We start from the raw sequence: 141,442 nt of genomic DNA, 5'->3' as shown, positions 1-141,442 counted from the left end.
GGAGCGAGAAACTCCCGGGCAGAGAACTCGCAGTGATGTGTGTACTGGGTATTTCCGCCAGCCTAAAGGCCCCATCTGGAACAAATATAAGCTAGGAGGGTCTCTATCACTGGACAATTTATTACCTGGACAGAAAGAAGTCACTGCCACCAACAGCACTGTGCAGTTTTATTAACCATTCAAGTACAGTAGCATCTGTTAAGATCGGGACAGAATTGGGATTTAAAAGTGAACAGATATTCAGCATCTAACAGTTTGAAAGAAGCCACTACATACTCTTTTCACAAAACATGTTTTCACAGAGCCAATACAGTACTAGCCATTAACCCAGCACACCAAGTGTACTGAAGTAGAAAAGATGCAACAAGAAAAATAGCTACATTAGAAAGACTTCAACACTTTAGAAAAAGAGTAAAACACTTTTAGTTTCTCCCCTTTAGCCCCTAAAACAACATCATACAGTCTGGATCTACCTTTACAGTCCTACATCAGCTTCTAGAATATTTGTCAGGAGGGCAAAAATAAAATGACACTGGCCAGTACAGTCTTTGGATATTTAGGAAGGGGAGGGGGAGAAAGTCAGTTCTCAGAACAAATTAGTCAGCTTCAGTCTCATCAGCAGGATCTTTGGATTCTTTGTTCTTCCGCACTTCTTCAATGTGCTTGTCCTGTAAAGAAATAGTATATATCATCAGTCAAGTAAAAAAAGCCTGCCAGGTCACACCCCCAAGAGGCCCAAATCAGCATCAGTACGTATGTTATATAACATATATAATAATATACTATTATTATATAATTATATATTATGGGAATCACATAATTAGAGTTCTAAGACATCATCTTTGAACTTCCTGGGTCACTCATGGAACCTAATGATTCAGCCTTCTACTGCTCTTCCAAAGAATGTGCAATTATGCTGGAAATTGGTGAATATTCCTTCTTATTTAAAATAAGATGCTTCTGATTTAACATGTTGACCCCAAAATTGATGACAAAGACACCAAGCACATGTGATCAAGGCAGAGAGTTCAAGCCACTTCATTGTTGTATCAAACCTCAAGCTCTTAAGCCCCTCAAAGCCAGGAAGAGACACCAACCTTCTCTCGCAAACGCTCCAGTTTGGCAGCCATTTGCGCCTCTCGGTTCTCTTTGTTGGCTTCCATTTTGTGGGTCAGCTTCTCTTCTGCCATTTTACTGAAGTTGTTGTTCTCCTCTATCGCTTTTTGAAGCACTTCCTTCTCATGCTCTCGTTTCTCAGCAAGCTGCTTCAAGACCTCAGCTTCATGGGACTGGAAAAAAATTTAACAGGCTAGGCTCTCTGAAATGTTATTTAGCATAGTTAAAAATCACAAAAGAAATTATTGAGGATTGAAGATAGAAAATTAGATCTCTTTAAATAATACTGAAGTCAGGACCTGAATTATCCATATCAAAATACCGTGAAAATGATATTCTTTTTCTAGTGTTTGTATTTACTTTGGAAGACTGCCCATATTTGTTCAGATATTCTTGCCCAATTATTCCTTAAGGAAATATTCGTAAGATTTACTGCTTAACGGTATCAACATGACTTGAGTGACATGCACTTAGGAATGGCACTTTATTGTAAAGAATTTTGGTTTTTTAACTTCAGAACCCCTAAAGTTACTAAAGAAACTAAAGGTAGTTTCTTTCTACCTAAAGAAAATTAGGTCATTATAAAAAATGTAACCATATTGATAAAAAGAAAATACATGGCAATGACAGAAGACTTAAGACTAAGCCTCCAGATTAGTATTTAAGTCAGAGGATTTGTTTCAAGGAAAAGCTTATTAGCTTTTTTCTGTGGAAGCTGCATTAAATTCCAGACCACTGGAGCTCTGTTACCACAGTGTGCCTCCTTCAACAGACTCAGAATAGCTTATTGCCGAACAGATTCCAATGTGTTTGGAAGCATCAACTTGCAGGAAAACTTCAGAGCATCTGCCACTGGTTCTGTTAATTCTCTTCTTCAAAACCCCAGTCGTGATAAGAGTTTCACTATATTTAGCCAGTTACTATGTAAAGCACAGACTAATGACTACAGGGCCAGCACTGATTCCTAAAAAAAGTCTCTGTCCAGCCTTCGGCTACATCTCTTCCATGAACTCAAACTACGTGAACTCCATCAAACTCCATCAACTCAGACTAAACAGAAGAGCAAGTGGGAGATGAAACACCATTGCAAACACAGCCACTCTTCCTGGGGAAATAATTCCATGTCGACAGTGGGTCAGCACACATACATAAAACATGCAGCACCAAAAGGTGCACAGCACATGCTACAGCAGCTTAAAAAGGGGCCCAAAGTGTATGTGTGTGGTTACAAGTACCAGACTTCAAAACACTAACTGTGTTGGTCATAGGCAGGTTACTACTTCACCTTTTTGTGCCTTCATTTCCCTAATTTTAAAATTAAACCCACTTACCCCAAACAAGGTTGTTGGAAAGGGGGACTAAATGAGAATTTATGTAAAATTCTTAATGAAACGTTGAATAGAGGGGAATACACCAAAATGTTAACAACAGTTATTTCTGCGAAGTAGGATAATGGATACTTTTAATTTCCTACTTACAAACTTCTGTGGTTCTCAATTTTTCTCTAACAAGCATATTAATATTTGTTGACTTTTCTGACTAGTTCTTTTTAAAGATAGCTACTTTATAATAGAAGTACTTAGATAAAAGCTGCCACAATACCAGTATGCCAGCTGAGCAACACAATCACATAACTAGCAATTTAAAATGTTTTTATTGTACAGCTCTCAAAACAAACAAAAAAACCACACAGACATACACAGAAACCCAAAAAACAAAGCAAAACAAAAAAACCCAAAACCTTAAGAGATAAAAAAAGAATCATCCACCAACAAATCTATTTTTCAAAAAGAAAGCATGAAAATCATGAACTTTGGTTTCAGGCAGACCTGGGCTTGAATTCTGCCTCCAATACTCACTAGCTACATGACTCAGAAAAATGAGTTAACATTCCTGAGACCATTTTCTAATCTAGTATCTCAGACAACACCTACCCTCTAGGGTCACTGTAGAAAAGAAGAATATAAGTAAAGGAGATGGTACACAACAGGAGCTCAATAAATGATGGCTGGTATTTTCTTCCCACCACTGGCATATGTAATTTTCACACAGTTATTAATCACCATCTGGCTACAATTCTGTTTTCCTCCTCTTATAAAAATAAAACAGATTTGCCATATTACATTAATAAATATCCTGTTTTCTGTGAATTGATGTTTACCTTGCGTCTTTCTTCTGCAGCTTCTAGTTTCTTCTGAATTTCCTCCAGGGAAAGATCCTTCTTCTTTGGAGGGGAAAGGGGGAATTCTGGGACAGATTCTTTTGATCGAGGGCTGAGAATCAGCTCAAAAGCCTGGCCTGAGGCACGCTTCTCCAGTTCCTTCACCTGGATATCTGGATTTGATCATATTTATAATATATTCAGAAAAATGGAGTTTTCCTATTCTAATAAACTGTTCTACCGTTTTCTAAAAACCAAATCAATTTAATGGATAGAATTAGGGCTGATGAAGCAGCTGTGTTTACAGGCAATAAATTATTATCTAAATACCACCTCCCAGAAAAACAAAGCTCAACATTTTTGGATTAATAAATACCATTCTAAGATATCAGTATTTGACAATCATTTCCCTGAACAAAACAAAGACTTATGCAAAACTTCACATTCTGCTTTACACCAAGCCAAATCATCTAATAATGAACCAATTAATTATGAGCTCTCAGTACATTCAAGTAATAATAATTTTTTCTTCTTTAATTATTCTGATTTATAAAATAGATTTTTTTTTGGTAAGACCAAAACACAAGTGCCAAATTATAAGCTTAAGACTTGAACCATCTCTTATTCTAGAATTAGAAGCCCATCACAATTTCGGATTTTCCAAATAGATTACCTACCAGAAGAAGCCATGGTGAACAGAAGACAAGAGACTGGCAGTGTATTCTACACAATCCACTAGCAAGGAAAACCCTGGAAACGATTTTCAAAAGCATGCGATCAATTTCTTTGCATTTCCATGCCATCGATTCAAAGGGACCTCAAATCACATCCATATAAATCAATGTCAGAAAAATCACTACTGTGGAATTAAATAAGACATCATTAACTAGAAAATTATAAAAATCCATAAAATACTCAAACACTGGGAAATCTGAATTGAATAGAACGCTGGTTGCAGAAGATGAAGTTAACTGAGCTTGCCTGTTCAAAAAATACTTATATTTTTAAAATTAGACGGAGTTTAAGTCACAAGATTTTTTCCTCCCCTATATTTTCCCTCTGGTGAGAAGATATTCCAGGTTCAACGCCTAGTGAGACCGGAGCCATCTTAACACTGCCTACAACTCATTGTGCAAATGAAATACCCACCCCTGCTTTGTCTGTGTCTGCCATGTGGAAAACAAAACGCCCAAGCTAATATTAACCAATAATGTCGAACTCCCATTGTTCCTGCGGTTTAAGCTCCTTGTCCAACAGCTGGTAACATGAATTAGTTTTATGAACCTCTAGGTTTTAGGTTACAATAGTTGCTGCCTTGTATAGAATTTTTTCATGAAAAATTCTACATCCCTTCATTTTTTTTAAAGGTCATCATTCTTGTAGACCCCAGACTAGTACCAAAACCGTAGGAATACAGGGTCTCAACAGCTGGAACTTAAAATCCGAGTCAGCAACACGGTCTAACCCCGGCGGAGCATTAGACTCAGCACCAGACCCAGGGTGGGCGTGGCCCTGGCCCAGGCGAGGAAGAGCGGCAGGCCGCCCCCGGCCAATCAGAGAACGCCCTACACACCGGCTCCTGGCCCCGCCCCCTTCCTCCCCGCGCCTTTTCGAATCTCCCCGAACTCACAACACCCCGGAGCCCGCGCGCGTGGGAAGGGGCGGGATAGGCGGGGCTAACGGTCCTATCCGGGTAACTCCGCCCTTCCCGGGCTCGCCCCGTGCGGACACCCCCCCCAACTCCCGCCAAAAACACCTTGCGGCGGCCCCCACCCTCGCCGCAGCTGGGCGGGTGGGGTAGTCCCCGGAAAGAAACCGTGGGGTACCCCGCCATCGGCTCGCCACCTCTTTCCTTCACTTCCAATCTGCCGCCACCCAAGCGGTCCGCGCCCCCCGCCGCGAGGACTGGAGCGCTCTCATGGGGTGTCAGCCTCTCGGGCGCTGCTCCCTGGGGGCGCCGCCCCGCCCCTTCAGACAATGGGGACCCCAGCGGGGCCGCGCCTGGAGGAAGGTGGGGGCCAAACGAGGGCCTACGCCCCCTATTGTCTCCTCGACGACATCCCGGGGCTAACGCAACGAGCTCGCCCAGCAGGCCGCGCCCCCTCCCCACCACAGCCGCGCCCCCGCGGAGCGGGGACAAAGCCGAGGCTCCGCCCGAGCCACACACAAAGCGGAGAGATCCCCGCCCGCCAGCCCCTCTGGGGCCCGCTGCCCCGCCCGCCGCCCTCCAGGAAGGGGTCGCTGCCAAGACCCTGCCCCTCCCTCCGGCCGCGTCCCTCTCGCTGCCCCCAGCCTGCAGCCGCCGCCGCCACCACCTCCTCCTGGAACCCCGCACCCACCTGCTCGGTCCGAGCCGCCTGGCCACACTCTGAGCACCCACAGACCCGGGCGCGCACAAAAGCGCCAAACAGCGGCACGTGACCTCCCCGCAGGGCTCCGCATTGGCTGAGAGAGGCGGCACGTGCCGGCCCCTCCCCACCCCCCACAGCCCAAGTGGGCCCCGCCCCTGCGGACCCCGGAGCACCTCGGGAAGTGTAGTTCAGGCTGGCGGGACAGAAGGACAATGCGAGGGGTGAGGGCTTCTTGGCGGTGTCTCCAGGTGTGAGCCGGGGGCTGGGACGGTCGTCTGGCCGCGGAAGAGGGTGATGCGGTGACCCTGCCTGGGTCTGAACCAGTTCTCCCATCCTTAGGAAAAGGGCGGGGCAGGGTCCCTTTCTACCTCTCAGACGGTGGCCGCCTGGACTCCGCGTCTGTTGAGCCACTTGCCCCACGTCGCCCCACGGGCAGCACTCGGACAGCGCATTGCCCCTTCGGTGCCCCACCCTGTACCGCCACCTAAGACGCCCAAGCCCTTGTGACAGGACAATGCCACTCGACGCCCCCATCTGTCACCTGTATTGTGACATCATCATAATCTCTAACCCACTCAGCCCTAACAGGGCACGGGCGTGGCCCTTAACTCACTGTGTGAGTTCTCGCTACCATATTAGGGTCCCTGAGCTGGTGACCAGACACCTGTGGGGGAAAAGCAAGAGGCTCTGGAATTTGATCTCCTTTGGTCTAACAAAGTCACTCGGCTTAAATGCAGACTCCCATCTGTTCTGCCAAGCCTTTTGCCGGTTGATAGGGAAGGAAGCGCAATAGCAGTTCTAGACTACTACACAGACTGCAGTTAAGTGTCGCTTTTGTTCTTGAAGCACGTGTTCCTCGGATCGGTGGGGGCCCTTTTAAAGAATCAAAACAAAAGAAGCCACAAGGTCACAGTTCCCCGTGCCCTGGATAGATCAGAAGCACAGCAGATACACAAAGGAAATTGGTCTGACCCTGGCTATCTTAGAACGACTAGCCTCATTCTTACCACAGAAAAGCCAGAGGAAAAATAAAGAAAATGAACATGGTTCCCAAGCCCCTTCTCCCATTCCCCCAACCAAGGCTCTGTCCTCGGTGGTGGTCATTCCACCAAAGCACCTGCTTTGAGGTCCCAACTAGGCAAAAGGACACCTTCATTTTATTGCTCCGCCTCCCCAAACCAAAAAACAAACATGACCCAGTTTGCTGAAACAGGAGTCCTAATTTAAAGACTCCCCATGTCCAGCTAGTCACTAGGGATATGCTGGAGTTAAATACAATTCAGAGGTGCCTGAGACAAGGAAAACTGGATCATACAGGCAGCAGACACACCACACAAAGCAAACAATTAGCAATGCACTGATGCCTGAAATATGCTTGTTGCAGCATTTTCTCCAACAATCGTCCTTGTGTGGGGTCGGCCTCTCCCCCGCCCCCAGTCTAAGTGGTTTTCCCTTAGCATGTGAGCAGGACCAGGAATAATTCAGATTCTGAGCCCTGAGAGCCTTCTCCCTCTCAAACCAAACTTAGCCACCAAACAGCCAGGTGTTTCCATCTTTCAGATTTTCTGAGCAAAATCTCAGAAATCGTTAGGAAGAGGAGTGGGGATAAGAGCTCGCTGAAAAGTGATAGATTGGCAGGCAACACACACGAGCAAGAAACCCAAGGCCAAGATGTCTGTTATCCCCTGAACCAGCCTTTATCTTGAAGTCTTTGTACTTGATCTGGAGGTTTGCAGAGGAAGGTCCCACCCATTTGATACATTTTTTTTTTAATACAAGAAATTGCCACAAAAATCTCACATTTCTGACTATTAATGTTTTGACAGAAAAAAAAATAAATCTTTCAAAACACTGATTATTTTAACGCACTTATACCGCTTCCCCCCACCTTTTCTTTCTCCCTGGAGCAGATGTCTATTTCCATGGAAACCATAGCTAGGAATGAAGATGTTAGAACTCATGTAGATTTTTAATCTTTTTTTAACGATGCCACTTGGCTCCTGGGTTTGTTGATAGAAGCCTGGCCCTGCCAGTCTCTATGACAAGGATTTCCTGAGATCCCTACTGCTGCTTGAGGACTTGAGGGGGCTGGAGTAAGGTTTCCCCCAGAATGATCCTGTGAATAAAAATGTGTCCGGTGGGATGATCCTATTCTTTAGGGTGGGGCTGCTTTTCTAAGAGCTATTTATTGTCAACTCTTTTTTTTTTTTTTTTTTTTGGCCACATCGCATTGCATGCGGGATCTTAGTTCCCCCACCAGGGATCAAACCCGTGCCCCCTGCAGTGGAAGCTCGGAGTCTTAACCACTGGACCACCAGGGAAGTCCCAATTGTCAACTCTTATGAGTGTTCATGTATGAGCCTTGGAATAGGGAGGGCTTCAGACTGTAAGGAGAGGAAACAGCTTTGCCATTTCACTTTGGAGAGGGGCAGAAGCTCCCTTCTTGGAAGCTTCCTAAAACTAACTTCAAAATCTACTCCCTCCTGAAATGGCAGCAAGGAGTTAATGTTCACATCTTGGAATTGTCTGTCTTTGCCCATGAGAATTATTTTTGCCTCTGCTCAGATGGTTTTGTCGAATTGCTGTGGAGCTGGCTGCGACTATGGATTAACACAAAGTGAAGTCGAGATATGGCAGCCATCCAGCTTATTTGATCTGTGTAGACAGCTAAAGGAGAGCACTTCAGGCTTCAAAGTGCAGAAGGGATGTCTACACTGATCAAACAAGCTGGGCTGTTGTCAGATCTGCTCTGTTCTTACAGAGCACCGGCAGCCTTTGTTCATTGTTGGTTCTGAGGCTGCAGGGTTGTCTGCCACCGAGGCACCTCCAGGTTCCACTGCTGCTTACAGGGCCTGTCCTTGGCAAAAGGGTGTCGTGGGAGAGGTTTTCTCCTTGTCCCCAGCCTCGCTGTTCCCTTTGTCCCCTAATCCTTAGGCATCGTGCTCTAACACTCCTTTTCCTGTTCAAAACCTGTCTGTGAATCTGCTATTTTACTTGTCTGTCTCCCTCACTAGACAACTGAGTGCAAGAGGGCAGGGGTTGTGTCCTTGTCTCGGTATCCTTAGTGCCTGCCCAGAACTGAGCCTGGCCCCGGATGGTGGGGCCTGGATGTTTGCAGCTGACTTTAGGCGAGAACCACCTCTCTCCTCCTCAGCTTCCTCTTCTGGTGCTGGACACCTCCACCAGATAGGGGTGGTGAGGATTAAATGAGATAATGTATGTGAAAGTGTTTAGCACAATGTCTGGCACATCTCAGTGCTGAGACTTGTTAACCATTATTGCTAGAGAAGTTTCTTGATTACTATAGGTTACTGAATAAATGAATGAATGATGACTAGTAGACTTTCTCCTTTTGGTGGGAATCATTGTCACTGGCTTAACTCTTCCCATGGGGTATTTTGTTTTTTTAATAAATTTATTTATCTTTATTTATTTATTTTTGGCTGTGTTGGGTCTTCGTTTCTGTGCGAGGGCTTTCTCTAGTTGCGGCAAGCGGGGACCACTCTTCATCGCGGTGCGCGGGCCTCTCACTGTCGCGGCCTCTCTTGTTGCGGAGCACAGGCTCCAGACGCGCAGGCTCAGTAGTTGTGGCTCACGGGCCCAGTTGCCCCGTGGCATGTGGGATCTTCCCAGACCAGGGATCGAACCTGTGTCCCCTGCATTGGCAGGCAGATTCTCAACCACTGCACCACCAGGGAAGCCCCCATGGGGTATTTTTAAAAATTCAATTAATTTAACATTTTGAATAGATCAACACATTCACGTAGTTTAGAAATAAAGTACAGAAAGTCCTCCTCCCTTCTCTATCCCCATCTGCCAAATTCTCTACTTACCGCTCCCCCACCTTAACCATTGTTATCAGTTTCCTATGTATCCTAGGGTTTCTCCATGCGTACATAAGCAAATTTTTAGCTATGTATTCTTATTCCCCACTTCGTAATAAAATGGTAGTCTGCTGTAACTGTTCTGCACTTAGCATTTTTTCAGTTAACAGTACATATCAGTGATCTTTTCCCTGTTCATACATCAAGCATTTCCTGGATCTGGGACCCAATGTATGAATGTTCCATAATCTGGTTAACCAGTGCCCCATCCATGGCTCTTAGGTTATTCCCAATTATTTGCTATTTCAAACAATGCTGTAATGAACAAGCTAGTATATATGGCATTTTCCATGTGGGTAAGTATATCTGAAAGTGTGGTATTGCTAGGTCAAAGGGCAAACACATTTGTAATTTGGATAGTTCCAAATTGCCTTTCATAGGAGTTGTACCAATTCAACACCCACCACAAAACAATGGTGTTTTAATTCATTATCTCAGTTCATTAAAAAATGGATGGAAAGGCTTTGTTCCTAGAAATTTCAGGCATTAGGGAAAAGGAGGGGGAGGACTAGAAATCCCTAGAAAGACATGGCTGTCAGTTCTGTCTATATTAATAACTCCTCTCAATACTTGAAAAGCAGCAGCTGATCTCAGAACAGCTCTGGTGCCTGCATTGTATCACTGTCTCAATCAGTCTTGTGGTAGAAGTATCTGCAGGTGTCACCATGAGATTGGAAGATTATTGAAGGCAGGGTCTTCTTCATAGCTGTATCCCACTCCCCTCCCCATGATGCCTGACACAGTGGCTGGCATATATTTTATTTAATCCATTCTAAGATGTATTTTCCCCCACATTTGTGTATCTTTGAAATCAGTGTGCTCATAGTCCATAAGTACCATGTCATAATTGCTGACAGCATATTTTCTTAGTGGCGTATAAAATAATGCTATCTTAAAAATAAATGGCACGTGAGTCAACAAAATATGGTAAAATGCACACATATTAAATGTGTGAGTGGAACGGGGCCTAGATGTCACTGCCCCTGCCATCTTCTCACTCTGTGTTCTAACCTTCATCCCTCTTATCTACCTCCATGCCTTCCTCCAACAATTCCTTTTATGGGGATGACTTCCTATTTGCCTTCTTGAGCTTCCATCTCTCCCCTGAACTTTAAAAAACATTTCCAGCTGCCTAAAGGACATCTCCTCCTGGAAGCCCCGTAAGGTCCTCAAATTCTGTATGACCCACATTGAACTAACATCTTCCCACCAACCATATCTCACTTCCCCATTCTGCTAGAGGCTTTGCTAGACTCTTGCCCTTCAGGTCTAAAACTTCAGTCAAACTCAACTCTTCCCTCTTTCTCACCCAAGCTTCCACTTATAGAAACTTAGCATTTTCTAATAGAATGGAACCTTTAAAATGATAGTAGCTACAAGAACAAAGCTGGAGGACCCACACTTCTTGATTTAGAAATTTGCTACAAAGTTACAGGAGTCAAAACAGTGTGGTACTGGCATAAAGACAGATATATAGACTAATGGAATAGAATAGAGAGCCTAGAAATTAACTCTTGCATATACAGTTGAATGATTTTTGACAAGGGTGCTAAGACCCATTCAATGGGGGAAAGGATAGTCTTTTCAATAAGTAGTGCTGGGGCAACTGGATAGCCACATGCAAAGAAATGAAGTTGGACTCTTACCTCACACCATATACAAAAATTAACTCAAAATGGATCAAAGATCTAATTATAAGACCTAAAACTATAAAACTCTTAGAAGAAAACATAGGGCAAAAGCTTCATGATGTTGGATTTGGCAATGATTTCTTAGTGTGACACCAGGCAACAAAAGAAAAATTGGACTTCAGGAAAATTAAAAATTTTGTCCATCAAAAGACAATATCAACAGAGTAAAAAGGCAACCCACAGAAAGTGAGAAAATATTTGCAAATTATATATCTTATAAGGGATTAATATCCTATAACTCAAAAAAAAACAACCTGATTTGAAATGGGCCAAGGGATGGACCTTGAGGGCATTATGCTAAGTGAAATAACTCAGACAAAGAACGACAAATTCTGTATGATCTCACTTATATGTAGAATCTAAAACAAAACAAAACAAAACCAAAAAACAAGCTCACAGATACAGAGAAAAGCTTGGTGATTGCCAGAGTGGAGGGTGAAATGGGTGAAGGAGGTCAAAATGTATAAACTTTCAGTTATAAAATAAATAAGTCATGGGGATGTAATGTACAGCATGGTGCCTATAGTTAATAATACTGCATTGCATATTTGAAAGTTGCTAAGAAAGTATATCTTAAAAAGTCCTCATCACAAGAAGAAAAATTTTTGTAACATGTATGGTGACAGATGTTAATTAGATGTTACTATGGTAACAATTTTGCTACTACAAATATTGAATCATGATGTTGTATACCTGAAATTAACATAATGTTATATGTCAATTATACCTCAATGAAAAGTTTTTTTAAAAAAGAAATAAAAAGAAAATGGGCAAAGTACTTGAATAGACATTCCTCCAAAAAAGCTGTACAAATGGCAAATAAGCAACATCACTAATCATGAGGTAAATGCAAATCAAAACCACAATGAGACATCACTTCATACCCATTAGGATGGCTACTATCAAAAAAACAGAAAATAACAAGTGTTGATGAGGATGTGGAGAAATTGGAAAACTGTGTACTGTTGGTGAGAATGTAAGATGGTACAGTCACTGTGGAAAATAGTATGGAGGTTCATCATAATACTGCAAATAGAACTATCATATGATCCAGCAAGTTCAGTTCTGGGTATACACACCAAATAATTGAAAGCAGGGTCTTGAAGAGATATTCGTACATCCATGTTCATAGCAGCATTATTCACAGTAGCTAAAACATGGAAGCAATTCAAATATCCATTGACAGATGAATAGATAAACAAAATGTGGTGCAGACATACAATGGAACATAATTCAGCCTTAAAAGGAAGGAAATTTTAACATATGCTACAACATGGATGAACCTTGAGGATATTATGCTAAGTGAAATAAGCCAGTCAAAAAAAGACAGATACTGTTTGATTCCACTTTCTTTTTCTTCTTTTTTTTTTTTGGCCACATTTTGCGGCGGCGGGATCTTAGTTCCCCGACCAGGGATCGAACCCGTGCCCCCTGCAGTGGAAGTGCGGAGTCTTAACCACTGGACTGCCAGGGAAGTCCCTAATTCCACTTTTATGAAATACTTAGAGTAGGCAAAATCTTAGAGCTAGAAAGTAGAAGTGTGGCTGCCAGGGGCTGGTGGGGGGAGGCGGAATAGGGAGCTATTGTTTAGTGGGGATAGAGTTTCAGTTTTATAAGATGAAAGGAGTTATGGAGATGGATGGTGGTGATGGTTGCACAACATTAATGAATGTACCTAATATCACTGAACTGTATACTTTAAAATGGTTATGATGGTACATTTTATGTTATATATATTTTACTACAATAAAGAAATTTGAAAAAAAAAATAATAGCCAACATACTTATAGACTGCTTACCACATGGCAGGCACTGGTCTAAACACTCCATGTTTGTTAACTCATGTTAATCCCAAGAACAATCTTATGAGATTTATTAACCTAATTGTAAAGATGAGGAAGTGAGGGTGGCCAACTGTCCCAGTTTGCCTGGGACTAAGGGTTTCTCCTGGGACTCAGGACTTTCAGTGCTACAACCGTGAAAGCCCGAGGCAAACCCTGATGAGTTGGTCACTCTAAAGGAAACTGAGGCACAAAGAGACAGTATCTTCCTAGACTTGTCAACAGGGTCCTTGTCCTAGGCCCTGCACTTTAAAGGGCTTCACTCTGACCCTCCTCCAGCTGTGCCCATTTTCATAGGCAAGGAGTCCCCTGGGGCCAAGGAGCCATGCCCACCCTGAGCCTGGGCACCCTTCTAGACCACACTCTGGGAACCGGGACTCCAGAATTCCCTGTCCAAATGGCCAGAGTCCACTTTCAGCAACTGCACCAGCCCCTTTCCTGGGTCTATCCTCCCAAGGGCAAACTTCCCTACCAATGAGTACACCCCTGTAGCCAGGGCTGGCTGCTCGTAAGGGGTGTGGATAAATCCTGCACATGGGGGCTGGGGGGTAGGGGGTGCACACAGGAGCCAGAAATAGGAAGAGAAGGGATCTAGCTCGGCCACAGTCTGACCTGGAACTCCAAGGAACCCAAGAATTCTCAACTCAAAACCTGGCTTTCTAAGTTACTTTGGAGGTATATTTGTCAAAGTAGAAGGATAAAGCATATATTTTTAGAAAATGGTTTGTTAGCTTGATTTATAACTCTTAAATGCTTAGACGTAAGGTATGTGGGCTTCCCTTTTATACTCCTGACTTGGGTCTGGCAAATGTTAGCAGCAGGCCTGCAAAGAGATTGTCACTTAACCAACTAGTCTACACACAGAGAAGCACAGACATTTTGCAGTCAGGTTCCAAGTCTGTGTTTTTAGCTCTCACTGTAAACTGTTTTATCAGTCTAACCCTTTTTACAAATGAGGGAGGAAAGCCCAGAGAACTTTAGACATTTGTCCAAGGTCACACAAGCAGGAATTTGAATCTGTGCTTTAAATGATGCTGTAGGTACTGTTCAGTTACTACTTGTGTGAGTTTGGGCATGTGACTTCCTCTTTTGGGGCCTGCGTTTCATCATCTGTGAAATGGGGAGAATTCCCCTACTTCATAGGGTTGTTGTCAGGACTAAATGAAATAATATGTGTAAAGTACCTAGCATTATGTCTGATGCCTAATACACCTTCAATAAGTGACAGCTATCATCAAGCAAAGCTCTGATCACATGACTTTTCTGCTTGAAAACATTTGATGAATTAAACTTTGGGGCACATTATATGAGAAAAACAAAAATTCCTGAAACCTAAAAAAAATATTGATGACTCCCTTGGATTATAGTCCAAGGGTCCTTGGCATGGCATTTGAGACCCTCCGTGAGGTAACTGCAACCTACCTCAAGATCAGTTAAACCCTGAAATTCTTTGATTCTTGATGTATCTGAAGATCTGTCATCTCAAAAAGGGATAGTTGTAGGGAAGCACAATTAAGATGCATGGAAGAACTCTGTGGTCACTGGACTTAGCTAACAATAGAATGGATGTCTTAAAGAATGAATGAGATTCTGGCTAGGAGAGGTGTCCAGACAAAGATTTGTCAGCCAGCCACCAAGATGGTGAAGAAGGATTCTTGCATTAAGAGGAAAGTGACCTCCCTTCGTGCTTTAAGATTCTTTTTAAATGAGATGGGGAAAGGCTCGTGATATTAAGCTAAATGAAACAAATGAACAAAGGCTACCCAACTGTGTGTACAATATGAGCTCAACTACAAGGAACAAAATATAATGAAGGAAATGCACCAAAATATTTGTTCTGGGAGGGCAAAACAACAGTTGAGTTTAGTTTTCTTCTTTGTACTAGTCTGGATTTTCCAACATTCTTGAAGTGAACATATATTCCTTTTATTAATGATAAAACAATTATATATTAAAAATAGAAAGGAGTTTTGTCCTCCTCACTGAGCTTAGGTCCTTCTATGTCTCTATGTCTCTGTCCCCACTTCCCCCCACCCCTCCGAGTTTCAGCTTTATTGGACTCTTCCCATCTCCCTGGAAAGTCACACACCTATATGTTTTGCTGACACCAACCCCTAGCCTTGAGTCCTTGACTTTTGTCTCTATTGAAATTCTCTCCACCTTCAAGGTCTTGATCAATCTCTCCGATCCCCACACACTCTCCTGGTATTGTAGCTATTTATACATATGTTTGTCCCCCTCACTAGAGAGTAAACTCCTTCAGGGCAGGGTTCTATATGGTTTTGTCTTGGTATCTTTACAGTGCCATGAATAGACAGTCGGCAAATGTCAAATCATCTGGCTGATGTCTTTTTGGCCATTAAACAACACTTAGGGCTGAGGGTCAGACAGCATAACTAAGGGTATATTCTGGACCAGTATTATCGCAGAGACATTTAAATATATATATATATTTAACTTGTTTTTAAACTTTTAATTTTGAAATCATTTTAGATTTCCAGAGAGTTGCAAAGGTAGTACACAGAGTTCCCATAGACCCTTCAGCCAGCTCCCCGCTATGTTAACATCTTACATAATCATGGTCCATTTATCCAAACTAAAGCATTAACACTGGTACAACACTATTAACCAAATGGCCAGCTTTAACTGGATTCCCCATTTTTCCATTGGGGTCCTTTCTGTGTTCCAGGATCCTATTCAGGATACCGCCTCACAGGTAGCATCTTGTTTCCTTAGCCAGTGACATTTCTTTTAGTGGGGAGGCTTGGTGGGGGGTGGGGGGGGTGGAGGGGTGGGCAGGTTGCTTTCTATTGTTCCTTCCAATCAACCTTTTCCAAATAATCAAAATATGAGCACAAAAGATGGCGATGGCATGGGGATGGTGAGGTAGAAGCACTCACCCTCTGCTGGGCTGTTGGGTCTTTGAACAGGGAAATGAACCGTTCTTCCCACATGGGGCTGGGAGGATGATTTTCATCTTAGATCTAGTCTTTTCTTGAATGGACACATATGGGCCTAAAAAACAGCAGGGAGTTACTTTTTTTTTCTGGCCGCTCTGCACAGCTTGCGGGATCTTAGTTCTCTGACCAGGGGTGGAATCTGGGCCTCCCGCAGTGGAAGCCCCGAGTCCTAACCACTGGACTGTCAAGGAATTCCTGACTCCTAACTTTTAATTCGTTAAATTTCTGGGCCATTCCATAGCCCATTTTCCCATGGCCTGGCACAAAACGCGTTCCTAGTTACTTATAAAATCTTCCAAGCAGTTGGCATTTATCAGCAGTCTTAGTAATTCAGTGAGAACTGAGGTTACAGCTGTCACAGGAAGTTGAAAACAAGGCTGCTGAAATCACACCCATTCCGAGGCAGGGTGAAAGTTATACACTGAGTAGAATTCAAGCCCGGAAGGTGGAGGTGGCTGAGGCGTCAGGTGGAGAAGGGTGGGATGCTGTGGAAGAGAAAATACACGAGGGAAAGAAAAGCAGATGATGCGGCTCTGGAACTCAGAGCTGGTTTACAGACCTTCTGGGCTTATTGCTAAGCCCTACATCCATCAGTAAGCACTAGCACTGCGGTGCTCTCACAGACCGCTCCCCGTTCCCCACCGCTTTACTGGATCACCACAGACCACCTACTAATTGGTCTTCAGTCCGTCCCCTTCCTCGAATCCATTCCCAGCATAGGCATTTACCAACTCAAATCACTGGAGAGTGCGGGCCCCATCTAAGTGAGAGCATTACTTTCCTGGGGCTGCCTTAACACAGTGCCACAAACTGGGTGGCTTAAACAACAGAAATTTGTCATCTCACGGTTCTGGGGGCCAGAAGTCCAAAATCAAGATGACAGCAGGTTCTTCCTGAGGGCTGGGAGGGAGAATGTGCTGTGCTCTCCTCTAGCTTCTGGTAGTCCCAGCTGTTCCTTGACTTATAGATGGCATTCTCCCCATGTCCTCACATTGTCTTCCTCTACATGCATCTGTCTGTGTCCAAATTTCCCCTTTATATAAGGACACCAGTTATACTGGATTAAGGCCTATCCTGGTGACCTCATCTTCACTTGATCATCTATCTGCACAGACCCAATTTACAAATAAGGTCACTTTCAAGGTTACAGGTAGGACTTCAACATCTTCGGGGGGGCACAGTTCAATCCATAACAGAAGGCTCCCACCTAGCTTTGGCTGATGGCTATCATAGAACAATGTGTGGCTAGAGAAGCTGGAATTTAGGATTTCTTGTGAAACCGCCTGATTTTTAAATATCGGCATCTAATTAAATATAAGTAAACTGTTTCTAATACCATGACTGCCAAAAGCAAGTCAACCTCTACTCCACGGTCACCACGGGGTTCTCTCTAAAAGTCTGATCCCGTCCTTCCCTTTTATGGGATTAAGGCCAAGTTCCTTAGCCTGGCACACAAGGCCCTCCACAATCCAATTCTTTTCTGTCTCTCCAGGATCCTTTCCCACCACTGTTCCTGCCGTGCCCCTCCCCACCGTACCATCATATCAAAAGACCTGTCCTTTTCCAAACATGCCGTGCTGTTTTACACCTCTTTGACTTTGCACTCTCCCTCTGCCTGATGCCCTCTCTCCTCCAGTCGATCAGGAAACTCCTGGCCATCCTTCAAGTGCTTTCTCATTGCCACCCCCAGGGAAGACCCCCTGAAGTCTTCCCTGTCCATCCCCCATGTAGTTAACCTCTTCCTTCTCTAAGCCTCCACTGCACCCTACATTTCCCTAGTATAGCACTCAACATTTTATTTGCTATTATTTGATTACACGTCTGCCTCCTGTCTGGACCACGAGCTCTTTGAGGATGGGGACTGTTGATCTGGATCACCTAGCACAGATCCCAGCACACGGCAGGTACTCAATACATGTTGAGTAAATGAATACTCTGCACAACACCCAATTAGGTATCATGAGGGACCCAAAGAAGCATCATGTGGAGTCCCTGTCCTTAAGGTCCTTACATTTCAGCTAGGTTCACAAGATACACACCAAAGAAAAGGCAAACCATACTGGTGGTATATGACAACAGGCAGAAGGAGAGGCTCCTGGGGCCTCTGGTGGTCATCCTCATGTGGGACAGAAAAGATCCTGTTTTAGTGGCCTGATGGAGCACTGCTTTGTATGCTGAAAGGTCAAGATAAAACCTGGCTAACTTTCCAGAAAGAGCGAATTGCTGCACTGCATGCTCGCAGAGATAAGGTTGACTATGGTGGCTCATGACAAGAAGAGAGAGTGGGGCAAGGAGAAGAATGCAGGAGAAAACCCAGGGAAACAAAGCTGGAGAAAGAGGAGGGGCAAAAGTATGAAAAGGAGGACCTGGGACCCATACTTGTCTCACGTCCCTCTCCTGCATCAGTCTTCCCTGCATCAGCATATTTCCAGGCTGCAATTCATTCCGCCTTAAACCTACCGATAATTCCTTCCAGAGTCCCCCATTTCCCTACTCAGCCTTTATAACGACATGCTCCAAAAGGGCCGTCTTTGTTGCTGTCTCCGACTCCTCTCCGCCTTTTCTCTTTAAACCCTCCTCATGCAGATGCGTGCTCCACCTCTGTCTACAGACACTGCTTGCCAAGATCACCAATGACATCTACATTACCACACCCAATGGCCAACTTGGACATCTTCTCTATACGCAATCACATCCCTAGCAATCTCAGCCAGTCCTATGGTTTTATTTTCATTTATTGATTTTTAAAATTATTTATTTATTTACTTATTTGGCTGTGGCAGGTCTTAGTTGCAGCACATGGGATAATAAGTTGCGGCAGGTGGGATCTAGTTCCCTGACCAGGGATTGAACCTGGGCCCCCTGCATTGGCAGTGCAGAGTCTTAGCCACTGGACCACCAGGGAAGTCACAGTCCTATGGTTTTAAATACCATCTATGCTGCTGATTTCCAAATTTGTATTATCTAGCCTAGGCTTATACCCTGGGCTCTAGACATTTATCCAACTCCTACTCTCTATCTTCACTTGGATGTCTCTTAGGTATTTCAAACTAAGTGTGTCCAGAACTGAACTCCTGATCTTCCCCCACCCTCCAACCTGTTCCTCCCATTGTCCTGTATATTCCCTCCCTCTTATCACAAATAGGCAAATTATATGCTTATTTATTTCTGTCTCTCCCCCACCACCAACTTGAATGTAAGATACGTGAGAATCGGGGCTGTGTCCGTTTTCGTTATTACTATAGAACAGTGCCTGACACATAGTAGGCTCTCAGTATGTATTTGGTTCATGAACAAATTGAGGCATTTGGGGCTTAAAGCATAGTGGTTAAGAGTGTGGGCTCTGGGGCCATAGTCTCTGGGTTCAAATCCAGGTTCTGCCCTTTACCTTAAGCAAGTGGAACCCCCAGAGTTTCAGAGTCTCTAGAATGAATACCAGGAAACAGCCCGAGAAGAGTTTGCTGCTTTTGATCCTAATTGGACATTCATTTACCAGATAGTCACTAAGGAACTCTGAGGTGGCAGCCCTGTGCTAGGCCCTGGGAGTACAGTAAGGAGGAAGGCAAGTCCCTGGCCCCAAGAGCTCACAGTAAATGGCAATCAGCTCAGAGTACTGAGAGGGTACAGGGAGCAGCGGCTAACCTAGGCAGGGGAGGGACAGCAGGGAAGGCCTGCTAGGGAAAGGGGCAGCTGAGCTAGGGAGACCTGAAGGAAGTCTGCAGGCTGAGAGGAAGGGAACAGGGTGCCAGGAAGAGGAAAGAGCACAGATAAGTGCCCAGAAGAGAGAGTGAGTCTAGCACAGTTGTGAACTGCAAGCGGCCTGCCCTGGCTGGAGCCCTCCGGCTTCAACTGGTGAGACTGCACCCAGGACTGTGGAGTGGGTGGCGGCTGGAGCACCAGGGCCCTTGAAAGCCCTTCAGGGTAGCGCTAGGACTTTAAGGATGATGACTAGAATCACAGGATCGCAGGCTCTTGAGCTGAGGGATTTGATGGGTCACATAGTCACTCCTGAACCCCTTCCCTGCTTTTTTTTTTAGGTAGACAAGTCACCATTTATTTTTCTGAGATGGTTTGCAAACACAATCTGTTCAAAAAACAAAGGACAGGTGTGGTACAGTTAAAAACCAATCTGAACTTTGCCGGTAGATTTTAAAAGGTGATCATTTAGTGTATAAACTGCTTACCATATTCTACTGAATCTAAGATGCACTTTAAAAATTACCATCTTTGGAATGGGATGTCTTGTAATCGGTTGATATCAGAGTTTAACTGGTACCAATTTTTCTTTCTTGGTATTACATGAAATAATGGTGCAGTTGACAACATCTTAGATTTGATGATGTATTCTACTAGATTGATGGAATGGCTGATAGCAGGATTTTGTTAAATAGCTATGTCTTCTACTGAATTTTTTTTTAACAAATTTTTTTTTTTTAATTCTGTTAAAGTACACATAGGGACTTCCCTGGTGGTCCAGTGGTTAAGACTCCACGCTCCCAATGCAGGGGGCATGGGTTCGATCCCTGGCCTGGAACTAAGATCCCTCAAGCCACGCTGCATAGCCAAAAATAAATAAATAAATAAATACACGTACATTGTTGTGCAGCCATCACCACCATCCATTCCCATAACTCTTGTAGATCTGAAACTCTATCCCTATTAAACAATAACTCCCCCTCTCCTCTCCCCCCAACCCCTGGCAACCATCATTCTACTTTATGTCTCTATGATTTTGACTACTCAGTACCTCATATAAGCAAAATCATACAGTCTTTGTTTTTTTGTGGCTGGATGATTTCACTTAGCATAATGCCCTCAAGGTTCATCCATGTTGTAGCATATGTCAGAGTTTACTTCCTTTTTAAGGCTGAGTAATATTCTTTCACAACATTTTGTTTATCCATTAGTCCTTCAATGGACATTTGGGTTGTTTCCACCTTTTGGCTATTGTGAATAATGATGTTATGAACACTGGTATACAAATATCCCTGCATTCTTTTTCCTTATAAAATAGCATTAGATCTCTCTTTTTTTTTAATCTTATTTACTTATTTTTGGCTGCATTGGGTCATTGTTGCTACGCGCTGGCTTTCTCTAGTTGTCGGGAGTGGGGGCTACTCTTCCTTGACGCGCTCTGCCTTCTCACTGCGGTGGCTTCTCTTGTTGCGGAGCACCGGCTCTAGGCGCGCAGGCTTCAGTAGTTGTGGCTCACGGGCTCTAGAGCACAGGCTCAGTAGTTGTGGCGCACGGGCTTCGTTGCTCCGTGGCATGTGGGATCTTCCCGGACCAGGACTCGAAGCCATGTCCCCTGCATTGGCAGGTGGATTCTTAACCACTGTGCCACCAGGGAAGCCCTATCCCCGCATTTTTAAAAACTAAAACAAACCCCAAAAAGTACAAAGAAAATAACACATATTTCCCATCACCTGGAATAAACCATTGTTTACATTTTTACATTTGTTTCCACTGTCTTCTTTATGAATACGCAGTTTAAAATTCCTTAATATAGGAACGCACTGTCATTTTTTTAAAGAAAAATATTAGAATTTACAAAGAAAGCTGAGGTTCCTGTTCACCTCCACTCACTATCCCAACTCCCTGCCCCTCTCCCCAGAGAAAGCCACTTTTCAGTCCTTTCATTTAAAAAAAAAATTCTTTTATTACATATGTTTGAAGATATAGAAAATCCACAGTTCTGTTTGATATGTTGCCAAAACCGTATTATGTTGTATGCATTATTCTACAACTGTTTTTACTTAATAGATTTTGAACTCTATGCACGTCTCTGCATATATAGATCTAATTTATTCCTTCTAACAGCAATATAGTGACTCATTATGAATACGGGCCTTATTTTATTTATACTTTCCCTATTCATGGCCAGTGAGCTGTTTTCAAGGGTTTGTTATTAGATATGGACAGCCTTCTTGAATTTCTCCAGGGTAGAAACCAAGAAAGAGAATTGTCAGGGCACAGGGTATGAATATTTTCGGTTTTACCAGATAAGGACAAATCGAGAGAATCCATTTCCCCACAACTTCACCAATCCTTGACATGGTCTGATATTATTCCTTCCCTACATTTTTTTAAATGAGACGAATGAGGCCTGGGGCTGTACTGCTTTCTCACAGTCACGGAACAGGTTAAGTTCAGGGCCAAGGCTAGACCCCTCCTCAACTGGTAACCGAGGCACAATTTTGCACCACGCCGTATTGCCCCTGTTAGCTCTCCCTGGAAAATCCAGGAAAGACCCCAGTGTAAGGGGGGTGGGCGGGGACGCCATGGCTAAAATTCTCCAGCATGGTGATTATACTGTGAGTAGAAATGATTGCAAATCCTCCCAGAAAATGGCTTCGCCCCGCAGATTTTTCTCCCACCCGAGGCAGTTTCTACCTGCAGTTTTCAGAGCTGCACACAAGGATGGTGATTGGCTCTTCCTCGGCCGACACAGGGTGGGACCAGAAATGGCGTCTCCAGCAGCCTGTTTTTTCAGGGCAGCAGCTCCTCTGGGAGGAGGGGACGGCCAAGCCTCGCTGGGCTTGTGGAGCCCACAGTGGCCGCCTTGAATCCGGGCAGAGCCTCGCCAAGCCGGACCGCAGCATCCAGCACCAAGCCCTGGCGACACCTCCCTGCCACTTGCAGCACCTCGGAGAGGGTGGGCTGCCTCTGGCGGGGCCTGCAGCCGGCGGCCGAGGGGCTGGAAGGGGGCGAGAGCCGCAGAGAACGGCACAGAGGAGATTTCACCAGGACCTCCCAGCCGCGCCCACCGAAGCACAGGCAGCGGCCGTCTGCCGTTCGCTTTGAGGGAGCGACGGAAGGCTGGGCCGGCACTTCTCTCTCCCCAGCCTCCGATCAGGGTGTCAGCTCCGCGAAAGGGACCTCCAGGGAGGGCGACGACTAAACTCTGCTTGGGCTCCTCCGAGAGGCATCCGGTGAAGCTGGGTGAGGTCCCGGACCCCAGCCCCTCTTAAGAGCCAGTCCTGGCGTGGGGTGTTTCTCCCCAGGAGCTGGTGGCCAGATTTCCTTTTTCCTCCCCAAGGCAGGAAAGATCAGTGGGATAATTTGAGGGAAAGAACAAAGCTGGCACCGCCCAGGCCACTTAAAGAGCCTGGAAGGCTCCCTTCCCCTCACAGTTGGGATTACTTGGAGGGCTGGAATTTTTTGTTAATTTTCCTTAACAAAATTTTCTTCTTAGCTACCACCTTTTTAGCCCTTGCTATGTGCCAAGCACTGTACTAGGTGTATTATCTCATTTCTTCCTCATGACACCTCTAAGACATTACAGGTTCAGAGAGGATGAGTAATTTCCCAGGGTCACGCACACAGAGTGGCAAAACTGGGATTAGGAATTTCTCCCAGATCCTGTTTTTTTATTTATTTTATTTAAAAAAGTATTAAAAAGTAACTATTTGTTTACTTTTGGTAATCCTTTTGAAAAAATAACACTGCAAACATCACCATACTATTTTTACTCAGTGGGGAGAGTGAACAGGACACTGTATTGCTGGTGAGAGTGTAAATAGGTAACACTTTTCTGGAAAGCAGTTTGGCCATATGAATCAAGAGCTTAAAAAACTGTCCACACCCTTTAATGAGGAAATGGTCACCCTCTGCAGAGATAGCAATAGCTATCAATATGTAAAATGCATATTCCCTAGGACCCAGCAATTCCACTTAAAGGAATCTATTCTACAGATGGATGCACTAACACATGGAGAACATGGTATATATGGAAGGACATTCATTACTGCACTGCTTCAATAGCAACAGATGGGAAACAACCTAAAAATGTACCAATGTACCAACTGATTAACCATTTCCATTTAAGGAAATTCTATGTAGTATTTCTAGAAAATAAGGCAGTTCTCTATTTTACATATGGAACAATCATCAAGAAATATTAAGTGAAAAGAGAAAAAAGTATGTATATGATGTGCTACAAGTTTTATATGGAAAGAGGAATATATATATATATATATATATATATATATATATATATATATATATATATATATATATATATATATACACACACATATATTGTTGCCTTTAAGTGTTGCCTTTAAGAAGGAAAACCACAGCCGAGGGACCAGTTAGGAGAAAGACATTTTTTTCATTGTGTAATCTTTAGTACCTTTGGAACTTTTACCATGTGTACATATTAGCAATTCAAAATTCAACTTAAAAAAATAGATTCACTAAAATTCCTACCTCTAGACCCAGTAATTCTCCTTTCGGGAATCTAGCTTAAGAAAATTATTAGATTTCAGACAAAGATTTATGCAAAAAGATATTCACTGAGGTGTGATCATAGTGAGAAAAATGTAGGCAACTTAAAAGTCCAACAACGGGGGACTTCCCTGGTGGTGCAGTGGTTAAGAATCCTCCTGCCAATGCAGGGGACACGGGTTCAATCCCTGTCAGGGAAGATCCCACATGCTGCAGAGCAACTAAGCCCGAGCACCACAACTACTGAGCCTGCGCTCTAGAGCCCGCGAGCCACAACTACTGAGCCTGTGTGCCACAACTACTGAGCCTGCGTGCCTAGAGCCTGTGCTCCGCAACAAGAGAAGCCACCACAATGAGAAGCCCATGCACTGCAACGAGGAGTAGTCCCCGCTCGCCGCAACTAGAGAAAGCCCGTGAGTAACAACCAAGACCCAACGCAGCCAAAAATAAATAGATAAATAGATTTATTTTTTTAAAAAAGTCCAACAACAGAGAAAAGAAAATTATGGTATGTACATATAATACTGTCATAAAATCACAGAAAGAGTGTTTACAAAAATATTTTAGTGACATAGGAGAATGCTTATAGCATTACGTTTTAAGAAAAGCCAGGTAGAAAATTATCTATGCAATATGCTCTGATCACTGTAACAATAGCAGGCATAGACAATAATTGCTGAAAAGTAGACAGTCATGACTGCTGGGTGGAGGGACTGTGAGTGACTTTGTTCCCCCCTATATAGCTTTGTATACTTACCCACTTTTTTGCAATGGGCATCTATGTCTTAGATAATCCTTAAAAAACAAAATTTAGGAATAAATCCCCACAGTATTTAGAAAAATGAAAGATATACAGACATAGTAACCCAACAATTCTACTTCTAGAAATAAACCCTGCATAAATAGATGCACAAGTTTGCAAAGTTGTTATTATTAATAACAAAAGATCATAAACAACTCAAGCATCTATGGAAGGAGACCACTTCAGTAAGTACAGAACGTCCATAATGCAGAATATTCAGCAGTTATGGAGAATGCGGTAGGTGAACCAACATTAAAAAAAATCTGCAGAGTAACATATTATTGTGGCAGGGAAAGCAACTTGGAGAACAATATGGATGTTATGGCTGCATTTATGCTAAAGAAAGGAAAGCTGAAACTCTGTGTTTGGACGTAAATATATGGAGGACGTTAAATTGTTAACAATAACTGCCTCTGGCGAAGGGAATACACTAAAAGAACACTTTTCCTTTTGACTCTACATTTATCTGTGGTGTTTGCATCTTTTATAAAATGTGTTCTCATATCATTCGTGTGTTTTAAAAAATAATAATAACAGGGGGAAAAGTATAAGCATAGAGAAAGATCTGAAAAGACACACAACAAAATTATCAGTAGTTTCCAGCAGGGATGAGGGATTGGGACTTAAGGTGATGGGTCATTTTCTCAATTTACTTTATAAACCTTGGCATTGACTTTTTTCTTTAATTATGCCCACCCATGAACTACCTCCATAATTAAAACAGCAATATCAAAAGCCCTCCTGGTAGGCAGTAGCCTCTGCATTTCCCCAGCTCTCTGCTGTCCCTCCACACTAGGGCTCTATTCTCAGGTGACCACCCTGCTCACGTGCAATGCCCAGGAGTGCAAAGCCCCAGATGACACCAGGACACCAGCCTCGTTTCTCCTCTGAGGAAACTGAGACGCTGAGACATGACCTCCTGGCAGCTCTGCAGGGAAAGTGGACTCGGGCGATCTGGATCCCAGGCCCCCTCTCTCCTACCTTCAATTTCCAGAAATAACCCGTAGGAGGGGAGAGCCAGGACTCTTTCCTCCTGGTTAGGGAGGACAGGGCTTGAAGCCACAAATTAATGATATCAGTGTAGCGTCAAATGAGGGAACAATAAACCCCATCATTTACCGAGTTCCCTCTGGGCTCAGGTTCAAGCTCCTTTCCCAGACAATGGCTGGTCACAGCCCCTGCCAGGTTTTCCAGAGAGACAGCAACAGAGCATGGGGCCAAATTGGCCTCTGGTGGCGAACACTCTGGGATTCACCTCCAATGACTTATCCCCTCCAAAGAGGGAGCTTGGGGACGCTCCCGGGGCCCAGGAGCTCAGCGCTGGAAGATCTGTTTGCTCCAAAAGCTGAGCAGGAGGCAACTGTGGGGCAGCGGGAGGGCACTGGCCTGGAAGCAGAAAACCAGGGCTTCAGGAGCCAGCGCTGCCATGTCTCCTTTTGTGACCCTGGCAACTCACCAGATCCTGCGAGTCTGGATGTTGGGGGGCAGACAGGAACCTCTGTATCTGGGGGAGATAGGGCGGTGCCGAGCCCCTCCCCCACCATGGCTGTCTCAATCCTAGATGTTGGTGAAGCTGCTGGTCCCTCTTCCCGCGCAGCTGCTGCCTGTCTGTCTCCATGGCAACCAGGCCAAAAGACTAATTTGCCATGGTCCAGGCTCCGGAGCTTACCTTGGAGCTGGGTTTTAGTTTGTCTTTCTGGAAACCAGTCAATTGCCACTCCCAGGAGCCTCTGACAGCATCCTCTAGCCATTGCATAGGAGGCACCCTGGGCCAGCTAGAAAAAAACACACTACTTATCCTTTATAAACCTTATCCCCTTGGAGAGAGGAAAGACAGCCTTACGCCCAATGGCCTTGTAATCACTGGTGATTTGTGTTCCAAAGACCCCTTCCCTCTCCCTAGTTGCTCTGGGCTGCTAGTAGGGATTTGCAAAAAGAGATGGCTTAAGGGACAGGTCACTTGCACCCAGGTCCCCAAGCTTACCCCTTTCCATTCCCTCAGGCTCCTCACTGCTCTTTGCTGGCCTGTGGCTGGGTCCAGGAGGCCTACTGTCGCCTGTCTGGTTCTAACAAGCCTGAAACATAAAAAATCTTGATGATCACCTTTCTCAGAATGTCACGGAGGGTCAGGCAGGTATTCGGAGGTTTACAGACCTCTCCCTTGGACATAGTAAAATTTGCCTAACTTCCTAATTTGCCTGGCTTCCTCCAGGGCCATTTTTAATTGGACAGCTATCTTTTTCTATTTGTGCTCTGACACCCTGGCTATAAGCTTCCTAGAGGACAGGGATTATATGGCTGCCTCTTCCCAGGATCCAGCACACGGCCTCGTACACAGCAGGTGGGTTCCTGAACACCTCAACAGCATAGAAGTACCTTTATGTACTAACCAAAAAATCTGACTTGAGTCAAGGGACTTGTTCTAGGCCTGGCCCTGCAGTTAACTTGCTGCACAGCTTTGAGCAAGTCTGTTGCTTTTCTGGGCCTCACTCTCCCCATCGGTGAAGTAAGTTGGACTTGTGATCACTAAAGTCTCCTCTTTAGCTCCCACTCTCTCTGTCTCAGGGAGAAATCCACAAAGCTCTCGTAGGGGAAATTGGATCAAAATCAAGATAAATTAAGGAAGAGAAAAAGTCATGAAATGGTAGCTACAGACTGTAATGTCACAACTGAAAAGGGCTCGGAGAATAGACAATGCAGTCTATGCAGATTAAATGCCATCCAGGAGGTGAGTTCTGGAAAGCTGAGTACCTGCCCCACTCACAGTACCCCTGAGGAAGGTGTCCTGAGGAGTGCTCTCTGCATAAGGTTGTAGTGGATTATGATTAAAACCAATTCTGCTTGGACCAAGGATGGGATGACCTGATGTATGCTGGGCCTGAGTATGGAAACCAACTTGTACCATGGTGGCTGGGCTCAAAACTCTGCCTGATGGGGCGTTACATCGGTCAGCAGCAAACCAGTACAACTGGACCCTCTGTCTCTCAGGAACTACCAACAACCAACATGAGGTGCTCATGGAGAGGGTGGGACCCTGGAGCTCAGGTTGTAATCTGAATAGCACTGCACTGACTTGGAAGGTTAGGGATCCAGAGCATGTCCAGCTAGTAGCTGCGATTGTTTCCTAAAAATCTCTCCTCTCCCCGTGGAGTCTCATAACGAAGTTCCATCACTGAATTTTATTTACGTGGGCTTCTTCCTGCAGCCGATACACACAGACATACACACCTAAGAGATCTCCAGGGTGATCGCTAGGCTCCATCCCAACAATGAGAAACAGCCACCACACTTCCCTCCAATACCCTGTGCTCCAGCTACACTAAACTATACTCCCCCATGCCATGGGCACATGGTTTCCTCTGCCCTTCCCCCTCCATCCCCACCCCTAGAACCCTCCTTCTCATTCTCCTTTTGTGGAACCTTCTCTGGCTCTAATTGTTGCTCACAGTACCACTCTCTAAACTTCATAACACCTCTGGACACCTCAGTAAAATGTCTCCCCAATTGTAGACATCTTTTTAAAAGCCCTCACGTCTATGTGCCAATTATTTGTTTAGATCTGTCTCTCCTCCCTTTGAATTCCTCATAGCCTGGGGATTTTCTTGGGTCCCCAGTACTTAACACAGTATCTGGCACAGGGGAAGTATTCAATAAACACTTTTCCAGCATTGAGTGAATGAATGAAAGAAACAATCTGAGGGCCGCCAGCCCTCATTTTTGTGTGAAGATGTTCAGAATCATGCCTTGCATTTGTTAGCATGTTTTTAATGCTCTCAAAGCATTTCTGACATTGTTTGTTACTTTGATTCTCATCATACCCAAGAGGTAGACAGGGAGAGGAATATGACTCCCTTTGGTAGACAAGGACTCCAAGATGCTGAGAGGTACCGTGACCTGCTCAAGGTCACAGGAGAGATAGCACAGAGTCATAGGAGAGTTCTGACCTCCTGACTCTGGAGCTGGGGCTCATTCCACTGCCACCACTGGCTTCCTCATGCCCACATGAAAAGGGATGTCAGGAAAAGGAAGAGAGCTTGAGGCTAAGGATCCTTTGGTCCTTTGGGGGGAACATTTCCTTCTTAGCAAAAGCCCAAATCCACAGCCCAAGGAAGAAGGCATCTGAAACTGTGGAAGCACTGGGCCCAGAGCCAGCAGAGCTGGGCTCCAGTCTTGGGGTTTCCACTTTCTAGCTATTTGATCTTGGGTATGTCATTTACTTTCTCTGAGCCTCAGTTCCTAAGAAGTGGCATGTGTCTGCTTCACAGGGCGATTATAGAATCTGTGGCCATCCAGGGCGTAAAAGAATTTATTCTCTGTTAAAGTATCATACGCGTATGAGGGGAAAGACAAAAATGACATGGCAAATACAAGGCAAGGTGGACAAGGCCTCAAGTTCAGACCTGTGCCAGGACATGGCCTCGGAGCTCTATGTTTACGCAGAAGTCACTGGCACAAGCTGCCCTCTGTTTTATCATTCCTGCCTTTCCTGTCACTGCCCTATAGCCAGCTGGGGAAAGGGCAGGGTAAAGGGTTTCACTTCAATGTAAACCTGCAAAAAGGCATTTTCCTAAATTCCTTGACCTCATAAAAATGATCTACTTACTGGTAGGTAATAGATTCACCAGATTCTGGCCAGCAGCCTCTTCCCAGATTACCCTTTGGCCATTTTGCTACTTATTTTCCCCTCTAAGAGGTGGGTGGGAGGTCTGTAACATACCAGTTCCGACCCTGCTGGTCTTTATTGGGGTAGGGGTTGGTATGCACAGGGCCTTAGGGACAATTACTTTTATTAAGGCTCCAGAAAAGCCACACTCACCTCTTCGGTTATTCAAATATTATAAGGCCTTGCAGAGCATAAAATGAAAGGGCTGACTCCTGTGACATTTTAAACCCTCTCCCTGGAAATAGCCAGTTGCTATCTGCTATTATTATTATTTTTTGTGTTCCCATTATTAAGGTCATGAGTTCAGTCTTTGTTCCCACACAATTAACTTCACCTAGAGACAGGGAGATCTATTCCAAAGCTATAGACAGTGCCGCTCCTATTGCACTGTTTGGTAAATATTTACTTGCCTGTCCTATCCACAAAATAAACTCCTCAGAGGTGAGGAATCTGCTTTATTCAAGTATTTCCAGTAACTGGCACAGTGCCTAGCACACGGTAGACATTTAATAATTATAGCTACCGTTTATTGTATACTGTGCTAGGCACTTTCTTATGTATCATCTCATGTATTCCTTACAACAACTCTATAAGGTAGAAATATTATCATTCCCATTTTACAGATGTGGAAACTGAGGCTCAGAAAGGCAAACTAACTTGTCTAGGACAACACAGCTAGGAAAGAGCAGAATCAGGATTGCATAGAGGCTGACTAGCTTCAGAGTCTGTTTTCTTGCCATTTTTGTAGTTGGCTCAATGCCATCCACCTCCACTGCTGGAAACCCTTTCCTTCATAGTGCCACTTCTCCAGCTGAGAGGCAGAGGCTGCCTCTGATCCTCTCTCCTGTATTCCTGACTCTCTCTGGGGCCCTTACCCTTGGCTTTCCCAGTTACCTTCAGTTCTCTCAAAGCAGAATGGGCCACTTATCCTTTTTCCTTTCCTTATACCTGATGTCTGCAATGGTGGGGCAAGGATTTCTTGATACAAGTGCATGGAGGCTGACTGAAAAGGAAAAATTCATAGTGATTAAAATGATGAGGCAGTCAAGGGACACTTCAGGATCCTGTCTGTCCTCAGGAAAGCCTCACATCCTAATCTGGACCAAGTCACTGACTCCCTCCCCAGTGGGGCTGATGTGATTGTCTGTTAAAATGATGACAATAATGCTGACCCTTCTCATGGGAAGGAGGAGGAGAGGAAGTATGTGGGAGGAGTTAAAGCTCAGATGAGAGAAGATTAGAGATGAAAAAGTATGAGTTTCAGGCTGAATTTAGAGTATGACATCATTCTTTTTAGAAGTCGTGTCTCTTTTAATTCATGTTTATGAAACTGCTTTTTGGAGTTCCTTGAATTCCTCATTTTGCTAATTTTCTATCTCCTATAACAAGAGTCAAAAAAAGGGGAGACTTGAGTCCAGCGGGTGCTTAGATTCAAGCCTTTGCAGGAGAAACTAGAGACTCAAAGGCTCACAAAGCCCTCTTACCCTCACCAAGGAATGAAAGATGGTGACAGCAGGAGGAACTGGTGACAGCTTGGAAGGTGGCTTTGGCTAGCTGCAGGTATAGGAGGATTTTCAGTGGGAGACAAACAAGTCTTGGGAGGGGGTCTCACTCTGAGCTAAGGAGGGGTCCTTCAACACCCGTGTATTCCCTCAGGCCCACGTGTGGGCTGCTAAAGCAGACACTGTCGTCTGAGGGCTTGTGGGCTCAGCACGGATGAAAATGGTATTTAACAGAAGAGAGAAAAATGTATTCAACACCTAACCTAGTTATGATTTAGATGCAGCCGTGGGCAGAATAGCAATGAGCTCTTATTTTAAGCAAGTGGGAGAGAGATGAAAAGAGATCAAGTGTGTTGAATCAACCCAGGTTTTTGCAATCAGTGAACTATATTGGAGACCACACCCTTCTCAGAGAGAGAGAGAAGAGAGAAATATGAGGAGTCTTTCTTACAAATGAAGAGCTTCTCTTTTCAGAGAGGAGTGTTCATATTGCTGCAGAGTGACTTTCATCTAAATCATCCCTGGAGAAAATTTAGACCCCATCTTGGTGCAGGACTCAGGAAAGGAAGGAGACTCCAGCCCCACTCCTTGGTCCTTCAGACCCAAGTGAGACCCTCCAAAAATAAGAGAATCCTGGACTGAATGGACTCTCATTGTCATCTAGCAAATGCTATGACAGTGCTTCCCATGTATAGTTTTGGTGCCAGATCCTTTATATATATTATTTCATTCCAACATCGTCATAAAGTAGGTACTTTTACTTGCATTGCTGTAAATGGAGAAACTAAAGCTCAGGGTAAGTGTATAGCCCAAGGTCACACAATAAAAAGGACAGAGCCAAGATCTGAACTTAGGCTTGTCTGACCCCCCCAAACCCACATTTTCTCTGCTGCACCACAGAGATCTTTGCTCAACTGCCACTTCTCAGTGAGGCCTTCTCTGACCACCCAGAGTAAACATGCACTGCCTCCTTCCTGGGGCTCTCTATGCCCTGTCCCTATTTTCTTTCTTTCTTTCAAGGTGGTTTTTTTTTTTTTTTTTGATGTGGACCTTTTTTTTTTTTTTTTAAGTCTTTATTGAATCTGTTACAATATTGCTTCTGTTTTATGTTTTCTTGGTTTTTTTGGCCACAAGGCATGTGGGATCTTAGCTCCCGGACCAGGATGGAACCCACACCCCCGGCATTGGGAGGCGAAGTCTTAACCACTGGACCACCAGGGAAGTTCCCCTATTTTCTTTCTCTTCTCAGCACTTAAAAGCATCTGGCCTACTGTATCTTTCTTGTTTATTTGCTTATTGTCTGTTTCCTTCCCATACAACCTACACTCTATGAAGGCAAAGATTTTTATCCATATCCCTAGCGCCTAGGAACAGTGTCTGGAAAAATGAGTAAATTTTTCAGTGAATAAGTGAATGTTGAATAACCTCTTGCCTGACTTTCTATTGGAAAGTGGGCAGAAATGCATTCCACTTTTGTTAAAAAGCAACCCAGTGGTCCTTTAGAAAACCTGAAGGTTCTAGACTCCGACAGAATAAACAGACAACAGCCAGCCTGCTTTTTGGAAGAAAAGGCATTTATAGGAGAAATTGGCATCCAAGCTGTCAAAGTGGGTGAGATGCAGATATGAGGTGCTAGTTCACAAGTTAATTTGAGTGCACACAGGGATCTGTGTATAAGAAAATAAAACAGGTAACTAGAGATGCTGGGCGGACAATGGAGCTCAGTCTCTAGGAAGAATCAACAAAGCCATTCCACAGCTTTGTTTGGCATGGATCGTGTGTATGCTTGTTGCCAATAACTTTCTTTTTCATTTAGGAAGATAAAAGGGGGCGGTGTGCAGAAAGACTTCCCTGCAGCACAGACACTGACTGTACCAGAGAAGAGATTTATGAAGTCACTTTTCTCTTTTTTTTTTTGGCCATGCCACGAGGCTTGCAGGATCTTAGTTCCCCAACCAGGAATCCAACCCAGGCCCCAGCGGTGAAAGCGCCGAGTCCTAACCACCGGACTGTCAGGGAATTCCCACGAAGTCGCTTTAAAGCAGTAGTTCTTTAACTTGCCCAAACTGATAACTTGGGGAAGTTTCTTAACCTCAGGGGGGATTAAATGAGATAATGTATGTAAAACCCTCAGTACCAGGCCTGGAACCTGGGGACCACATGACATTCACTGTTAAATTAATATCCTTTTCTGAAAATCCGATAAACACAACAAACTCTCTCTCCAGAAAAATGCACGTTTGACCATACACTCAAAATTTTGCATACAATTTCAGAGGGGATGGGAGCCTTCCAGAGGGCCACTGAGCCAGGGGTTAAGGACAAGTGCCTTAAAGAAACAGATGGTTTCCCAGGCCAACAAGATTTGACTATAACTCACTAGAATATATTCACACAACTAAAGAGACAATGTAGTGTATAGAACAGGGCTTAGTAAACCTTGGGAGCACAGAAGTGGAGAGTTACAGAGGCAAACATAGGATGTCCCCACTCGAGCACTACATACTAAGTGAAGGGTGCCCAGGCCCAGCAACCCATTTGTGTGTCTCTGGTGGCAGTGGTTTAGCCCTACTATGGAGACGTGTGTAGCAGGCCTTGGCCTGATATCTTGAACATTTGGATCATGTCACCTAATTCCCCTGGCTCTGACTGCACCCATATCACCAATCAATCTTCTGGTTATAACATGGCTCTGCCAGTGGAGGGTCTACGGGGAGAGAAAGGAGAGTCTAGTCCCCTCCACTTACATTTCTCATTGTAAATTAGTGCACTGGCATTCAGGGTTTGTAGAACAGTCTGTGAGTACGGCTAATCCCTCCTCCTCTGCTGACATACAGATCAGTTTTCCATGCCCATGAAGCTTCTTGGGTGATAGTCAATAAACCTCAATGTGCTGAGATTGAGAGCTCTTATTTCTACTCAATTTTCTTTTGAGTAATTTCTCTCTTAGGAATCTACCCTAAGGAAATAATTAGGAGTTGAGATGTACACATGTACATACAAAAGATGTCGACCATAGTGGATTTTCAAAAACTTTTTATTTTGAGTTAATTTTTAGATTAACATGCAGTTTTACGAAATAATATTGAGAGATTCCATCTACCCTTCCCCAGTTTAACCCAGTGGTAACTGTCTTAGTCTGTTTGGGCTGCTAGAACAAAAATACCATAGACTTGGTGGTTTAAAAAACAAACCCTTATTTCTCAGAGTTCTGGAGACTGGGAAGTCCAAGATCAAGGCACCAGCAGATTACATGTCTAATGAGAGCCCCTTTCCTGGTTCATAGATGGCTGTCTTCTCACTGTGTCCTCACATAGTAGAAGGGGAGGAGGAACTCTCTGGTGTCCTTTTTATAAGGGCACTAATCCCATTCATGAGGGCTCTACCCTCCTGAATATCCTCCTAATCATCTCCAAAAGGGCCCACCTCCAAATCACAATGGGGATTAGGTTCAACATATGAATTCTGAGGAGACAAAAACATTCAGTCTATGGCAATAATATCTTGTATAATCATAATCAAGGAATTACCATTCAAACAATCGACAGATTTCACTATTTTGTGTGCATTCATTTGTGTTTATTTAGTTCTATGCAATTTTATCACATGTAGATTTGTGGGATCACCACCATAGTCAAGACATAGAATAGTTCCATCACGAGAAATAACGTTAATTTTTACAGTAAAAAAGTAAAAACAACTTCAGCACCCAGTATTAGGAGATTGCTTACATAAATTATAGTACAGTTATAGAGTAAAATATTATTCAGTCATTTAAAATGGTGAATACATAAATATTATAAAAGGTAAAGATTGTTTAATATGGGAAAATGCTTATAAGACACAAAGTTTTATGTATAATATATATATTTTAAAGTAAGTATTGGGACTTCCCTGGTGGTCTAGTGCAGGGGTCCACAACCCCCAGGCCTTGGACTGGTACAGGTCCGAGGCCTGTTAGGAACCACGCCGCACAGCAGGAGGTGAGCGGCAGTCGAGCTAGCAAAGCTTCATCTGCCGCTCCCCATCGCTCCCCATAGCTCGCATTACCGCCTGAACCACCCCACCCCACCACCCATCCATGGAAAAATTGTCTTCCACAGAACTGGTCCCTGGTGCCAAAAAGGTTGGGGACTGCTGGTCTAGTGAGTAAGAGTCTGCGCTCCCAATGCATGGGGCCCAGTTTCGATCCCTGGTCAGGGAACTAGATCCCACATGCATGCCGCAACTAAGAAGTCCACATGCCACAGCTAAGAAGTCCACATGCCACAACTAAAAGATCTTGCGTGCCTCAGCTAAAGATCTAGCATGCCACAACTAAGACCCAGCGCAGCCAAAATAAATACATAAAATAAATTAAATAAATATTTTTAAATAGAAATTTATTTTTTATTTTATATATTTATTTTTGGTTGCGTTGGGTATTCATTGCTGCACGGGGGCGTTCTCTAGTTGCAGCGAGCAGGGGCTACTCTTCATTGCGGTGCGTGTGCTTCTCATTGCAGTGGCTTCTCTTGTTGTGGAGCACGGGCTCTAGGCACACGGGCTTCAGTAATTGTGGCACACGGGCTCAGTAGTTGTGGCACACGGGCTTAGTTGCTCCACAGCATGTAGGGTCTTCCAGGACCAGAGCTCAAACCCATGTCCCCTGCATTGGCAGGCGGATTCTTAACCACTGCACCACCAAGGAAGCCAATAAATAGTTTTAAAAAATAAAAAATAATGTAAGTGTTGAGGAATACTTGAAGGAAATATGCTAGAAGTTTCTAACACTATCTTTTGATGGTAGAGTATGTTGTGCTTTTCCTGTTTTATTTTTCTGTATTTTTCAAAATTTTCTATAATAAGCATCTATTATGGACTGAGTGTTTGTATCTTCCCCCCAAATGTTGAAGCCCTAACTCCCAATGTGATAGTATTTGGAAGTGGTGCCTTTGGGAGGGTAATCAGGTATAGATGGGATCATGAGTGTGGAGTCTTCATGATAGAATTAATGATTTTATAGGAAGAGGAAGAGAGAGAGAGATCACTCTCTCTCTCCGCCATGTGAGGACACAGAGAGAAGGCAGCTGTCTGCAAGCCAGGAAGGGGCCCTCACTCAGAACCAAATCAGCTGGCACCTTCATCTTGGACTTCCAGCCTCCACAACTGTGAGAAATAAATGTCTGTTGTTTAAGCCTCTCACCCTATAGTACTTTGTTATGGCAGCCTGAACTGACTAAGACAGCATCTTTTAATCAAGAATGGGGGTGCTGGGCAGGGGGAGGTGTGGGAAAATACATGGGGGGGGAAACAAAGGGAAATCAAAACAAAAAACATAACTAAATAAAAATAGCAATTCAAGGCTGAAACCCTAAAGTGAAGAGGGACTGCTCTCTGGGCAGGCAATTGTTCTGTTTACACCTGGGCTCCAGCCCCGGGATCCAGGGGCTGTGGCCTCTTTTCCCAGCCACCCAAAGCAGTTTAGAGGAAGTCTTACAGGCTCTGCAGCTCCCAAGCTTCAACTGGGTGCAGCAGGAAAGTGAGGGCATCCTCTGGGCCTCAGCTTTATTTATCAAAGACAAGGAGGCTAGAGAGACTGAGTGGCAGGGGCTGGGGACGGGGGCTGGGAGTGGAAGCAGCCAGCTAGCTCACCCTTGCCTGTTCCACACTCACCTTCCAGATCTGCAACCCAGGAGGGAGAGGAAGGGGGTGTGGGGAGTGAGACAAAGGACGGGTGGAGCATCTGCTCAGGCCAACTGCTCAGGCAGTGACCTATGGGAGACAAATGAGGGCAGAGTCCGGGCCTGGAATCTGTCCTGCCCCGGCCTAAGCCCAATCTGCCAGGAGACCGTGCCCTGTCTGATAAGAGTATTGGCTTGAGAGTCAGCCATCTGAGTTTCAGTCCAACTGTGCTTCAAAGCAGGGCAGTGTGGCTAAGCCAATTTGATATGGGGGACATTTTGACATGGGAGACATTTTGATAGAATTGAGTCAAAATATAAAATTACCATTTAAATACCATCAAGTCGCTTATAAAAGACATATCCAACCCTTAATTTCCATCTGATGCTCACCCTACCCCTGACTTTCATTCCATCATTAACCTTGACTCCATTCCTGACTTCTACCATGTTTCTGAGCCCCTCTCCATGCTTGATTTCCAGAGGTGAGAGCTGGCATTGCCTGGGGCTCAGAGTGGAATTGAGGATGTCTGCTTAGCATGTGCCACTTGATAGTAAAAAATATATACAAATTTAATGATTTGGTTTTTAGGGTAAATTTCCTCAGATGAATAGTGCTACTTCAATGCATCCATGGTTGAATGGCTGCTTTAAAATCTTCTAAAGGTATTGGAAGAACTTTCTAAACAAAGTGAGAGATCTTAGGGAGGATTCCCAAGTGAAAAAGCCAGAGGTCCCAGAAGAGAAAGAAACAACTCCATCTGGGAATGAAATACCCTAGAATCCCTATGAGGATATGGGTGGTCCGTCTGCCTGGAATTCTGCCCTTTGGGAGGCTGCCTGCCCTTTTGCCATCCCATGGTTCTGTGAACAGTCAATCACAGTGCCACACCTGCCCCAGGCATCAGAGGTGGGCCACGGCTCAGGCCTGGCCAATTTCAGTCCCTAACTCCTGTCCACAGTGACTGGTCCAAGAGGAGGGTACAGAATCCAAGCAGAGTCAGCCTCCTTCCATGGGGTCTAACAATATGATCCCTGGAGAGAACATCTTCAGGATCTTCCTCCAGGATCATGGACTGTAAGGATGAAGGGAATCTGGGGCTGCTGGCAGCCATGTTGCCACCATGCAGTCAGCAACCCCACTTCAAACTTCCTAAGCCGATAAATTCTTTTTGCTTAAACTGGATCAAGTCTGTTTTCTGTCAGTTGCAACGAACAGACCCCTAACACATTATTCCACTCTTTATTTTGGCACTTATGGAGATCCCAAGACTGCCTAAAGAGAAGCCTGTTTATTGACAGGCCCTGCCCACTTGTCAGAGCCCACGGTCAGACCTCCCACTCAGGAAAGAGATCCTCTGTGAAAGGAAAACTTACATGCTTCAGAGGAAACCTAAACCAGCTATCTGTTTATACCAATCAACCAAGTCCTTTATTCATAAATGTCTTTCGATCAAAAAGAGATGCATAACTAAGCACATACTGGTGAAGTTTCTGACCTTTGAGGATAAAGGTCAGCCTCCAAAGTTTCTGGAAATAAAGGACCAAGACTTAGATTGGCATCAGATCTCTTACCCACAATACTGTATGCTGGAAGACAAAAAAGTGAGGTCTTCCAAGTTCTGAGGGAAACAATGAATTTGAACCTAGAATTCTTTCCACAGCCAAATTAGCATACACAAGATTGAGGTCCTACAAGTTTCCCTCTCATGCTTCATTTCAAAAAAGTATGCATACTCTAGCAAAATGGAAAAGGAATCCCAGCACGAAATGGACCTGAATGGGAGACAGGAAAGAGAGAAACTAACCTTAGAGACTTATGAAGGTGGCATTTCATAAACTGAAGAAGAATAAGAAGAGCCTCCATATTATTAAATCCAGGTGGTGCATTTAAAGGTGTTCCTTGTATTTTTATTTTAGCTTTTCTCTGTTTGAATTTTTTCATAATTTAAAGTTGGAAAAAATAGAAGCACAAGGATTAGAAAGAAAAAAAATAACACATATCTATTATGTCAACAGTAAAAAAGAGGCAGTTAAATGCTAAGATGAATGAAAATATTGGCTATTTAATGTTTTGTTAATAACGTAGGTATTTCCTAATTTACTAGGTTCTACCATCTAGATATTTAAACATATGCGCATTAAAAAACGTGATTTTGGGGGTTGCACAACAACCTGAATGTACTTAATATCACAAAACTGTACACTTAAAAATGGTTAAAATGGTAAATTTTATATTATATATATTTTACCACAATAAAACATTTAATGAAGTGTGATTTTTAAAAATTCAGTATTTTCATTATTTTTAAAAACTCTAGCTGGAGCTTTCTGGGAAACAATAACTTTTGTTATGAAGAAACATTTATATGCTGCAAGAACCATTTTTGTATGTGTTTCCTAGTACACGGGTATGTGTGAGCAAGGATTTCTTTAGACATATGCCACTTGCTGATTGGAGGATATGAGCATCTTCAACTCTATATTTCCAAGGTGGTTGTCCCACCAGAAGGGTATGAGTGGTCCAATGCTCCACATTTTTGCCAGCACTCATGTTTTCAGACTTGCACATTTTGGTTGTGAAATCTGAGTCTCGCTTTTGTGGAGCAGGGGTAAGCGGTATGTGATTTGTCAGCCTGGCTTAAAGGGTTAGGACAGCACCCAGCACCTGGTCCAGCAGTGACACAAGCAGGTATGATGTTGGTTGCATTGCATTGGCCAGGGACATTTGTCCCTTGGGAAGTGCTTTGTGTAAAGGGGGAACCAGGGTGTACCACGAGGACCTGGATAGGAGATACATACCAAGAAAAGTAAAACTAACAAACCTGAGGAATAGATCCACAGCTGACAGCAGACAGGAGAGAGAAGATGTTGGGGCAGCTGGTATGAGGCTTACAGGGTAGGATTCTTAGAGGAGGAGAGTTAGCAGCAATGCTGGAAAGAGTGGAGGAAAAGAACTCGGTGAAGAGAAGGGGGTGAGGGGGCATTTAAGAGACTATAGCCTGGGGACTTCCCTGGTGGCACAGTGGTTACGAATCCGTGTGCTAAGCAGGCGACACGGGTTTGATCCCTGGTCTGGGAAGATCCCACATGCCAGGGAGCAACTAAGCCCATGTGCCACAACTACTGAAGCCCGTGAGCCCTAGAGCCCACGTGCCGCAACTACCGAGCCTGCATGCTGCAACTACTGAAGCCCACGTGCCTAGAGCTTTGCTCCACAACAATGAGAAGCCCGCACACCACAACGAAGAGTAGCCCCCGCTTGCCGCAACTAGAGCAACGAAGACCCAACGCAGCCTAAAGTAAATAAAATTTTTAAAAAAAAGAAAAAGAGAGAGAGAGAGACTATAGCCTGTTCCAAAGCTCAAAGGCAGGAGAAAATTCTTAGGCACTGAGGGAGAGAAGAGGGGTGTGTTTGGCAGAAAAGAATTCAAACTAGAGATTAATCAGAAAATAAATTGATTCATGCCTCAGTATCTTCATTCATAAAATCAGAATATTGATGTTACCTATCTCAAAAAATTGTTGGGAAAGTTACATGAGATAATATCTCTAAGGCACTTGGCATAACGCCTGGAACAAGGAAATTCAGTAAGTACTAGCTCTTGTTAAAGCAAGATTTCGTTAAACCAAGTCGTCCAAGACCACATAGCTGATAAGTGGGTGTTTAGGATTTGAATAGTTTCTCTGATTCCAAAGCCCAAGCTCTAAGTCCTAATACCTAATAACTACTGTGCTGTACCTAATACCTACCATTTGCTGAGCACAGTGCCCCATTCTCTACATTCCTTATCTCATTTAACCCTTGTAGCATCCTCAAGCTGGGCATCACCATTTTACAGAAAAGGAACTTGAGCATCATTTAACTCACTTGCCCAAGTTCACACGGTTGGGACTCACACCCCAGCCTGCCTGGCTCCAGTGCCCTCTCCCCATCACCACACTGGAAGTCAGGAGGCTCGGGTCCCAGTCCCAGATCTGCTATTGATCAACCTGTATCACTGAGCCTCAGTTTCTTCACTTTTTAAAATAACAGGGGCTGGGATAGAGAATGGTCTCTCTGGTCCCTTTAAACTCTACTGTTCTGAGAAGGTGGGTTTGATGAAGTCAGACAGCAGTCCAGGTAGGAGGGAGGGGTATGTCTGAATCAGACAGGATCCCCGTCCCCGTCTGACGGCACAACATCAACCAACAGAGATCCAGAAGCGCCGAGAGATGAGTCCGGGTCTCCAAAGCATTAGTCGTCGTCTGCTCCCACTCCCCAGGGGACAAGCAGAGATGCTGCTCCAATTATACTGGGATGATGAGGGACCTCTAGGATGATGAAAGGGTAGGAGAGGAGGTGTCAGAGGATACAATGGGAGATCTGACTCATTCAGCCTGGAGAAGAGAAGGCAAGAAGGGCCAGTCTTCAAGTCTCCAGTGAGTATGGGGGCTGGGTGGCAGGGTAGAAAGAACAAACGGTTAAGACTCAGGATGTCTGGGACCTGGTCCCTAGTCCTAGCTCTGCCACTAACAAGCAGTATGACCTTTGTTTGACAAGTTACTTTACCTCTCCAATCTTCAGATTCCACACCTAATAAGTTAGGGAAATAACTTTTAAAAAAACACCCCACCAATTTCTACAAAGAAATGTATAATATTATAGCTAAAAACAACTAGAAATGGCTCAAATACCCTGGCAACGGAGAGAACTGCTAAGCAGACTCGGGGAAGGGGAGGGGAGGCGGGGGAGAGTTGATGCAACAGAATGTTAAAATGCCATTTGGAATGCTGAATAATAACAAACATTTATTAAACACTAACTACATGCCAGGCACTAGGCAGAGGTCTTGACACACATGATCTCATTTAACATCCTCAAGTGTCTTTTGAGGTAGGCGTTATCACCATCTTTCAGATGCGTTAACTGAAGCCTGGAGAGGTTAAATCACCCAACAAGTTGATAAGTGATGTCCTCAGGACTCAAATCCAGAGGTCCATCTGACTCGGAGGGCCGTGCCCCTAACCTTTACACTCTACTGCCTCAGACTGTTGGATGTGAGGACCGCGCAGAAATGCATATATGACACAGTGTTAAGTGGGGAGAAAAAAACCCTCTAGAGTGCTTATGTTAATCTAAGAACATTGGCATCAACATTAGGTTTGGAAATTTATAAATAACAGGCAATTTAGGATGCTGAGAACTTACTCGGGGCTGCTAAAGTTTAGATATTTCTGCTTACTTGTTGGTAGAGATGATGAAACGTATAATACCTGAGTGAGGGGGTGAGTACTGGTGATAGGACCTTTCTAGTTCTAATATTTCTTTTCCTAGGTGAGCAGAGGTAGCAGTGCTTCTCAACCTTGGCCGCATATTGGAATCAAGTGAGAAACTTTAAAAACTGCTGATGTCGGGGCTTCCCTGGTGGCGCAGTGGTTGAGAATCTGCCTGCTAATCCAGGGGACAAGGGTTCGAGCCCTGGTCTCGGAAGATCCCACGTGCCGCGGGGCAACTAGGCCCGTGAGCCACAACTACTGAGCCTGCACGTCTGGAGCCTGTGCTCCGCAACAAGAGAGGCCACGATAGTGAGAGGCCCGCGCACCGCAATGAAGAGTGGCCCCCGCTTGCCGCAACTAGAGAAAGCCCTCGCACAGAAACGAAGACCCAACACAGCCAAAAAATAAAAATAAATAATTAATTTTAAAAAAAACAAAAAAAAAACCTGCTGGTGTCCAGGTCCACTCCCAGAGATTCTTATTTAATTGATACGGGTGCAGCTTTGGCATTGGAAGTTTTAAAATTTCCTCACGTGATTCCAATATGCAGAAACATTTGAAAACCACTGGTCTACCTGATAAAGGTGTAACTCCTTCACTTGGCATAGAAGGCCTTCTCTGATTTCTTCAGTAAGCGCCCCTATATCCCTATTTCTCACCTGTTTTCCCCAAGCCAATTATGATGTCCTGACCATGCTCTGCTCTAATGTTTACATTTATGTGCCTTTACATGTTATTTCCTCTGCCTGGAAGGCCTTTCTTCTCCCTCATCTATCTGGAAAACTCCATTCATCTTCAACAACAAGGCAGCCAGCCTCCAAGATGGCCCCCAATAATCCCCACCTCGTTCTATTCATGTCCTTGTGTGGTCCCCTCCCACACTGAATAGGCCTGACCTGTGTGGATATGATGGAGTATGACTTCCAAGGATAGGTCATAAAAGACATTGCAGCTTCCACCTTACCCTCTCTTGGATCACTTGCTTTGGGAGAAGCCAGCTGCCATGTCTTCGGCAGCCCTGTGGAGAGCTCCACGTGGTAAGGAACTGAGGCCTCCTGCCAACAGCCATGTGAGTGAGACAGCTTGGAAGTGGATCCTCCAATCCTAGTCAAGCCTTCAGACGACAGAAATCCCAGCTGACATCTTGACTGCAACCTCATGAGAGATCTTAAGCCAGAAGCACTCAGCTAAGCCATTCCAGAATTCCTGAGCCATAAAGTGTGAGATAATGTTTGCTGTTCTAAGCTGCTAAATTTGGGGGTAATTTATTATACAGCAATAGATAACTAATACAAATGACAGGTTCAAGTATATGATACTCTGTGAAGACTTTTTAGCCTCTCCTCTGCTGAAGTTGAATCGAACACCGTGTGCCACTTCTGAGCTTGATACACTCCCTATTATAGCACTCATCACATGGGGCCCTCCTGTGACTTGCCTTTCTTGCCCTCTAGATTCAGTTCCAGGAGGATAGGGCGAGCCATAACGCAGGCTTCAGTAAGCACTTATAGAATGAATGAACACATATGAGAACGGCCATTTGAGTCTAGTCCAGGCTCCTTCCCTACAAAAACTCCAAGGCATGGTGGCTGGAAATCATGGATGTCATGGTGAATGGGTCCTGAGGATTTTCTTAATAATTCGACAAAACCCTGTTACCCATGGATGTATCTAAAGCACTAGACTGGAAGTCAAAAGATCTGGATTTTAAAGTCTGGCAACTACCTGATGAATTTTTCTGAGATTTGGTTTCCTCTTGGACCAAAAGATGTAAGGGCTCTTCCAATTCTAAAATTTAATGATTCTATATTTCCAGCTAGCAATTACTCCTGATCCATAAAAGAAGGTAAAATAGGCTAATAGTGTTAAAGCATAGCAAGGGTTTTCAAAACCCTTGCATATCAGGAATACCCCTGGAGTTTATCTCACACACACACACACCGCTGGTCCCCACATTATTCTTTCTGAATGAGCTTCTCTGAGTCTCTGGAGACATGGCCAGGGCATCTGTATTTTTATATAGTTCCAAAGTGATTCTGATGTGCATCTAGGGCTGAAAATCATGAATCTACAATATGTGGGTTAGAGACTTAAAAATTTTTTTCTGCCAGCTGGTTGGCTCCATTGTTTATAGAGTACAGTACTAATAGATATGTTCCCTGAACTGTTAACTTTATATGAGTAGATGGATGGATGGATGGATGGATGGAACCAGGCTACCTCTACTGCTAGAAAAGCAACTCAAGGTATACTGTTAGGACTCAGTCAGGTCTTCAACAGGAATGACTCTTTGCATGACCCAACTGCTTAGGACATTTACTGGAGATCAAACTGCGGGGTATTTTAGCTTCCATAGGGTAAAGAACTGCTTTCTTTTTGTTAGATAGGAATGAACAGGAATTAAGAGCACTGCCTTTGGAACCCAAAAGTTTAGGTTCCTGGCTCCAGCACTTACATACATGCCCGGTGACTATGGCTGGACTAGCAAATCTTTGTGAACCTCACTCTCCTGATCTGTTGTATGGGCAACATGCACTTCCTTCCAGGAATGTTGTTAGGGTTAAATGCCACAAGGTAGGTAAAACACTTAGCACAGTATCTGGCACAGAACAAGTGCTCATTAAGTAGTAGCACGCTATGGCAAAAACAAAATATGGCCCTTTTATTATTAACAGCAACATATACTTGTCTAGTGCTTTGTAAATTACAAAGTGCTCTTACATTTTATATTGAAACCCTCTCCCCCCAAAAAAATCCCGAGGTGGGCAAGGCAGACCCTAGTGACCCCATTTTACAGAAAAAGAAAGAAAGGCTCAGAAGGGTTCACTGGCTCTAGATCAAATGGCAAAAGAAAGCGTCAGTGTCTGAATTCAGCCCTGGGTGTGATTCCATGAAAATGAATAATTACATATGCACACTTGGCAGGCTGAGGATCTAGGCACCATCTGGTCTAGCAGGCTGAGGACTGTATTTCTGAGCGGCTTCTTTTTTTAGACGAAAGCAAGATGGGAAAAATAAGCTGGCAAACTACTTTCCCTCATTCAACACTGGTGGGATTTGTGCTCAGTTTTGCCCGCTTTTTAACTCTCAAATGCTACATGTCCATGGATCTCAGTTTACTCCACCTGCCCTTGGCCGCTCTGTCACTGGCTCTGCCCTGGGCCCCACAGCTGGGATCTGGGAAAACCAAAAAAAAAGGAAGCAGGAGACATCTGAGGGCTGGACGAACACCAGCTGCTCCCAAGTCTGTCTGGGGAACAAGAAGCCTGCTGATGGGGGCATGTGGGGAGGGGACAGCCATCTCTGCTCCCCATGTCAGTCAACAAGAGGATGCTTTTCCCCTCCAACAGACGAGTCCTGCTCCTGGAATAATGTAATAAAGTGAAATACTAAATATGGCACAGAATCTATGTCTCTTGGGAAGCAGGAGGCCAAGAGATCAAATGTTAGCTGAATCTAATCAAGAAGGCTCTCCTAGACGAGGTGGAACTCGAAATGGGCCTAAACGAATCGCGGTGTTTGGATGTACAGAAAGGAGGCTGGGAGGCCCTGCAAGCACAAAAACATCACGAGAAAGGGCATGCATGTTTGTTTGGGGGATGGGTGGGCATATTAAGGGGAAAAAGAAGAATGCGCGGTAAAGAAGCAGAGGACAGGAGAGGTAAGGCAAGAACAGACAGCGAGGGGCACAGATGCAATTCTACAGAGGAAAGGGAATCTTGTAGATTCTTGACAACTCGGTGACAGAGACTCGACCACCACCCCACATCCCAGCTGGCAGATAGGGAAGCTGAAATCATGAGAGGAAAGCATACACACAGGTCACAGAGTGAGGGACACTGAGAGAGTCAAGACAAGAACCCGGGGCTCCAATTAGTTTGGTCATCTTTCTGTTAGACCACACTTCCAGGCTGGTATTTTGTTATAAAAGTGGTGTGTCAGGCAGATCTGGTGGCAGAATGCAAGGGAAAAGAGAGGTTCGAGTACAGGAGGCTGTAAAAATTATTCCAGGGTGAGTTGATGGAGGGACTAAACTCAAGTGAAATGGAAAGGATGGGCTGGGCGTGAGCACCATGGCGAGGGAAGAAACAAGAGGACTTCACAGGAATCGGATATGGCAGCGAGGGAGAGAGCTGTGCAGAGGTCATTCACAGGCCATTCTCAGGCCTGGGAGTTTCTCCTGAGGAGGTCACGGGGCACTTTAACCCCCTGACCTCAGACTCAAAGGCAGCAGACAAAAATTCATAAACTAGCCTCTACAACAAACTCCCTATCCCCAGGTCCTCGTCCCTTTGGCCAACTTCTACACAGACCTTCTCTGAGTCTCCCACTCAACATTTCAGGACCTTCAGTTTACATCTGGTGCTTAGATGTGTGTGTTTGGATGATTGGGTGTGAAATTAAAACCCAAACCAGAATCTAGGAGTGTAGCCTCTCCCTGGTGGTGAAGAGAACTTGCACAGCTAGAACTGTGGTGTGGATTTTGATTTTTGATGTGAGGAGCAGGGAGATCAGAGTGAAAAGAATGGAAGAACTGTCTCTCTCCATCTAGCTCCACCTTCCCACGACAGTAGTAGCTGAGGGGCAGTTAGCAGCCATCATGTGAGGAAGCTCACTGAAACTGGAGAAGCTGGAATAAGAATTAGACCAAGACCATTTGGGGCCATTCAGCACAAGGGCAGATTATACCTAACCTTATGGGTATGTAAGGAGGACCAAATAAAACAATACTAGTGATGGCTAATGTTTATTAAGTCCGTAATATAGACACTGTGCTAAGCACTTAACATGCATTATTTCATTCAATTATTACAACAACCCTAAGAAGTAAATACTATCGGAATTCCCATTTTACAAATGAGGAAGTTGAAGCTCATAAAAGTTAACAAATTAGCATAGAGTCACAGGGCTAATAGCATTGGAGTTGTCTGATTTCTGACCATGTTCTTCGTCCCTGAACTGTCTTCCTCATCTGGCAAATCAGCAGAGCACCTGGCCCACAGTCCTCGGCAAAGCTCAGTTCTCTTCCCCAAACCCACCTCTCAGTAGCACTAAGGATATTGCTGAATCTCAATACAAGTCATATAGAAGTTGCTGGAGAGTTTGACATTCTTGATTCAATCTCATGAAATTACATTCCTCAGAACTTGACAGTTTATTTTTTCTGTAAATTTATTTATTTATTTATATTTATTTTTGGCTGCGTTGGGTTTCGTTGCTGCACGCAGGCTTTCTCTAGTTGCGGCGAGCGGGGGCTACTCTTCGTTGCGGTGCGCGGGCTTCTCATCGCGGTGGCTTCTCTTGTTGCGGAGCACGGGCTCTAGGCGCGCGGGCTTCAGTAGTTGTGGCACGCAGGCTCGGTAGTTGTGGCTTGCCGGCTCTAGAGCGCAGGCTCAGTAGCTGTGGCGCACGGGCTTAGTTGCTCCGCGGCATGCGGGATCTTCCTGGACCAGGGCTCCAACCCGGGTCCCTTGCATTGGCAGGCAGATTCTTAACCACTGCGCCACCATGGAAGTCCAGAACCTGACAGTTTAAAGAGATGGAGAAGGTGCAAAACCAAGTGTATCTATTAGGCCGTATGGCCCAGTGATTAAGAGCTTGGATTTTGATGCCTAAATTCCAGTTTTGCCAAATTCTTTCTGGTGAGAGCTTGATCAAATCACTTCTCTACGGCTCTGTTTCCTCATACATAAAATGAGGCTAATACCACCTGACCTCATGGGCTTACTGTGAACAGCAAATGAGATGATGCATGTAAAGCTCTGAGCACAGTCTGGGACACATAGTAAGGGCCCAATAAATGTTGGCTATTACGATGATGATAATACCGTTTTCCATGCAGCTATGGCCAGGGACATTTCGCCTCTGCATCTGGCTGTGATGAGACAGAAGTGAGCTTCCTACTGACTTCCTAGGTCCCAAGTACAGAGTATGGGCCTCTCCTGTCCCTCTGTCACTTTGCAGGCCCAGGGGTAAGTGGTGCCCCAGAAGAAAAAGGGGGCAGACGAAGGTCCCCACAAGGCCAAGACACAGAGTTGGAATCCATCAATTGACATTTCAAGAGCCCAGTAGTCTTCTTGAAGAAGGGCAAGCAGGGGAGCTGTATCAGGACACATGCTGGCAAGGGGCTTGGGGACTGCTGAGAGCATAACAAGAACCCAATCAGTCTTAGCCTGACACGTCCAGGAAGTGGGAGGGATGAGGAATATCATTCCATCCTGTATTTACTTACCATCCTTCCTAACGGACACACCACTCTGTGCACAGAAACTTCACAATATACCTATACCGCTAGGATGCCTCCACAGGTACGGTCCTATAACGGGATGGGGAACAAGAAGATGCAAAAGAAACCCAAGACATCTTCTTTGCTTTTGGAAAGGATTCACTAGAATGCAATTTATCAGCACATGTCAATTAATATGCAGGATTACCTTGCTTATTTAAAAGGCCATTTAACTGGTGCCAGTTGATTCCCCGGGAGCTAACAAAAAACCGGGACAAAAGACCAAAGGCTGAGCAGTCAAAGGAAGGATTACAAAGTCTAAGCACTAAAGGTAGTGCATTCTAGTTGCAGGAACGTCCCTAAAGCCCTCTCTCAGTGACCATTTAGTTTTACTTGAGACAGTTGTAAATAACATGGCTGATCAGAAGTTATAAATTTGAAGTGAACAGGGAGAGCTGCTGGGGGGTGGCACAGTCAAGGCAGTGAAGAGTAATGGCTGGCAGGCTGACCACAAGGGAGACAACACAAACTATGAAAAGCAATGAAAAGAACTAAGAGGCCAGCAGCTGGGAGCCATGTAGTGTAGGTGCAAACAGCTCTCCACATCTTCACAGACCAGAGGGCGCCACTGCGCTGGCATTAGACCTGGTCACAGGTGTTTTTGTTCTCTGGGGATGGTATGGAATGTTAGGTACGGCCAGATGACTAGCTTTGGTCAATGAAATGTGAATGGAAATAATGAGGGTCACTTCTGGGCAGGAGTTTTAAGGGCTAAGTGGGTGCTTCACCATGTTCTCTTCCTGCTCCACCATGGCCAATGGCAACATTTCCAGATAATGGCAGCTCTGCCAGCCTGGTTCCCCAAGTGAGGATAAAAATGATGCAGAGGAGAGTCTTGAGCTGACCCACAGAGGACAAGAAGCATAGGCAAGAAATAAACTTTTATTGCTTTTTGGGATTGTTTGTCACTACTGTATAATTGAATCTATCCTGATTGAAACATTCTAAAAAGTTAAATGAGGTCAGATCACATTAAGAAGTGTGTGCGTTATCTTTTTGGTAAATTATGCTTCAATATTATAGTCAATATAATATTGTGTGACTTAAAGGATAATTTTCAGTCAGGAAAATTCACCTACTCCAATGACATCAGATAAATGAGTCATTACCAGAACATGAACTGAATAGAGGAGATGGATCCAGTTTCCGAACAACTTCTTTCTCTAGAAAGGGTCCAGGTCTTTACAAACTATACCTGCATTATTTATGGGTCTAAGGCAGAAGTTGGGTCTCACGCTCTAATGCTGTCAGAACTGACTTCTCAGCATCTGCAGAACCAGCCCCAGGCACAAGGGATGGCTTCTACTGGTTCTGTGAGTGCTGAGGGGCTCTGGTCCCTGTCTAGGGGTTAAAAGGCCCTACAATATATCTGTATGTGCTCTCATAGAAGGAAATCCATAATGTGTGCTTGAGTAAAAACAGCGAGCCAACAACTTCAGAATGTACAGTCTTATTAAGTATACATGGAACATTTACAAAATTGACCTCACACTGAGGCAACAAGCAAGTCTCAGAATGAAAACCACGTGGGTCATTTTCTCTGACCAAAAGCAATTAAGCTAGAAAACAACAGCCATAGGGTAACTAGAAAAATCTCACATGTTTGGAAAGTAGGAAACATACTTTTAAATAATCCATGGGTTATACATCTTTTCACTTAATCCTCCTAACTATTCATAATGCAGATCCTCATTTTAGAAATGCAGGAACTGAGACTAAAAAGAGAACATAATTTGTTCAAATTTACCCAGCTAGCAGTGGTGGAGCCTGGACTCAAAACCACGCTATAGAACTCCAGAGCCAGGGCTTTAACAATATTCTCCTTATGCTATGTCTCACTGGAATCCACAGATCCTCCCCAGGTAGGTCCACAGCCTCAATGGATCTGGTGTTTCACCTCTGAGAAAGAATAGATGTTGAGAGATAGAAGACAGTCCCAGCTTGCTTTGGTGACACTGACCTTGGCCCTGTTGCGTAGAGACGCATTTCCCTCTTGCTCTTGCTTCCTCTGGGGTCCCCTACTTGGACCGAGGTGAGAGGTCTAGAGTAGTGGAGAGGGGTGTTTCAGGTTGATGTTCCCAGACAGCTTTGAACTAGATCACTAGGAAGACTTCCTTTCCTTTTAAAGTTTTTTTCCACATGGGTACAAGTGGTAAGCAATCAAAGAAAGACAGAAGGAAAAGTTACTTCCAGATGGCTCCCCATCTTGCTGTAATGCAGTTTAAATACAGAAAATATTCTAGGCAAACATATCATTAGGCAAACATGAGTATTAATATCATTCATATTATAAATGGAATAGAATGGAAATTCAACCTATATCTTGACTTAAATTTGAGACTAGGGCCTCAGAGCCAGAAGACAACTACAGCACCCTGATTCTGAGCAAGTTGGAGGCTCACGATATCTGAGGTAAGAGGCAAGACCAAAGTGTTCCTAAGACTTCTCTCTAGGGGTGGCTTCCTGAATTCGAACCGACCAAACTCCCTCCCTTTTGTGGTGAGGGCCTGATCAAGTGGCTACTTAACACTGTTATTCTCCCTTCTCCACCCCAACCTACTTGTGTTGTTTCCTGTCAAGCTACATTTTCAGCAAAACTCTAAGACATGCAGAGCTTCTGAGGTACCCGCTGTCCCTCAGCCTCTCTCCTTATGCTATCAGGACAATGCTGTCTGCCCCTCCCACGGGCTCACAAGTATAACTTCATCCTGACTAAATGCCTGGGACTATGTTTCATGTAGTGAGAAGGCTTGAAAATAAACACAAAATCTGATGGTGGTCCATATCCTAGAAAGCTACCTAAAGTGTTTAGAACTCACCAAGCAGCCCTGGGGAGGGAGAAGGTGGAGGGGGAGGAAGAGATAGCACCAGGTTGGGCTAGAGGTCCGGACAGTGGGAATTTTCCCTGCATCCTTTGGCTCCATTTCTCCCACTGCAGAAGCCACACTGGCCCAAGATGAGGGAGTCAGCTGGCTGGGTTAATAGCATTCACAGTGCTCAGCTTGGGGCTTGGGTCCTCCCTCGCCCCATCCCACTGCTTGCTCCCCACACCATCAGGGCTCAGTCCCCAGAAAGTCAGTTTGCCAATCAGTGAGTGACCCAAGTCCCAACATGAGTTTACGATCAACAAGTCCAAGATCCAAGTACCCGGTTATCCCAATCAGCAGTGTGATTACATCCTCTCAGTCTGTGCAGAAGGGTCATGATGACCACTTCCTGATAGGAGGACTTGGGTGTCCCTGGGCAGGCCCCAAATGGGAACTCAGCTCAGTGACCTTTCACAAATGACCCGTTGTGCCTACAGGCTGGACAGATGGTGTGGGGCCCCTGGGGTTAGTGATGGTCCAATGCCTTCAATGAGGTTGTTCCATTGGTCATAGTCCTCTTTCAGGTCTGAATGAGAAAAAAACCAGGTTAGGTAAACGGTTGTAAGGTTAGATCAAAGAGTAGCTACCATGGATTTAGTGGGTCATACTAGAGAGAGGAGCACCTGGGATACTAAAAGGACTGGTTACGGTGATTGTGATGGTGGAAGAAATAATGATAACTACTATTCATACATGTGCTTCATAAATGCCTTGCTTAACCCATAACAACTCAGTAACGATAATAATAACAGAAGGTAGCATTTATTGAAGGATAACTCATTCCAGGAACTTTGCTAAACATGCATTGTTTCATTTAATTTTCATAATATCCCTATGTGTTAAGTACCATATTGGCCCTATTTCACTGTTGAGGAAACTGAGCCTCAGTGAAGCTACCTGATTTGTCCAAAGCCATTACAGCTGGTGAGTGGTAGAGACAGAATTCAAACCCCAGTCAGAAAGGGTGAGAAAGTGGAAAGCCCACTTCCAAGCCCATGGATATTGCTGAGCAAGAACAGATCCTTCACACGCCAACCAGTGAATGTGGAAGCAGGGCCACGTCAGTGAAGGGCAGAAGGCATAGGACAGCAACATCATGAAGCAGCATAACACCGGGTACAATTCAAGAGAGGGCCCTGGGACCACGGGCAGATGGATCTAATGACTTGGCGAGAACAGTCAGAAAGGGTCCAAGGCCGCAGGCTGAGGGAATAGGACACAGCTGAGCAGGCAAATGGTGTTTTTGTTCAAAACAAACAAAAAAGCTGGGACAGAAGGCAGCGACCACTCTCCTTCATCTTCAGATCCCCAGGGCCCTGCCAAGAACCTGGCATGGAACAGGTCCTCGACAAACAGAGCGACATATTCATTAATTCAAAATTTACTGAGCACACCACTATGTGCCACAGTTTGTTCTTGATGCCAAAAATACAGCCACAGACAAATAGAAACCCTCATCCTCCCAGAGTTCACAATCTAGGAGGCAGAGATAACAACAAACAAAACAAACTACATAGGATATGAAAAGGTGAGCTGCGCTGTGGCAAAAATGAGAGCCAGACAGAAGCAGTGCTGGTGGCCGGGCGATGGGGGTGACAGGAGGAAGGGACAGTACAATGGTTTTTTGGTTTGTTTTTTGTTTTTTTTAATAAATTTGTTTATTTATTTATTTATTTTTGGCTGCGTTGGGTCTTTGTTGCTGTGCGCAGGCTTTCTCTAGTTGCGGCGAGCGGGGGCTACTCTTCGTTGCGGTGCGTGGGCTTCTCATTGCAGTGGCTTCTCTTGTTGCAGAGCATGGGCTCTAGGCGTGTGGGCTTCAGTAGTTGCGGCACGCGGGCTCAGTAGTTGTGGCTCACGGGCTCTAGAGCAGAGGCTCAGTAGTTGTGGCACACGGGCTTAGTTGCTCCGCGGCATGTGGGATCTTCCTGGACCAGGGTTCAAACCCGTGTCCCTTGCATTGGCAGGCGGATTCTTAACCACTGCGCCACCAGGGAAGTCCCAGTACAATATTTTAAAGAGGGTTGTCAACATGAGTCTCACTAGGAAGGTGAGATTTGAGCAAAAATGTGGAGGTGGGAGTGAGCCATGAGACTACATGGGAAGAACATTTGAGGCAGCAGGAACAGCAGTGCAAAGGTGTGAAGCAGGAGTGTGCCTGGGGTGTGGAGGCTTGTGCAGCGACAGTGAAGTAGGCCCGGGGAGCAGCCACAGGAGGGACTCTGGGTGTTGGCTTTGTCTCTCAGAGAAATGGGAGCCACTGGAGGATCCTGAACAGCGGAGTGACAAGATCTGGCTTCCTTTCTGAAACGATCACTCTGGCTGCTTGATTGAGAAAGGACTGTGTAGGGTGGTGGTAGGGAGATCAGTTAGGAAACTCTTAGAATAATTTAAGTGTGAGAAGAGTTGGACAGGATGGTAGTTGTGGGGGTGGTGACCAGTGATTACTTTCTTTTTTTTTAATAAATTTATTTATTCATTTATTTATTTTTGGCTGCGTTGGGTCTTTGTTGCTGTGCGTGGGCTTTCTCTAGTTGCGGCGAGCGGGGGCTACTCTTCGTTGCGGTGCGCGGGCTTCTCATTGTGGTGGCTTCTCTTGTTGTGGAGCACGGGCTCTAGGCGCGCAAGCTTCAGTAGTTGTGACACACAGGCTCAGTAGTTGTGGTGCACGGGCTTAGTTGCTCCGCGGCATGTGGGATCTTCCCGGACCAGGGCTCAAACCCGTGTCCCCTGCATTGGCAGGCGGATTCTTAACCACTGTGCCACCAGGGAAGCCCCAAGTGATTACTTTCCATTCGTATTTTGAAGGTAGAGCCAATAGGATTCTCTGAGGGATTAGATGGGAGGTGTAACAGAAAAGAATGGGGACTTTGGTTTGAGTAACTAGAAGGATGGAGTTACTATTAACTGAGGAGGGAAAGACTGCAGTTGAAAGCCGTTCTTGTGTGTGATGTCCCTAAGACATCGAGATGTTGAGTCGTGGGTTATATAAATCTGATGTTCATGGGCGAGATCAAACTGGAGACATAAACTGGAGAGTTGTCAGCACAGACATGGCATTTAAAGCCATGAGACTAGATGACATGAGGGGATACAGGTAGAGAAGCGGTCCAAGCACTGAGTCCTGGAAGCAGCAAAGCAGATGGAGGAGGAGCAGACACTGAGAGGGGAGGAGATCCGCAGGGGGATGTCTTGGAAGTAAAGACAGGGCTTCACAGAGGAGGGCGTCACCAGCTCTGTCAGCAGCTGCTGAGAGTCCCAGTGAGATGAGGAATGAGAAGTGACCGCTGGATTTAGTGCTGTGAAGGTCACCGGTGACCTTGACAAGGGCAGTTTTCATGGAGGACTGGGATGCAAAAGGTTGACTGGAGTCGGTTCAAGAGAGAATGGGAAGAGAAGAATCAGAGAAAGTGAAGACATTCTTGTGAGGAGTTCGCTATCATGAGGAACAGGGAAACAGGGTGGTAACTGGGGGGCAAAGTGTGGGTCAAGACAGATTCTTTTCAAGAGAAATTTCAGCATGAAATAAACCAGCAGAGGGGGAAAAATTGATGATCTAAGGTAAAGAGGAAAAAATTGCTGGCATAATCATCCTGAGCAGACCAAAGAGGGTGACGTCCAGCGTGCAGGCGGAGGGGTCGGCCCAGTTAGACGACTTGAGTAGGAACCTCTAGGAACCAGATGGGAAGCTGAGTATGTGCAAGAAGGTAGGTAGATGCAGTGTTGGGATTTTGAGGAGGTACGGACTGCTTCCATTTTCTTAGTGAAGTGGGAGACAAAGTTAAGCAGCTGAGAGACAGGATGGGGGGGAAGGCGTTAGAGCTTTGAAGAGAAAGAAGAAGGTGTGAAATGGTCTTCCAGGAGAGTGGGAGGGAGGATGAGTAGCTGGAGACAGGAGCTGCATGTAGTTCATATGAAAGAAACACCAATCTTCTTAACAGAAGGTAACACAATCCCTGAGTCAGCGGAACATGTGCTCTCAGAGGTATTTTTTAGGATCACAGGTATTTTTTAGGAGTGGTGAGAAGTTCACCTGAGCCACCTACAACCTATTGTAGTTTCCCACGTGACAAGGTACTGTGGGAAATGGCCACCAGAAAGCTTTTCTCTTTGCAAAACTGATTACCCCAAGCTGAGAGCCTTTGCCTTTTTTCACTGTCTTATCTCTTAATCACTTGGATACTGCAAGAGCCTCCTAGCTGGGCTCTTTGCTGGGCAGGCTCTCAAACTGCCCCATTTCACCCATCCTCCATGATGCAGCCAGACTACAAACACAAGTCTAATCATGACAATCCCTTGCTTAGAACCCACCAAGGACACTCACAGCCCAATTCAAACTTATGGGACTTCCCTGGTGGTGCAGTGGTTAAGAATCCGCCTGCCAATGTAGGGGACATGGGTTCGATCCCTGGTCCGGGAAGATCCCACACGCCGCGGAGCAACTAAGCCTGTGCACCACAACTACTGAGCCTGCACTCTAGAGCTCGCGAGCCACAGCTACTGAAGCCCGTGCACCTAGATCCCGTGCTCCACAACAAGAAAAGCCACCGCAATGAGAAGCACATGCACCGCAACGAAGAGTAGCTCCTGCTCGCCACAACTAGAGGAAGCCCGCACACAGCAACGAAGACCCAACACAGCCAAAAATAAATAAAAAATAAATTAAATAAATTTAAAAAAAAATTCAAACTTATTTCAGCAAATACATGGGCTTCTAGATCTGGTTTCTGCCCACTTCTCTACCTTTATCTTCCAACAATTCACTATCCTGAACTCCAAATACACTAAACACAGCTTCTCAAAACTGACCAAGCCCACACCAGTCTTTGTGCCTCTGTCTAGAAGACCCTTGGCCCCTCCCTGCCTAGTGAGCGTTACTCATCTCTAACATTAAAGACAAGCATCATTTTGTCTAGGGAGCCTCCTTTCCTAGCTGTCCTTTCCCTTCCGTCAGAGTTAGGGCCTGTCCTCTGTGTCTCCCAAAGACTCAGTGCATCCCTGGGTCAGCAGAGCCACTGCCAGAACAGTGCAGCAATGAAGTACCTGGGCTTTCGAATCAGACAGCCGAGGGGGCATTCTGGCTTTGCTACTTACTAACCAGATAACCTTGGATGAATTACTTAAATTTTCTAAGCTTTAGTATCCTCGTCTGTAAAATGGAGTTAATAATAAAAGCACCCATTGGAAAGGGCCATCTGCAGGATTATACATGCTAATGTAACTAAAGTACTCAGCAGAAGGCCTGGCATAAAGCACGTCCTCAACAATCTTCCTACAATCTAAGACTCTCCTAATCTTCTGCTGGTCTCCAATAGTGAGTATCTTAGCTCAATGGACATTGCTACTCAAGCGAGAGCAATCATGCCATGGTGGGCTCCCCTGTCATCTTTAGCTCTCCCCTAATGATATGATGCCTAAGAGGAAACAGGGAAAGTGGGCTGAGGACCGTGTAACCAGGCCCCGTTAAAGTCTTGAGACATGGATCCATTCCTCTCCTACCAAGTGATAAGAGTGATGCTCTAAGGTCTCTCTTAACCCTAAAGGCTCTAAACCCATGCTGGCACAATGGCTCATGATGAGCAAGATGAAATGAACAGGCATAAATATTAAAATGTAAATTTAGGTTCAAAAAGTCAATACATTCAAAATAGGACAGATACATTTTAAAAGCAAACTCAATCCAAATCAGATTTGTTTGGCACTTGGTGGAAAGGTTAATACACTCAGGCCATCCAACTAGAAGTCTAGTGTCCAGAGCTCAGAGGTGACAGTCCTGCTGTACCAGGCACTGGCCCGACCCCATCTGGCATGTCGTGTTCAAGTCAGGGCAGCACATGTTAAAAGGCACACCAACAAACAGCACATCCAAAGGGGGAAATAAATGGCCCCACGGGAAACTGCACAGGGAACAGGTGGAGGTACCAGGCACATTTAGCTTAATGAACAGAAAACTCAGAGAGGACACCATAGGTGACTTCAAATATCTAAAGAGCTGCCATGTACAGGGGTCTGAGGCTTCTCGGGGTAGCTCTTGAGGGGATACCCAAGGCAAGTGGGGAGGAGTTACAAAGAATCAGATCTTGGTCTTAGGTTAGAGTTAGGTCAAACCTAACTTCCCTTCTGAAGGAAGCTGCCTTACGCCCAGCAGAGGGAGCTGAAGATGAAAGGATGCCACGGGGAGAGAGAACAAGCCGCACGTGGTTCAAGCCAACCGAAGTGATAAGGAAGCAGAAACAGTGGATACGCAGATGCTCTCAGCAAGAGTAAAAGTACAGACGGGAAAGAGGAAAAATGCAGACCGGAGCAAAGAGAAACAGAGATGTCATGAGAGGAAGAGACAGAGAGACTGAGCCCAAGAGAGAGACAGAGAGAAGTCAGTCCTACAAGCTACCTCGGTTCCTGTAACTTTTCCCTTCCCTGCCTGGCCAGGTGTACTCTCATAAACAAACTGTCCTTTCTTCTCGAGGTAAATTAGTGGATCTCTAGTCCTTGTAACCAAAAAAAGCCTAACTAGAATATCAATTCTTAAAACTATTGAAGTTTCCAGTGACGGAGAGGGCTGACCCTCAGAGCAGCGCACTCTCCATGCTGCGCGACCACACAGCAGGGAAGATAATGAGAGGATGTCTTCTCTGGGTGGGAGGCTGGACCAAAGACCTCTACAGGTCTTGCCATTTGCTGGCCTGTGATTTATGACATGAATCATCATCCTTCTATGCTTTTTCTTTTTTTAAATAGCACTTCCACAATTTAGCCCATCTATCGTCATAACCTCCTCCACAGCACAGATAAGGTGAGCGCTAATGAGTTAAAACAGAGGTAGTGGAGTAGAGAGAGGTGAATGTTCCATTTACAGTGAGGAAACCAAGGCTCAGAAAAGTTAAATGACTAGGTCAAGGTCATTCAGGTGGTAAGAGACAGAATCAGGATCTCCAAACTTTCAGCTAAGTGTTCTTTCTAGAATTCTATGTAACTCTCTCCTTCACTCACGTTTTGCCATAAATCTCCCTGATCCGAGACATGTCAGTATAGACCACTGTGCAGGGAAATCTAAGAGACCCCCCCAGCTGCCCCACGAGCCCCAGTTCTCTCCTTACCAAGGTGCTTCTGCAGGAAGGCCAGCATGGCCCGCACCACAGTCTCCTGACCTTTATAGGGGTCCAAGCTCCCATGGGTTTGAGTGGAGAAGAATTTACCAATCCAGTTACCAGCCACAAAAGCAAAGTCAGTTTGACTCCGATGAACAGAACCACTAAAAGAAAAGAAAAACAAGTATCTGGTAGGGCTCTGGAGGCTAGGGCACATAAATATTTAAGCACCTACAATGTGCAAGGTGCTTTACATGCATTATCTCACTTAATTTTCACAACTATCTTGTAAGGGAAGTATTTTCCTCTTTGACAGACCAGAGGAGAGAAATGATCTGCCCAAGTTCACACAGCTAGTAAGGGATGGAGCTAGGATTTGAAAGGAGGTATACCTGGCTTCAAAGCTGCTTCAACTCCTAGACCATAAGGCCAGACTATGCAGGGAAAAGGCGGAGTCAGCTGGAGAGCGGATGGGGCATTGAGGCGAGGTCTGCAGCACCTGCCATTCCTACGTTATTATAAACTATCACAGACTTGCCATTCCCATGTTATTATAAACTATCACCCCACGGTTTTTACCCAGTGACTTCTGAACATTCACAAAACTTATCAGCTCCATCTTTAGCTCAGAACTGTACACAAAGTAAACAGGAAAAAGAAATAACTTGCCATTAAGTAATCAGAAAAGTTAGGGCAAGTGCTTGTAAAAGAGTGTTTCTGGATCAGAACTTAAGTCCTTTGACATCAAATGCACTTAATTTGAAGGTGAAATTCTCACTAGGTTCATTTCTAGCTAAATTACTCATAACTAAATTTACTAGTCAATTCAATGAGGGAAGGAAGATCTAAATGTTAAACTCTATTTGATATCATGCAGAAAAACTGACTTTAAAATGGATTATCTAAGGCACATATGAAAGTATAAAGAAAAATATAATGGATACTTGAGTATCCAGCACTCAGCTTAAGAAATAATATATTGTCATGAGTTAAATCCAGGGACTTCCCTGGTGGCGCAGTGGTTAAGAATCCGCCTGCCAATGCAGGGGACATGGGTTCGATCCCTGGTCTGGGGAGATCCCACATGCCGCGGAGCAACTAAGCCCATGAGCCACAACTACTGACCCTGCGCTCCAGAGCCTGTGAGCCATAACTACTGAGCTCACGTGCCACAACTACTGAAGTCCGCATGCCTAGAGCCTGTGCTCCACAACAAGAGAAGCCACTGCAATGTGAGGCACGTGCACTGCAACGAAGAGTAGTCCCCACTCTCCACAACTAGAGAAAGTCTGTGTGCAGCAACAAAGACCCAACGCAGCCAAAAATAAATAAATAAAATAAATTTATTTTAAAAAAAAAAGAGCTAAATCCGCAGTTTTTGTGTATCCCTTCCCAAATGCTCTCCCTCCTCTCCAGAGGTCACGGTTATCCTGGATCTGAATGGCTTAGGGAAACTGTCAAGCAGTCCTCTGCTGCCATGAAATCAAAATAAAAGGAGAGGGGCTGGCCCCAAGGAAAACAGCCTGGGCCAAGATGGGCAAGGGAAGAAGCCATGGCCTACTGAGCAGACCCCTAGCAGTCCGGGCTTTGGATCTGGCATTTCAACCACCTGAATGAGTCCATAGGTCCATGACATGTAGTTACTTGTCATTTCGCTGAAATAGGACCTGCGATCCTTGAATCATGTGGGCTATTTGGCTCAAGTACAGGGCAGGACCAAGTCAGAGACTTGTCAGTGAGACTTTAGCCCTGAACCTGTAGCTCTAAGCCACTTCCTATGTAAAGTTCATTTCTTTTTTTTTTTATAAATTTATTTATTTTATTTTATTTTATTTATTTTTGGCTGCGTTGGGTCTTCGTTGCTGCACGTGGGCTTTTCTCTGGTTGTGGCAAGCAGGGGCTACTCTTTGTTGCAGTGCGCAGGCTTCTCATTGTGGTGGCTTCTTTTGTTGTGGAGCACGGGCTCTAGGCGTGTGGGCTTCAGTAGTTGTGGCACACGGGCTCAGTAGTTGTGGCACACAGGCTCTAGGTGTGGTGCACGGGCTTAGTCGCTCCACGGCATGTGGGATCTTCCTGGACCAGGGCTTGAACCCGTGTCCCCTGCATTGGCAGGCGGATTCTTAACCACTGCGCCACCAGGGAAGCCCTAAAGTTCATTTCTTAAAGTCACTCAAAATCTTCTCTCTGTGAAAAATGTCTCCTAAAATCAAACCATCTGACAGTGTTGATGGAAGTGAAGAGAATGTGGTTTCTCTCAGGCAGAGAATAGATGGTTCATGGAAGATACCTGAATTTAGGTATTCAGGAAGGTCTCTAAAAATCCATCCTGTGAGTGCCAAAGGTCTACTATATCCACACTCTTCAAAAGACTCGATAAAATTCCCAAGTGAGATTAGAGATTCCTGGAGTCCACCCAGACCCACACCTCTTCCTCTCTAACACATAATCCCATAACACCCTGTCATAAAGTCATATAAACTAGTGAAGAAATCACTGTAGGTGGAGCTAAGTGGAGAAGAAGGACAGATATGAAATTCCAAAGGAATTAAGATTTTGAAATTCAGGAGGTATTCATGTATTCTATCAATGGGTAGAACTTCTGGATAATTTAGAGGAAATTACGGGAGCCACAGCTGAGTAGAAAATGGAGAGGACACTGGGGATCATGATCTTGGAGTTTACTCACAGGACAGTTATGATCCTGGATTGGTCATGCTGGGCACAAATCTTCTTCATCAAGTTGACGCTCTCCATTGTCTGGAATTTCTCAGCATTGATGAAAAATATAGGGCCTCGGGCCGTGGGGTAAAAGTCACGTTCCAGAGGAAACATCCAAGCATCCAGAGCCACAGCACACCTGAAACAGGACCAGACATGTGGAACTGCCATGTAGAAACTCAAGCAAGAACAATTAGGGTAGTTCTCCCTTCAGTGGGGTAAAAGCTCAGAAAGCGAGGAAGGGGAACCAGGGCCCATACCCTTCAGTTAGGATCTTGGATAGAGATCACTTTTACCTGTCGCCAAAAATCCTTCTAGATTTTTAAACTCTCTGAAAACAAGGATCAGACCTCCTCCTTCTCTTGGATCTACTCTCAGGCAGCTGACCTGAGTCACACAGAATGGCACTTCATTCATTTACTCATTCATTCGTTCACCTCATCAAGTACCTACTATGTGCTTAACCTTGTGCTGTGGATCTAGAGATAAATGACACAGTTGTTGCTCTCCTGGAGCTCCCAGAATAGCAGTGGAGATAGAACACACAAGGTAGCAAAATACAGTTTAGTGCCCTGATTGCACAAGCTGCTAAGTAAGCCCAGAGCATACGTGGCAGGAACGTCAGGGAAAGCCTCCTTGGTGCCACAACTCAAAGTCATGGCCAGTTTGTCCAGCAGTAATCTCTGTCACCAAGGGCAAAACTAAGGCCCTAAGATTAGCATCCTACTCTCCCCCACCCCCAATGCTCCTCCAGTCTCCTCCAACTCAATAAAGGACAATCATCTTCCACTCAAATGATGGACACACAGATGAAAAACCTTGATTCCTCTCTTTCCTTCACCTCAAACACCACTAAGTCCTGAAAATTCTAAAACCTATCCTGACTCTCTTCACTTCTCTCCATCCCACTATCTCCATCCTAAAGCAAATCCCTCATCTCTCACCTTGATTCTGAAATAGCCTCCTTCTACTTAGCCTCCTTGTTTCCAGTCTTATCCTGCTACAACCCACTCTTCACATAGTGGTTTTTAAATGTAAATAAGATTTTTCTATACTTAAAATCTTTCAATGGTTTCCTGTCATACTTAGAATAAAATCTAACTTCCTTACTCTGGCCAAAAGGCCCCATGACCGGGCCCCTGTTTATCTCCCTGATCACACCTTGAATCACTTCCCCCTCGCTCACTATGGTCCTCCCACACTGAAACAGCAAGCTTCTTTCCACCTCAGGGCCTTTAGCTGTTCCCTCTGCCTAGAATGATCTTCTCCTAGATCTTTATGTGGTTGGTTTCTTTGCCTTTGAGTCTATCTTATGTCACTTTCTCCAGGAAGCGTCCACATACTCCAGCTTATTAGCCTATTTTACTTTCTTCGTTGCACTTGGGTGCCAGGGATTTGATTACTTGTTTACTAGTCTCCTCCCACAGCAACATAATTCCATGAAGTCAGAGACCTTGCTTTCTTCTTCACCACTGAATCCCCACCTCCCAAAACAGTACCTAGCACAAAATACATGCTGAATGAATGTATGGTGTGTGGAGCTAACAGCAGCATCACTGGGAAACTCACCGAAATCGGGTCTCCTTGGCCAAAGCCAGAATAGCTGTGGCCCCTCCAAATGAATGTCCCATTACAGCCACGCGGCTCATGTCAATGCTGCCCTGAAAAAGCCAGGTCAGAAACACAGGGGTGCATTTTTAGGAACTCTTCAGGGGCAAGAGGAAGAAACAGTAAGACAATGATGCAGAAACACAATACAGTGGGCGAGACCTCCAAAACCACGGTATTAAGCGCCTCTTGCCCACTGGAGAGCAACGGGTCAGGCCACCCCTGGACTGAACAGCCTTCTGTAGGCAGGAATTCTGAAAACCACATTTTTCATCTTTATTTTAATAATCTTGCCACCTATAATATCTGGGCGAGGTAGATATTCAAATATCTATGAATAAATGAATAAACAGAAATTATATGACCTATCAGTATAAGAGCACGTTAAGAATAAGAACTCTCAGGACTTCCCTGGCGGTTCAGTGATCAGGACTCAGCGCTTTCACTGTGGTGGCCCGGGTTTGATTCCTGGTCAGGAAACTAAAATCCCACAAGCCACATGGCGCGGCCAAAAAAAAAAAAAAAAAAGAATAACAACTCACTTCATTTAGATCCTTGCCTTATAACCAATCCAACCAGAGGGATGGATGACACATGCACCAAGTCAAGGACAGAATGGGGGTGCTCCTACTGCCCCTCCACTTTGCTCTGAAGCAAGGACTGCTTGTACCAAAACCAACTCAGGTTCTACCTCCTCTGACATCTGTCGTGACTTTTATCTAGCAAAGTGAGCCTGCTCGCTCTAACGTGCTCTGCAGGCATCTATTTCTGGTTGTCCCCAGAAGCCTTCAGGACATGGTTATATAAAAAACCACTGCAGCTGCCTGCTAAGGGGCTCAAAAAATCTCGCCAGGATTTGCTGCCCAGCCTCTGCCCTGAACCCATGCTCTCCTTTGCTCTTCCCAACTTCTATCCCAAGTTTTTGTAGCTAAATTCTCCCCTCTTTGCTCAGTACCTTTGGATTGGTCAAGGTCTCTTCAGCTTTTTTAATAAGTTAATATATTTACATAACTCTAAAATCAGGAGTATATAGAGAAGTCTCCTACCTACCCTATTCCCTTTCCACAAAGTTGCCCACTCCCTACCCAGACAGGAAAGTTGCTTGCGTCTTTGCAGAGCTTACTTATGCCTACACAGGTAAACATGATTATATACTTTCCCCCCTTTACACAAGTGATATTGTATCTTACTTTTTTTATACAATAATATTAGTACATAAAGAGCTTCCGTATTCTTTTTTACAGCTACATTTGATTTCACCATGGTACAGACAGCTAGTGATCACCAAAACTGTTCTTCTTCCTGGACACACAGCTAGACTCTATTTCCCAGCAGTTAGATGTGGCCTTGTGACTTGATGTGAGTGATAGTGGTCTTGTGATAGAATATGAAAGTGATTATCTCCATTTACAGGCATGGTCTATAAAAACTCTTCCATACAAACCTCCATGCTCTTTCCCATTCCTGGCTTAACGTACATGGTGAAGTTGGGTTTCACAGGTGGAAGAGGGTAGAGCGATTAGAAGAAGGGAGCCTGGATCCCTGAGTCAGCCCTTGCATAGAAGCACCCATTTTGGACTTCAGGTGGGAGAGAAATAAATTTCTCTTTGTTAAGCCACTGAGATTTGGGGCTTACATGTTATAGCAATTAGTATTATCCAAAATAATAAATCCATTGTTCCATAATCTATTAAACCAGCTGTGGTCACTTATGGGTGAACATTTAGGATACTATCAATCTTTTGTTATTACAAACAACACTGGGATGAATAACCTTGTACATACATCATGTTACATGTGTGCAGGGATGTGTAAAATAAATTCCCAGAATTGGAAATTGCTGGGTCAAACACTATGTGCATTCATGCTGTTGAGAGCTATTGCCAAACTGCCCTGCATGGGGCAATCTGCACTCACACTGGCAATGGAGCAGAGCCTACTTCCCCACAGCTTTGCCGACAGGGTGAGTAATCAATTTCTGGATCTTGCTCAATCTGATAGAGGAAAATTCACTTAGCTTTTTTCATCCTGTATTTCTCCAAAAGGCTGCCTCTTAACTAATCCAACTACACATAGCCCGCCATCCCCCGCTGCCTGTCTCAGGCACACAGGCCCACAGGCCCATAGGCCTGAACTGCGGTGCCTGGCCCTGCTTATCCGGTGGGGACTGATGACATACACCATATAGCGGGCAAAGCTCTCTAGATTTCAGGTCCTGCCTTACCTATTGGCCATTCAGGCTGATGTTTCTTCCTGGAAGACTTTTCCAGAGCCTTTAAAAGATATTTTCTAAAGAGGCTTTGGGGCACACCGCATAGGCAAAAAGCCCCAGTTTAAAGTTTGACTCTACCACTTGCTTAGCTGTGTAACCCTGGGCAGATACTTAGCCTCTTAGATCCTTGGTTTCTTTCTATGTAAAGATATAACAATGCATATGTTTGTGAAAAGAGCTCTTATCATAGGAAGCCCTCATAAAGGAGTAATTATTACATATTTATATATATATATGTATATACCATTCTCACTCATACAATGGCATATTACATGGCTATTAAAAATCATGCCATAGAAAAATATTAACTGGAATAAGAAGACATTCATACTGTTTTGCTAAATGAAGAAAAAGGCCACAAAACAGCTTGTATTAAATAGTAACATTATTGTTTTTAAAAAAATGTATCTTAAAAGAACTGGAAGGACAAACATCAAAATGTCCAAAAAATTCCGTTTCTTTTTCCTTCATGCTTTTGTGTGATTTCTTGGTCCTCTAAATAAAGCCTGAGCTACTTTTGAAATTACGGAGGAAAGGACTGGATAGGGGAGGAAAATGTGCCTTCATAGGCACCAGATTCCATGGGGGGACAGTTTCTCTCCTCCTGGGGGGTTCTTAGGACTCCTTTAAAGGCAGGAACGAGCCTGCAGTAGACAACACACGTTGTATGCGGCTCCATAGCCCTTCCTTTGCGGAACAAACCATCACTCCCTCACCCATGCGGCCTCATGGGGCTGTCAGTCCTGGTGCTCAGGTTCCCCTGACCCGGAAATGGGTGTATAATGTAGGCAGGCCAACCAGAATACCCTATCCCTCTGGCACAGTGACTGGCCCGGAACAGGCATGTGACCCAAGCAGGCCATGGCCTTTCCAGATTGCTGAAAACTACCAGAGTTTCTTTTCCTTTTAGGTCTGGAGCTGAGTTGAGATGCAGGCTTGGAATATGCCAGCAACCACCTTTCTTGCCTAATGGAGAGAGTCTGGTGAGAATGAAGCCCATATACACAGAGTGGAGCTGAGCCGGGAGAAGGGAGAGAGTGCCAGAGCTTTGATGACAATGTTTGAGACCCTGGATCTAGCCATACTGGCCTGAAGCCAATCTGCTTTTGGTCTTCCTACTTAGTTGGGCCAATAAATTCTCTTTTGGTTTAAGCTAGTGAGTTAGGCTTCTGTTATTTGCAACCAAAAAAGTCTTGATGAATAAAATGTGCTCCAGGTCATACCAACTGTTGCCATACCTTCAAGGTCATCAGATCCAACCCTCCAGGCATGGTGTTGAGGACAGTCTGCCCAGCAGCGGCCTCTTGCAGGACAGTTAACACCCTCAGGCACTCGCTTACCCTCTGATGCACCTGCAACAGACAGTCCCAGTGGGAGCTGGAATACCGCACAACCATCCAGCGGGGATCTCGCTCCCCTACAGAGCCGAGGAAGAACGCAGAGACGATGTGCCCACGCACATCTCAGCCAGCACTGCGGTCCCCACACCCTGAGAAAGGCTTAGCTCCCTCACAGCCACTCACGTAAGCACCACCTAAAAGCACAATGAAGTCGGCCCTGCTGTTCAGACTCTACCTACCTACCCGTGGTACACAGGGGTATAATATGGGTATACAGTGTGCCATATGAAAGCACTTTGACAACAAAAGGACACAAAAGTGCTCCTATCATCAACCCAGTACTGGATTCCACTTGCCCACTTATAGCACATGTCTATTGTTTTTGTCTGCCTAGCACTCACCTGCCCCACTTCTCCTGTTAACCCTGACTTTTGAGGATTGCCCCTCCCCCAAAAAAATTTAGCAATGTATTTTGGATGAGAACTTCGTATTTTGGTACTTCTCCCCAGCCTCGGAGCCTCTATCCAGGATTTTTCATCTTGCACCTTGGCGTAGAAGTGGGGGACAACCCCAAAACAGCCCTATTCTCTCAGAGGGTGAGGGCAAACATATGCAACCTCATAAGGTAAGCCAGTTAGCAGATGAGACCAACCAGCAGAGGGACAGAGATAATAGCGAAAAACAAGTCCCAATGGCATTTGAGTCTGGTTCTAGCAGTCTTGCCCTTCCCTTGTCTGCTTATATAAGCCAACCAATTCTCCTTTTTGCCTAACAAGCTTAAGTTGGGTTTCTGTCACTTGCAATTGTAAGAGTCTTGATTAATACCTCATTTCTCTGATGTGACAAGCTCAGAACCACTATGACCAAGATTTCAAGAGAGGTTAGTTCAAAGTCTTCTTAGTGAGTGTTTTATAGGGAGGACAGGCTTAGTAACTCTCCCTCCCCACTGGCATAAGCCTACCTGGCAATTCCGAACGTGGAATTCCTTCTCCCCTTCCTCAATTTGACGGTGGGGGATCCATTCCTCCTCCAGTGACTCGCTGTTGGGCTGGTTCTCCTCTGGGGCCTGCTTGCAGAAACAGGTTGCCGCAGCTGACCCATCCCTGCAATACATGTGCCACCAGAGAGAAACCAGAAGACACTTGGACTTATTTCTCCCCTTTACCAAATCCTCCTTTTCAGCCAAGACATTCTAGATTATCCTTTAGCTAATAGGGAAAAAGATCGGGGGCACACATAGGAGAGTAGAAAAAAATGTGGATTTTGGAGACTGACCTGGGTTTGAACCCCAATTCAGCTATGTCACTTTCAGCAAGTTATTCAACATCTTTGAACCTTGGTTTCCTCACCTTTAAAATGAATATAACCCCTACCTTGCATAATGTTGTGAGGACTAGAAATAATATCTCTATAGGGAACTAGCCTATACCCTAGCCCACTGCAGGCACCCAACCCATGATGGTTCATTGTGACTGTCATCCCTCACCTGTGCTCTGGTACAGCAACCACAAAGCCATGGGAGGCCAGCTCCATGCAGAAGGCTGAATACAGTGTCCTAAAGATCCAGGAAGGAACCGAGAGAAGTGATCAAAAGAATGGCCTACCCTTAGCCCCTAGTCCAACCATGCTCTGCTAGTAGCCATCTCAAAAGATGGAATGGAGGAAGTTTCATTTGCAGCAGCCCTTCCCCAGGAGCTTTTTCCAGCCAGCATACCCCTGCTCTCACCAAGGCTCCAGTGTCCTCCTCCAGGGAGCATGTGCAAGTCAAGCCACCGTGTTTTTCAACCGCATACACTGACGCATCTCCTCCACCCCCAACCCCAAGAGTTTGGCTACTTCAAACAATTGCATTCTTATTGTCTATATATTGTATGTCTCCCAAATTAGTTGGTAAGCTCCTTGAGGACAGGGACTCTGGCTATTTCTTTAATATGCAAATATGCATCTGTGATTTAGCATGTGGGTTTTTTTGGTCTGTCCTCCAACTTTCCAGAAAAAATATGGCAGACACTGCTAATTGCCTACTCCAAACACCTATTTTTCCCTTCCTCCTTAATAACAGAATCTAATTTTCAGCTGAAGACACTCTCATGCAAAAAAATATGACATTTCCCAGCCTCTCTGCAGCCAGGTTTGTCTGTGTGATTAAGTTCTAGCCCAGCAATAGAAATATAATGCTATCCTCCTAAGTAATTTAAAACTTTCTAGTAGATATATTTTAAAAAGTAAAAAGAAACAGGTAGAATTAATTTTAATAATATATTTTATTTAACCCAATATAGCCAAAACATCATTTGAACATATAATCAAAATTTTTAAATTAATGAAATATTTTATTACATTCTCTTTTTTTTTCATATGAAGTATTTGAAATCCAATGTGTGTTTTATACTTATAGCACATCTCAGTTTGGACCAGCCATATTTCAAATGTTCAATATGCACATGTGGTTAGAAGCTACCAATAATGGACAGAGCAGCTCTAGTCAATGGGATGTAAGCAGTTGTGTTATATAGAACTTTCAGGAGAGTTCTCCCTTCCTATTGCATGGACTGCGGATGTAATGGTTAGACCTAAAGCAGCCTGGGTCATGAGATACCCTTAGAAATAGAAGCTACACGTCTAGTTTTCTGACAGCTTTGTAGAACTATCATATCAGCTCTGTCTACCTGTAGCTTTCTTTTTATCTGAGCAAAAAATAAATTTTATGTTATTTAGGTCACTATTGTTTGGGGTTTTTCTGTGAAATACAACTTACTCAGATCCTAATTGATGCGGAAAGTCAGTATCTTAAGTTTCTTTTCACCTTCTCTCACTTCTCTCAGGGAGGCAAAGAACTGGACTTGAGAGCCAGAGACTTCTGATCCCTTCCCAGTTTAAACTGTAACTTTGGACAAGTCTGCCTTTCAGAGCCTGTTTGCTCATCTGTAAAATATGCATCCCCCTCCCCACGTATCTCACAGGACTGTGTGGGAACCAAAGGAGACAGAGGCACATTACAAATGGCTAGGTAATGTTTAAATATATATACTCCTCCCTGGGATGGGAAGCCAGAGGTCTGTGACTCATGGGAAGGATTTCAGGTCCTGAATTAACCGCAGATGCAACAAGAGGAAACCATGTCCCTTTACCTCCCTGCCCCTTTTCTTGGAATTTCACTATGGTTAATGAAGAGTATTTATAACTGATTCACCCCAGTCTATTGAGATCTGAAGCCTCAATACAGACTCTTAGTCCAAAAAGACCACTCTAAAGTCATGTCTTCACCTGCTCTCTCTATAAAATACCTGTCAGCTTAGGAAATAATATTTCTTAGCTTCTTTTCCCCACTAGACTACAATCTGAAAGCAGGGTCTCTATTTTATTCACTACCACATACCCAACCCCAGCATAGCACATGGCAGGTACTAAATTTACTGAATAAGAAATCAACATTGAAAACCATCTTGGACTTCCCTGGTGGTGCAGTAGTTAAGAATCCACCTGCCAATGCAGGGGGTACGGACGGTTCGAGCCCTGGTCTGGGAAGATCCCACATGCCGCAGAGCAACTAAGTCCGTGCGCCACAACTACTGAGCCTGCGCTCTAGAGCCTGCAAGCCACAACTGCTGAGCCCATGTGCCACAATTACTGAAGCCCGTGCACCTAGAGCCCGTGCTCCGCAACAAGAGAAGCCACCACAATGAGAAGCCCACTCGCCGCATCTAGAGAAAGCCCGCGTGCAGCCATGAAGACCCAACGCAGCCAAAAATAAAAATAAATTAATTAAAAAAAAAAAAGAAAACCATCTTGCTGCCTTTCTAGCCTCATCTCCACATCTGCTCTCCACTTCCTGCCATGCGCTACAGTTATGTGAATCCATATTCAGTCTCCTCTAGTGGATGCAAATTCCTTGATTTGTTTATCTCTATATGTCCCACCTTCTTTTCATGCCAAGGAGCTGGCACAGAGCTCAACAGATATCTGCTGAATGTATGGAACCTAGCAAAACATAAATATTCCTTGGGAAACTACTATTTTCCAGGTAATGCCCTAGGCACTGGGAAAGATAGAAGACAGACATGGTCTCTGCCTTTGTGGAGCTTACAATCTAGTTAAAAAGACAGACATTAAAGAATAATCACATAAGTAATTAATTCATTACAATTATGTTAAGTACTGAGAGGTACAGATTGTCTTATGAAAGCACACCACCGGAAAACTTAACCTAATATAATATAGGGGTCAGGATGGGTGTCCCTAAGAAAGTGACACCAAAACTAAGACCCTTAAGGTAATTTGGAATTAGCCAGGCAAAAGACGAAAAGGAGGAAGAGGAAGAGAGAAGGAGAACAGCAAGTATTCCAGGCAAAGGGAACAGCCACAATGCACAGCACAAATGAAATCCCTGAGGCAGAAACTAACATAGTGCCTTTAGGGCTGTTTGTCTGGAGAACTGGAGTAGGGCAAGTAGCAAGCAACAAGGCTGGAAACTTTGTCCTGGACCTGCATTCAGGTAAGCCAATGACAAGAGCTGAATTAAGTTCAAAGGGCTATTAAAAAGATCTAGATAGGGAAGTGACATTCATTCATTCATTCATTCATTCAACAAATATTTATTGCACATCTACAATATGCCAGGCACTGTTCTAGGTGCTGGAATGACAAGATCATATTTGGTTTTAAAATAGATCTGCCTGGCTACAGTGTAGACAATGGTTTGGGTGGGGGTGGGAGGTGTGAAAAGGCAAGAATAGATGCCTTTGTGTAACACTCTGGGACATAAACTAGACTTATATGTTGATGAATGAACACACAGAGAGAATATTCACAAGCTTAAATAAGAACGCATGTACTACAGTTATTAAGCTATGTATATAACACACCAAGGTGTAAAAATCAGAATTCATGGGGAGACTTCTGAATGGATACTGACTTGTAAAACTTGGACCAGTGTTTCCCGAAATCTGGTGAAAGAGATCTTACAGTTCATCACCCCACGATCCTCCACATAGAGAGACAGAGAGGAAAACTGGCAGGCGTGTGCACCTATTAGGTGCCTGTCTGAGTCCTCATAACCCACACTGTGGGAGCGGCATTCCATTTGACAGATGAGGAAATCTAGGCTCAGAGAGTTCTACCACAGTCCCGAGCTCACAGAGTGCAGTGGTATGGCTGAGATTTACAGCTGAGGCTGCAGGCTCCACGGGAGCTGGAGCGAGTCTGTCTTCCTCATCACTACGCCAGTGCCCCAGGCCGAGGTGCCCTCAACGTAGGTTGAATAAATGCCTCTCTGACCATAAAGCTCAAGCTCCTTCTAGTACTTCTGGGCTGTTATAGAGGAAGAAAGCTAAAAGCAAGTATTTATATAAATGCTGGAACATGAGAAGCCAAGGATATAAAAGGCTCCACCGGGTGAAAGGGGCCTGGGGGAAGGCCTTCTGGAGAAGGTGGACCCAGTGCCTTGGGATGAAGCACATGGTAGATAAGAAAACTGGCAAATGGAAATATGCGTTTCCCTGACCTTTGAGAATAAGCTAAGACTCAGCAGCTGCAACCAGGCAAGGAATATGACAAGGTCTGGGGCAGAGCAGCTCTTACCTGAAGGCTCCCAGGCCATGGGAGAAGATGATCAAGGGGTATCCAGAGTCCTTTGTCTTAAAGGGGCCATTCCAGCTAACAGGCAGGCGACAAGATCCTAGCAGAGACAAGGGCTATAGAATCTCCGGCTCAATGCGAAGGGCAGCCTGGGCACAGGGGTGATGAGGACATGTGGCCCTCCTTGCAGAAGAACCGCCTTTTGCCCGAGCAGCCCAGGACAATCAATCACCTATTCTTTCCCCTCTTCTCCCCTAGGGAGCATAAACACAAGAGAAAATGGGCAGATAAACCCAAAGGGGAAGTACTGAACAACTTACAGAGTAAGTCCCTGAGATGCCAAGGCAGCGGGTAGAGTTCCTAACAGTGGGGCCTTTGGGGAAAGGGGATGATTCAATGTCATCTGACCCAGAAGAGGGAGGAGCTAGAGAGGCAACTGCAGGAGACAGTATGCTCCTTGGCAGTTAAGAACGTTTCTTTGAGCTACACTATAGCTGGCACAGAGTGGAATTAATATGTGCTGAGTAAATGAGTAATAGCCACCATCCATGGAACACATTCTATATCCCAAGCACTGCACTAGAGTACATGTTTTACATATGTCCCACACTATAACCCCGCAAAAGTATCAGATATTCAGACACATTTTAAGTAACTTGCCCAAGCCCCACAGTTAGTAAATGATAAAGTCTGGATTCGAATCCAAGACAGTCTAACTCTATAACCAAAGCTCTTATGTACATAATTCTCTCCAACTCTCCATACCACACTGGCTAATGGATGCCCCACTACAAAAGGGCTGGGCAATGCAAACTGTAATGTACTGTGTCTGCCTTGGGATCTCCTAGGAACATAATCAAGCAGCTGGGAGAGAATCTTACCCACAGCCAGGTTGAACAGCAAACCCCCCCAGCGCTTATTAAACTTCAGGTAATCAGCCAGGCCAGTGAAGTACTCATAGCGGGGAATCCACAGGGGCTGCTCTGTGGTCTCCTCTGCCTCTTGGCAGGGGTAGAAGAGTCGAAAGAAGCTCCCCTGTAAGGAAGAAAAGAGAGCAGCTGCTCAGAGCAAGAAGCCCAAGCATGGCTAGATTTCCCAACAGACACATTCAGCAGGTGTTTGGGGCACCAGCAAAGCACCAAAACAGGGAAACTTTACCTTCAATTCCTATATCTGAATTTTGTATTCAGAAAATCCAGAAAGAAGCAATTTTATGTTTAGCATACATGTAAGGCTTATGTCATTTCAAACAGCCAACTGTATTTTGAATTACATCTGAGGGGTACTACAATATTCCCAATGCTTGAGATATCAAAAGGTTTAAATCTGGCCCTGAGCCCAGGCCTGGAGGAGTCCCAGGAGCGAGGCATTAGCCCTCACGCTGAATGGGGCGGCATTGGTGGGTCACCCAGGACAATCCTCCAGGCTGGCCCCTGGGAAGCAACAGCAGCACACTCATTTCACATGGGAGTAGGTGAGAGGTTACCAGGAAGTATGTGCCTCTCACAAGGGATGGGGGAGTTCAAGGGCCAGCAGAGAATAACCTAGGAACTGATGGAGGGAAAGTCCCGAACCAAAGTACGAGAGGGAAATAGATGAAGGCAGGAGAGGAAGAAAAGGAGGCTGTCTTCCTACCCGGGTCAGGGAGTCAAAGGTCAATGGCACACGGTCCACTGCTCTTCCTCTCATACACTCAGATTAAGATGAGATCCAAAACCTTTCCAGGATCAGGCATCTGCTCTCAAGACATCTGAGAGCTACCTTTGAAGCTAGAGGCCCCATTTCCTCTGAGCCAGAAAAAGAACCCATAATCTCTTGTCTATTGAGATGCTTCTAATTGGAAAGAGGAAGAAAAAGGTCAGGGAAAAGAGACCTAGGGGCTCTACAACCAAATCCAGACCAGCTCTAACTCAGTTTTCCCCCACCCGCATCAGACTCACTATCAATAAGTCCTGTGCAGACAGAAGCAGCGGAGACGTGCTGGAGACACTTACCTGGAGACTCTGACCCTCCATCACATCCCCACAGCCTACGAGGTGGGATCCCGTGACAGGCGGAAAGCCCACGGACTGGTTGACCCCCATTTCATCACCAGTTGAACTGAACAACGACTTGGGCCGTGGCTGAACTTGACGGCTGGAGGGTGGAACATAGAACAGCCTCTTGCTGGTTTCCTCTCAGCTTCCTGTTGCTTATTCGTGTCATCTGCCACCCCTATCCACCCCTCCTTATCACCCCTCCTTCCCGCCGGTGACTCAGTCAATCTTCCACATCATCCACTTTGCTACACTGCCTTTACTAAGGTTTAGGGGCTGCTTTTTCTGTTGGTGGTGGTGGAGAGGTAAGGAGATGGTCATGAAAAGGAAAGAGAGCCTCCATACTCCTCAAAACCCACTAACAAGTGTTTATTCAGCACCGATTATGTGCCCAGCACAGCAGTAACTGCTGCATAGACTATAACACAGACCTTGTCCTCATGAAGCTAAGAATAACAATAACTACTGCCATCAATTATTTACTCTGTGTCAGCACTGAACTAAGCTTTTTACATACGTTGCGTCATTTCATTCTCTCAATAACTGTCTGAGGGTGAGACCCTGTTTTACAGATGAGGAAACTAAGGCATGAAGAGGTTGAATAACCTTCCCAAGTCACACTGCTTCTAGGTGGCAAACTCAGGTCTGTCTAATCCAGACCTGAGCTCCTAACCCTCACTGATCCTGCTCATGGGGAGACTCAGTTACACATATACAAAATCACTGACCGAAACTATTAACTATAAAGGCACTTATGCTGGGCCTTGAAATATGAGGAAGATTTTAGAGGCAGGGGAGAAGAAGGAAAGCATTTCTAGAAAGAACATAATGTAAGAGCAGAAAGGGGCAGAGATACGGAAGAATATAATGTGGGCAGGAGATCAAACAGGAGCCTTCAACATGGCAGGTGTGCATGCTCTGACTAGAAAACATTCCTGTAACTTGGCTGCTTCTTAAATTGGGGTTAATGCCACTGCTCTCCGTCCCTCTTCAATCACATCATTACAGCAGCATCAGGCTTACTCTGTGCCAGGAACTACACCAAGTGCTTTACATACATATACTATTTAATTAAATCCTTACAACAATCTTCTGGGATATATATTGTTATCTCATCTTACAGATAAGGAAACTGATGCTTAATAAAGTTAGGTAATTTACCCAAGAACATACAGCTAGCAGAGCCAGAATTTGATCATGGGCAGTGTGGCTGTGACAGTGGAGAATGTGAGCAAACTTCTTGATATCCACTCTATCCTGCCCTCCTACACAGAAGCCTTGTGATTTGGGTGGGGTTGATACCTCACTAACTTCTAGAGTTGGGCCAATCATCCCTTGGTATCCCCATCAGTATCCGGATGAAGAGTGGGCTCATGAAATAAGTTGGTCCAACCAGAGTAAAGCCCAGGACTTTGGTTTGACGGTTGAGGGTGGAAAAGTTCTTTCTTGTTTTGAGCTAGAGTGATGTGCGGATATGAAGCCTTGAACTGTTGCAGCCACTCTGCTACCTTGTGGATGAAGCTACTTGTGGAGGATGGCAGAGCTGAGAGAATCATAGAGAAATACAGTCATATTTGTGAAGACTTTAAGAATCTCTGGATTAGATTGTACCTGAAACCTGACCCAGTCCTAGACCTTCTAGTTACAAGAGCCAATAAATCCCCTTTTTTATTTAAACCAACTGGGTTTAGATTCTATTGCTTGAACCAAAAGCACGTAAACAGATACACTGAGTCCTGAGCCACATTTTCAGTCATTACATTATTCTGCTTTCTTTAAGATGCTCTGGGATGGATCAGAAAGTTCAGGTCAAAGCATGCCTGGGCAAGAAGAGAACTTAGAGATCATTTCTCCTCACAATTATCCTCTGCACCACCACCCCCCTCAGCCCAGTATATAAATGAGCTTTACTGATGAAGAAATTAAGTTTAAGAGGTTATGAGAGCTGCTCAAGAGGTTAAGTGAGCTGCTCAAGGTCACCAGAACTATTATTACACAAAGATCTCCTCATTGCCAACTTCCAATTGTCTGATCTAATGGAAAACCCCAGACAACCAATAATACTAATGCCATTCTATTTAACTTTGGAAGATAATAAGTGATATTCTTTCTACTACAGATTTCTTCATTTTGTTTCTCTGAAGCAAATTTAAAAATAAACCTAATTCATTTTAAAAAGAAGCCCCTGATGCAGTCAGTGGACTATTCAGCCAAAAGGAAGCTGAACGTGTGCTGCTTAGTCTCAGACCCCGACCTTTTCCCCTTGAGGGCAAATGTACAGAGGACCCACGGCGGGTGGGGAGGGGGCACAGGACATGGCACCCACATGACAATGAAGCAGCGGCAAGTTCTCACTGCCATAAAAGTGGGTCAGACAAAATACTGTGGGAGTTCCAAGAAGAAAGAGAGCTCCTTTAGCTTGGAAGTGGAGGGCAGGGGAAGATGGGAAGATTGACTTTCGAGTAGAAGAATGTGTGAGCAAAGGCACAGAGGTGAGAAAGCACACTTGAGAAACCTCGAGAAGTTCGTGATGGATGCAAGGTGAGAAAGGAGGATGTGACCAGATTTGGAGGGTAGCAGTCCCTCAAGTGGTAGGCTAAGGCGTTGGAATCTACTCTGGAAATGAGGTCGTGGACATGGGAGATATAAAGTCTGAAAGACCCAAGTTTGAGGCCCAGCTCCTTCGCTGCCTAGCTTTCTTACCTTGGGCAAGTTACCTGATCTCTCTAAGCCTGATTCCCCATCTGTACAATGGGAATGCTACCCATCCTCATAAGGTTGCTATGGAGATAAAATGAAATAATGCATTTAAAGCACCTAGTGTAGTACCTGGCTCTTAGGAAGTATCCAGGAAATATTTGTTGATTGTGTGAAAAGTAGAAACAATAGGATCTGGCAACTAAGTGGATCTGGGGAGTTATGGGAGAGGGAAGAGCCAAAGACGAGTCAGGTTTCAAGACTGGGTGACCAGAATGATAGTAACTTCTTATAGGAAGAGATGTTGGTCTTAACCCGAACAGAGAACACTACGTGAGATAGGAATCGGGATGAGGGCACTTGAGAACAACCAAACAGAAGGGGAGCAGAACTCTCTGGCAGTCCTGGAAAGTTTCTGGGAAGGTCATCAACTAAATTAAATTTGGAAATAAATAAAAACTAAAGAAGCTAATTGACCAGAGTGAGGCTAACATGAAAATGAATCTGCATTCCCTGGGCTCATACTGACTGATGCACAAGTAGAATGGGAAGATGGGAAAATCCAATCTGACTGGCAAATTTTGCCTAAGAAACATCCACACCGAGCATCTAGAGTCATTTCTAATAAATGCCATGGACTTCTCCAAGGAAATCAGCCCAGGTGTCTCTACCTTCTTTGGCTCACCTTATCTAAACAATTCGCGGTGGTGCCTGCCTAAAGTCCTCTCTACCCATCCAAACCTGTCCCAACCATCAAAGCCCAGTGAAATCTCTGGTTCTCTGTGAAGCTTTCCAAGTCCTTCCAACCTTCCCTCCTCTCAACTCTGAGTACTGTCTGCCTCCCTCACCTCATAACTAATCACAGGCTGCCTCAGGACAGCTCTTGAATTAGTACGTATTCTAGCAGTTTTCAATCAGTAACTTGCCTCCAATAAGTGGTCCAAGTAGAATCTAGATCAGAAGTTCCTGAATCTATTATCACAATCAACTGGAAAACTTTTCAAAAATATAGGTTTTAGGGCCCCCATTGCCAGAGGTCAATTAGTTTATAAAGCTTCCCAAGCTTTCTGATCCCCAAGGTTCAAGAACCTCTGGTCCAGATGGTACCCAGGATTTTTCTTTTATTCTTTTATTCAGTCTGATTTTTCTTTTATTCAGACGTGTGCATGCAGCAAATATTTACTGAGTGTATATGGTATTCCAGTCCACCATTTTCATATTAATGAAATGATAATGACTGTGATACCACTTGGTTTAATCCCCATGGCCACCTAGAAGCATGTTTCTGCCAGTACTAGGCTTAATGCAGTGCCCTGCATATAACTGGCCTCAATAGTCAGTTTATCCAATGAATGCTATTTAATTTTTTACACATGTATGCCTTATCTCTTCACATATGCTACAGAGGTAGACTGTGTTTTACATTTCTTTGGAGTCCAAACCATCTATCCTCATGCTTTCTCCACATAGTAGGGACCCCAAAAATGCTTCCTTTATTTGGCTTTGATTTAAACCCTCTCAATTCTTTAATCTCTGTCTTTTTGATCTAAAAATTAGGCTATATGGTATAGTGGGGAAAAAAAGGCTTTGGTGACAGTCTGAACTCCACTTCCATCACTTAATTGGCTGTGTGACCTTGAGCAAGGTCCTTCAATTCTAAGCCTCTGATAACTTCTCCACATGATAGAAATAATAAATCACTCATGAAGTTGCTGATGAGGATTAAATGAATGTATGTAAAGCACCTGACATATAGAAGGCCCTATAACCATAACAAACTACATGACCTCTCTCAGCCTAAGTTCCCTATAAGTAAAATGAGGACACTTCATAAGTGAAAATTAATAAGAAAAGTGATATTGCCTAGGTCCTGGTACATTTTAAGTGCTCATAAAATGCTAGGAATTAATTAACAATGCTATGGCTCTCTTTCCTCATACCCAGGTAAGCTTTTTTTTTTTTTTTTTTTCCGGGATTTTTGTGGTTTTCTGGATTAAACCCTTTGACAAAATGGTTTCTTTCCTCCTGGCCTTTTCGAGTCTGAGACACCCCTCCCAAGACCAGCGTCTACTAAACAGGCCCAGAAGAGCCCAGAGGGAATGGACAGGGCTTACGCTGCAGCTGTCCATCTCCTGCTGGGGCCCTGTTTCCAGGGTTCAGGGACCACCCTTCTGCCAGCTGTGTGGACTTTTCATCACTGGCTATTTCAGGACAGAGTCCAAGACAAGCACTTCTCTGGGGTTTCCTTCCAGACAAAGCTCTCTGGAGTCTTAAAGCTCATTAGTCTGTGGTCTCTGGGGAAGTGAGGAACTAACATCCTGCTCTCAGAGAATGGAGACACCAAGTGCTCAAGGGGCAGGTTTGAGCAACAAGGGGACAGAGCTATAAAAGGAGCCAAGATAAGAGTTTTTCAGAGCATTAATAATTATAGTAAAAATAATCTCTCGCTTGTGGAGGCTTTACAGTTTATAAAGCACTTCACACGTATTAGCTTATTGGCTCCACAACACTGCCTCAAGCTGAGACGGAGAGAGAAACTGTCATCTCCATTTCGTATTATGGGTTGGCCAAAAAGTTCGTTCAGGTTTTCCGTACCATCTTACGGAAAAATCCGAACGAACTTTTTGGCCAATTCAATAATAGCTGACGAGAGTGAGTCTCAGAGAAGCTCCGTGATCTGCCCAGGGTCACACAGCGAGAGAGCTGCAGAGCTGGAATAAAACACAGGTCTGCTGACTTCCAGTCCTGGGCACTTCCGTGGATTGTGAAGAAAGAATGGTGACCCTTCTTTCACTAGTATGAAAACCAGGAAACGGAGGGTAAAAGTGAAGCACATAAAAAGTGTGGAGCACAAAGAAGGCCACGTTTCAGAGAGGTGATGCCGTGGGCTCGGGGTGGGGCTGTGGGCTCCGAACGAGAGAGCTCACCGCGGGATTCCAGGGGCGCCGGGAGTGAAAGCGCAAGATGATAGTGGGAGAATAAAGGGTGAGGGCGGATATTGGAGGTGTCTCAGTAGGAAACAGAAAAGATAAAAGACTAATGTGGATTAGTCTGGGATTGAGACGAGAAGCCCCCCAAACCTGGCTGGAATGTGAGCAAGTCTGCAAACCCCTCAGTCCAGAATAGAAGCTTTCTCCAATCAAACTTACCCAGTCAAGTTGACCTCTCAGAAGCAACCCAAATGGTCAACTCGACGGAAACGGGAAACTGCCCAGGAGCCAGCTGCCCTTTGGTAGTTGTAGTTTCCAGAACTCGAAATTAGCGCTTAAAAGCATTTCCCGCCTCTCTGTCCGGAACTATAACTTCCGAGGTGCACAGCGCAAGATGGCACATTACGACCCGCCCCCCAGGACTACAATTCCCAGAGTTCTACACGGCCCCTCGTCTTGGTGTGAAACCGCCCAAGGCCCGGAATGCGGTGCGATTCCTCCCCCTGGTGGTCGAGGAGCCGCCACCACGATTACAAAGCCCGAGCGGAGCGTTACTGCTTATAGTCCCGGTTAGTAACCCTCCGCCTCACCGTTCCTCAAATAATTCCTGGGCGTGCCTGGACATAGCCTGGGCTTCGCTTTATTCTCAGGGTCGTGAGGAGGAGGTCTGAGCTTGTTTTGTGTTCTCCACCTTGTGCTTCCAGTGAGAGTATAAGACTGATCATTCAAATTAAGGGCGCATTTCCCACCAACCTTACCCGTTGACACTTGTGGTATTCCATTGTCCTTCTTCAGAAATTCATGGCCAAGAACTGAGAGGAACCTGAGAGATTCCTCCCCGCCCCTCCGGCCCCAGCCCCTCCATCCATCCTCACTTTGCTGACACTATGCTGATTCTTAGGGACACACTGGTGAACAAGTTACTGTCGCTAGCCTCTAAAGAATTCACAATCCAGCGGAGGATTCCGACAAATGAAGAATTACACGGTGATACGAGCTCTAATGGGGAAGACGCAAGGGGTTATAGGAGCCTTCTTGAAAGGCAGCATCTGCCCAGGCTTGGGAGAAATGGGACGGTGTCTTCAAGGCTTCTTGGAGATCTTAGAGCAATGTTAAAATTGAGAACTGAAGGAATAGGACTTAGCCAGGAGTACGGGGAGTATGAAGAATGTTCTACACTCTGGAGCACAGAGTGTGAGGGATGGGATAGAGAGGCACACCTGAGGAGGGAGGCAGGACCACATCCTCAGGAGTCTTGTAAACTTCCATGAGAAAATTGGATCATCCAGGCATCTCAGAAACTTTCAAAGCCTTCCTACTACCTGCTGAATGAGGTCCCAACTTCTCAGCTTGGCATTCAAGGTCCTCCCCAAACTGCACCCCCCACCCATCACCACCACGTACTCTGAAGTGTTGCTCCTGGTGTCCTCTGACAGGAATTGCCTTTCTTCGGCCCTGCCCCGCCCCCAGCTACGGTCACCTCCTCACCAGTCTCAAGCTGTAGCAGGTTCTCATTGTTACCTCCACACGTTTATTCATGCTCTTCTCTCCACTCTTCCCTGCCTGATGGCCTATCTAATCCTGTTCTTCCTTTAAAATTCCTCTAGATCCTTCCTCTCCACGAAGCTTCCCTGATTCCCCTCCAGTCCCAAAGGACCTCTGCCCCCTCTCAGTTGCTGGGATATTTGTGTGCACCTTTCGTTTGGGGGCTTATGTCACACCACCCTGTCCCATCTCCTAAGTGAGAGGTCTTAACTCTGCAATCAATTGTGAGTTCTTTGAGGTCAGATGCTGAGTCCTACAGCTGATCGCTCCACCCACCAACTCACATACCCTCAAATCACCAGTGTCCAGATTCCATGCTTCAGGCTTCTTTAGAGTCTCCTCTCCTCTTGACACACTGTCACCACCACCATCCTTCCAGGAACCAAGATAAAGTCATCACGAGAGAGTGATGGCAGCACCGCATGTGGTAATCAAGCCCCGGATTTAATTAAAGCTGTGGTTGGTGGTGGTGACGGCAGAACAAAAAAAGCTTAGTGCAGATCAGAGGTGGTTCTCTCTGGCTAATTAATCAGTGCTCTGCAGCTGGCCCAGAATACCCAGGACTAACTAGAGTCCCTGCTCCTGAGAGGGACAGCTGGAGTTTGTTTCTCTGTCTCCTACTCCCAGACTAGGCCATACTGGGGACGTTTGCTGGCCAGCTAAGTTTTAAACTTCCCAGGGACAGGGATGTCACAGCCTCCTTTACCTCCTTTGTCACTGTTAGGAAGATCTACCTTGGGCCCAGAGTCCTGTTGCAAAATAAAATACTTGAGTTCAATTGCATTTCATTCCAATCTAGTCTTTTTGGGGACAAACGACCCAAACGCTTTAAGTTTTCAGCAAGTGGTTGATTTTCCAGGCTTTCATTATAGATCCCATCCTCCAACAGTTCAAGGATCTCTTCTGGTTGGCTACCATCCCACTCCAGCCTTTACCTTATTGCTAAGTGACTTTAAGTTGGCATATGTGTGACCAGATTTGGATTTCCCCTTCTCCCCACTACATGCTGAAGTTGGTGGACAACACTTTTTAAAATCAAACTATAATATGCATACAACAAAGTGTGTGAAGTGCACTAATACTAACTGTTTTTTAAAAAAAAAAATTTGATATAGCCATCACCTAGTTTGAAATGTAGAACATTTCCAGTGCTCCCAAAAGTTTGTCTCATGTCTCTTCTCTGTTTTCAATCACTCACCCCCCAGAGGGAGCCACTGTTTTTTGTTTCCTATCATCTCATTGGGACCCAGTTGGAGTCTGGGTGAATCCTCTTTTACCATCCTGTTATCAGGTAGAGTGTATATGCTTAATAAAGATCAAGAACAATAACTGTCCTACTCTATTATTGTTACTATAATAACAATAATAAGCACTAGAAATCAAGCAGTGAATAGAGAGATTAATTCCCTACTCACATGGTGCTTTCATTCTATTGAGGGGAGACAGATAATAAGCAAGCATATAACCAAGATAATTGCATACCATTAAGTGCTCTAAAGGAAATAAGATGCTTTGATGGAGAATAAAAGGGGTGAGCTACTCTCAGTAGGATGGTCGGGGAAGGATTCTCTGTGGAGCTGGCGTCTGAGCTGAGCCCAACCATACCTACCATTTCTTGATTACCTACTATGTATCAGACATGTCATTAGGAACTTTCAAATCCTTTACCTCATTTAGTCCTCCTGGGAAGTATGTCATATTCTTTCTATTTTTCAGACAAGAAAACAGAGGCTCAAAGAGGTAGTAGCAGACAATGTGGATACCAGCCTCATAGCCCCTCAACCCTTCTCTGAGCCCCCGGTGTGGCGGTTTCCAGCAGCTGAGAGCCCCTGCACTCAAAGTCCCGCTTGTGTCTGCTTCCTTGCCCGAGGGCTGTCTTAGGCATCTATGAACCAGGAAGGGAGAGGCATGTGCTACCCACCCCAAGGGCAACCTTCGGCCATCATGGAAGTTGATGACGCTCCATCCTTAGATAGGATGATTCTGAGGTGCATTTCACACTGTCTCTTGAGTTTTCCATGGGGAGCTGAACCCGGCTGCTCACAGCAGCAAACTACACATTAATGCTCCCCATATTATTTCTCCCCTCCCTGCGTCACTTTCTCCACGCTCTAACTTCTGCTCCTTGAAATCACCTCCCAAATAGACTATGAGCACCCAAGTCTCAGGGTCTGCTTTTGGGGGAACTCAAGCCACCCCCTTGCTCCAAGCACAGAAAAGTGCTTGGGGACATAACATTCTGAAATTGTGCCATGCCCTGTCACCCTGTATGCCTTTGCAAGTGCTGTCTCCTCTGCCGAAACATGTGTTGAATCCGTTGTGGTCCATCCAATGTCCATGACACTCCATCCCTGCCACCCTCCACCTGATGAACTCCAGCTGCTAGTGTCCAGCACTGGTAAGAATCATGTTTGTGCCAAGTGCTTGGCAAACCCTATCTCGTTCAGTTGACACAGAGATTCTGAGACATCGGTAGTACCATTCCTGATTTGCAGGTCAGGAAACAGATTCACAGAGGCCAGGAGACTTACCCAAGTTTTATAGTTAAAAACTGGCAAAGCCAGGACAAAGGGAATTCCCTGGCAGTCCAGTGGTTAGGACTCCGCGCTTCCACTGCAGGGGGCACAGGTTCGATCCCTGGCTGGGGAGCTAGGATCCCACAAGCCACACAGCACGGCCGAAAAATAAATAAATAAAAATTTAAAATCCAGGACCAAAATGCAGATTTACCTATTCTACTGCCTTAACCCTTGGCTGGAGAGAAAGGATAGGAATCGGGGTCTCTAGAGTTGTTCCAGCATTTCCCCTCTCAGAGAGGGGCCTAAATGAACAGCTGAGGGATGCCCCCCCCCTCCGACCCTGAGGTAGTCACCAGAGCCTCAGCTGGGAGGAGTAGAGACTATGGAGCCCAGAGGAAGGAGACCAGGTTGAGGGGGCTTCCTACAAACAAAGAGGCTGGACATCCTGCCCACCCGCCCCTGGGAGGGGAAAACTTGTGAAGGCATTACTCTTTCTACTATCTGGCTCCTTCCATGGCTTTGGGAGTTTACTTGGCCTTGGCAATGGCCTGCTTCTCAGAATCTCTCAACAAAAATGATTCTCAGAGGCTAGACCAGTTCGGGGACACCAAGAGGCCAAAGGAGGCCTGAATTCCCACTCTTAATCTTCTCTTCCAGGCCCTCAGTCTTGTTATCAACAAGCCCATCAAATGCCTGGTAAAGGCCCACCAGCCTGCAGAACACGAGCTGGCTAGGTGGGTACCAAGTTCTCAAGGCAGGTTGAGGAAAATGGGGGTGGGGTGGGGTGGAACCCTTATCAACAATGCCATGTCAGTCCCTGCTTAAAATCCTCCTCAGACTGCTGTCAGGCTCCACAACGAAAGCTGCAGTCCTTCCAGAAGCGCAGAAGACCTTCAAGGTCTGGACCAACTTCCTTCAGCCTGTCAGATTCACTCCTCCTTCTCATCCAAAGTGACAAGCTCGTCCCTAGACAGGCATGCACTCAGCCATCTCCATGCATTTGTTTGTGCTTTTTCCATTTTGCTTGTGCTGCGTCTTTCTGGTCTACTCTCTGTCCAATCTTTCAAACCCAGCAGAGATGTCACTTTCTCTGGGAAATCATTCCTGGCTGAATCCCCCTGTGCTTCCCTAACACTCACTGGCGTCCCCGTAACAGCACACATAACAGTGCAGTGAAGCGACCTGTGTGCCCGTCTCCTCTGAACAGGACCATGGCTCCTTGAGGGCATGGATGCCATCTTATTCATCTCTGTGGGCCTAGCACAGCACCTGCCACAGTGGGTGTTGGTTCAAAGAATGAGCGAATAAGAGGCACCCAGAGCAGAGGCTGCAAACATGAATGCCTTCAGGGTCCAAGCAAGTCAGGTAAATTGGTGTAAGACAGTAGGGAGTGGGAGGGACTGTGGCAAACTGGACGGTGATTGGCTCGCCTAAAGGAATTCAAATTTGATTAAAGAACACAGGTGGGTAAAACCTGGCCTCTGTTCAAAACAATAGTAATAATCATAGTTATTGTAAACTTACTCTGCACCAGGAGATAAGGTGCAGTGGTTCAGAGTGTAGGCTCTGGAAATGGGCTGCTGGATTTGAATCCCAGCTCTCCTGCCTGTTAGCTGTGAGACTTTGGTCATGTCCCTGAACTCTCTGAGCCTCAGCTTCCTCACTTGCAAAATGGAAATAATAATAATACCTACCTTATAGGGTTGTTGTGAGGATTCAAAGAGTGAATACGTGAAAAGGATGTAAAATGGTGCCTGGCACATGGAAAACACCCAAGAAGTGCTAGCTATCACTATTCCTTGATGGTGAGTGCTCAGAGAAGGCTTCCCTGAGGAGGTGACATGTAAACTGAGCCCTGCATGTCGATAAGCAGCCACCCATGATGAGCTCTGAGAGAAGAACGTTCCAGGCAGAGGGGACAGCCAGGTGAAAGGTCCTAAGGTGGAAATGGCTTTGCTGGGTCTGGAGCACAGTGGCCGGGGAGTGGGGCAGGAGACAATGTCTTGAGGGCAGGCAGGGCCCAGATCATGGAGGGCCTTCTAAGCTGTGGAAAGAAGCCTGGATTTTGTTCTTGTGTGATGGAAGCCACTAGGGGAGTTTGTTTCAAAATATAGGTTTTATTATTATTTAGGTACAGTGAGGCCAACAGACCAGGAGACAACTGCCATTGGAAAGACAGTCCATTATACTCACAGAACCCAAGAGGAGGAGGCATACCATGCCACTGGGGCGGGGCAGTAGGGGGGCACATGGGGAAGCATCAGGGTTGGTCAGGAGGCAGAGGGAGGGAGGGGAAAACACAGGCAAGGGTCTTGATTGTGGTTTCCATGGGAGGAGTGGGTGAGGCCGCAAGCAGTCTTAGAATTGGCTGGATGAATAATTTCAGTGGGCTCTGGGCATGAGGCTGTCTCCAGTTGCCTGGTACCTGACCCTGGGATGCATAGGTCAGGGGAGTAGTGTGGCCCTGAGTGTGAGAGCCCAGTAGAGGAGGTGATGGGGTATAGGCTCTGGATTGGGTAGTTTGCATTTGAAAGGCAAGCTCAAGGGTGAGTTGTTTACTATCTATAGGAATTGGCTACCCTGGGAGGGGCAGTCCCTCCAGGGTCAGCAAGGCCCTGGTGCCAAACATCAAAACACAGAAACTAAAAAGACATGGCTAATACAGAGTTACAGCCAAGGGGAGACGGGGTTTACATTTTAACAAATCCTCTGGCTGCTGTGAGGAGACAGTGTTTTAGTGAGACAAGAGGAAAGCAGAGACCAGAGGCCAATGCAATGACCCAGGTGCAAAATGATGGTGGCCTGGACTTTGGAGGGTGCAGGGGAGGTGGGAGCCCGCTAACATCAGGGTCTGTATGGAGGCGGGGCTGCAGGACCTGATAGACATCCAATGAGGATGCCTTTGGGTTACAAGAGGCAATCGAAGCCCATCCTGCTTTTATTTCTGGGGTTCACGCCTGTGTTTCCTTCCCCAGTTATGAACTGTACTATCTCACTCTTCTGATGTTAATGGCATAGTAAAGGGATTCTAGGAAATACTTCCGGATTAGGGATTGAAATAAAGTGTCCAACATAGTGCCTGGCACATAGTAGGTCCTCAACAAATTGATAGCCTTTTCTTCCTTGAGGGAAAGTAGAAAGCCCAGCAGATCTGATGTCAAACACACTGCAGTTTGGTCCCAGCTCTATCACTCACTAGCTGGGTGGCCCTAGACAAGTGATTTCACCTCTGCATCCCCCTTCCCTAGTCTGGAAGCAGAGATAAGAGTCCCTCACTCTTCTGGTGCTTGTAAGAATTAAATGAGGCGATGTATGTCAGGGGCTCCATCAACTACAGCAATAATTATCACGTCATTATGGAATGTCAGTCTAAGCCAGGCTCCCAAGGTGGGGCCCAGACTCCAGAAAAATGGGACTGAGGCCCCTTCAACTCCTCCTCGGGGCCCACCTCTGGGCCTGATCCCTGCCCCCAGCTCCCACCCCTCTGCTGAGCATCTCCTCAAAGAGCCAACTGAAAGCTGTTTACTCTGCCAAGCAGCATCCCTGGGGAGGAAGGAGAGGATGAATAAATCTTCCTGCCTTGGCTTTGGAAAGCAGGCTGTCAATTACCTGGGGTTGCAAGCAGCCTGCCTGCTAGGTAAACATTTGCCAAGCTGGCCCCAATGATTAACCACTTGGCACCCAGGGCCGAGGTGGACGTGTCCAGGTATGGGCAGCTCTGGGAGGCTCCAGAAACTAGGGGAGACTGGGCATGGCTTCTGGAGCCTTCAGAGAGGGTCTAATTCAGGTTAAATATTCAGGAGGATGGCACAGAATAGCTTCAGAACTAGGGTTAGAAATCGACTTTACTTGGCCTGTCCAAATCTGCTGTCCCCTAGCCCCTACCCTGGACCCTTGCCCCAGGAATACAGGCCTCAAAGGAACAGCCAGAGCTGAGAGCTCAGCCTGTGGTTTCCAGCAGGTGTCCTGTTTGTGAGGGGCTGGACCAGAGATGCCTGCTCACCTCAGTCTCCTCTGGCTTTCTCCAGATAACAGAAACCCACCCTGAGGAAGCAGAGGCCTGCCTCCCAGGGGAGGGGAGCCCAGACCCTGGGCCACATCTAGGTGTGGCTGGTTAGAAGACAGCCTAGGGCTGACTATAATTATTCACATGTGTGCATACCTGTAGAGTTTGCCAAGCACTTTCCCACGTGTTGTCTCATTCAAGGAGCCCCACAATAAAGCTGTGAAGCAGGAATTACACGCCCCTCCAACCTGTGATGCACTGGTTCAAATCCAGGTTCTGTTATTCACTGGCTGTGAAGGCTTGGAGCAATCACTCCACCTCTCTGAACCTCATTAACCTCACCTGTGAAACGGGGTGAACAGCTGCCCTGGCAGTTTTGCTGTGAGGCTTAAATGAAATCATGGATATAAAGAGCTCAACAGGGACTTCCCTGGTGGCACAGTGGTTAAGAATCCACCTGCCAACGCAGGGGACACGGGTTCAATCCCTAGTCCGGGAAGATCCCACAGGCCACGGAGCAACTAAGCCCATGCACCACAACTACTGAGCCCGCGCACCACAACTACTGAAGCCTGCACACCTAGAGCCCACGCTCTGCAACAAGAGAAGCTACCTCAATGAGAAGCCTGCGCACCACAATGAAGAGTAGCCCCCGCTCGCCGCAACTAGAGAAAGCCCCTGCGCAGCAACAAAGACCCAACACAGCCATAAATAAATAAATAAATAAATAAAGAGCTCAACAGTGCCTGGCACATGGTCAGCAAATCTGTAAGCCCCTCCCTCGAATTCCTCATTTTACAGAAGAGGAAAATGAGGCTCAGTGAGCTGTCAACTCTTAGTCTTCTAAATATTAAAAAAAAAAAAATTATTCTACAAATGCGTAGTGAGCACCTGTCAAAGTTGTATTTCACTCATTCATGAGGAAACTCTCAGGATCACAAAGCTGGTTCAGAGGACTCATTGATAACAGTCAGCAAAGCACAGAGAAGGCTGAAATAAGATTGCTAGTCAGATTCCCAACTGGCAAATGCTCTATAGTGCATGACTATAATCTTTGGGGTGATCTCTACTGGTCAGAAATCATTTATATCACTATTGGACAAAAATCCTTTGTATCTTATCTGTTTTCTACAAGTTGACATCTTAGTTCTCAGGCTTATAAAATACCTGGATCCTAATACATAGGGAGTCACATGACCCTCGGGGGCTTGCTAGAAGATGCCCCAATGGACAGATGAAGGTCAAGCAGCCTCCACATTGCCTCACTTCCAAGTTCGTATACTTTTCCTTAACAAAGTCAAGTCTTGACAGGATGGGAAAGGGAAGGATTGACCTACAACCTATATCAGGATTACTTCTGAGTAAGAATTCCAGACCTTTTTGCTCTGGAAAGCCTAGTCCTGCTACCATGTTAGGCTGAGAGTGAGAAATTGAAGGCCCAGAAAAAAGGATGTGACTTGTCCAAGGTCACAAGCTGTGCCTGGGGGAGAAGCAGAGGCCAGACCTGCTTTCCCCAACTCCCCTCCCCGGGTCCCCTGGGCTGCTCCTCTGGCCTTCCCCCAGGTGGGGTCCAGGTGTGAGTTGTCGCTGTGGGCAGACAACTGCATCCTGCATCTGTCCGCTCTGCATCCTGGTGGTGCCTAGAGGGGCAGACTCACTTTAGCTGGAGCTGGACCGATATTGCAGGGCCCTGTGGGGATTCACCACAGTTTGGGGTTATCTGTGCTCCAGCAAGTGAGAGCTGAAACCCCAGAGTCTCCCGCAGCCTCCAGCCCCCGCTCTTGCTAATTCCGTAGTGAGACACCCAGATGGCTCAGAGAGGGAGGAAAAAACAGCAGCAGATAAGACGCAGCAGATGGGTTTCCACGGTGATTGCCTCCTGGAGCTCCGAGTGTCTTCTTTCTTCCAGAACAGAGATGGGGATGCAGCAGGAAGAACACAGGCACAGGAAGGAAAACCCAAGTCCTGGTCCCAGTCTACCCAGATGGACAGCTTGATGCCCCTTGTGCAAGTCATCTCACTGCCCTGGGGCCTGAGGTGGGAGAGAGGACATCATTTGTTAGGTGCCTGAGGGTCAGGCATGGTGTTGTTTGTTTGTTTGTTTGTTTTTAAATTTATTTTGTTTATTTTTGGCTGCATTGGGTCTTTGTTGCTGTGCACGGGCTCTCTCTAGTTGCAGCAAGCAGGGGCTACTCTTCGTTGAGGTGCACAGGCTTCTCATTGCGGTGGCTTCTCTTGTTGCGGAGCACGGGCTCTAGGCACGTGGGCTTCAGTAGTTGTGGCTCCCGGGCTCTAGGCGCGCCGGCTCAGTAGCTGTGACACAGGGGCTTAGTTGCTCCGCGGCATGTGGGATCTTCCCAGGCCAGGGCTCGAACCCGTGTCCACTGCATTGGCAGGCGGATTCTCAACCACTGCGCCACCAGGGAAGCCCCCAGGCATGGTGTTTTCAATGCCAAACATTCACGATCTCACGTAATCCTCTTCCCAGCGAGTCTTTGAGGAAGGAGCTATTACCACCATTTACAGATGAAGAAGCAGAAGCACAGAGAGGTAAAGTCGCTCGCACAGGAACACAAGCTTGCCAAGTGCTCTTAACCACAGCACTATACAGGGCTCCAGGCCCCTTCCTCCTGGGAGACTAGATATAGTCCTTCTGGAGGTTTCAGGCCCAACCCAGAGGAGGAAGGCCAGGAGGGAGGCAGACTCAGGGTGCAAAGAGGGAACACTTCAGATCAAACAGTGATGCTAGCGCCCATTTTCTACCTGGACACCTTGGCCTGCATGACACCTGGCACTTCAGGCAGGAAGAAACCCCACGCTCAGGCAGCCCCCAGGCAGCGTGACACCACCATAGCAATGAAACAAACACTGTGGTGCTCAGAGCTCCGGGATGCCGTCCAGAGCACCTCCTTATCCTCAAATCCACAAAAAGGCCTTCTTCAACCTTGCCCTGCAGGAAGCAAGACTTCTGCCTCATCCCAGAAGCCTCTGAACCAGGCGCCAGGCCTTCTCTTCCTCCTCCTCTTCCTCCTCCTCCTATTCACTGCTGTCCTCTCCTTCCTGCCCTTCCCGCTCCCCTCTCTTCAAAGTGTTGGCTTCTGTCCCATTGATCAGAGCCCAAGTATGGGACGGGAACTCCTGGAGGCTTTGATGAGCCCTAAAGAGCCTGATGGAGGCCCTGGAGCCCTTGGCAGAGCCCAGAGATGTATTTTTAGGATGAGCCCAGTGCAGTCCTGCCTGCCAGGATGCCCTGCCTTCTCTTCCTCCATCCAAGGCCCAGGGCAACTGTGTGACTCGCTTTTGGACAAGCCCAGGCCCCGGCTGGCCCCCTGCAGACATGAAAGTAGGAGAGGGCTTGTGTAGAGATGCAAGTGTGGGTGTGCGCACGAGCCAGCCAGGGTGTTCAGGGCTGGCGGTGGGAGAGCTGGAACAGGATCAGGGTCCCCGCATCCCCTCACCAACTGGCCTTGGCCTCCTACCCTCCCAACTTTGTCCATCATCCATTTATTCACTTATTCAACAAGCATTTGTTGGCCATTTATTATACGAATGCTGGAATGAAAAGTATGAACAGGGGCTCCCCTGGTGGCACAGTGGTTAAGAATCCGCCTGCCAATGCAGTGGACAAGGGTTTGAGCCCTGGTCCGCGAAGATCCCACATGACACAGAGCAACTAAGCCCGTGCGCCACAACTACTGAGCCTGCGCTCTAGAGTCCGCGAGCCACATCTACTGAAGCCCGCGTGTCACAGCTACTGAAGCCTGCGTGCCTAGAGCCTGTGCTCCGCAACAAGAAGCCACCGCAGTGAGAAGCTGCGCACCGCAGCAAAGAGTAGCCCCTGCTCGCCACAACTAGAGAAAGCCCGTGTGCAGCAATGAAGACCCAATGCAGCCGAAAATAAATAAATAAATAAATAAATAAATTTTAAAAAAAAAAAGAAAAAGATGAATGGAACGCAACCCCTAGCCTCAGAACCGAAGTCCTGACCTTCCTCCCCAAATCGGCTCCCAACTCAGTTCATCTCAGTTGACGGCAGCTCCATCTTGCCTGTGGCTCACGCCAAACCTCACATCCAATCCATCAGCAAATCTGTTGTTTTTCCCTGACTCAAAATATATCCAGAAAATAACTACTTCTCACCCCTTTCACCCATGGTCCAAACCACCATCAGGGCTCACCTGCATGACTCACCTGGTCCAATGGGGCTCCCAGCTTCCGTCTCTGCTGCTGTGTCAGCCTCTCAGCTGGAGTCCGAGCGGTGCTGTGGAAACAAGGTTAGATCAGGCCTTGCACACGGCAGGCAGACTCCCCACCCAGAACCTGTGCCCTGGCGGAATGACCTTCCCCTAGAAACATCCTCCGCTGACTCCCTCACCTCAAAGGCCAGCTTTTCAGGGAGGCCTGCCTCTAACAGTTAACATTGCATTTAACATTGCAGGCCCTCCCCTTCTCCAGAGCATCACTGCCAAATATCACGTGAGATATTTTACTTATCTGTTTTGTTTATTGCTGATTTTCTCTCTCAGGAAAGTAAGTGCCACCAGAGCAAGATTTTGTCTGCTTGGATCACTCCCTGAGCACCCGGCTGGCCCACAGTAGGGGCTCATTAAGTAGCTGTGGAATGAGTGAAAGAGTGACTTGTGGGGTGACCCGTAGGAAAAGCTGACCCTGCCTCCACTTCTGCTATTTCCTGTCTGTCCCCACACAGGCAGCTGCAGTGATGTCATTGCCTCAGATGCCTTTTATGGCCCCCTGGGTTAGGCAGCCCCTCCGGGCACTCCCACAGTCCCCCTTCCCTCGTCCTGTAATTGCCTGGTTACTGGTCTCTCTTTCCCTGGGACAGTGAGCCTGGGAGGGTGGGGCCATGCCTCTCGATCAGGAGGTGGAATGGTGCAGAAGTTAAAGGAACGGATGTCCTGGGTCCAAATCCAGGCTGAGGTGTGGGGGGAATTGAATCAAGTTACCTAAGCTCCCTGGGCCTCCATTTCCTCATCTGGAAAATGGGGATAATAATAGTATCTCCCTCAAAGCCCTCACAAGAGAGGATTAAATAAGCTAATGCACTGGCACTCAGAGCCATGCGTGGCACATACTAAGTATAATATGAATGTTAGCTAATGTTAGCTATTATTGTTCTTCAATATTGTATCCGCAGTGCCTGGCACAAAACCTGGCCCATATTTAGTACTCATTAAGTATTTGCTGGCTGAATGAATGAATGAGTACAAGCACAGAGGATGAAGAAATGGCATGAGAACCTAGAGGCGCTCCATAACCCAGCCGGAGGATAGTTAGGGAAACTTCCTACAGGAAGGGAGCCTTGGGCTGATCCCTGTAGGATGAGGAGGAGTTAGCAGAGGAGGGTGGAAGGCAGCAGCAGCATGTGCAACGGCCCCTCTTCGCAGGAGAGAACCCGACGCATGCAGGAAAGTCAGCCCCTCACCTAGTGACTGACCCTGTAGTGCAAAGAGGTCAGATTCCCCTCTGTTGGCCATTTTGAGGACTTTCTTGGGTGTATGAACTGTGCCCCACCCCAGACTGGCTGCCCACTGAGGGGATAACATTCCCATGGTGGCTCCCTCTTCAGATCAGCGGCCCTCTGAGATCAGAGGAAGGCAAGAAGGCAGGAGGCTGCCACTTGTTGAGGGACACCCACAGGGTAGGCCTAGCTTTGACCAGGCTACTGTCTCATGGCAGATATTATTATTGCCTTCCTAGAGAAGAGGGGGCAGAGGCCCAACATCATCCAGCCAGTAAGAGATAGAAGCAGAGTCCTGGCTCCCTGTGGCTGCCCTCGTCAGACTGGGGCTCCTGGCGGCCAGAGTCTCTCTCTCTCATCATTTCAGCGATTCCTCAGTGGGTGACATCGCCCATTCCTGACTTCCGTCGTAGAGCACAGACCCAAGAACTGAGGAGGGGGAAACCCTCAGTGGGGTGTGGACTAATGGAGAGTCAGTTCACCCTCAGAAAGAACTCCCCATATGAACTGGAGTAAGGATCCAGTCCTACAGACCCTTCCCACAGAGCTCCAGGCAAGGGCTGACCTGTGCGCCTGAGTGTAAGGTGCCACGAACGGGCCTGAAAAAGCTGGAGCTGGAGCTGGATAGGACTGGTGGAGGGTGAGGGCGGGGCGGCTGAAGGAAGAGGGACCAATCCTGGGAATAGCTGGGAGCACCTTGCCCAATACCACCCCCCCCAGCCCCTTGACACCTCACTTACCTGTTGATGGAAGGGGTTAAGTGGAGAGCCTGCCTACCAGCCAGGAGCGAATCCCCCATCTGTGGTGACGAGTGGGAAGCTCTAAGGACTCAGGTCAGGAGCTCCGGGTTCAAATCCCCACCCTGCCACTCCTTAGCTGGGTCACCGTATAAGATACCATCCCCTCTCTGAGCTTCACTTTCCTCATCCATAGGAAACAACAGTGATAAACTTTGGCCTTGGAAGGTTGATGTGAGAATTCAGAGACAGAGGTTGTGAGAGCTCAAGGCCAACTGTGAGGTGTGGGCCCTGCTGGTTATTATTAATAGCAATCCAGAAAACGGGTTTGGAAGGGGTTAAGTGGAGACCTTGCCTCCCAGCCAGGAGCGAATCAGGGCTGGCAGGGGAGGAGCCAGGCTGCTGCTAGGAAAGAGATCTAGACTGGCCAGATACTGCCCTGAGAGGGGACGCAAGATACCAGCGGGGCTTGGGGACCATGGGGCAGGGCCTTGGCACGGGGTCCCTGGCCTCTGCACCCTGATAGCTCCAAGCCGGAGGGTGCAGGACTAGCTACTAGCGTTGGAGGGAGGAGGGGCCGAGCCGCCTGAGCCAGGACAGTGGGAGGGTGGGAGAGGACCAGGACCCAGACCCCTCCCAGCCCCCCAGGTAGGGGCCACTGGCTGCACTCAGGCCTTGACCTCAGCTGACTCTGAGAGCCCACATGGGATGCAGGGTCTAATTTAAGCACCAGCTGCAGGGCCCACAGCCCAGGAGTGCCTGCCAGTGGGCACAGGTGTGGCCAGGCTGCTCAGGGGCTGCTCAGGCAGCGGGAGGATTGGGGAGACCAGCCCTGCTTCCACCCAGCCCTGCACCCTGGCCAAGCCGCCTCCTGTGGGAACCCTCATGGGTCCCCCATGGCCTGGCAGATGGCCCTCCTCTCCGTTGAGGCCAAGGTCAGGGGGTGCAGCCAGGAGGGCAGAAGGACACTGCCTTGCAGTCTGGACAGGGGTTGCATCAGCCTGAGCAGCACCAGGGGAAGGGGGCCCTGCTGGGAGGGCAAAGGCTGGCTTGGTCGTCCAAAGGCCGAGGAAGCAGAGTCCTGACCGCGGGAAGGCAGGGCCAGAGAGCTGGGTCCTACCTGGCCTCCTGGTGCCTGGCCTGTGCCTTGCTGTTTGATCTTACACAGGCAGCCTGCCCTCGATGGGCCTCAATCTCCCCATCTGTATGATGAGGGTGCTGACCTAGAAGGTTGATCCCAGTCCCAGAGGCCTACACTCAGGCCCCTGCTCCTCCTGCTTCCTGCAGCCCTGGCTGTGGGTGGCCACATGCAGTCGTGGAGACGGAAGTCCCTCTGGCTGGCACTGTTGGCCTCCTGGCTCCTCGTCCTGCTGGGAGTCTTCCCCCTTCTCCGCCTGGCAGTGCCCACCAGACCCCGGGCAGGAGCCCCCCAAGGCTGGCCCCGCTGGCTGGACGCAGAGCTCCTGCAGAGTTTCGCCAAGCCTGGGGAGCTCCTGGAAGATGGCCCTCAACCTCCTCAAGCCCTCCGTGGTGGCAGCTGCAACTGGGGAGCTTGCTTTGACACCTCGAAGTGCAGAGGTGGTGGCCTCAAGGTATTCGTGTACCCAGCGGCTGGACCCATCTCTGAGACTCACCGCAGGATCCTGGCTTCCATCGAGGGCTCCCGCTACCACACGCTCAGCGCTGCTGAGGCCTGCCTCCTCCTCCTCCTCAGCCCGGACACCCCCACTGGAGAGTGCGACCCGGTGCCCCCGCAGTGGGATGGGGGCAGGAACCATCTGGTCCTCAGTCTCCACCCAGCCCCTTGCCCCCGGACCTTCCAGCTGGGACAGGCGATGGTGGCCGAGGCCAGTCCCACAGTGGACACCTTCCGGCCCGGCTTTGATGTGGCCCTCCCGCTTCTCCCTGAAGCCCACCCGTTGCGAGGTGGGACACCTGGCCAGCTGCGGCAACACAGTCCCCGCCCCGGGGTGGCCCTGCTAGCCCTGGCAGAGGACAGAGGCAGGTGGCACGTGGCAGGCACCAACTTCTCTGCCTGCCCCTGGGATGGGCACTGTGAGCAGGACCGTGGACCCAAGCAGTAAGTGGAACTTTCCCCTTGGGGGCTGGATGGGAAGGGTATGTGATGGGAGCGAGCCCAGGGGCCAGGGTAGAGGGCAGGATTGAGATGGGCAAACTTAGGCCTCAGCTGCAGCAGGAGGGAATCAGGCTAGACAGCAGAGAACACTACCACCGAGATGGTGATTTGCTGCAAGGGGTGTCCAAGGAAGGTTTTGGAATTCTTCCTTGGGGATCTTTAAAAGCATAAAACATGACTCGCTCCTACTTATTCTTCTTCTTTTATTCCAGTCCTTCCTTCCCTAATATTTTATTTAACATACAACTCTATAGTGCTTACTATGTGCTAAGCACTTTTTATAAATGATTATAATAAAATAATACTAATCTTTATCTTTGAAGTGTTGGTGTACCAGAGACTAAAGCTCAGAGAGGTTGAGTAACTTGTCTGAGGCCACCCAGCCAGAAAGAGCACAGCCAGTATTTTAATCCAGGATTGCCTGGCTCCAAAGCCTTCAGCCTTAGAATTCTGGGTTTTAAGCAAGAGTTTATGATCAATCCTGTCAAATGCCTCAGAGCCATGGTCACAGATGGAAGCTGCTCCTATGTCTAGTTTCCGGGATTAACCTCTCAAGGTAACAGGCTTTGGTTATAGCAAATATGAATTAAGTCAGACCTACAGAAGAATCCCTACCAGTGAGAGTGCCTGAATATATACAAGAGGCATGGGGACCCATGGGGACATGGAGAGCTCACTTAGAAACTTCTCTCTACCTGGGCTAGTTGTGGTGACACACCTCAGGTGGTAAAGCAGTTAACGCCTAAGCACCCTAACCCCTCTGCAACCCCCAGGAGGCCAGCAGTATCCAAAGTCTGGCTGGGCAGACTGGAGGTGGAACCTGTCACTCTAGAATCCTTCCCTTGTCCCCTGTCTCAGGTATCTCCCTATTCTTTGCCAAAACAACATGGCTTATTCTGAGCTCCACTTCCCTCCCAGGAATTCTTCACGTGGCCAAGCTCCATTTTTGCCTCTGCTTGGGGCTTCTGGGGCTTTTCTCAGCCACAGGGCTCTTGTGGGAATAGAATCTCTCTACCTCCTGAAGGCACATGGCCTCCAGGGAGCCCCGCAGCCAGGGGTAAGAGCAGAACTGCCCCTCAGTCCCCATGGCCCTTCTGCTAGGACCCATCCCTAGCAGGCATCCTCGGCAAATCACCCGAAAAGCTGAGGATCCCCCCAGGTACCTCAAACTCCAAACTCAGACAGAGCTCACCTTTGGTGACAAGGTTCTCTGCTCACCTCGCCTGGCCTTACTTCTGATTAGGCACTTAGCCATTCTTGGTTACAGGAAGTTCTTCTTTCAGCTGACTTTAGTTACGGCTAAATGCAGTCGGTTATTGGTGAATATGAAAGTTATTTTAGCCTGAACTTCTTTGAGAAACTGAAACTTGGGGAGTGCACACAATAGGTAGGTGCTCACTAAATGTTTACTGATCGAATCCAAATTGGCCAGAGCTGGCCAAGGTTTTCTAACAGGCGTGGGCCACCCTCTGAGTAGCATTTTTGATAAGTGTATTTCCAAGGTGTGATGCCTGAAAGCCTCTAACTGGCCTCTGAATTTCAAGCAGTTCTGTCTTTGGCCTCAACCCACCTGCAGGCGACAGGACTTGTAATCTCTGGAGTAGCTGGAGCCTCAGTTTCCCTGAAGTGCCAGGCAGCTGCCTGAGCAGCCAGTCAAGTATAGGGACAGAGAGGGAGGGAGGCCCACGGCCACAGGCCAGTGCCCAGACGGTGGCCTGAATAAACAAGTGCTGGCCAGAGAAAGAGGCGATTCAGGTCCCTGCCACCGTCCCACATTCACTCCACTGGGGGAAGGGGGGAGGGGAGAAAGTGGGCATCTGGGGAGAGCCTGCTCCGCCGCTTTACATAATTCATGGCTAATCCTCTCGAGCACCCTTCAAGGGAGGTGTTATGATCCCCATTTCAGGGAACAGGAAACTGAGGCTCAGAGACATGGAGGCAGCCAGCCAAGGGCCTTGGTGACAAGCTCCGTGGTTCACCACAGCCTCCCTCACTGCTCCGATCAGGCACTCAGAAGCAGCAGGGCTGGGATTAAACCACACTTCTGCTCCAAAGCCCATATTTTTCCACCTTCGCTGAACAGTCTCATATTGCTTTAGAATATGCCTCCACCCGTTTAAATTGTTATTTATTTTTATGAATAGGGAATTCATTCACATGGTACAAAATTCCAAAGGCACAAAAGGGTATACAGTAAAAACTCCCTCCCACCCCTGTCTCCAGCCACCCAGTTTTCCCTTCTGGAGCCAAATACCCTTTCTAGTTTCTCTTGTGTCTTTTCTGAAGTACTCTGGGTGTATATAAACATGTGTATATGCTCTCCCCTGCTTTTTGGGTTTTTTTACATAAATTTAATGCATGTTTTAAGGTCCCCTGGCCTGTCGCCACTGGGTGCACGAGGTGCAGTGCCTAGGGCCCATGATACTTTAGGGGCCCATGAATATGTTCTCATTTCTTTGAAAATCAGAAGAAAAAAGTGAACTTCTAAATAGAAGAAAATGCTTTCATATATAATATTAGTATGTTCGTTTTTATACCAACACAGTTATCAAATATAATTTTTATAATATTTTTATGGCTGAGGGACTGCAAAGGCCAAAGTACGCAGGGCACTGGAAGTCGCAGTGCAGCCCTGCCTGTGGCCATGGGTGGAGTCACCTTGACAGCAGCCTTGGACACTGAGGCCCCAAGTCCATGCCAAGCACTTTACAGGGTCACAGATCATCAGCAATCACGACGAGATCCATCCCTTCTACAACACACACACACACACACACACACACACACGGAGGTGCTCGTCCAGCCTCTGATGGGGAACTCACCACCTCCCAAGGCCACCCACTGGCTATTCTCAGCCAGCTCCATTACTAGAATTTGTGCCAAAACTGACCTTTCAGACATTTAGTCCATTGGTCCTGGGTCTCTCCTCTGTTGCACACTGAGCATTCATTCATTTAGCCCCCACTGAGTGCCCATACTCTGCCAGGTGCCCTGCTAGGCCCTGGGGATACTGGATGAGGGAGGCACAGCCCCAGCCGTCAAGTAGCTTGGTCTTATTAGAGAGACAGACAAGTCACTAGTGTGACACACATTGTTAAGCAGAGAGAGGCTGGGCAAGCTGCCTGCCCGGCTCCTCTACTTCAGAGCTGTGTGACCTCTTTAGGCCTCAGTTTCCTCATCTGTAAAATGGGATATTAACAGCACATACCTCCCATCTCATAGGGTTGCTGTGAGAATGAAGTGAGTCAATGCATGTAAAGCACCTAGAACAAAGGACATGCTCAGTAAAGGTTAGCTTGGCTCGTTACTACTGCAGTGCACATAAGGGCTGTGGGAGCAGAGAGGAGGGAGCCATCTCTGGAGAGACCAAGGAAAGCTTCCCAGAGGAGGTAATATTTGAACTTTATACATTAAGACCAAGTAGGAGGAATTCTTCAGGCTGCAAGGCAGGGAGGGGTGTCCAGGCTGAGAGAGAAGGAGGTACAAAGACACAGAGGGAACAGTAGACATTAACGAGGACTGACAGATACGGTTTATTCAGCAGGCTCGCTGGCTCTGGGTTCTCTGAAGCCTTAAACTTAAGGGTTTGCAGTCCCTTAGGGCTTTCCTGGGGGAGGAGGAGAGGGCTGTGGCTGGCTGGTGCTGTGGCTCGCAATGAGGTGGAGGGTGTCCTGTTTTTAACTTGTAGCTTCTTCCAGGAGAAGCCTGGCGGGACACCTGAGCATGGGGCAAAGAAGGCAGGGTCCTCTGGGAGACCCCTGGGCAGCGGGTCTGGAGTGGTTCAAATAACCTGGGGCCAGGAGTTAGCACACCTTTGTTCTAGTTCCAGCTCTGCCCCAGCCCTTTCTGAGACCCTGAGCCAGTCCTCAGGTCTCTCTGAGACTCAGTCTCCCCATCTGTTCAATGAGGGTTGGTCCAGAGGCTAAGTACTCCTAGGATTGCTTCTTGAAGGTTCAGACTCAGGACCAGATAGGCTGTAGCTGAGGAGGGTCCTGGGACCCTCTAGGCCCTATTCAACATTCCCACTCTGAGCAGGTCTGTGAGCCCTGGAGTCCTGCACACACACACACACACACACACACACACACACACCCCGTAGCCAGGTCATGGGCACTCCTTCCCTGGCTGGGCAGTTCCAGGGTGGTGGCTCTGAGGAGGCTGTGACTCCTACCCCTCCCCCCAACAGGCACACACAGCCTGAGTGTGGCCCTGGGGCTGGTGGGGGAGGTGGGAGGAACAGAGGAGGCCTGTCCTCTGGGCAAGGGGGCCTCTGGGCAGCGGCTTCCTGTGTGGTTCCAGGCTGGGGGCCCAGCCCACCTCCTGACAGAAGAGCCTTTCACGGGCCTGGGCTCTGAGAATGGGGAGAGGGCAGGGCACGGAGGCCACTCAGGTGATGGCCGCCCAGAAGTCTCCATGAGGCCAAGAGGTGGGAGGGCAAACGCATGCTTGCCCAAGTCAGACCAGCCTTGGAAACGTCAGTTCCCACCACCTCCTATTTTGCAAATGAGGGAACCAAGGTCCTAAGAAGAGAAGGGAGGTGTCTAATACCACCAAGGGCAGCGGCAGAGCTAGAGCTGCTACCCCCGCTGTGGGCGAGGGGCAGTGTATGGCTGGGCGTGGGCAAGAGTGTCTGTTAACAAATGAGAACATGGTGGTGGGTTTGTACATTGTGAATTTGGGATTGTTAGTGTGGAGGGCTGGGGGGCCATCAGGGGAGTCAGGGGGGTGAGGGGCAGCTGTCTCAGGTCTCCTGTGTGCAGGGCCCCCTCCTGTGCTCCTTAGGACCCACCCTGGGGCAACGCTACCCAATGCCACCTTCTGCCTCATCCCTGGCCGCAGTCCTGATGCCTTGCACTTCCTTCAAGCCCTGCAGGTACAACCCCGACTTGGGCATCCCCCATCCCTGTCCCCCTACACTCCTGAGCTGGAAGGGCAGTCTGGGCCCAGGCCAATGGGAAGGGCCGGTGAGCTGCCCACTCCTTTACTCTGGGACTCAGATGTGCCTACAGCCATATTCACTGCACCCTCTGCAGAACACCCCCCCAAAAAAACCCCACTTTTCTCTCCTCTTTACCCGTTGCCCCCAATGCAGCAGTTGCTGACTTGGAAAAGGGAGGAGGGGTGAGTGTGTGCAGGGTGGGACTGGGCTCCCCAGTGACCTCCCTACCCCCCAGGCTGGCTGCATCCCTGTGCTTCTCAGCCCTCGCTGGGAGCTGCCCTTCTCTGAGGTCATCGATTGGACCAAGGCGGCCATTGTAGCTGACGAGAGGCTCCCACTTCAGGTAGCTCAGGGCCCTACCAATGGGGTGGGGACTAGACCCGGGACATGGGAGGACCCCGGCATCCCGGCCCCCAGGCTGGTCTCGGTCCTCATTCTTATCCCCCATCTATGTATATTGATGATTTTGCGCCCAGCCCCAAGCCTCTGGGGTTCTGAGAGCAAGAACTCAGCCTCTTTCAGCCTCAGTTTCCCCATCTGTACAATGGGATAAGTTAGACCAGATGATCTCCATGGGCTCAACCCCACTGGTCCATGACTGATTAAATACCTAGTTTAAAGGAAAGCCATAAAAAATCCAAAATCTGAGTGCCTACATGGAGCTTGGGGTGGGGAAGCAAAACGTAGAGTGACTTTTCCATCTGATGAAACTCATTTTGCCCAGCTCTGAAAAACATATGCATGAGCCTTGAATCCCCTGAGAAGTGAGGATGGTGTAAGAAGTTAACAGGAATAGCCTCCATTCACTGAGCCTCTACAATGTGCTAAGCCCTTAATATGTATCATCTAATTTAATCCTCACAACCACCCTATGAGGCAAGTACCATTATTGTTCCCACTTTACAGATGAGGAAACAGACTCAGACAGATTAAGTAGCTCATCCACAGTCACACGGTTACTAAGTGGCATTTAAACTCAGCTCTGTGTGACCCCTGAACTCTTGATTGCTAAGTTACCTGGGATTTTGCCAAGGCTGGCAGCTGCCAACCCACCTGGAGAAATGTGGGGAGCGGGCTTCTGCTTCCCAGACCTCCAACCTAGGTTGTCCCCACCCCAGGGTGAGTCAGGGCCTGCCAGGGCCCCATGCCTTCTCCTTTGCTCCCTCTGTGCCCCAGGTCCTGACTGCCCTCCAGGAGATGCCCCTCACACGGGTCCTTGCCCTGCGTCAGCAGACCCAATTTCTATGGAATGCCTACTTCTCCTCAGTGGAGAAGGTCATCCATACCACTCTGGAGGTGAGGGGGATTCACCTGATGGGGGTTCTGGTATTTGGCTCTGCCTCATCCCTGCCCTTCTCCATGCCCCTCTCTTCGGACACCTCATCTGCCCTGGTGTTTGGGCTTGCCTCTTGAAGATGCTTCTGGGATGAATCAGAGACTTGGCTCGGAGCTCTTGGATGAGTTCCTTCTCCAGTCTTGGCCTCAGTTTCCCTATCTGTAGCAGACAGATTTCAAAGCATGTGCCAACTCCAGCTGATGGGCATTGGTTGCCTGGGGCGTATGTTGGGAGGGATTCTGGGTCCGGAAAAAATGTCATGACCTGTTAGTGGTATCTGCCATGAGTGAAGACAGCATCACGGAGTGACCCCCTACCCTGGACTTCTGAACCTTTCTGTCCCCAGCGATCTGGTGTTGCAGATGCTGCCCTCCCCAGATTCCTGAAGGGGGAGGTGTGGGGCTGCACCGGGTCCTCACTTCCTCAGACCCCGCCCATGGCCACACTGGCCGCTCCCTCTGCACAGCCTTCTCTCATTTCACAGATTATTCAGGACCGGATCTTTGGCGCCTCTGCTCACCCCTCGCTACTGTGGAACAGCCCCCCAGGGGCAATCCTGGCCCTGCCCACTTTCTCCCCAAGCCCCTCGGACTTCCCCTTCTACCACCTACAACAGGGTATGCCCTAGGGATGGGACAACTTGAAGTCCCTTCATCAACTCTCCCCAAGTCTCTGCCCCAGCCTCAAACATAGAGCCCCACCAAGCCCCTCCCCAAATCCCCCACATCTTTTCTGGCTCCCCAAGTCCCCAACTCAGGTCATTCTTGGGGGGTTGTGTCCCCTCTCACCCTAATAGCCTGTGTCTCGTTCCTCCAGGCTCTCGTCCTCTGGGCAGGTTCAGCGCCCTGATTTGGGTGGGGGCTCCAGGCCAGCCCCCCCTGAAGCTCATCCAGGCTGTGGCAGGCTCCCAGCACTGTGCCCAGGTCTGCCCCCTTGCCAGCTGGGGTGCCGGGATCCAGGATGGGGGCAAAACAGGGCAGAGCCCTTGAAGACATCTGGACGCCAAGGACAACCACACATTTTGGGGGGAGGCATGGGAAGGATTTTCAAGTACCATTGCTGCCTTCCTCTTTCAGTCCCAAGTTTCTATTTCCTTTCCCCCACCTCTATCCCCGCTTCCCTCATGGAAACTGATGAAGCCACCTGAAAAACAGGTGCCTCTTGTGGAGGTTGAAGTAAACATACATGCATTCATTTATTCATCCAGCCTTTTCTGAGCACCCTGGGCTTGATGCTGAGGATGCAGAGAAAAAGTAGGAAAGGATTCTGCCCTAGATTCATATTCAGTTAGCATTTCCCAGCACACAGACTGTCAAATATCACTTCCAGAGAAGCCAGATAGGCTCTTGAGAGTACCTGGAAAGGAGACAAGCAGTTAGCTCAGCCAGGGTGCAGATGGATCAGCTTCAAAGATGGGACATTTGAACTGGGCTGGGAATGATAAAGGAGCAGGAGAAAGAGAATGAAAACCTTTGAGAGAAGATGGGGATGGGGCATGGGCTCAGGGCCCAGGCTAGGTGCGGCTTGAGTTCTAATGCTACAGGTAGCTACCTTCGTGTCACTGGAATTCATGCCTTCCGGAAGCTCAGAGGCAAAAACAGGGCAGTCATGAAAGGACCTTGGCTCTAACTAAACTCCTCCCAAACTCACATATACAGCTGCTCTTCCAAACTTCTTCCACCCTGAGAAAGATTACTCCTGGGACACCCCACACACACCCTGGCCTTCTGACCCAGACTTCAGGAACATCCATCCCCCTTTCCTTCCAGATCTTGGTTCTCTGGAGCAGTGAGAAGCCATCCCCAACCAGGTGGCCCAAGACAGCAGTGCCTTTGACAGTCATTGATGGGCACAGGAAGGTGAGAGATGGGGAGGGATGTGGAAGGGTGGGCTCACCCCCCAGAAACCTGAGATCTGGGGAGGACATACACAGCGTGATTTACTTGGGCCTGAGCCAAAGCTGGACTTCAAGTTGGGCCTGGAGAAATCAGACCATGGGTTTCAGCTGCAGGCCTAATAGAAATGATTCTCTTCCATCCCTGGCCCTTGTGAATCGTGCTTCCAGAGAACTGGGGTTTTATGTGATGAGGGAAGGCAGAGAGAGTACATCGCTGTCTCGGGTAAGGGATAGAGGGGAAACCTGGGCAGGTGGCAGCATTTTGGGCGGGGGTGAAGGGGTGGCTTCCAAGAACCTGGGTTGGTGTGACACACCTGCTTGCCTGTGCCATTCTGGGAAAGTCCCTTCATCTCTCCGGACCTGTTTCTTTCAAACGAAGGAAGTTTGACAACCCTTCCAGGGTCGAGGTGAACATCTAATGTGACAATAGAGGAATCCTGAAATGTCAAAACTGGAAGGGCCCTAGACACGAATGGCCCCATTTTACCAAAGGGCAAATTGAAGTCCAGAGAGGGAAAATGAGGTCCTCAGGTCCGAGTTCCAGGCAGACTTGCTGTTTTCACTGCTCTTCCTTCTATACCATGTCTGCAGGGGCTCCTGCTTAGCAGATATTCAGATACTCATCATGGGAGCCTGGGGAGGGGTCCTACGGCTGAGTTGCCCTCCGCTCCCTCCCCCTGCAGGTCAGTGACCGCTTCTTCCCGTACAGTGCCATCAGCACCGATGCCATCCTCAGCCTGGATGCCCATAGCAGTCTTTCCACAAGTGAGGTGAGGACTCCCAAGAGGAGCCCTGGCAGCCCTCAGATCCCGGGAGCTGGGATGACCAGAGATCAAGAAGTCCAGCCTCCTGCTTTAGGAGTTTTCTGCTCCTAGCTGCAAAAGCACTGTTTCTAGCTCCCAGTTGGGAAAGTTCCCCTAAGCATCCCCTGGAAATTTTCTAGCTCCCTTCTCCTCTCCCCTGAGTCCCCTCAGCCAGGCTGGCCTTGCCTCCATGTCTCGGGAGGCTCCTGGCTGGGCAGGAAGTCCTTCCTCACACCTTACTTAAATATCTCCCCAGGTGGACTTCGCTTTTGTGGTGTGGCAGAGCTTCCCAGAGCGGATGGTCGGCTTTCTGACGTGGAGCCACTTCTGGGATGAAGCCCAGGGTGGCTGGGGCTACACTGCCAAGAGGACCAACGAATTCTCCATGGTTCTCACCTCGGCTGCCTTCTACCATAGGTACAGATGCCAGCCCCGGTGCTGGGCTCAGAGGGCCAGAGAACCCTCCTTTGAACCAGGAGCAGGGTGGTGTGGGAGTGGACACAGCAGTCAGCCGAGAGCTCAGAGATCCAGGTTCAAGGCCACTTCCCAGTGCCGTGAATGGGCAAATCTCCTCACCTCTCTTGAGGTTCAGTTTCCTTGTCTGTAAAGTGTATTCACCTCACAGGGCTGGTGTGATCATCAAATAACAAAAATACATGAAGTCCTTGGCACACAGTTAGTCAACAGATGGCAGCTAGTTGTATTTTAAGTAGAGCCATGCAGAGGATAGGGACAGTGTTTGGATTTGGGGGTGGGTGAATCCACAGCCGTCCTGAAGCTGGCCTTTGGCCTGCCATGTTTGATGGCCTTGGAACTAGCTGATCCTCCCCTCATTCTGGCTCTGGGTTCAGACTTCAGAGCCCAGGGAAGGGGGTCCCAAGGAGCTGTGAGGGAGGGGGCAGGGAGTTCACCGTTGGCTGCAGACAAGCCACAGAGCACAGAGTAGTGGAGAGTGGTGCATACTTGGGGTGGGAGCTCTCTGAGGCAGCCAAGGCTCAGCAGAAAAGGGAGCAGGACTTTCCCAAGAAGCTTAGGAATTGGGGTCAAAGGGAGAGTAAGGTCAGGAGGGAGAAGAATGGGGCCTGGCGGGGGGTGAATTCGGCTGCAGCCTCTCCCGCTCCTCCCTCCTTACCCAGGTATTACCACACCCTCTTCACCCACTCCCTGCCCAAGGCTCTGAGGACCCTGGCAGATGAGGCACCCACCTGTGTGGATGTCCTGATGAACTTCCTAGTAGCATCCGTCACCAAGTTGCCCCCTATCAAGGTGCCCTATGGGATGTGGCATCAGGAGGCCAGACCTCCTCCACTGGTGAGGATCTAGGGGGGTGGTCGGCACTGGGAGGGCCCCAGCTGGGGAAGGGATTCCCGTTCTAACTCTAACCCTTTTTGCTGCACGAGGCGGGGGTAGGGTGGGGTTCCGAGGACAGAGAAGCCCTCCAACGCATTTCTCCCCGCCCCCCTTAGGAGCCTGGGGGTCCGGGGCTCAGGCAGGAGCCGCAGCCCGCAGCCCAGAACTGCATCAACCAGATGGCGGCAGGGTTCGGCCACATGCCCCTGGTATCTTCTCGCCTCCGTCTGGACCCAGTGCTCTTCAAGGACCCGGTGTCCGTGCTGCGTAAGAAGTATCGCAGCCTGGAGAAGCCCTAGGAGGGACTCGCTGAGACCCCAGGGGTCGCTGCCAACTGCCTCGGGAGAGGGGGGAGGCTCCGCCTCCTCCCTTGCGGTATCTGGAGACCCAATCAAGGCTGCCATTTAGCCAGCACGGCAGTACCCGATTGGCCAACCACCGCCTCGCCCCCCACCCCACAGCCTAGCCGCTAGTGGCAGTTCCCACGTTCACGTCGCTGGCTCTGGGGGCCCTTCCTCTGCCTTCGCAGACCCCTTGCCTGGAATGCCTTTCTTGGCTTCTCTGCCGAGCTGACATCTACTTCTCTTTCAGATCCTCGCCTCCTCCACGAACCTGCCTGACCCCCACCCCCGCCCCGGATCCTCTGCGCTTTCACAGCCGGGTGTGTCCCTTAGTCCCGACGCTATTCATGCTGCCTCGCATGGTACACCGTCAGGCCCCAGGACTGACACGGGAGTCCCGGGAGGGCAGGGCCGTGTCCTCGTCTCTCTGGCCTGGCAGGTACGCCACAAATATCTGACGAACAGATAGATGGAGGAGACATAACTACATGCCTGGCTCTGTGGCGACAGTGGCGGGGGTGTGGACAGGGTGTGCGGAGTGAGACACAAAACTGCACCTCCCACCCACCCCCGGGTTTTTAGTCCGGCCGGAAAGCAGCTTCTCGCAGAATCCTGGGTTCTTCTCGCAGAATCCTGGGCGCAGTCCTCGCGCCCCAAGAATAGAGCAGAGAAGTCCCGGGGAGCCAGTTTCGGGGCTCCCTTCCCGACCCGGCGGAGCACAGTTGGGGGTGGTATGGGAACGCCGGTGGCCCTGCCGGGCCCGGGCCCCTCGTCTCAGGCACTGCCGTCGTTCTGCATTACCAGCCTGGACCACTAGTGGTCAGCACCGCGCCGCGCTCCCTCCCCGCGGAAAGGGAAGGAAGCTCGAAACGCCCAACGGGTGGGATTAGGGGGAGCAGGGACGTCGAGATTGGTGGTGCGCAGCTTGAAGTCGGAAAACTGGTTGGCCCACACACTTAAGACTAAGAAGGGGCCATTTCTCGGTGGGCTGTGTGGGAGCAAGGGCGGTCCCGAGCGCCCTGGTGGTGAGAGTGGAGAGGGGGAGGGGACGCTGGGTTCTCCTGAGTTCACCTACCTGGAACTGGAATGATCACTTCCGAAATAAAGCGCGTGTCTTTGCCCCTTTGCTCAGGCTATAAATACCTCTACAGCAGCTGCGCGGGGGGAGGGGGACTCAGGTCTCGCCTGGGATGGGGCCACTCTAGAGGAATGGGGATGGTGGGTCCAAACCAGGTCCAGGGTATCCGGTGTTTTTCTGCTTCGATGGCCTCGCAGCTTTGGAAACTCCCGTGACTAGTGACTAGCTCGCTGGCCAGAACATGGTGTCCCCAAGGCCTCCGACGTCCATCCTCCAGTTTGACCTCTGGCCCCTGGATGACTCAGGTCATCCCCAGAGCCAGTCACAGCGTGGGATGCAGAGAAGGCTCTCTTTGGGGAGGCGTGGGGCTACTGTATTCTTGAGATGGAGGGGGGACTGGGACTTTAAGGGGAGGGGAGACAGTCTGGCCCTGATTCAAGGACAGTTGTTGAGGAAGCACACAGCTGCAACCCAGGCAGCCTTTCCAGGGTGGGGAGGACTCCAAGTGCCAGGCCCAGCTGGGGGAAAGAGACACCTTTTCCCTCCCCACTCACAGTTGCAGCACCCAGAACACTGAACTACCTTGGCATGGCCTTGCTTGTGGGCTGCCAGGCCCAGTGGCTCATACTGTACCAATATGCAGCCCAGAGCAGGTCCCCAGCCCCTGCTGTAGGGGGAGGCCTCGGGCTGTGTGACTTTGGGCAAGTGACTCAACCTCTCTGAGCCTCAGTTTTCTCATCTGTAAAAATGGAGGACAGCAATGACTGTCTCTTGAGAGGTGTGTAAGGACTTGGAATATAGCAAAGCCCAGGATCCAGGTTCCTGCAGCCTGCCATGGCTGGGGGGAGGGAGGAATTTGATTCCCAAGATTGGGGTGGAGTGGAGCTCCACCAGCGGTCTCACACACACACACACACACTCTTCCAAGCCAGCACAACTTCCCACAGATTTGAAGGGGCCGAAGAACCCTCAAACCTAGATCACAGCCAACCCCGGATGACAGTGCTGGAAAGGCACAAACAGGTCGTTTCACAGATGGGAAGAGAGAGGCTCAGAGGGGAAGGCGAGTGACCAACCCCTCCTCCTCCCGCTGTGGGTCAGGACAGAGTCAGGACAAACCCAGTGCTGCCCCCTGAGGCTGGGAAGCCCACCTGGCCCCTCAGGCCATCCTTCCAGAATGATGCTAAAAGTACCCACTCTTCCACAGCCACCATGTGCTCAGCTGACTTTGGTCCCAGTCCTCACAACAACCCTGTGAGGTAGGTGTCAACATTCTTAGTCCGCAGACGAGAGAGACGCTGACCTGCCTAAGGGCAGAGACAGACCACTAGATCAGAGCCACCTGATGACTGGGCATGCTGCCTCCTCTGTGACACTGGGGACAGGTCCCCTGGCTTCATCTTGGAAATACAACCCACCTCCTAATTCAGGAATCTTCACACACACCTCAGGAAGCCAGGGGCTCCTGTTCAGGTTGTACCCTCTTTTTCCTCCATCCCCAAGTTTTGAGCAGGCCAGGCCATACCGGCAACAGAGCTGGCCCAACCATACCCAGTGTCAGGCTCCTCGACCCCGGGACACAATCAGGGCAAGAGGAGTGGCCCGGGGCCTGTGGGGCTGTTTGGGGGGGACCCAAGCTGAAATCTCTGCCCACCTCCACCCCTCCCGCGAGGACACCTTTGTGTTGGCACAGCTTCCTGGGCGTTGGCGAGGCGGGGTGGGGATAAGAAAAGAGGAAACCAGCGGGTCCTTACCTAGTCAGAAGCCCCCTACCTCCAGGAAAAGGAAACATTTGGCTCTCAGTGAAATGACTCAGGCACAGATCAGCCTCAGATGCCCCCTGGCTCCCCATCTCAGGGGGGACCCGTATGAGTGTGCAGAGTCCTCACCACTCCCCAACCCCCATGGCCTCCTTGTAGCGTATTGTTAGAGGCAGAGGAAGGGGGCTCTGTCCCAGGGCTTCTTTACAGATTCATAAGGCAAAGGCCAGACAGACTGAAAATGGGAAATGAGGCAGGTAGGTGAGGGGACAATGAGTCTCCCCTCTATCACCCCTCACTATGCCCCACTGCCTTTCCAGAGGCTAGTGGTAGGGCGGCATTAGCTGAGGATGAGGCCCAAACCCTGCCCCACCGGGAGCTGGAAGAGCGGGGTCACACCAGCTTTACACCTGCCGAGTTCCCATCCTGGGGCTGGCAGTAGTCAGATGGGGGAGACGGGGAAGAGCCCGTTCCTGGAGTGGGACGAGCCTCCTCCACACTGAACATGGAGTCAGGAGAGGGCCCTGGTTTATAACCCACCTGGGGTAGGCAGAGCCCTGGCTGGGCCTGGGGGACACTCAGCCCAGCCGTCTGCAGGCCTGTCCATGCCCCAGTTGGCGCCTGGCCAGGCAATCAGTCCGAGGGACCCTGGCATGACTGACAGTCCTTCATGTCCTCAGAGTAGTCCTCTATCTGGATGGTCATGGTGTGGAAGTGGAACTTCCCCTGCAGGCGGGCACTGGCTGCCTTCAGCACAGCCTGGGCGTCTGCGTTCCCAGCTGGGGGCAGAGAGGACACACGAGGGGAGGCACCAGACAACCGATTACTCACTCTTGGGCCCTTAGGAATGATTAGGAGCCCCGGTCTCATATCCTACCCCCAGCAGAACAAGATAGGGGACGATGAACATCAAGAAACCCCCAGACTCACTCCTGTACCAGGCAACCCTCTGGTTCCCATACCTGGCGCAACCCTGAAAGAGCAGGAAAAGCACTGGCTTGAAGGCTAGGAATCTTTCCTCTGCCACTGATGAGCTGTAAGAGCCTGGGCAAGTGACCTTACCAACCCCCACCCCCCCAACGTCAGTTTCTTCATCTATAAATGGGACTGTGATGACCAAATGAAATAATGTATGTCAAGTACTCAGCATGGGGTCAGGTCCAATGCATGGGCACTGCAAGCATCTGGGGTCATCTGGACCCATCAGGGATCGCCCCGGGCCTCCCGCTGCCTCTCTCTCACCCACCCTGAGTGTTCCCACTACTCACCGATGGCGACGTGGACAGACAGGATAGGCTGGGCCACAGTCAGCGCCCAGATATGCAGGCTGTGCAGGGCTTCCACCCCCTCCACCGACAGCAGCAGATCCCGCACGGCCGTGAAGTCCATGCCCCTGGGGGTCCCTGAGGATGGCAGGGACAGGGGCTGAAGGAAAGGGTGCCCTCCCACCCACGCCTGTTCCTGCTCCTCAAATGTCTCCTCACTCAGACCTCCTTGGCCTGATGTTGCCCCCACCTCCCAAATGACCCCCATCATATCACCCTGTTGTATTTTCCTCTTCACACTTAACACTGTCAGAAATTATCTTATTTGTTAGTTTCTTGCCATCTCTCCCTCTGAAGTGGAAACTATGCGAGCAGGACAATTGTTTGGTTTACCACCCTATCCTCAGTGCCTAGAACAGTGCCTAGTCCCACAGTATATGCTCTATTAAAAAAATTTGTTTTTGTCTTCAGCAAGTGGTGCTGGGAAAGTTGGACAGCTGCATGTAAGTCAATGAAGTTAGAACACACCCTTACACCATGCACAAAAATAAACTCAAAATGGCTTAAAGACTTAAACATAAGACATTGACACCATAAAACTAATAGAAGACAGCATAGGCAAGACATGTTCTGACATAAATCGTACCAATGTTTTCTCAGGTCAGTCTCCCAAGGCAACAGAAATAAAAACAAAAATAAACAAATGAGGGCTTCCCTGGTGGCACAGTGGTTGAGAATCCGCGTGCCAATGCAGAGGACACAGGTTCGAGCCCTGGTCTGGGAAGATCCCACATGCCACAGAGCAACTAAGCCCGTGTGCCGCAACTACTGAGCCTGCACTCTAGAGCCCACGTGCCACAACTACTGAAGCCCAGGCGCCTAGAGCCCGTGCTCCACAACAAGAGAAGCCACCGCAATGAGAAGCTCACGCACCGCAAAGAAGAGTAGCCCCCGCTCGCCGCAACTAGAGAAAGCCCGCGTGCAGCAACAAAGACCCAACACAGCCAAAAAATAAATTAACTAAAAAACAGAACAAAACAAAAATAAATAAATAAAATAAAATATGGCACAAATGAACCTATCTACAAAACAGAAAGACTCATAGACATAGAGATCAGACTTGTGGTTGCCAAGGTGGCGGGGAGGGAGAGGGATGGACTGGGAGTTTGGGCTTGGTAGGTGCAAACTATCACATGTAGAATGGATAAACAAGGTCCTACTGTATAGCACAGGGAACTATATCTAACCTCCTGGGATAAACCATAATGGAAAAGAATATTAAAAAAGAATGTATACATGTGTATAACTGAGTCACTTTGCTGTACAGCAGAGACTGGCACAACATTGTAAATCAACTATACTTCAAATTAAAAAAAAATTTTTTTAAAGAAGGGAACCTGGGGATCCCTGCACCCGCATGGGGAATCCTTATCATCACTTTTATCTGGGTCAGTCACATTCTTGGAGAAAAAGCTCTGACCTGCAGCCAAGCACTCCTGTTGACCCCAAACCAGGATCTAGACCAACCCTGACCACACAGAGACCTATGACCCAAGATCCTGAGCACAAGCAAGCCGGGTGAATAAGTGTGGTAACTCAGGGCAGACCATCTGCCACCACTGAGCACCCCTCAAAGCCCTGCCACGTCCTCTGGAGGTGGGGTCCTCAGAAAGGAAGGCCTGAGCTGGAGTGGATTCCGCAGTCTTGTCCAACACCAACTGTCTTTTTCTGATCCCCAGTCTGCCCCCCCCGACCCCACTGTGCAATGAGAAACATAAACCTCACCCCCTAAGGGAAGGCGAGTGGAGACTCAGGAAACATGAGGAAGGTCTGGAGGGCCAGGTGCTACAGACACCGGCCGGAAGCCCCCTGACTAGGCAGGGAGGACACATCCCAGCAGGGAGGAGGCACCCTTGGGGGAAAGAGGAAGGAAAGGACGATCCAGAGGACATTTCCAGAAACAACCACACCTGAGGTCCCTGCTCAATGCCAAGATCAGCCCGGGGCCCCGGGAGGTTCTCCAACCTATGCCAGGCTCCAGGCCATGGCCCCCCGCCAATGTGCTGGGATGCACCCTACACCCAACACACACACACACCTGAACTTATATTAGAGCTGGAGAGCCAAGAGCAAAAAGGGAGCCCCAAGCCCAGGTTACCTTCCATCAGCACCAGGATCACATCTCTCAGGATGGTCAAGGTTGTCCCCAGGACGAGGATGGAGAAGAGGAAGGTGCAGATGGGGTCTATAAACTTGTACTCTGGCTACAGGAAAAGGGCAAGGCAGAGCTGGGGCTCACCACCCAACACCTTAGCCTCCCTTCTCTGCTCCCACCCAGCATTAAGTCGGGGAGAGGGGCTCTCTCTGCAGGGTGGGCATGAGCCTCACCCTGACCCTGCCTCCCAGTTCTCTACCTTTTATTCTGTGTCCGAAAGGACAGGCAGGACAGACCACAGTTTAGGATAAGGCACTGCACCTTCCCACCCCTCCTTGCCCAAGGGGCTGAGACATGGACAGAGCTAAATGGAATCTTAGGCACCATCTGGTCCAACATCCCCATTTTATAGATGGGGAAACAGAGGCTCAATTAGAGCAAGGGACTCACTCCACATCATGCGGCTGGCAAGGGGTGGACCAGGCTTCAAACCCAACACTTGGCTCTTTCCACTACACCACACTGCCTCTACATGATGGGCAATGCCCAGGCAGCATACAGTCCTGGGTTTGAATCTGGCTTCACAACTTACCAGCTGGGTGACGCTGTGCAAGTCACTGAGCCTTTCTGAGCTGCAGAAAACACCACCACCTCCCCTTCAGGGTTGTTATCAAGATCAGAAGTGCTAACACTTACTGGGTGTTGGATAAATGTTCCTTCCCTCTCCTACCCTTTTGCCCAGAGCTGGGAGGGAGCTAGAATCTGGAAAGGGTCCTGTGCAGAGAGAAGCCCCCAGATGATCTACCCTCCCTTCCCCACCCAGCCCACTTCCCTGTGTCCCCAGCTCTAACCTTGAAGTATAAAATAAAGGCTGCCACTAAAACGCCCAAGCTCTGCAGAAAGTCTCCAACCACATGGATAAAGGCAGCTCGGACACTGGGGTTCTCCTGCTGCTGGCTGGTGTCGTGGCTGTGCTCATGGCCATGGCTGTGTCCGTGGCCAGACTGGTGAAGAATCAACCCCATTCTACAGAAGTGAAGACAAGGCCAAGGGGCTCACTGAGGTAGCAGATAGAGGTTTCAAATCAGCCAGGTAGAGGCCCCCATCAGGACTGGCCTCCCCAGACTGCATGATCCCTTTGGCCATGTGAGGAGCCCAACCCACGTGGCCTTGGTTCAGAGTACAAGGGGCTCAGCTCCATCCAATACCAGGCTGAATCTGGGCACAAAGATGCTCCAGTGCCAAGTCTCAGAGCAGGAAAGCCCCCCAGAGGGGCCTTCACCATGTCACAGATGGTGAAGCTGAGGCCCAGAGAAGGAAGTGGCTTGCCCAAGGCCACTGAGCAAAGGCGAGAGAACCCAAAAGAGACCCCGGTGCTCTACATACCCTGCCACTCACTGAGACCAATTTCAGGCACATCACCTTGAAAAAGGACTTGGATTCTGCCCCTAGGGACACCTGCTCCTGCAAGAACTAAACTCACCCCTCCCCATGACAGGTATGAAGCCTCTCTGGTTATTCATTGACATGTATGGGGTGGGAACTTGATGCTGCCCCAGGTTTACAGCTCCCGATGGCCTTGCCCTAGGCCTCAGGCAGGACCCAGGTGTTCCAGGTGCCAGAGCTCAGACCACTAGGGAAATTCTGATCCTGTGACCTACCCTGGAGTGCGGCACCTCCTCCTTCTGACGAGAGCAGGCATGTAGGTATGCATGTGAGAAGTGGGAGGGGGAAAGACTCACAGGGAACCCAGGCCACACTCACATGATGTTCACGACCACAGCACAGCCCGACGTGATCAGCATGGTCCCCTCCTCGATCTCATAGTCCCCAGAGATCAGCCGTTCCACTGCCAGGTACACCAGTACTCCAGTCACGACCCAGATGGACAGCACAGAGAGCAGGGCGCCCAGGATCTCTGAGGAAGAACCCGGCCCCCAATACCTATCTTAGCATGGGGCCCTAAGGCTAAGGAGCCCCCTCCTCCTCCCCACAAAGTCTGGGCCTGGGTCTGACTGGGCTCTGCCAGAGGTATGGCTGGTGTGGTTGCACCTTACCCCACCACTCATACATCTGGGAACATCTGAGCTAGAAGAAACTCAAGAAATCATCTGGGTCAACCCTTTCTGTTGAAGCTGACTCATTAAAATATATACCCATTGCTCAGCTGGCAAACTAAGGCTTCTGAGGAACAGAGGCTGGGCCATCTGTCACCAAGAGGAAAATGACAATGCAGCCCAGAGATGAACTTCAGAAGGCTTTGCTGAACTTTCCCTCCCCCTAGAGCTGATCCATGGAGTTATGTGCAGAGTTAATGCACAGTCATTTATTCTTGAAGTCTGGCCACTTCATTTCTTAGGAAGGTGGACTCTCCTTCCCTGCAGGGTGGGAATTCCCAGAGGAACAGGGGACCAGGGCTCCCCCATCAGACTGGGAGCTCCCAAAGGACAGAAGCCAAGGTTGACATCCTCTTTCCCCACCCAAATCACCCTCCTGGCCTTACTCAGGGACCCAATGCACCCACCTAAGAACTTAATCTTGACCTACCCCCTCTCCCAACTCCATCCCCATCCCAACCAGGGCCCTTACCAGCTCGCTGCCAGCCGAAGTTCATGGTCTTGGTGGCTGGCCGGGAAGACATCCACAGGGAGAAGAGGCTGATGAGCATGCTGGCAAAGTCAGTGAGCAGGTGGGCTGCGTCTGTCATGATCGCCAAACTATGTGCCAGGTACCCACCTGCAGGGGCAGGGCCAAGAGGATGGAGGATCCTTATCAGTTCCCCAAGGAGCCAACTTCCCAGAGTGTGTGTGCAGCAGGAAAACCATGAGCTCTGGAGAAAGACAATGTATTCCAGACCTCTGCACCATTAGCTGTGTAACCATGGGCAAGTGACTTACTTTCTCTGAGCCTCAACTTCTACCATCTGTGAAATGGGATTAGCAAAATCTACTTGGAGGGTGAATGTGAAAATTGAGGTCAAATTGGGCCTGTAGGGGAATTCCCTGGCGGTGCAGTGGTTAGGACTCCCCGCTTTCACTGCGCCCTCGGCATGGGTTCAATCCCTGGTCGGGGAACTAAGATTCCACAAGCCGTATGGCATGGCCAAAAAAAAACCAAAAACAAAAAACGAAAATGGGCCTGGAAAGCATAGCAGGCACTCGGTAAATGCTCCTTCCTTCTAGGCATTCAGGTCTTCCCTGACCTACTAGTTGTGTGTGATCTTGGGCAAGTTACTAAACCTTATGGTGCCTCAGTTTCATCATCTGTAAAATAAGGAGACTAACAGCACCCATATGACAGTGCAAGGTTGTTGTGAGGATTACATGAGATAGTGTGCATATAAAATATGGAGCTATTAGTATTAATACTACAGGAACATCCAGGAGAAAAGCCTTTTGGATTATCCAGACTATCCATGTGCCAATTTCATTTAATTAGCAAAAAAGTCCTTACCAATGACTTCCCCAATCATGAACAACAGGCAGAAGGCACAGGCCACACAGAGCTGGCGCCAGGCCCTCTTCTTCTTGGGGTTGCAGTGACTGCCAGGACTCGTCTGGGCATGACAGTAATGGTTGCTCTTGGTAGCCAGCTCAATGGGCTGCAAGTCCAGGCCAGGTGAAGACAGAGGGATCCAGCCAGCCCCATCCTGCCACAGAGATCTGTAAGACCTGTCCAAGGAGGAAGGGTGAGGGGAGACTCAGCTCTGAGATGGGAGCAAAGAGGGCTGACTCCAGTCTTACCTCTCTGCGGGGCCTGGTTGTTCCCATGTGCCCATTTGGAAGAAGAGCTTAAGGACACTCCAAGCTCGACAGACTCTGAGGAGTGACCAGAAGCCCCTCTTTGCAGGGGGTGCTGGGGGACGACCAGTCCAGGAGTCTTGGCTCCGTGTGTTCCCTCCTCCCCCATCCCTGCCAGGGCCTGGAGGAGGCAAAGACCTTGGGAACTGGCCAAGGGGCTGGGCCAGTCCAGCCGAGCGTGGAGAAGGAGCAGAGCCTACACTCAGGGAGAAGAGCAGATCTCCCCCTCTCACGGTCTGGGGACTCCGGGCCTCCCAGGGCGGGGCTGCCCCCGGGCAAAGTGCTGGCCCCGGGGCAAGGCTCCAGGCACGCACTCCCCACTAACCCGCAGGGGTCAGGATCTGTGCTCAGCCACAAGAGGGGAGGGATGATCCCCGTGCCCAGGCTCCATTTCCCCTTTCCTTCCTTCACCTCACCCCACCCCTCCTGTGTGGTCCCAGTTCAAGCCGCCGTCAAAACCAACCACTGGCAGGATAGCAAATGAGGAGGTGGGTCTGATGCCACTCAAATTCCCGCCCCTCCCCAGGCTCTCGCCTTACCCGGCTCCAAGCCTGGCGTCCAACAGATGCTTCCTCTCGGTGGCCTCCATGCGGTCCCGCGCGCCCTGCCGTGTGCTCCCTGGAACTTGCGCGCGGGACGCTCCGCGGCGCGCACTCACCTGCCGGGAGGGCCCTGCGCGCCTTTCCCGCCGCCCCGGCGCGTGCGCCCCTCGCCCGCCCGCTCTGCCGCGAGTTCGCTCCCGCCTGGCAGTGCCGAGGCCGCCGAGGGGTCGTCCCGCTGTCGCTACCGCTGCTGCCCCCACTACGCCAGCCGTGGCGCCCCGCTCCCGCTGGCTTTATCCGGTCCCCGCTACCCCGTGTGAAACGGCGCGTCGTGTGCAAAAGCCCGCAGGGAAGGGGGAGGGGGCAGCTGGCGGCAAAGGGCCCCGGCATTGACCCCTAGCACCCCGTCCCCTGCGCCCCCGGGGCCCAAGGAGCCCACCTGGCCTGCGACAGAAAGCCTAACCGCTCCCGCCCCGCTCTGCTGCTTGGTGTTTCCGAGTTGGGACTAGTCTGCGCCCGCCTTCCCCCGCTCGGGGCCGGCTGTGTCCCACCGAGAAGTTCTCGGGCCCCGGCTTGAAGAAATCCGCTTTGGGTCCCCTGAGAGCAGGAATGTGGCTCCTAAACTCAGAATAAGGGTTCCTGAGGCTGGGGTTGTGTCTTCCCCTCAGGAAACCACTGATCGGTTTCCACTCTCAGGCTGCAGACGCCAGAGCCCCCCATGTTCTTCCGCTCAGGCCAGGGGGCTCCTGCGGGCGGGGTATGCCTGCTCTCAGGCTGGGGCAGTAGCCCTCCTTAGGACTGGTTGGCACTGACTGATCCATCCTCGCCACTGAAGCAGCGCCGGTTCCTCCCGTCTTGCGCGCTCGGATTAGATCTGGGGTGGCCGGCTTTATCTCCACCGCTACACGGAGCAGGGTCGCGCTTCAGCAGCAGTCGCCATCTAGACAGAGCTGACACCACTACCACCACACCATCCTTTCTGCACTGCCCCGCAGCAGTTCCCAGGAGCCCCAGGAAGGTGCCCTGCGTGGTGTTCCGCCGGGAGAAACCGGCCGGCCCTTCCTGCCGGCTTGGTGCCCCACCCAGTGGAAGCTTAAGCCCTCCCCCGGCGGTTGGGTGGGAGGAGGGGCAGGGGCCTATGGCCCCCGACACTGGCTTCTGATAGGCCCTCTGCATAAGAAGAACTTTGGGCTGGGGACCTCCCTGGCCAGTCACCCCATCATCAAGGGCCCTGGGGACCTTGGCTTGGCTATGGTCCTTCACAGAGACAAGAGACTAGGGTGTGAGCCTCTATCCCACACCACTGGGGACAAGGAGGGGCTCCTTCAGTGTCTCCCCGACAGGAGTCATCTTGTTAGGAAACTAAGTGCAAGGAGCAAGGATGGCAGCGGTATGCCTGCCTAGATTGGGTCCCCACTGAGTGCCTTTCCACCTCCTCTGGACTCTTGAGTGTGGACAACTTTTATCGCAGCCTTCCTGGCTTTCCTGTATACTCTTAGAACCAGCAAGCTCAGCATTAAACCTGGAGAAGGTGTTAGAATGCAGGTTCCAGGTACCTGCATCAGACCAACTGAATCAGAATCTCTGGATGTGGACCCTAGGAATCGGCATATTTACAAATTCTCAGAGGATTTTCTGCACAGTAAAGTCTGAGGACCTCTACATAAGCTTTTATCATCTCAGACATATATTCACCTGATCTCCCCACTAGATTTTAAGCTCTTGGAGAGCTGGGATGTATTTTGTACTTCTATTACAATTTAGTTTAGCTCTGAGCACCTACTGAGCACTTAGTTAAATGCCTGTGAATTGGATTGAAATAAAGAAGTATACAAATATAGGGCTGGTCACTTAATCAGATGAGAGTAAGTGAGGTAGGTGCAGTTCACAGGGGTTTCTTGCAGGGCCATCTCAGTCGTGTTGTAGTTTCAAACTGCCCTATGCTCAGATTAATCTTATAATTTATTTGAGGGCAAAATATTTATGCTTTAAAAAAGTGTGTTATCTATGTCCCTCTCGTTCCCTTTAATGCAAAGCACATTGTAAATTCTCAATACATGGAGATTTACAAATTGGATCCAGACACATATATTCATTTTATAAAAACTTTTATGCCAAATTTCCCTTAAATTAATACTTTTCTAGGATGCATTTTAATTGATTTGCAAGAGTTTGACTAATTAGTTAAGACTTTGATATACTGAAAAACTGCTCCACTTGTATTCTATTCACAGATCCCCAGAAGGTCCTATGCTAATGACCTAGCAATTTGCAGACCTCAACAATTTTATTCTAAAAATGTAGATTCCCCTATAAAGAAACAAATGTTTCCTGCCATTCCAGTTCTACAAGGATCAAGCCATTAGCTACTACAGTCGGCCACTGAGGAGAATTCAGGATGGAGAAAAATAAGTATTCTGTGCTTTGGATATACTGGCCGCTAGATAGTTAAGATGCACATGTAATGAAAATTTTTAATGATGCCAGATTCTTGCATCTTCCCTTACATAGGAAAGCACTAAAATCATTAACTTGAGATGTCTGTTTTTTGTGATTAGCAGACTACATGTTTTTCCCAGCAAAAAAAATTCATATATATCCTGGCTCCTCCCTTACCTCTTCGGAGCAGCTCCTTAGTAAGGACCCCAAATAAGACTTAACGCACAACTTTTGTGTTGTGCATTTTTATTTTGGTCAACACCTACATTCCACAATGAATCTGATTCTGTAGGTCTGGGGAGGGGGTCTGGGAATCTATATTTTTTAAACTTCTGAGTTTAATGCTATTGTGAAATTATTGTTCATTTTTTATGGTATAAATGGTTCTGATTTTGAAAAGAACCTTTATCTAAAGTATTGAAGGATAAAAGGGCATGATATCTGGGATTTGCCTTAAAATAATCCCAGTGGGGGGAGGGAGTAATGATGGAGAAGAAACAAGTGTCTGTAACTGTTGAAACTGAGTGATGAGTATGGAGGGTATGTTATAATATTCCCTCTACTTTTCCATAAGTTTGAAATTTCCCAGAATTAAAGGTTTAGGGAAAAATAAACCTCTGGTGATTCTAATGCAGCATATGGAACCGTATTCAAGATTCATGGAATAACGCTCTGAAACCAGTTTCCTTACAGCATGATCTTTAAAGAAACTTGTTGATCAAGAACCCTTCATACCACCCTTAAGTGTTCTGGTTTGTGAGAGCCCTTTGTGTGGCAAAGTAGAGATTCCCTTATCTGCAAAGAACGGGTATCTCCCTGGAATTCAAATTTCTGACTACAGAGCCTTGACTGCCCTCCCTCCTCCCTCTGATAAGTGACAAGATAGTGGATGGACATGCCTATCTCACATGTGATCAGTAACCTGGAGAAGAAATCTGGAGACAGAATGTGGACAGGTTGTAATCCTGATTCTTGTGATTTCAAGGTGATGAAAGCTTCTAACTTTCTGGCCTCAAATTCCTTCAGTCTTCTATAGGAGGATAATTTAGGACTATGAAGAAAAGCAAGTGTGTGATTGTTTTTAAAAACGGATAGTGGTGGGACTTCCCTGGTGGTCCAGTGGAAAAACAAGAAAAAGGATAGTGGCTACCTCCAAGCAGGAGGAGGGAGACACATGACGCGTTTCTTGGGTTTGATAATGTTCTTTTCCTTTTTCTTTTTTTTTGTGGCTGCACTGCGCAGCATGGGGGATATTAGTTCCCCAACCAGGGATCAAACCTGTGGCCCCTGCAGTGGAAGCGCAGAGTCTTAACCACTGGACTGCCAGGGAAGTCCCTATTCTTTTTTTTTTTCTTTCTTTTTTAGTTGAAGTATAATTGATTTACAGTGTTTTGGATGTACAGCAAAGTGATCCAGTTAAACATATAATGTTCCTTTTCTTGACCTGCTAAGTAACAGCATAGGATTTCACTATACAGTAGTTTATTTAACTCTAAAATTAGTTCTGTGCACTTGTGTGTATGTAATATGTTACACAATTTTTTTAAAAAAAATTTAAGCTTCAGAATTTAAGGACTAGAAATGAAAGCAAAATCTGATTACCTGAAATTCAAAGTTAAGGACTGAGTTAGCCTTGGAAAAACTCCCAGAAGTGAAAATGGGCAGAGGTGTGAGGGTTTAAAACATTTTTGTAAAGTGAATTCCATAGAATGCTAGTTCTGGAGGATGTCATGTGAATGAATAAGTTGGGAAATGCTGGGTTATATAGTCAATCCACCAAGAAATATTAAGAGCTTTAAAGATCAGGTGGTATTCCAAACACCGTGAACTTGATGGACCAGTAATTTTTCTAAAGTTAAACAGCTTTCATTATGGCAGGACTGCTCAGAGCCCTTAAGTTGCTACTGAGTTCTGAATGTCGAAAAGTTGGGACAGACTCTGCAGTGTTCCTCAGATTTCTAAATCCGAGGTGTCTCAGACCCAATTAACGCACCACCTCAGATTCGCTCAGCTGCACCTCTCTCCTAGCCCCTTGGCCCCTTGTTCATGAAGAGCCTGGATGCTTCTTCAGCCGCGGTCATCGCCTCATCCGCTAGCACGGGTGGCTGTCTTGGCCTTCCCTGGAGTAAATCTGGGCTCCAGCAGAGCCTCCATGGTGACCACTGCGGCGGGGCAGCAGTAGCTCTAGCACCCCTGCCGTTAGCCCTGACAGGTTTTTGTTTTGTTTTGTTTTTTTCTTTTTTGTAATGTGAGTGCCCGACTTGAGCTTTGACTGCCATCCATTTCAAAAGAGGCAACCACTTCAGGGCTATCTCTAATAAACACCTTGCCAGCCACAGCACTAGATAAAGAGCCAGGCTGCATCTCCCCACTGAGGCTCCTTTGTTTTGGAGATCTTAGTTGATTTTGCTAACTGACCATTTGAGCCATTCGCTTTTTTTCCTCTTCCCACGCTTTAAATTCCCTCTCTTATGTTCTAAATTCACCAATAAAGAGTGAGCCTTTGAAACCCTAGGCCCCCACCCTAGACCCCAATAAAAGCAGAACCCAGGCTCTTGCTTTCTCCCTCCCTCTCTCCACCCGCAAACTCACTGCATGACCCCAGGGATGCTATGTAATTTGCAGATCTTGTAAGTAATAAACGTTTATTTTTTCAGAATTTCCTGATGGTTAGTACTTAAGGGCATCTTGAAATCATAATAAGAACTACAAGGGCCAGTCTAACCACAACATTGGTTGCTGATAGGCTGAGACTGGCACAAAACACACCCAACCCCACCGGCCCCCGGAGGCTCTGTTCCACCCACCACCTGCAGGGTCAGCTGACAGGTGCCTTCTAGCTTCCCCCGCAGCTGCCCAAAGGGCCAAGTGATGCAATGGAAGAGCAAGGGCATTAACTCTCCGGGAGGCAAACTCCAATCCTGGGAGATGGGAGGTCAAAGAAGCCAGCAGACAGGTCTCTCCCTTCTTCCCTCTGCTGAACTGTTGGAGGCAAGCTCGTCTTTGTAACCTGCTAGAAGCATCTCCCGTGGCTGAGCAAGCAGCCAGGGGTCTCTTGGTGAAGCTGTGGCCAGCTGGGTAATGCGATTCTTTGTATTTGCTTCCCTCCTTTCCTGACTTGCTTCCACTTCCCTTCACTCTGGCTGCCCTGGGAACGTAGCTGAACTAAAGTGTTTACTCTTTGCCTCAGGCTCTGTTTTCTGGAGAACCAGAAAATAAGGCATTGAACCCTTTTCTGGAGGGTCCTCTCAGGGCCAGTTTTCCACGCAGTTCTCATTGGGAAATGCGGGTTTAAAGGACAACTTCTTTGGTGGGATAGAAACCTGGGCTTGCCATCACTGTCTACTTCTTGATGCACTCTTCCTATCAGGCCTTCTGTCCGTCTACCCTGAACTGTCCTCTCTGAAAAAAAGGCTGAATGAAACCCCAGCTCTTTTGGTAATAAATGGAAGAAAGCGCTGTGCATTTATTAAAACAACATGTAACACGAACTCAGTCGCTGTCCCTTATGTCAGGAATAGACACTGAAATACAGTACCCTATCCTTTCCTAGGTCTGTGAGTGCTACGGAGCCCCTCCCACCAAGGAGAGGAAGTGGGCGGCTGTATCAACCTGGCTTCCTTCCCTTCTTTATAACAATTGCCCGTCACACGATGACCAGGCATTATCATACAAAAGTTCCTTTACAAAAAGCACCAAATTGGCATACATATACAAGTATATACAAAAATCACATTTTAAAAATGTACAAAATATTCCATTTTGCACCAACGTAGAAAAGTATCCAGTGTGGTTGTTTCAAGCACGTTTCCAACTCTGGTTCGTGACGCTGGACACAGCGGTGAGGTCCCGCTCCTAGTTCCTGCTCTCTGAGCAGAGAAAAGACACACCTCCCCATTGCCCCTCCAGGGGCCCTGACCCCTCCCACCCTGGGCCTGTCACCAAGGCAGCTGGGCCCATCCCCACCCTCCCCAGTCTCTCTGCATCTAGACGGTCTCTCCCTCCTCCATCTCCTTACTGGTGTCCTGAAAGAAAAAGACGAAGAAACACAAGGTGAGATGGGGACTCAGGAGGATCCAGGGCTTACCAGGATGCAGTGACAAAATTATCAGACTCCAATTCCTGCCTGGCCTCTTCCTTTTAAAATTGCAATAGAATTTAGCTGCCTAAATGCTATGGATTTCAGATCCAATGCAAAAAACTCTAGAAGGCTACTTTGTGTTTTTTAGCTGGGTTGGAATTTAGTTCCAATAATAACTTGAATTGAAAAATAATAACATTAGCAAACACGACGTTTCTATGTGCCAGACGCTGTGTTAAATGATTACCTAATTTACTCTGATTACAGTCTTATCTTTTGAGGTCAGTACTGTTATGCCCCCTTGCATAGATGAGTAGGTCAAGACTCAGAAAAGTCGTGAACTGCCCAAGAACACACCGCTAGTCCGTGGTAAAGCTGTGATTCAGATTCCAGGCCCTTAACTATACTCTGCCAGGTTGGGAAACTCAGATACCTATGGGGCCAGGTGACATGAGTGGGTCAAGCAGGCAGGCTGACAGTGGTGGGGCTGGGCAAACTAGCAAATGGATGTCCCATCCAAAGGAGGCAACCGCTTCCCAGAGCCAGCTATCTGAGACTAGGGAGAAGGGCAAGCCCAGCGTTGTTAGCTCTTTCCAAATTTTGACAAGGTGAAAATCCAAAGTCTTAGTTGAACTCTTCTTTTTAAAAAAACAGAAACAAAGCATCCTTTTAAAAAAATCTACTAATTTAAAAAATGTTGGCAACTAATTTTTAAAATTTTGAACATTGGGCCAAGCCTGCCTTGTGGGTGCTCTCTTTGCCTCTGTTACGCTGTGTCACTTTCTGTTTAGGAAGGTCATTTAGATGTAAAATGGGAGCTTTTTATTATGAATAGTTTGGGGGGGGTTCTCTAAGAGTAAAGGGAACACGACTTTACCTTAATAGGTTTAAAACCCCTACAGGGAACAAGAAACATCACCCCACCGGCAAGCACAGCACTTTGCACTCAGTAGGGATCCCATGTTGTCACTGAATGAATGAATGAATGAAAGGAGGGAGACGGATTTCTCACCTTCTTCCTTCCCCTCTGTGGACTCTTCCTCTTCCTGATTTTCTTCTTCAGTAAACTCCTCCTCTTCCTCACCTGTGTGTGACAAAGAACAATTGCATTAGGTTGGGGCTGGTGTCTCAGAGGAGAGGCTCAAAGGAGATCCCGGCTGGAGACAGCACTCGTTCCACAACCAGTCGGGGTCAAACGGCCACGCGGTGACATCACTGGCCCAGGAGGTGATGGGCTTGTGTCCTCCTTCCCCAACCTCCTCCTTTCTTCCCACACCCTTCCAAGCGAGGGAGGCTCAAGACCTCCTTTTTTCCAGTAGCAGCAGCAGCATCTGTCACTTGATCTGCCTGCGACTGGAGGGACCTTTGGGGAAGCACACTGTGTACCGCTGCACATTTCTTAGACAGATCAACTTTACCTGGGGAAAATGGGACAAAAACGCCTTGATTCTCAGGGATCAGAGTCCTTATTCTGAAGGAATCTGCTCAGCCTTTGAAATCTGCTTGCCTAGCACTCCTTCTTCAGTGTTCCGCATTCCTTAGCCTACAGAGGCATGGATGTGGGGCGTGGAGCCCTTCTGGGGTCATCTGCTCCTTAGTTGTCTGAAACTGAGCCTCAGACAGTGAGTGTGCCGCAACCTTTGTGCTCACTCTCCCATCCCGGGGTATCGCCTTCAAGCTCTACTCACAGGGGACGTGCCCCTTCCCCACCCCCTCTCTCAAGCCACTTCCTGAAGCCTTTGGGGGCCCTGAGGGGTCACTACAGACTCAGAGCATTCGCCAAGAGTATCTGGGGAGAGGCTTGAAAGAGTTAATTCCTCCAAACTGACAATTGGGTTCTGTGCATAACCCAGGGAATGGTTTTGTGGTGGTTTAACCATTATCACAGTTAACTACTCATAGCAGCATTTGCTGAGAACTTACTCTGTGCCAAGTGCTTCCTTGTGGTAAGGACTGTACACGCACTGCCTCATAAAATCCCCAGACGGCCCTCGGTAGAATCTGCGCGGGGTTACTTACTGGTGTGTGGCCTCTGCAAGTCGCTCACCTTTCCTTGGTTTTATTGCCTCAGTTACCAAATGGAGATGACAAGAGAACTACCTCTTAAAGTTGTTGTATTAAACAACAAAATTCACGTCTAGGGCTCAGTGCCCCGGATATAGAAAGTGCTCAATAAAGGGTAGCTGTGGGTACTCTCCCCATTTATCCATGAGGACACGGAGGCTCAGGGAGATTACCGAAGGCAGTGCAGACAGTCGCAATGTCAGACTGTTCACATAGTATGATCCACTCTTGACTATCTTAGCTTAGGGAGGGTGACAGTGGAGCAGATGCTCTACAGCAGTGGATACACCCAAGTCCGTTGACATCTCAGCTTTGGGATGCATTTTGTCCTTACCCAAGAATAGGGTATATTTGGGCTTCTGGGACTAGATTTAACACATCAGAGTCTGAAAGCTTGCAGGAGAGCAGATTCAGGAGGTGCCAAGAAGCTTTTCTCTTTCTCTTGCCAGCCCACTCACAGTTCTTCCCTGTTCCTGAACAACCTCTACCCCCCTTTCTTTCTCTCAGCAGATCATTGGAGCATCACCTCTCAGACAAATGCAACATTCAGCAGAATTGGATCCGCCCTCTCTTTCTTCTCTGCTAACTAGCTATCTTTCAACTGTGTAACCTTGAGCAAACTATCAAAATCTTTGTTCTCCATCTGGTTGCCTCATTTTCTCTTATTATTTTTCCTTTATCATTGTTATGGTTATATTGTTACAATTATTGTATGTACGTTATGGAAGAGTAATCACAAACAGAAGCAAGGACAGAATATAGATAAATTAAGGTGCCTGAGTATCCGCGATTATAGCAGTAAGAAGCTGAAGCCAAAACTAGCTTTAGGCAATAACTAGTATATGTCTAGCATCTTACAAAGGCTTCTGAAGCAATATCTTATTTGTTGCAACAGCATCATTCGGTGGTCATTATCAGTAGGCCCATTTGTTACCTAAGTTTAAAGTTAGGAAATGAAGCTCCTAACTTCAGAGGTGGAGGGAGCCTCCAAAACGCCACACAGATAAGAAGTGGTAGAACCGGATTTGACCTTAGGTCTGCCTGACTCCAGTTGCCAAGCTCTTTCTATTGCCCCAGGTTCCTCCCTATAGCAGATCCATACATAATTAATTGAGCAACAATTATGTACCAGGCACTGTGGCGGGCTCTGGGCTCATCCAGAAGTTGGCGGTATGAATTTAACTGATATCTGGGCGTCTTTGCTAGTGTATCTGCCTCTATGTGGGGCTCAGTGGGAGGGAAGCTGATTTTTGGGGGGAAATAGCCCCTTACCTGTCCCAAAGTCGATGGCCCTCAGGGTGTCTGCTATGTGCTCTAAGTCCAACGTAAAGTAGTCCATGTTTTCAAAGCCCTGCTCTATCTTCCCCAGCTGGCAACCCTTGGACGCTTCCACAATGCTATAGGGGAGAGAGAAAAAGGGGTGGGGTGGGAGCACAGTGAGATCTCTGGCCTCAGAGGAGGAAGGAGTTGTTTTAGCCCTAACTTATACCATTGCGCATGCTTGTGCCCACACCCAGGCCTTGCACCCAGTGACTCCCCCTGGAGGATGGAGTATTTCCTCTCCAGTCACAAGCAGAATGGATGGTCCAAGAAAGCAGGGATGCAAAGGCCAGGAAAGCTAGCCTGGGGTGAGACCCTCCCAGCAGACCTAATGCAAAGGAGGAGGCCCTCTGGACAGAAGTCAGAGGCCCTGAAGGGAGCTGGGGCCTTGGATCATAGCCCTGGAGAGACACTGACCTTCTGATGAGTTGCTTGGCACTCTGTGGGGGAAAAGAAAGAGCAAAGGGTTAGGACTGCAGAGAGGGTAGCCCCAGGAAATCAGCAAAACCAGTGACTGGGCTCTGCAGATGGGCACTTGGTGCCGTTCCCTAGCCCAGCTGTGACCTGCTCCTCAGCTTCAGCAGAACAGAACTTGGATTTTCCCTCTGTCCATTGTCTGCACACATCTTGCTCATCATCCTAGGACCCTCCCGTTGTCCTGGCAGGAAGCTTGGATTCTAGGAGTATCAGTCTAAACCCTCTTAAACTCTGAAATCTTCAAGATGAGAATCATATCTAATCCCCTTTTTATACCCAATGTATAGCACAAAGCCTGGCCCACAGTACGTGCTTAGGAAATTTTTATTGAACTTTACTCTTCCTTCACAACATCTTATAGCTGATCCTTTTACGTCGCCCCCAAGAAGCTCTTCTAGGGTAGGGCTGTGTCTCGTTCATCTGTGTCTCCACCTCAGTGGCTGGCCTATGGCAGGTGCTCAATTAATAGTCTCAACGTGGACACTGTATTTTGCCGCTTGCAAAGCCATTTCGCAAACGTCCTTTTATATGATCCTCATAAAGTCAGTTAAGAGGAAAGAAGCTAGGAACTGTTAACATGCTCACTTTACAGATGAGAAAACTGAGGCTTGGAGAGCATTAAATGACTTGCCCAAGGGCACATTCTTTGGTGATCAGTGATGGAGCACGACCTGACCCTCAGACAGAGCTGTTGAGCGGAAGTGCCCACACCCTCCCAGTCCTGCTCACCAAGAGGAAGATGGCCCCGCCGGGCTCGTCCAGGGACTGGATGGCTGTCTCCACCAGCTTGGTGGACTTCTCCAGCTGCTCCCGGTATTGCTGGATGAGGGCCTCGTGGAAGCTGAGCTTCTCCTCCTGCTCCCGCGTGATCCGCTGCAGCAGCTCACTCTTCTTCTCGTCCAGGATGGCGTACAGCACGTCGAACTTCTGGCTCAGCTCTTCCTTCACCTGGTGGCTGTTCTCCTGGGGACAGAGATCTTGGAGTCACATCCTGCAGGTCCTCCTTCCTATCCCCAACGCTTCCTTCTTGGGATGGGTGTGCTAGGAATAAAAAGTCTGAAGCTGGGAGAGATTTACTGCACCCCCATTTTACAGAACACGAAATGAAGCCTTAGCAAGAAGAAAGCATTTGCTAAGGTTTCCTAGCCACTTAGTACACCAGTAACATTTGGAGGCTGGTGTCATAGAGAAAGCTACACCTTTCCTCAAAAGTAGAGACTCTAAGGTCAGATGGGATGATGTATGTGGGCCTCCCCAAGTCACACTCTTCCTCCCATTTTAGGACCAAGACCAGATTTGGGAAGCTCTGCATCATTTGGTCATCAGAGAGGTGGAGAAGCTGCTCCTCCCCTAGTGGCCTCCACATTGAGGCTTCCTTCTGTCCAACACTGATGCTACATCTTAGTTTCCTTACCTATAAAATGGGTATAATAATAGCATCTCATCAGACTGGGGGCTCTAGTATCCTCTGTCAGACTGGGAGCCCCTCCCAGTTATTACGTTGTTATGTTATTATGTTGTTATGGGTAATAACAACATCCCTCTTCCTACCTTTAAACCTATCCTTCACACAACTCTTTTGTCCACCAGAAATGTAATGAACCCTTTCCCCCATCTCATTTCCAGGTCCCCACAAGGGGAGATGGAAAATCATGGGTGCTTTTGCAGGGATAGAAAAGTTGCCTTCCGCCTCTACAGTCTTGCTACTCAAAGTGTAGTCCATGGGCTAGCAACTTGGGCAAATCCTGGGAGCTTGTTAGAAAAGCAGAATCTCGTGCCTCATTCTAGACCTACTGAATCAGAACTTGAATTTTAACAAGATCCCAGGGTGGTTTGCATGCACATTAAAGTTTGAGAAGCTTTAGTCTACAGCACGCTAGAGAGCATTGTTCTAAAAGCTACTAGTGCTGAATAAATGTTGGGAATTATTGGTGGGACACTGCCTGAAGTCAGGGACCTGGTCTGTCTTGCTCACCGCCCCATCCTCAGCACCTCTGGCAGAGCCTGACACACAGCTGTCCTCAAGAAGCGTTTGTTGAGCGGGTGGATGAATTGATTAGTCAGTCCCTCCCCCACCATCCCTGCTTGAACGCCCCAGAGACCAAGCTGCACTGGGAGGCTTCGAACCCCCAGGCAGAGCTAGTCTTCCCCTCACCTTGGTCACTTGACAGGAGTCCTCCAGCTGAGTGATGATGGTCTGAATACGGTCGTTCCCTGCTACCAGCATGGAGATACAGTTACTCAGCTCAGTCTAGACGGGAGGAAGGGGTGGGGGATCAGGAGAAGAGAGACAAAAATAGTCTCAGGGCCTGCCCTCTGGGGAGTGGCAGCAAAACGGCACCCTCACTCCCCTCTCTGCTAGAAAGAGCCTCTTTCTGAGGTGCAGCTCAGCTCCAGAGCAGAAAATATCAGAGAGATACTGCATCCCTCATTTTACAGATGAGGCCCAGAGAGGGGAAATGAGCTGCCCAAAATACACAGCAATGTGCTGGCAGAGGAGGGGCTTGTTTCTAGGAATGGAGGGATCCATAAAAGAAAGAGGTTGGAGAATTCTAGAAGAGAGAGATCAAGAGAAGAGTAGGAGGTGGGGAGGAAAGAGTATAGAAAGGGGAGCCACAGCTTACTGCATGTACAGCATGGTGGGGCTCCCACAGGCCCAGAGGCCCAGGGAGAGGACTCTCAGCTGCCTCCTGCTGCAGAGGGATCTAGGGAGAGGTGACCAGCACAGGAAGGGGTATCTGGGACCCAAACCACACTGGGTGGTAGAAGTCATGGCCAGAGAGGGCCCTGGTGGCCTGGCCCTGGGATCTGCTCTCTCCCTTGGGGCCACACCCAGATGCTCTCAAGTGGCTCTAAGTATAACTCATGAGCTCAGCCACCTCCCCAAGGAAGGCAAGGGCTGCTGGCCCTGCGGGCGGGAAGTCCCTCCAGGGGGACTATTCCTGAAAGGCTGGCTCAGCAGATCTACAGGGATCAAATCCGCATCCTGAATCCTATGTCCAGCAGGCTCGGGCTGGGGGTGGAAGTAGCTCAGGTCAGCACCTTTTGTCCCTGGAAGACACTCTGCAGTGGGGCCACCTCGCAGGCCTTGTGGACCCCAAACACCTTGCACATGGAGCACGTGGGCACCTCACATGTGAGGCAGTAGATGTTGATTTTCTCATCTTCGTGCTCCTTGCACATGGGGTGGTTGCCTTTCTGCAGGGGCCGACTGAAGTGGAGAAGAGTCATAAGTCACGAGGTGGGAGTCTCGAATCCCTGTCTCCTCCCCCAGCCCCAGGAGGCCACCCCAGATCTATGACCCAAGCTCTCAGTGGTGGGCTGTCCCAAACACTTTTCTTTCCATCCTCTGAGGACCCAGGACCAGGGAAGCCAATGACACCAAGACTAGGATTCAAACTCCAGTGATGGAGTTGGCCCTAGGCCTTGCCAGTACAGGACATGGGAAGGATTGCAGAATCCCAGAGTCATTTTGAGACGTTTTCGAGAAGAGGAAACTGGGTCCCAGAAAGGTGAATTGACTTGCCCAAGGTCACCCAGAAAGTCAGGGCATGGGAGGCTAGAGTTCATTTGCTCTAATTATAGTCCCCATGCTCTTGGTTACAGCAGGCTGGGATCCGAGCAAAGCAATTTATACTCATGGCCTCATTGAATTCTATATTTAATCCACCAGACTGTAATCTCCATCAAAGCAGGGAAACTTGCCTATTCTCTTCACCCCTGAATCTGCAGTGTACAGTGTCTGGTATGGAGAAGGTGGTAATTAAATACAGATAGAAAGAATAAATCGGTAAGCATGTCGTGAAGGTGCCCCGAGGCTCTGAGAGAGAGGCAGTATGTGTGCCCCAAGTCACACAACTAGAACATGGGCAACACAGGGCCATCCAATGGCCCAGCACAAGCCTTGATTTCCAGTCTGAGATTCTTTCCAGGGTCCAGAATTGCTTCTTTCTGTTTCCTCCCAAACACACACTCTTAGGATGACTTTCTCCCTTTGTCTCTCTCTCTCTCCTTTTAGGGCCTCTGGCATGTTTTCTGTGTTTCTCTCAGGGTCACTTCTTCCCCGAGATTCCATTTTTTGGGTCTAGGTCTTACTGCCCCAGCTAACTATACACTCATTTAGAGCCAAAAGCACATCTACACACCTCTGCTTTCCCAGCCCCTAACACAGCAGGCAGCTCAGAATGACTGTCCCCCATCATGTCAGTGCCTCCCCTCCAAAGAACCTTGCATGGCTGATCACACTCTGGGCATTATTGTCCCCTCAAGGTCTTAAATAGGCCCCTTTCCAGACTTACCTTTTTGCATCTTTTAGCCCAGGGCCCCCCCATGCTGGCAGGGCTCTCCCTTTGCCACCTGTCTCTATCCCCTGGGAAGGGAGCTCTGGGGTGGCAGTAGGTGCAGAGGTGAGGCAAGATCCTGAGGGTCTGGTACCTGTGTCCTCTGTCATCCCAGTGGCCTATCCTCCCAACCCCAGGCACCAACATCGGGGTTCAAATCCAGATTGTTCTGCCACTTACTCATTGTGACCTTGGACAAATGATTTCACCTCTCTGAGCCTTGGTTTCATCCCAGAGCTACTGGGATCATGGCAGGAATTGCCTGTACTGAATGTGCAGTGCCTGGCACAGAGCAGACCCTCAATAACTATCATCATCATTCAACTCTGTGGAAAGGCCTTGACAACATGCTCTTCCTAGGTCGACACTGGGTGGGCTACTATTTTGGCGCAATATTGATTTTATTATTATTATTATCATGATCAATGATATCATTGCATTTTTGTAGTGTTGAACTCTAGCTACATAAGAGGCAGTAGCGGTTAAGAATGTTCACTGGGCAGTCAGTCAGACAGGCTCCCTCTCAGCTTCACCACTTGCTAGCTGAGTGGCCTAGGACAAACCTCTGATCCTCTCAGAGCCTCCATTTCCTCATCAGAAAATGAGGGTAAGAATGGTTTACAGGATTACTGTGAGAATTAAACAGGGATAATGCACGGAAAATACTTAGTGCAGTGCCTGCACACAGTAGCTGCTCAATAAATATTTGATATCTTTAACATTTCCCATCAAAATCCTACTTGACAGTCACAATAACAAATCTTACTGTCCCTTTCTGGAGACAGGGGAAAAGGAGGCCCAAAGACTTACCCAATATTCTACAGTGCATGAGTAACAGAGTCAGAGTAGCAAACAGTTCTCAGGTCAGAGCTTTCTCAAGCGAGGACTGGTCTGTCACCTTTGTGGGGGGCCAGATACTGCCTGTAGGCAGGCACTTGGTGAAGGTTTGGGACCACAAGGGCCATGAGGTCAGCAGCCTGGAAGTCTCGTCAGGATGTCCTGATTTGTAAAGCTCTCCCTGGTAGCTGTGTCTCTCCCCAGTTTGAGGCCCAACACTGCACAACTTCCACCACGCACAAATTCTGCCTGAGAATGAGTGGCTATTTCACAAATAGGGAGACTTGGAGCTAGATGGACCGGGCCCGGTCCCAGCAATTCTACTTGTCAGCTGGGAAACCTTGGGTAATTGACTTCACCTCTTTGAGCCTCAGCTTCCTCATCCATGAAATAGGGATGATGAAAGCCATGCTGATCCATAGGATTGTCATGAAGCAGCAGCAGGAAGCATTCCCAGTGTCTCGCGCTGGTGTTATCACTATAGAGAAACTGGCTATGTTCTCACTGGGTGATTTCTCTGCTTATCAGGGCCACTTAGCTGGCTCCAGTGCCTCTCTCTCCCTCTTACATCTCATCTTTACCCTGGTTCCTGTCTCAGTATCTTCCAGGAGGACAGCCTAATGTCTGGATCCCCTCCCATTCACTGGGTGACACCAAAAGCCAGGGCTGCGGGATAAGATGAGCCTCCGCTCCTGCCTGGGGAAGAGGGAGATGGCTCTCTGGATTGGCTAGCATAGCTCTTCCAGCTAGGGGACTGGATCCTGAGCAGATGAAGCAGGATGGGGCCTTGGAGAGCTGGGCTCAGAGGACGGGCTGGGGAGAGGGGATGGCCTCCCAGCCGCCGGGTGAACTGACCTGGAGCACTCCTGCTTGTAGATATCAATGATGTTCTCCACCAGCAGATTCCTCTGCAGGCCGTACACTCCATGACGGTCCATGATCACTTCATGGCGGCAGGAGGGGCATCGGAAACGGCCTCCAGACATGGACACCGAGCCACCCCGGTTGGTCCAGTAGGGATTTGCAGCCTGCTGGTGACAAGGGCAGAGGTGAGGCCTGGGCTCCCTCCTCAACTCCTTCCCTTTCTGACCTCCGACTACCCTTCCCCCTGCTCACCCCAAGGTGACTTAAAGCTCCCTATCCTGAGATGAGAGAACCAGCCCGCTTATACAGGGAGCACCTGAGAAGTAACCAAGCAATCAACAGGTTTGGAGGTCAGCAGACCTAGGCTCAAGTCACAGCAATTCTCTGAATGACTTCGGGTGAGCAACTTTTTCTCTCCAGGCCTCAGTTTGCCCATTTATGAAATGGGCATATAATTAGAGCCAGCTCCTAGGGCTGCTACTTTAAAGAAAAAATAGTGAGAGATCATTCTGTAAAGTGTTTCTGGGGAACTTTGAGGCCTGCCTCCCAACCAGGATGCACATCCACTCCCATTCGTTTCTTAGAGAGATGAAGCCCCTCCTGCACCATATTATAGGGAACAGCTTCAAAGGGTAAGATGCCTCTATGGCTCAGTGCCCCTCGGCCACCCTCCTCCTAAACTCGGCACCCTGCCACTTTGGAGCTGGCTCCAGCCCCCAGGGTCTGGTTTCCCTCCCCTCTCCGCCTGTCTCTCCCACTTATCACTTGAGGCTTTTGGAATCCTGATTGGAGAGTCAACTGCGGTGCTCAGGACAGGGGTGGAGTAGCTACAGGCAGGGTGGGGAAGGGAAATGTGCGTCATGGAGAAGGAATGGGGCAGCCAGAACTGCTTCCCTAGCCCCCTCGGCCCCTTCCAGAGGCCTCTGCAGGGGTTCACTTCAGAGGGGGAAAAAACAGCCCCAGTTTGGAAGGGTCCTGGGCTAAGAGAGACGTTTTCTTTTAGTTTTCACCACAGGAAAACTGAGTAGCTGCCTGGGGCCCCAGTTCTAGGCCATGCCCAGCACTGACCTGGAAGATGTCACAGGCACACTTCCGGCAGAGGTTGTGTTGACATGGCAAGATGACCACTGGCTTGGTAAACATCTCCAGGCAGATGGGGCAGATCAGCTGCTTCTCCAGGTTCTCCATGGGGTTCCCATCCTGGATCAGGCTTGACTTATAATCCATATTGTCAGGAGACGTGGGGACCCACCTGGCTGTCTCCTTCACCTGCCTCGCTCTAAGCAGATCTGGGGTCTTGCCTTTGTCACAAAATACCCGCCTGGAGCCTCTTTGCCTTCTTCTCCTGGAGCCTGAATTCTGCCTTGGTCTGTGGCCCCTCTGATATTTATAGCTGGACCCTGGTCACATGAGCCCCAGCAAGGGACCAGCTGAGCATTCCAATGCCAAGCGGCTGGCGAGGCTTGAGTTTCCTCCAGGCCTGAAAGACCAGCCCTCTCAAATCACATGTAAGGATGAGCAATAGCTGTTCCCTTGGGACGGGGGTCGTAAACAAGAACAGCTTGTTCGTGGACAGGCTTGGGGCAGGACTCGGTACCCCGAGTTTCCTCCAAAAATTAGTCTCCTCCCACAGTAGGCTGGTAAGGAGGGAGTGGGCCACTGGGATTTGTGGGGTTAATAGCCGGTGCCCTCTCACTGACCTAAATCAGGTCCGTCCCCTCCTCTGGAGTCCTGGGCAGCTCCCCAGATGAGGCCCATCCCCAGCACAGCATGTTGCTAAAGACCTTGGTCCCGCCCCATCCCCGCCCACCCCCCACACACCCAGGCTAGTCCATCCCTCCATCCTTCGGCCACTAATTCCACTTTTTTTTTTTTGGCCACACCGCATGTGGGATCTTAGTTCCCCAACCAGGGATTGAACCCATACCCCCTGCAGTGGAAGCATGAAGTCGTAACCACTGGACCGCCAGGAAAGTCCCTAATTCCACTTTAATATTGACAGGGCTCCCTTGAGACAGAGTCTATTTCCCTCATTTTATAGATTTTGACACTGAGGTCTAAGAAAGAAAGGACCTTATTCAAAGTCATTTGGAAAGTAAGTGGCGAAGCCAGGAATCTTATTCATTCATCACACATTTTCTGAGTACTAACTATACATCAGGCACCAAGGTGATAGATAAATGAGTAATCCTTTTCCCTGCCCTGAGATACTCACAGCCTAGGGAGGGAGACAGACAGAAATAACTATCACGTAGGGACACGAATCCCTACCTAACCACTTAGACATTATCCAGATGTTCCTGTCTGCTCTCTGCACAAATTTAAATTTTTCTCCATGTCCTTCTTGACTGTCGTCCATGTCAGCAGGTAGAAGTCATTAGAGCAGTTCCAACGGCTGTCTTTAAGGTAGAATGTCACGCAAAGGGACATTGGTATAAGGTGCTGGGGCAAGAGTGCGAGCAGTAACATCAGGCCTCAGGATGAGCCTAAGAGGCTGTAGAACCTACAGGAGGAGTGTCCATGATCTCACGAAAGAGGGGCAGCAGGAGAGTAGGTTTGACGGCCTCAGCCTGGAGAGGAGTTAATGGTTGGAGCCCTGAGACGAGACCTAGTGAGTAGTGAAGGCAGAAGAGCCAACCTTAGGAAGGGGAATGGGAAGGAGAAGAAGAGGGGCAACCAGTCACAGAAAGAAGAGGGGGCCTAGAGGACAAGGAGTGGGCAATTTCAAGGAGAGGGTAGTCCCCCCAAAATGTCAATGGCTAGACTTAGCTGAGCACCTACTATATGCTAGGCACTGGGCTAAGCAATTCATACACATTATTTCATTTCATCATCTCAATAGCCAGCAACGTTAAGAACTACTGTATCATAAACATTCCACAGATGAGGAAACTCAGGCACAGAGAAGTAAAATAACTTGTATGAAGTCACACAGGTTGTAAGAAGGGGCTCTAGGACAAAACCCAGATATGCTTGATCAGAAGTCCAAGCTATTCAAGTCTCTACTGAACTGTAGGTCAACACTGCCAGGCCAGCCAGGAGCTGGAGGAGGATGAGAGTTGAAAAGAGGCCATCTTTTCTTCCTTGCTCAGTTTTGTTCAGGCATAAGGTAGCACCGTTCTCCAGGAAGGAGGGCCTTTTCACTGCCACAGGAGACAAAGGCTTCATCCTATCGTGGAATCCCATTCTCTTTTGCCTAAGTGACATCGTTATGGTCAAGGAGACCCAAGGGCTAGTGTAGGTGGGCTAAAGATAAAGGATTTCCTCCCTGATAAAAAGTAAAGTGCAAGAAGAAAACTTCATTCTTGCCTTTGAATGAGGTTATGAGAGGGTGAGGCAGCTATATTGCAATCAAGAAGGGACAAGTCTGAAAAGGAAATCAACTCCCTGAGAATGGCAAAGACGAACTACAGAAAGCACTGGGGTCGTTGATGCCATCATTGTGTTGCCAGTCTACCCACCCCCAGAAGTGCCCTCTAAAATGTGAGATAACGAATGTCAGGACAGTGTCATTAATCTGTTACTTGCAGCAGAGAGCACTCTATATCCATTCGTGATTCCAACTCTTCTATGCCAATGATTCTCAAATCTCTAATTCCAGTTCAAACCCCTCTCTCCCTTAAGCTGAAGACTTGTTGGAGATCTCTACTGGGATGTCCCAATAGCACCTCAAACTCATCATACCCCAAACAGAACACACCATCTCCTCCCCGCCTCCCTCCCCCAACCAAGCTCCTGCTTCTGTTTTCCTTGTCTCATGTTTCGGTGGACAGCACTCCCATCCAGCCATTTGCACAGACCAGAAAGCTGAGAGCCATCCTGGGGCTCCTCCTTCCTCCTTCCTGCACATCCAGTCAATCTCTGCATCAAACATGGGTCCACCTTTACATCACACTTGTCATCTTGCCAGCTGTGAGTCTGGCTCTCCCTCTGGACTTTTAGAAGACTGAGGGAAAAGACTGTCTCTATTTGTCTCTGTACCTCCAGCCTGGCACGTAGTAGGCACAAAGAAATGTTTCTTAAATGGGTGGATGAGTGAATGAGCAAACTAAACATAGAAGCAACAGGGTTACTGTCAGACTTGGGGGAGATTGAGGTAGTTGAGCGAGTTTTTCTTGACTGAGATGGTACAGACAGTGGAGCTGGGTGTTGGGGTTGATGGCATAAATCCTAAAGCCTTGGGAAGGAGAGGGACACTCCAACCTTTGAGTTGGGGGGATGAGAGAGAGGAAAGGATGGAGGTTAGAATTAGCGGTGTTGGGAGATGGAGAGAAATGTGCTCATACTGATAACCTCCGTCAGTCAAGAGAGAGTTGAGGTGACCTCTGAGGCTGAGGCAGGGAGAAGAGGAGCATGAGTGTATGACGCATAGGAGGAAGTGCCCTAGAGAGGGGTGGAAGGGCTGTCTGGGGGCAGAAGAGCCTCGCTGATGTCTCCCAACACGGATTTGCCATTTGAGAGGAGCCATTCACGTGGCTCTGTTGACTTTCTCTAGCCACACTTGGCAGTTCAGGTGCAAAAGCCACACAAATAGACAGTGGGATCGACTCCAGCCTGGGAGCTGGCAAGGCCAGCACTGTTGAAAATCAAGGGGTGAGAAAAGGAAATTCTCACATGGGCCATGCTGGGCAGCAAAACATGTCCTGTCATTTAATCTTCACAACAGCCCTGCAAGAGAGATATTTTGATCTTTGTTTTTCCCAGGAAGAAATGAGATTCAGAGACTTAATTGGCTTGGCCAGAGTCACACAGCCACAAGTAGCAGAGCTGAGCTGGGGTTCACATCCAAGGTAGCCTGACTCCTAAACCTGTGCTCCTCACACTGAAGCATTTATTTAGTGCTTATTGCACGTCAGGCACTGTGCTAAGCCCTTTCCATCCATCCCTCTCCCTTTTTTTTTTTTTTTTTACTTTTTGGCCAGGCCATTCGGCATGCAGGGATCTTAGTTCCCCGGCCAGGGATCGAACCCGCGTCCCCTGCAGTGAAAGTGTCCAGTCTTAACCACTGGACTGCCAGGGAAGTCCCTCCATCCTTCCCTCTTGTTCAGTCTTCAAAATAACTCAGTGAGGCAGGGATCATGATTTTCCCTGTTTTGCAGCTGAGTTATAGAGGCTCAGGGCGGTTAAGTCACTTGGCCAAAGTCCCCCAGCCAGTGAGTGGCAGAGCCAGCATCAGAAGCAGGAAGTTATAAAACAGTATCCTTACCAGTTATTAGAACATGCTGTGAAGCTATGGACTGACAGACGAAGACAAACGTGGAATATCAGTGGCGCATCTGAGCCCAGAGCTCTTAACTACGACATTTTACTGCTTCGCTCTTTGCAAGTCTCCATGCATCTTCATTTTTACTGTTTATTAATGAAAATCCCAAACATAGAAAAGTAGAGAGAATGGTATAATGAACTCACGTGACCAAACCCAGATTCAATTCTTTTCAGCATTTCCCCAGTCTTACTTCATCTATACCCCAACAAACTTCTATTTTCTAGAATATTTTAAAGCCAATCTTAGTCATCGAGTCGTTTCACCCATAAGTACTTTGGTAAGCATTTCTAACTGATAAGGATTTTTTTTACATAATCACATGCCATTATCATAGCAAAAATAACAAAACTTTCTTAATATTATCTAAATCCCAGACCATTTTTAGAGGCTGCTGATTGTCTCAAATGTCTTTTTTTAAAATAAATTTTATTTATTTATTTATTTTTGGTTGTATTGGGTCTTCGCTGCTGCACGCGGGCTTTCTCTAGTTGCAGCAAGCGGAGGCTGCTCTTCATTGCAGTGCGTGGGCTTCTCATTGCAGTGTCTTGTTGTGGAGCACGGGCTCTAGGCTCGCAGGCTTCAGCAGTTGTGGTACGCGGGCTCAGTAGTTGTGGCTCGCAGTCTCTAGAGAGCAGGCTCAATAGTTGTGGCACACGGGCTTAGTTGCTCCGCGGCATTTGGGATCTTCCCGGACGAGGGCTCAAACCTGTGTCCCCTGCACTGGCAGGCGGATTCTTAACCACTGCGCCACCAGGGAAGCCCTCAAGTGTCTTTTTAGTTAGTTTGTCAAATCAGATCCAAGTAAGGTCTTACACGTAGCATTTTGTTGGGTTTTTTCTCATTAATCTCTTTTAATCTATAACAATCGCCTTCCCTACCATTCTTTGTGCCACTGATTTGTCCGAGGATGATCATGGCTATTATGATTCTCTTCTTGACATATCAGGAACTGAAGTTCAGAGAGGTTAAGTGATTTATGGAAGGTCACCCAGCTAAGAGACAGACTTCTCATTTGGGACTGCCCCCAAAGTCTGTTACTAGTAGGAGGAGATTTAGTGCCAGACGGGGTCCCAGCTGAGTAGCCATCAGGCAAAGCAGCAGGGAGAATGGTTTGGGCCTGACAAGGAAAAGGTAAAGATGGAAGGTGATAGCAATACTAACACTATTTTTGACTGATTCAGTTCTTGCAAGGGGCTGGGCTTCTACTCAGAGCTCCATGGCACTATTTCATTCAGTCCTAGCCACGACCACGAGTAGGTCGTACTTATCCCCATTTTACAGATGAGGAAACTGAGGCACAGCTTGGCATATGGAGTTGCCCCAAGTCCCACAGCTAGTGTTGGCAGATCTGGAATAGGCCAATTTAGCCCCAAAGTCTGTGCTCTTTTTGATTGTCACTAGAGAGGGGACTTTTCAGAAACCTGAGATTTTGAGACTTCTTGGTTGGGGGAGAGAACCCTGGCCTGGGGCCCAGACACCTGGGCTCCATGTCCAGCTTTGCCAGAGACAAGCAATGTGATGCCCAGTAAGCCACACCCACCTCCAGTGTCTTCATCTGCCAAATGGAGCGAGCATAAGAGATGATCCCTGAAGGTCTTTGCCCCTCCCCAGTGGCAGGGTTCTCAGAGGAACTCTTCCCAGGATGGATGATGCAGGCCTGGGGGCAGTGATGCTGGGGAGGAACCACCCTCTATCTCCCCTTTCATTTCCACATAGCTTGGGCTTGCTTAGATGTTTTCTTGGTACATCATAGAGCAGATCCTTTCCACGGGTGTGGTGTGTGCCGTTCTCCCTGCAGCCCCCATGACCTTCCCCGGAGGGCTGGGCCTGCCCCGCCTCTTCCTCTGGATTTCCCCTTGATCCTCCTTCGTTCCTGGAGTACCCTCAGAAAGGGTGTGGGATGGGCACTGTTTTTCTTATGGTTTGAGATCCCTGTCACATGCTTTGATGTCATCCTCATTGAAGAATCATCCCAAATCACAGGATCAAACAGATACGTCACTGGATCCAGAGGTTAAAGCCAGAGCAGTTGCCAGAGGCAGGTCCATGGGGTCTAGGTCATGATGCAGTGCCCCAGGTGCCAGGGCAAAGCCCACTGGGCCTGGAAGGGCAGCAGAGCATCTCAGGATCTCACCACTCAGGGCTGGAAGCCCTATGGGCCTCTTCCCCCATCCCCAGATCCAGAGGACCATTGTGGGCAGCTATAAGGGCTCTGGGGAGTGGATGGCGTTTAGAGAAAGGGACTGCCCCAGCGACAGGGAACATGGGTTGCGAATAAGGTCTGGAGGGGGCTCTACATAAATGATCCTGAACTAAAGTATCAAAAGTGCTTTATAAACAATGAGATGCAATAAACCCTCACTATAAGGCCCTGAGAGTGCAGAGCAACAAGGAAGAGGCTGCCAGGCACTAATGGATCTGGGTTCAAGTTTAGGCTCCTCTACATTTCAGTTCTGTTACTTTGAGCAGATTATTTAACCTCTGTGCCTCAGTTTTCTCATCTGTAAAATGAGAGTTAGGTAGAGTA

At 47.9% G+C, this 141,442-nt stretch overlaps 5 protein-coding genes across 13 annotated transcripts; 1 reads left to right on the top strand and 4 right to left on the bottom strand.

The window, feature by feature from the left end:
* Positions 1-140: 140 nt before the first annotated feature.
* STMN1 (stathmin 1) lies at positions 141-5,697 on the bottom strand. The gene is made up of 5 exons (XM_061186967.1): positions 5,617-5,697; positions 3,955-4,027; positions 3,278-3,450; positions 1,098-1,289; positions 141-668 (listed from the first exon to the last, which is right to left on the bottom strand). The coding sequence occupies exons 2-5, from the start codon at positions 3,965-3,967 to the stop codon at positions 597-599; spliced, it is 450 nt and encodes a 149-aa protein (XP_061042950.1). The 5' UTR covers positions 3,968-4,027; positions 5,617-5,697; the 3' UTR covers positions 141-596.
* A 42,463-nt stretch (positions 5,698-48,160) lies between these two features.
* On the bottom strand, positions 48,161-91,909 carry PAFAH2 (platelet activating factor acetylhydrolase 2). Of its 7 annotated transcripts, XR_009700552.1 has the most exons (13): positions 79,758-79,811; positions 73,870-74,011; positions 72,757-72,910; positions 71,879-71,975; positions 67,785-67,853; positions 67,260-67,401; positions 66,197-66,310; positions 62,648-62,739; positions 61,047-61,217; positions 58,370-58,524; positions 50,369-51,801; positions 48,355-48,438; positions 48,161-48,261 (listed from the first exon to the last, which is right to left on the bottom strand). XR_009700552.1 is itself a non-coding variant. In XM_061186963.1 (11 exons), exons 2-11 carry the CDS (start codon positions 73,957-73,959, stop codon positions 51,707-51,709), a joined length of 1,179 nt encoding a protein of 392 aa, XP_061042946.1. In that variant the 5' UTR covers positions 73,960-74,011; positions 79,758-79,811; the 3' UTR covers positions 49,309-51,706. The 7 variants fall into 7 exon arrangements, 5 of the variants coding, with proteins under 5 accessions (XP_061042946.1, XP_061042947.1, XP_061042949.1 ...); XR_009700551.1 differs by lacking the exons at positions 48,161-48,261; positions 48,355-48,438 and having other exon boundaries at positions 49,309-50,527; positions 51,228-51,801; XM_061186963.1 differs by lacking the exons at positions 48,161-48,261; positions 48,355-48,438 and having other exon boundaries at positions 49,309-51,801.
* A 3,171-nt stretch (positions 91,910-95,080) lies between these two features.
* On the top strand, positions 95,081-106,585 carry EXTL1 (exostosin like glycosyltransferase 1). The gene is made up of 11 exons (XM_061184694.1): positions 95,081-95,904; positions 100,744-100,834; positions 101,136-101,243; positions 102,077-102,196; positions 102,721-102,853; positions 103,053-103,159; positions 104,006-104,095; positions 104,817-104,903; positions 105,193-105,353; positions 106,073-106,247; positions 106,403-106,585. The coding sequence occupies exons 1-11, from the start codon at positions 95,132-95,134 to the stop codon at positions 106,583-106,585; spliced, it is 2,028 nt and encodes a 675-aa protein (XP_061040677.1). The 5' UTR covers positions 95,081-95,131.
* Positions 105,617-118,255, bottom strand: SLC30A2 (solute carrier family 30 member 2). 3 transcript variants are annotated; one of them, XM_061184695.1, is made up of 8 exons: positions 117,225-118,255; positions 116,339-116,556; positions 115,475-115,621; positions 114,650-114,803; positions 113,737-113,911; positions 112,889-112,994; positions 110,734-110,868; positions 105,617-110,244 (listed from the first exon to the last, which is right to left on the bottom strand). In XM_061184695.1, exons 1-8 carry the CDS (start codon positions 117,272-117,274, stop codon positions 110,099-110,101), a joined length of 1,131 nt encoding a protein of 376 aa, XP_061040678.1. In that variant the 5' UTR covers positions 117,275-118,255; the 3' UTR covers positions 105,617-110,098. The 3 variants fall into 3 exon arrangements, with proteins under 3 accessions (XP_061040678.1, XP_061040680.1, XP_061040679.1); XM_061184697.1 differs by having other exon boundaries at positions 114,650-114,734; XM_061184696.1 differs by lacking the exon at positions 117,225-118,255 and adding an exon at positions 116,629-116,770.
* A 5,384-nt stretch (positions 118,256-123,639) lies between these two features.
* On the bottom strand, positions 123,640-134,876 carry TRIM63 (tripartite motif containing 63). Its single transcript, XM_061184698.1, has 9 exons — positions 134,718-134,876; positions 133,641-133,813; positions 130,651-130,819; positions 129,764-129,859; positions 128,338-128,571; positions 127,549-127,571; positions 127,084-127,208; positions 124,760-124,831; positions 123,640-123,691 (listed from the first exon to the last, which is right to left on the bottom strand). The coding sequence occupies exons 1-9, from the start codon at positions 134,874-134,876 to the stop codon at positions 123,681-123,683; spliced, it is 1,062 nt and encodes a 353-aa protein (XP_061040681.1). The 3' UTR covers positions 123,640-123,680.
* Positions 134,877-141,442: the final 6,566 nt, after the last annotated feature.

Source organism: Eubalaena glacialis, chromosome 3, assembly GCF_028564815.1.
Source record: "Eubalaena glacialis isolate mEubGla1 chromosome 3, mEubGla1.1.hap2.+ XY, whole genome shotgun sequence".
In the NCBI taxonomy this organism is placed as follows: Eukaryota; Metazoa; Chordata; class Mammalia; order Artiodactyla; family Balaenidae; genus Eubalaena; species Eubalaena glacialis.
Note: the sequence above shows the minus strand (reverse complement) of the source record. Positions and strands in the feature narration are given on the sequence as shown.

Excerpts from the sequence above, each read along its gene's own strand:
- STMN1 (XM_061186967.1), bottom strand. Across the intron at positions 1,290-3,277 it reads CTGCAGAAGAAAGACGCAAG|TCCCATGAAGCTGAGGTCTT; the intron begins GTAAACATCAAT and ends ATTTTTTTCCAG. Across the intron at positions 669-1,097 it reads TGGAGCGTTTGCGAGAGAAG|GACAAGCACATTGAAGAAGT; the intron begins GTTGGTGTCTCT and ends ATTTCTTTACAG.
- PAFAH2 (XM_061186962.1), bottom strand. The coding sequence starts at position 73,959 with ATGGGGGTCAACCAGTCCGTGGGCTTTCCGCCTGTCACGGGATCCCAC. Across the intron at positions 72,911-73,869 it reads TGGAGGGTCAGAGTCTCCAG|GGGAGCTTCTTTCGACTCTT; the intron begins GTAAGTGTCTCC and ends TCTTCCTTACAG. Across the intron at positions 71,976-72,756 it reads GCTGTTCAACCTGGCTGTGG|GATCTTGTCGCCTGCCTGTT; the intron begins GTAAGATTCTCT and ends TGTCTCTGCTAG.
- EXTL1 (XM_061184694.1), top strand. The coding sequence starts at position 95,132 with ATGCAGTCGTGGAGACGGAAGTCCCTCTGGCTGGCACTGTTGGCCTCC. Across the intron at positions 95,905-100,743 it reads CAGGACCGTGGACCCAAGCA|GACCCACCCTGGGGCAACGC; the intron begins GTAAGTGGAACT and ends TGTGCTCCTTAG. Across the intron at positions 105,354-106,072 it reads TCGGCTGCCTTCTACCATAG|GTATTACCACACCCTCTTCA; the intron begins GTACAGATGCCA and ends CTCCTTACCCAG.
- SLC30A2 (XM_061184695.1), bottom strand. The coding sequence starts at position 117,274 with ATGGAGGCCACCGAGAGGAAGCATCTGTTGGACGCCAGGCTTGGAGCC. Across the intron at positions 115,622-116,338 it reads CATGATTGGGGAAGTCATTG|GTGGGTACCTGGCACATAGT; the intron begins GTAAGGACTTTT and ends CTGCCCCTGCAG. Across the intron at positions 114,804-115,474 it reads CTTCGGCTGGCAGCGAGCTG|AGATCCTGGGCGCCCTGCTC; the intron begins GTAAGGGCCCTG and ends GTTCTTCCTCAG.
- TRIM63 (XM_061184698.1), bottom strand. The coding sequence starts at position 134,876 with ATGGATTATAAGTCAAGCCTGATCCAGGATGGGAACCCCATGGAGAAC. Across the intron at positions 133,814-134,717 it reads GTGCCTGTGACATCTTCCAG|GCTGCAAATCCCTACTGGAC; the intron begins GTCAGTGCTGGG and ends TGTCACCAGCAG. Across the intron at positions 127,572-128,337 it reads GCGGGGCCATCTTCCTCTTG|AGTGCCAAGCAACTCATCAG; the intron begins GTGAGCAGGACT and ends TTTCCCCCACAG.